At 42.6% G+C, this 107,071-nt stretch overlaps 1 protein-coding gene across 1 annotated transcript; it reads left to right on the top strand.

Moving 5' to 3' along the window:
• Positions 1–50,993: 50,993 nt before the first annotated feature.
• On the top strand, positions 50,994–106,549 carry CACNG4 (calcium voltage-gated channel auxiliary subunit gamma 4). The gene is made up of 4 exons (XM_038372361.2): positions 50,994–51,394; positions 90,881–90,964; positions 99,116–99,241; positions 102,535–106,549. Exons 1-4 carry the CDS (start codon positions 51,172–51,174, stop codon positions 103,119–103,121), a joined length of 1,020 nt encoding a protein of 339 aa, XP_038228289.1. The 5' UTR covers positions 50,994–51,171; the 3' UTR covers positions 103,122–106,549.
• The last annotated feature ends 522 nt before the right edge of the window (positions 106,550–107,071 follow it).

Here is a 107,071-nt window from a genome sequence, read left to right on the forward strand (position 1 = left end):
TTAGGCACCCAATTCAAAATACACTGGGATTCAGGTACCTAACTCCCAGTTTGTCTGAGGCCTTGTTCATACTAGGAACTTTTGTCAATTTAAGAATCCCTGGTATGAAGGCAGTGTTACCAGGATCTATCTGAGGTAACAGGTAGGGACCCCATTATCATTAGTTTCTAAGCACCTCACAGCTTGTGGCCTCACAACACCCCTGTGAGGTAGGGCAGTGCTATTAGTCCTATTTTACTGATGGGAAACTAAGGCACAGAGGCTAAGTGACGTAGCTAAAGTAACACAGGAACTATGTGGCTGACCAGGCATTTCAACCCCATTCTCCCAAGTCCTAGACAAGCTAACCACTGGACCATCTTTCCTCTCTAAAAATGCTTCTTCTGGTATAGTTTGTTCTTGTTCGGGAAGTGGCCTAAGCTATACTTGTATAGTCACCTTTATTCTTGTAGAACTACGTTCACAGCTTATACCAGTATAACTATTTCAGGTTAAAAAAAAATTACTCTGCACCCCTAATCAAAATAGTTATATGGGTAAATTTTAAGTGTAGCCCAGGCCTTAGGGGTTTTATATTACAGCCCTTCACCTTAGCACCTGAGCGTCTTCCACACAAAAGCAAATCAACAGAAAAGTCCCTAGCCAGCTTCATAGATCTCCAGCACCTCTCCCTTTTCAGGGTCAACATGCTGGTTGGAATAAGGTTTTGGTAAGGGGCAAAGGGAAATCCCAGCCTAGAAACTGAAGTGAATTTCGTGCTCATGAATGTTGTTGGATTGACAGTCCTAGAAACTAAAGTCCTCTGTCACCACAGAACAGGTAGCAGCCTGGGGGCATTGGTGCCAGCTTAGCCACCCCACCGCATCACTGTGCTTCTAACCTGAGCTGGATGGACCCCCCCTAGGGGTTAGGAGCTCAGTCTCCATTCAGCCATGGGCAGGGGAATATGACTGGAGCAAGCAGAGGCAGAGGCTGGGAAAGAGCCGACGAAGAGTGCGAGGAGATGCTTCCTTTGCCGAGAAAAGGAGAGAGGAAAAAAAACTAAACAGAAAAGAGGAAGAAGGCTGCTGTATGGCGTGTGAAAGGGGAGTGGGAGGCGAGTGCCAGAGCTGAGGAAAGGCAAGGAAAAGCAAGGGAAGACACGCACATCTTCACAGTTAGCAAATGCTCCCCCGGATTCCTTGTATTTCCCTGTGAGCTGCTTCTCCATAACTCCTTCCCTCATCCACCACCCACTGGTGTGAGCAGAAAGTGCTTACTTTGCAGTTGAAAGTTGCACTGTGCAGTGCTTCAGCCCTAGAGACAGCGAGTGACTCAAATCTCCACCCCCACCCCTACACACTGTCCAAATTGTCCTGCAGCCTGGAATTTAGCAGCTCCAGAAGGGGTGAGATGCACTAAGCTCGCAGTGATAGGTGGATTAGACTCAGTGCAATCTTAATTCATCTCCAACTTAGCCTGCAAGCGGGTCTGGTCACATTAATCGCTTGTCAGCATCACTTAGGCTCCTGTAAACTGCTCAAATATGACAAAGTTACCTGCTCTTCAAGAGCCAAGGAGTCCACTGGAAAGGATATGTTCTATAATGTGCTCTGAAGGGTTATGTTTATTAGCCAGACATTTGTTGATATGGTGACAGGGAAAGGTAAAATACTCCACAATGTGAACATAAGAGTCTGGTAGTCCTTAATTCAGTTCCATGGGTATTTCTATTAATGGATTCCATGGAAACCTTTCAGTGCGACCTTCTGGCTGGAATCAATAAGCTGTCTGTGTTTTGAGCCTCTTCCCTGAGAAGATAGATAGTTACAGTTTCCGTTTCAGACATTCATTCCACCAGCATGGACGAACTAGCTGGCTGATTCCATGAAAAACGGACACATTTTGACTCTCTAAATTCCACCCCTGCAGTTTCAACTCCAGAGGTGCTCCTCTTCATTTCCTGACCTACCCCACTCACGGTTGTGCTGTGTGCTGTTAAACAATTCCATGTCCCAGGCTAGACGTGGCTGCATTTCTGTGACTGGAGCAATCCATAGGTCTAGTGCCTGATGCTGCGTCCAGTGAAGTCAATGAGAGTAGGGTAGGACCTATCGCTTGGAATTATGAAGATACTACAGAGGCTGCTTTATTCTCGAGCCTGAAGACAAATCCTCCATGCTGATGTGAACGTTATTCAATGTCTTATGGTGAAGAGATTCGAGTAGCTTGATCTAGTTAGCTTACCAAAGACAGAGTAGGAGGTGGCTTGATCAGGATCTATAAGTCCTTACATAGGGAGAAGATACGTGATATTAGAAAGCTCTTTAATCTAGCACAAAAAGACACAACACGCTCTGCTCCAATGTCTGGAAGTTGAAAGTAGACCAGTTCAATCTGGAAAAAAGGTGCAAATGTTTAACAGGAAGGCAACTGACAATTCAACCCACCTCCCAAAGGATGTGGTAGATTCTCTAGTTACTCGGCTCAGTGGTGGAATCATTGTATGGCCTGTGACATGCAGGAGGTCAGACAGAAGATCGCAATGGTCCCTTCTGGCATTAAATCCTACACACCTGCATGGGGCAGCTGAACTGGCACAGAGGAGCTGCAAGGACAGGGGATGGTAAAGGGCACCCCCACCCACCCCTTCTCTGACCCTCAGCTATGTTAGCAGCAGCTGAGGCTTTGGCCCTGAATTTTAGGGACTCTGAGTGCCATCATGTAATGGAAACGGCATGAGACTTGACAAGCTTGGCTCAAGAGATTACCAGCTTCTCCCGTGTCCCAACCGGGGTGCTTGCTGCTGCAACATCCGGATCAAATATTCATGAGCTAAATGGAGTGCAGAGAGACCTCCCAGTCTTAAAACTGCCTTTTTGTGTTGTCAGGAAGCTACACTTCTGACAGGCTGCAGCAGATCTAGCAACACAGGCTGAATGAATATCAGGCGAGCTCCAGGGAACTTTACTAATGAGGCTGTAGAATGGCCTCCCAGGTGAAATGGTGGAAGCCCTATTGTCTGAAATATGTAAAGCTAGACTAGTAAATGTAGTACCATAGGGAATATGTCTGCATTGGCAAAGAGAGGGGCTACATGGGTTGATAGGGTTTTGTAACCATTAGCATCTATGACCCTCTGAAGTTGAATTCAAGTGATCCACCAGGGTAGGTCTTATGCCCAATGTTAGGTAGCTTTGCCTAGTAGTTGGAACATGGAATTGGTGTCGGGAATCCTGAGGGCTGTACTTGATTCCAACAGTGGTCCACTGAGTAGCAACGGGCAAGTCACCCAGCCTCACTTTCCCAGTTGGTGATGTGGGATGATTATTCAGAGTTGATCTCACCAAGGATTCATACCATGGCATTGACAATGCCTGCACCTGATCTGTTCTAGTACTTGCTCTGTGTTATCTGTGATGCAGCTACACGGGGGCTAGAAAACCAGCTTTTTATGATCTCCTTTACGTCCCCTCACTGCATTCTCATTCCTGGTCCCCCAGCCTCCTTTCCCATGGGTGTACCACTGCCCTAAATAACATGCCCAAGTCTACATGGAGTCAGTAACAGAGTCAGGATTAGAGCACAGGGGCCTAGCTCTAAGAGGTGACTGAGCTAAACTTGACATACCTTACCAAGAGAGGGTGCAAATGTAGCAATACTCAACTGCCGTGGTCCATGGATTCATGGGCCTGCCAGGGACCAAGCTGGTCTCCAGCATAAGCTAGAGCAGCTAGAAGAGTGTTCCAATTTACACTAGATTGCAACATCACCCCAAAGGGACTGCAAAGGGGGTGGGTGAGGGGTATATTGACAGCTTTGTGCCACACAGGGTGACCAGACAGCAAGTATGAAAAATCAGGATGGGGGTGGGGGGTAATAGCAGCCTATATAAGAAAAAAACCCAAAATTGGGACATCTGGTCATCCTAGTGCCACATGGGAATCTTATATTGGGGTGGGGAATGTTGCCCTGGGGGGTCATTTGTCAGCATTAGCTTGGCTTTGCTGACAAAATGGGGCTTCAACAGAGAGCAGAATCAAGGCCCCAGCACCCCTACCTCCTAGCCCTATGCTCAGTCCATTCTGTCACCGCTTTTCTGAACCAAGAGCCTGTGAGCTTTTTTTTTTCTTCATTCCTTTGCAAAGTACATATTGAAGCAGTGCTTTTGTCATTCAGGGTAGAGAATAGCAGGCATGACACTGCTGGTGGCAGAGCAATTTGTACAGTTGCTTTGTTTGTTCAAACCATGAGCCCCTGAGTTCACCAGCTTCTAGATTTGTATTTGGGGCCATTCTGCATAGTGCTAATTAACCAATCATTACCTGACAACACCTGTCCTCCTCTTCCCTCAGAAAAGAAACAGCAAAGTTCATGAAACGAATGCCTCACAGAAGCTGTAAACCAAAGGATTTAAAATGTGATGACTTTCACTAGCCCTTTTATCTTTCTTTTTGATTTGTACAGCTTGCACCACGCACCAAACTGACGGCGATTGAAGAGGTAGAGCAGAGACTAGGTTCATCTTAAAAAGAAAATGATTCTTGCAAGAGGAGTTGGAGAGCTTTTGCCTTTTTCTAAACAGCTGTCAGAAGTCGCTTTTCTGCTGCTTGTTTTGTAGCGCCCCCTTCTGTACCTGAGAAGAAACAGCATGTGCAAGGTTTAGAATTTCTGGTAGACCCTTTGAAGTGAGCTGTAGCTCACAAAAGCTTATGCTCAAATAAATTTGTTAGTCTCTAAAGTGCCACAAGTACTCCTTTTCTTTTTGCGAATACAGACTAACACGGCTGCTACTCTGAAACCTTTCCCAAATGACTTCCATGTGTAGTAGTAGGGAGTTTCTGACTATGTCAATGACATTCCCATCACTGATTGTTAGTGGCTGTCTGGGAGTTTTTGATACATGGTTTTATGGTTGATACATTATTTTCATTCATAACAGCAGGAGGGAATGTAGAATCTCAGCCACTGTCTTTTCCCCCCAGAAGATAGACTCAATCCCCTGATGTTCACTCAGCTTGTGTTCCTAGATTTTTTCCCCACAGAAGATAAACTTCAGAATATTTGTAATCCAAAAATGTTTTAGGGATATCCAAGGGGGTGCGTGTTTTTAAAAGCAATATTGACTCGGTTGAGAGCCAAATTTTAGGTGAAGGGCTTTTTAGAATCCTAAAGTTCATAGAACTGTTTTGTTACTTTTAAACATTTAAGTATATATTTTTGAATGTAAACGTTGCCTTGGATGTGACTGCAGCTGAAACATTGCAGGACTATGCTGATGCATGAGAACCAGAAAGGAAAACAATATAAGATCTGATCCTGCAGTCATGTGAGTCGACTCCCATTAAGGCAACCGAATAAGGATTTGCAAGAGTAGGTCCACTAAGTAGAGATGGGCCTAAGTTGAAAAATTCAGAGCATTTCAAAGCCCTGACAAACTTCAGGAGTGCATTTGATCCAAGGATTGGGGACAGCCCCGTCTCTGTTAGACCCTGTAATGATCTTGGGCTCAGGGAAGCAGGGAGCATCAGGGTTCAGTGAAATGCTTTTATTTAACAATTGCATAAAACAACAAGATGGATGGAACCTGATTCAGTATCTTAGTCAGAGACCTGTTAAACACTGTGGTTGAGAGTTTTTGCTGCGCCTCCAGCAAACGCCACACAGGAAGTGCAACAAGGGTGGCTTTAAGCCACTTTATGTGCTTGCCTGTGTTACTCTAGGCTGCTCTAACCATTGGTGCAAACTAGAGCCATCAGCGGCTGTTCTAATTTACAGCAGCTTACCAAGGGGCTGCCTATGGGCTACCCTATATTCAGCCTCGATTGAGTGCTACAAGGTCCATCTCCTCCCAGACTGGGTCCACCCACAGCATCAGTGCTTAATTTGTGCCAGGGCTTGCCAGGGCTGAGTCCCAGCACCTCTGGGCTTGGCAATTCATAGCCCCGGCACCTCTGCACCAGTTATGAATGTAAAAAAATTGCACCTCTTTCATTACAATTAAGCACTGCGGCAGCATGCCTCTTCATCTGTAGCTTGCCAGGAGGGGCAGTATACAGAGGGCACAGTCTGCTGCAGGGGAATTATCCCCTATCTGCTTGTGGGCTATTTACAGCCCCTATATATTGCCACAGTGGCACGTAGGGGCCAGAGCCAGGAGACAGGACCTCTTCTAGTTGGCCTCCCTGTCTCTGTCTTCCTGTTAGACATACACGGGGTCCACGAGATGGCCAAAGGCCCAAACCTAAACCTCCATTCTGAACATTCCTGAGAGTGGGGGAAGTTTTGACCATTGTCCAACCTTTGCAGCTCAGACCCAGCTCTCTTTGAAAAAAACTCACATTTCCCAATCCCCAGAGAATGTAAGTTGTTACAACTCCCAGCTACAGAGCCTTGGCTCTTTAGCTCAAGCTGAGATAGCCCCTGTTTTTATGCTTGGAGGTCCCTTGTTCACTCCCCCGGTTTTGGTGAAGAGGGTGGCCATCACACTAGCAGATGCCTGCCACAAGGTGGCACTGACCCTTTAAGAGGAAAGAGAACAGTGCACCCATGACTCCTCAGTTGACCCCCATCTGGACTTAAAGAGGACACTTGGCCCTTTGAGAAGAGGCTGAGTGAGTCAGAGAAACTGGCAGATCAGGACATGAGAGAATCAGGAATGGTCAGGGGAAAGCTGTCTGAAACTCGCAGCTGAGCAAGAAGATGAGTGAGGAGCAGCAAGGAAGAGCTGTCAAGAATTGTTTGGGAGGAGAGCTCTTGGTTGAGACCTGACCAAAGCTGTGGACCTCTGATGAGCAGAAGGCTTGAGCCGTGGCCGCTAGGAAAAGGGGATGATCCAGGTTGGAATGGGGAAGTTGAGCCTGGCATAAAGAGGGTTGTTGCAGGAGGATGGGTCCCCTGAGCAGGGGTAGGACCTCCAGGCAGAGAGATCTATAGAGTGGGGCCCTAGATCAGGGGCCAAAGGAATGGAGACCAAAGTGCTGCTATTGACTCTCAGGTGGGTGACTTGCTGAAGATGTCCCTTGAGAGGGGAGTGGAAAAAACCTGCTGTAGGTTTATGTTTATTGTGGAAACTGGAAAATAGTTTTATTACTAGGTATTTGGGAACTACTGGTGGGTCTGAATTAATTATGCTCAGAGGCAGGCTTGATATAAAAAATGTCAGCAAGATATTGAGTAAAAGCCAAACACAGAGGCAAAAATTAGCAGCAGACATCCAGATAAACATGTCCTTGTGAGCTGAAGAATAATTTCCATAGCCTGTCTCCAGAAAGCGCCACGTTCTTCCTTTCCTCCTCGCCCATGCTTTGTGGAGGGCATTCTGGGGGTGAATGATTTAGTACTTTCCATATTTTTACTCAACAGCAGGCATGAATACACAGTGAAGTAGGAAATTCTTGATGGAACTCTGATTGCAGGTGTCAGCCTCTAGCCGCCAGATGCTATCAAATGTTGTTACTTAGGGCTCTATTGATTCCTACTCCATAGCAATCCTATTTTTATGGCATTAAAATGAAAAACTGCAGGATTCCTGTTTCTTTGATCACCCAGGCCCTTGGGATACTCAGCATCTACGTGGTTGGATGTGATGGGATAGAATGAGGAGGATGCCCAAAAAGGGAAGGAACCAGCCACGGGGAATGCTTTATTCTCCTCTTGCCATGTATGCCTAAATCCCATGGACAACAATGAGAGCTTTGTGCATGTGCCTGGAGAGATTTTGAACCTCAGTAGCTGAGTTTTTTTCTGATACTCCTCATAAAAGCTGTATTATCTAATGGTTAGAACAAGGGATTAAGAGTTCAGAATTCTGAGGTCATTTCCTGGCTGTGGTACTGATTGGCTGTGTGACTCTTGGCAAGTTATTTATCCTGAGTGCCGCTATCTATAAAATACGGGTTAAGAACTGGGTTTGGTTTGGCTTAATTGATTAGTGTTTGTAGAATGCTTTGAGAACTTCTACAGCCAGGCACTAGAGATGAGCCAGAACTAGGTCACTAGAAACCCTCCAATACCCTCCCCCCAAATTGTTGGGGTTGTTCATGTCCTGGGTATCCAGGGCCTTGCCATTAAACTAGACATCCAATGTGTTCCATAAAGCTATTTTTCATACAAAGCTCACAGATGTGCACTAGAAACCTAGAAAAGGCCCCAATCCTGCAAATGATCCACTTTTGGGAACACTGTGTTCCAGTGATTTCCTTACAGTTAGGATGTTTTCCTTAATGTCTAACGTCAATCTCCCTTGCTGCAATGTAAGCCCATTAATTCTCAGCCTGTCCTCAGTGGATAAAAACAATTTGTCACCCTCCTCTTTATACCAACTTTTTATGTACTTGAAGACTATTATCATGTCCCCCCTCAGTCTTCTCTTCTTCAGACTAAAAAAATATATATATTCTTTCAATCTTTCCTCATTGGTCAAGTTTTCTAGACCTTTCAGTTGCTCTCCTCTGGACTTTCTCCAATTTGTCCACATCTTTCTCAACGTGGACCCAGTACTCCAGTTGGGGCCTTATCCATGCGGAGTAGAGTGGAAGAATTACTTCTTGTGTCTTGCTTACAGCCCTCCTGCTAATACACCCCAGAATATTTTTTGCAACAGCATTATATTGTTGACTCATATTTAGATTGTGATCCACTATGACCAGATCCTTGTCCGCAGTACTTCTTCCTAGGCAGTATTTCCCATTTGTATTTGTGCAACTCATCATTCCTTCCAACATGTAGTACTTTTGCATTTGTCCTTATTGAGTTTCATCCTTTTTATTTCAGACCATTTCTCCAGTTTGTCAAGATCATTTTGAATGCTAACCCTAACCTGCGAAGTGTTTGCAACCCCTCCCAGCTTGTATCAAGTCTGCAGACTTTGTAAATGTATTCACTGTGCCATTTTCCTGATAATTCATAAAGAGTTTGAATAGAACTTCTGTTCCCAGTAGTTCTTTTAAAGTCTCTGCCATAGCTTTCTTTCGTTGTCTCTCTCTTTTGCAGCTTCCTGCTGCTTTTATAGGGGAATCACTTGATCTCTACTCAGGTGTGCCTATTTAGTAACTAGGTTTGACTGCTCCCAGGTCTCTAGCCCTTAAAGGGGCAAGCCACCCTGTTACAGATCTCAATAAGAGGCCACAAAGAGTAATGAGAGGGATATTTATAGTATCAACCAGACTTATTGCCACTCTACATCCACAAGGCATTCTCACCTTTGCTTCTGTAAATTCTTTACTCAGTCACAAAGCTGAAAACACAAAAAATGTTGTCAATGTTTAATAAATAAATGCCACATTATTTTAGGTTTGCTGCCCTGGTACTTTTTATTTAGATTCTCTGTCCCACATCTGGGTTACTGCCGGTTGAGCAGTCTTGTAAAAGTTATCAGCACAGAGGTACTGACTGTGTCTACAATCCATCTGCTCTTTCTAAGGCTTATTATTGTGCTTGCTGAGTTTAAAAATCACATTGACAAAGGCAACATAGCATTCCTTCAGGCCCCCTTTTTTGGATCATCTGACACTAAGTCTGTGTGTGGGTGAACAACTCCATCCTGAAACAAACATTGTGATTCATCTATATGTTGAAGAGCAATTGAGTTCCCTAGCCATAAAGCCATGCGCAGCTGTCGTTTACTATTGCTACAATGGGGATAAGCACATTCCTTTCTGGGTTTTCCCTAGAAGGAAATTCCTTTCATGATCAAAAGTACCCAGAATATAATGCCTTTTAGCACATGCACTGCCTGTCTATGTGTTTGAAACCACATGCTGGGATGCAGGTCATTTCTCTGTCCAGCTAAGTTTGTAAATTATAAGTGAAATGTGAAGGTTTCTGCTTCTCAGTGAATAGATCTTTATTTTGCTGTAGGTATGTCTCCTGGAGGAGTGGGTGGTCACGGAACAGAAATGAGTCTCTAAGTGGAAAGACCTCTCTTGTTTCATAGTTAATATACCTTTTAACACACACACACGCACACGCATACGCACACGCACACACACACATATGAAAAGGATTCTTTTATAAAAGTTTCAGAGTAGCAGCCATGTTAGTCTGTATTCGCAAAAAGAAAAGGAGTACATGTGGCACCTTAGAGACTAACAAATTTATTAGAGCATAAGCTTTCGTGAGCTACAGCTCACTTCATCGGATGCATTTGGTGGAAAAAACAGAGGAGAGATTTATATACACACACACAGAGAACATGAAACAATGGGTTTATCATACACACTGTAAGGAGAGTGATCACTTAAGATAAGCCATCACCAGCAGGGGGGGGGGGGGAAAGGAGGAAAACCTTTCATGGTGACAAGCAAGGTAGGCTAATTCCAGCAGTTAACAAGAATATCAGAGGAACAGTGGGGGGTGGGCTGGGAGGGAGAAATACCATGGGGAAATAGTTTTACTTTGTGTAATGACTCATCCATTCCCAGTCTCTATTCAAGCCTAAGTTAATTGTATCCAGTTTGCAAATTAATTCCAATTCAGCAGTCTCTCGTTGGAGTCTGTTTTAAAAACTAGACAAGCCATTTACAACACACACTTTGCTTCTCTACAAAAGAAAAAGGACACTAAGCTATCTAAACTACTATATGCCACAAGGGCCACAACAATGGTTCCCGTAACCCACCCAGCAATATTGTTAATCTATCCAACTATACTCTTAGCCCAGCAGAAGAATCTGTCCTATCTCGGGGCCTCTCCTTTTGCCCCTCCACCCCCACGAACATGATACAGTTCTGTGGTGACCTAGAATCCTATTTTCGATGTCTCAGACTCAAGGAATATTTCCAACACACCTCTGACCAACATATTAACCCACAGAGACCTTCCTGCCAACACTACAAAAAGAAGGATTCTGGGTGGACTCCTCCTGAAGGTCGAAACAGCAGCCTGGATTTCTATATAGACGGCTTCCGCCGACGTGCACGAGCTGAAATTGTGGAAAAGCAGCATCGCTTACCCCATAACCTCAGCCATGCAGAACACAGTGCCATCCACAGCCTCAGAAACAACTCTGACATCATAATCAAAAAGGCTGACAAAGGAGGTGCTGTCGTCATCATGAATAGGTCGGAGTATGAACAAGAGGCTACTAGGCAGCTCTCCAACACCACTTTCTACAAGCCATTACCCTCTGATCCCACTGAGAGTTACCAAAAGAAACTACAGCATTTGCTCAAGAAACTCCCTGAAAAAGCACAAGAACAAATCCACACAGACACACCCCTGGAACCCCGACCTGGGGTATTCTATCTGCTACCCAAGATCCATAAACCTGGAAATCCTGGATGCCCCATCATCTCAGGCATTGGCACCCTGACAGCAGGATTGTCTGGCTATGTAGACTCCCTCCTCAGGCCCTTCGTTACCAGCACTCCCAGCTATCTTCGAGACACCACTGACTTCCTGAGGAAACTACAGTCCATTGGTGATCTTCCTAAAAACACCATCCTAGCCACTATGGATGTAGAAGCCTCTACACCAACATTCCACACAAAGATGGACTACAAGCCGTCAGGAACAGTATCCCCGATACTGTCACGGCTAACCTGGTGGCTGAACTTTGTGACTTTGTCCTGACCCATAACTATTTCACATTTGGTGACAATGTATACCTTCAAATCAGCGGCACTGCGATGGGTACCCGCATGGCCCCACAGTATGCCAACATTTTTATGGGTGACTTAGAACAACGCTTCCTCAGCTCTCGTCCCCTAATGCCCCTACTCTACTTGCGCTACATTGATGACATCTTCATCATCTGGACCCATGGAAAAGAAGCTCTTGAGGAATTCCACCATGATTTCAACAATTTCCATCCCACCATCAACCTCAGCCTGGACCAGTCCACACAAGAGATCCACTTCCTGGACACTACGGTGCTAATAAGCGATGGTCACATAAACACCACCCTATATCGGAAACCTACTGACCGCTATTCCTACCTACATGCCTCTAGCTTTCATCCAGATCATACCACTCGATCCATTGTCTACAGCCAAGCGCTACGATATAACCGCATTTGCTCCAACCCCTCAGACAGAGACAAACACCTACAAGATCTCTATCATGCATTCCTACATCTACAATACCCACCTGCTGAAGTGAAGAAACAGATTGACAGCGCCAGAAGAGTACCCAGAAGTCACCTACTACAGGACAGGCCCAACAAAGAAAACAACAGAACGCCACTAGCCATCACCTTCAGCCCCCAACTAAAACCTCTCCAACGCATCATCAAGGATCTACAACCTATCCTGACGGACGACCCATCACTCTCACAGATCTTGGGAGACAGACCAGTCCTTGCTTACAGACAGCCCCCCAATCTGAAGCAAATACTCACCAGCAACCACACACCACACAACAGAACCACTAACCCAGGAACCTATCCTTGCAACAAAGCCCGTTGCCAACTCTGTCCACATATCTATTCAGGGGATACCATCATAGGGCCTAATCACATCAGCCACACTATCAGAGGCTCGTTCACCTGCGCATCTACCAATGTGGTATATGCCATCATGTGCCAGCAATGCCCCTCTGCCATGTACATTGGCCAAACTGGACAGTCTCTACGTAAAAGAATGAATGGACACAAATCAGACGTCAAGAATTATAACATTCAAAAACCAGTTGGAGAACACTTCAATCTCTCTGGTCACTCGATCACAGACCTAAGAGTGGCTATACTTCAACAAAAAAGCTTCAAAACCAGACTCCAACGAGAGACTGCTGAATTGGAATTAATTTGCAAACTGGATACAATTAACTTAGGCTTGAATAGAGACTGGGAATGGATGAGTCATTACAAAAGTAAAACTATTTCCCCTGGTATTTCTCCCTCCCAGCCCACCCCCCACTGTTCCTCTGATATTCTTGTTAACTGCTGGAATTAGCCTACCTTGCTTGTCACCATGAAAGGTTTTCCTCCTTTCCCCCCCCTGCTGCTGGTGATGGCTTATCTTAAGTGATCACTCTCCTTACAGTAAAAAGAAAAGGAGTACTTGTGGCACCTTAGAGACTAACAAATTTATTAGAGCATAAGCTTTCGTGAGCTACAGCTCACTTCATCGGATGCATTTGGTGGAAAAAACAGAGTAGAGATTTATATACACACACACAGAGAACATGAAACAATGGGTTTATCATACACACTGTAAGGAGAGTGATCACTTAAGATAAGCCATCACCAACAGCAGGGGGGGGAAGGAGGAAAACCTCCTAAAAACACCATCCTAGCCACTATGGATGTAGAAGCCCTCTACACCAACATTCCACACAAAGATGGACTACAAGCCGTCAGGAACAGTATCCCCGATACTGTCACGGCTAACCTGGTGGCAGAACTTTGTGACTTTGTCCTGACCCATAACTATTTCACATTTGGTGACAATGTATACCTTCAAATCAGCGGCACTGCGATGGGTACCCGCATGGCCCCACAGTATGCCAACATTTTTATGGCTGACTTAGAACAACGCTTCCTCAGCTCTCGTTCCCTAATGCCCCTACTCTACTTGCGCTACATTGATGACATCTTCATCATCTGGACCCATGGAAAAGAAGCTCTTGAGGAATTCCACCATGATTTCAACAATTTCCATCCCACCATCAACCTCAGCCTGGACCAGTCCACACAAGAGATCCACTTCCTGGACACTACGGTGCTAATAAGCGATGGTCACATAAACACCACCCTATATCGGAAACCTACTGACCGCTATTCCTACCTACATGCCTCTAGCTTTCATCCAGATCATACCACTCGATCCATTGTCTACAGCCAAGCGCTACGATATAACCGCATTTGCTCCAACCCCTCAGACAGAGACAAACACCTACAAGATCTCTATCATGCATTCCTACAACTACAGTACCCACCTGCTGAAGTGAAGAAACAGATTGACAGAGCCAGAAGAGTACCCAGAAGTCACCTACTACAGGACAGGCCCAACAAAGAAAACAACAGAACGCCACTAGCCATCACCTTCAGCCCCCAACTAAAACCCCTCCAACGCATCATCAAGGATCTACAACCTATCCTGAAGGACGAGCCATCGCTCTCTCAGATCTTGGGAGACAGACCAGTCCTTGCTTACAGACAGCCCCCCAATCTGAAGCAAATACTCACCAGCAACCACACACCACACAACAGAACCACTAACCCAGGAACCTATCCTTGCAACAAAGCCCGTTGCCAACTCTGTCCACATATCTATTCAGGGGATACCATCATAGGGCCTAATCACATCAGCCACACTATCAGAGGCTCGTTCACCTGCACATCTACCAATGTGATATATGCCATCATGTGCCAGCAATGCCCCTCTGCCATGTACATTGGCCAAACTGGACAGTCTCTACGTAAAAGAATGAATGGACACAAATCAGACGTCAAGAATTATAACATTCAAAAACCAGTTGGAGAACACTTCAATCTCTCTGGTCACTCGATCACAGACCTAAGAGTGGCTATACTTCAACAAAAAAGCTTCAAAAACAGACTCCAACGAGAGACTGCTGAATTGGAATTAATTTGCAAACTGGATACAATTAACTTAGGCTTGAATAGAGACTGGGAATGGATGAGTCATTACACAAAGTAAAACTATTTCCCCATGGTATTTCTCCCTCCCACCCCACCCCCCCACTCTTCCTCTGATATTCTTGTTAACTGCTGGAATTAGCCTACCTGCTTGTCACCATGAAAGGTTTTCCTCCTTCCCCCCCCGCTGTTGGTGATGGCTTATCTTAAGTGATCACTCTCCTTACAGTGTGTATGATAAACCCATTGTTTCATGTTCTCTGTGTGTGTGTATATAAATCTCTACTCTGTTTTTTCCACCAAATGCATCCGATGAAGTGAGCTGTAGCTCACGAAAGCTTATGCTCTAATAAATTTGTTAGTCTCTAAGGTGCCACAAGTACTCCTTTTCTTTTTGCGAATACAGACTAACACGGCTGCTACTCTGAAACCTCTCCTTACAGTGTGTATGATAAACCCATTGTTTCATGTTCTCTGTGTGTGTGTATATAAATCTCTCCTCTGTTTTTTTCCACCAAATGCATCCGATGAAGTGAGCTGTAGCTCACGAAAGCTTGTGCTCTAATAAATTTGTTAGTCTCTAAGGTGCCACAAGTACTCCTTTTCTTTTTATAAAAGTTATAATTCTTCAGGAACAGGAGATGGCAGAAGAGTTTGCTTGGAGCTCCTTCTGGAAGGGCATAAATATCTGTAATATTGTTTCTGAGTTTTTTTTCCATTGAACATCATCACTTTGTCCTGACAGTTCAGTGATCTCTTCAGCAAGCATTAATCTCTGGGGTTTATGGGGCTGTAATATAATGTCTATTCTGGTAACTCTGAAGAGATTGCATCTCTATTATTGATGTGCCAGCCTTCTCAGTAACAGACTCTGATATTTTCTCATCGCTACCTGTACATTTTGATAAGCTAATCATCTTGTGTGAAATTTATAATGTTCATGCCACACAAATGAAGTATTTTGGGGGTGGAATTGGGCTACCCATGGCACAGTGAAGCCCTTCCTTTGTTGATACCAGTCATTTTACTTTGTTGGTGAATTTTTTTTTTTGGTACGATGGAGGTGGATAGTTGGCACGCATGCTCTTTATCAAATAGACATCCAAAGAGAGACAGTGGTAGAGCTAATCCTGAGATGTGTATATCTCATCATATGCAAGATTCAGATTTTTCCTTAATGATGGTTATTCCTCTCACTGTGTACGGGACAGCACCATTTCCGAATAAGAAGGGAGAAGAAACTTGCTTCTCCTCAGTCTTCAGTGCTGATTATTCTAACCCTGCTTTTTCAAATATTTGAGAATTCATCGCTTTGATATGCCATGCATGGGCACTGAGATTGTTAAGCAGCACTCTCTTTAGGATTAGATGCAGCTGCTACCAAAAGACTGAAGATAGTATGGCACACAGCAGGGCACCTCATTAGCAACAAAGGCCCAATACAAATGCATCACACCTGTGCTTTGCTTTGCACACTCCACTGCCTCTCCATTCAGAGTGGAGTTCAGTCCTTGTCCTAATCCACAGAGCTCTATCTACTTCAGAGACTGCGGTACCCTGCACAATCCCCCAAAGCAATCACACAGGGACAGGGGAGCTGCATTTGATTATCAGCTGCCTGGGATTTGGCACTTTTTAATTTTGTGCAGCACTTAGATAGGCAATCTATAACAACCATAAAATAGCTACATAGGCAGATAAGAGAACCAATGAAGTCCTTCCATTCTGATCCAAATATAGTCCCAGCATTTCCTGCCCTCCACGTGCTACTTGCTACAGGGAGATATGAGGACAAATAAAACAGATTATGCCATGATTCCTATTCCTTTAAGAATAATTTACTTAACACAAGTATAAGGGTATAAGTGTTAGTCTATCCACAAAAACAACAAGGAGTCCGGTGGCACCTTAAAGACTAACAGATTTATTTGGCCATAAGCTTTCATGGGTAAAAACCCCACTTCTTCAGATGCATGGAGTGAAAATTACAAATTCAGGCATTATATAATGACTCATGAAGGGAAGGGAGTTACCTGTTTTACCCACGAAAGCTTATGCCCAAATAAATCTGTTAGTCTTTAAGGTGCCACCAGACTCCTTGTTGCTTTTACTTAACACAAGTTTCTATGACTTGTTCTGGCACCTGTTTTTAGTAACCTCTTGGTAGGAGCCGCAGAGGGCTCTACTGTTGTGTTCAGTTTCTATAGCTACATTGCGATGCTGAGCACTTGAACGATCGCACCAAGCTCATACCTGCTCTACAGCACTGAGCCCTTCTTTTTCTCTTTGCCTTGACGTGTGTTAATGGCTGAGAAGGGAAAGAGGGGTATTAAGTAATGCAGGATATGACAGTGTGAAGAGCTTTAGCTTCCTTAATAAGTAGAAGCTAGTCCCTGTCTGATCTTAAAGGCCAGATCCTTATACCATTGTCATCAACAGCAAAAACACCCCTTGACTTCCATGAGACCTAGACTTGGCCCAGAGAGAGAGGTAGTTCTGGAAGTTGCTCTCTTGCAGAAAGCATGCATGCTTCAGGAGGCAATTAAGGGGCTAATGAAAGATCAACATGCTGAGGAAGGTTTGTTCAGATGATTCACTGGTTATTTGGTGGAGAAGAAGGGATGTGCAGAAATTAATCCATAAATGCCTCCTGGTTATAGAGATAACACATTTTCATGAGACTGGGTGATATAGTCTCATCTCTTTAGCAGTAGGGGGAAGAGAGGAGATGGACCATAGACAATAATGATGGTCCCAGTGAGGACTACCTTGATTTCAAAAATTAATGCGTTCTTTCAATTCTCACCGGGAGAATACTATAATTATGTGCTGGATTCCGAAACCACCTTTCTAAAAGTCATGCAGGGCAGCAGGAGCTCTAGCCATCACCTCAGAGATTCATGGAGATATTTTGTAATTTGCAGAGAGAGGTTTGAGTTTTCATTCTAATCTGCAGTTTCCAGCCACTCTGGATCCTGGCCACTTATCAGATAAGTTCCTAAAAATTCCTTATTGCAGGCAACTTTGACAAAAGGAGCCAGGGAGAATCTGGGCACCCCAAGAAGCTAATCCCCTAGCTTCAAATCAGGCCCTTCAATTTTGTATTTAGAAGAAGTTGCTTCTTAACCTTTATCCTGGTAAAGCACCAACTAACATTTGTTGAGTCCTGGATTCAAAGAGCATACCTGAAATCCAATTCTAAGTAGACACTCCTCTCCTGATACCAGCTCCCAGAGCATGGGGGTCATGACCCCCATAGCCCTTCCCACATTGCTAAATGGGAGGGGAATCCTGCCTAGATCCTGGCTACATGGATGTGAAGTTCTGAGGATAAGGGATCCCCAATATGGAAAAGGTTGAGAAACATTGCCCCAGAATATAGTACTGGGCACAACTTTTGAAACATTTGTGAAGGGGGTGGTTGGACAATTAGTTCCTATTGCGTGTCTCCAAGTGGCTAAGAAAGAATGCAAGGGGAATTAGACTCTGAGGGGAGAATTTAGGTACTGGATGGATAAATACAGTCAGTAGTGTGGTATTGCAATGGCTTTTGTGCAGAGTAGTGCTAATCTTTTCTGAGCAGTGCCTGGGTCAGGATGGGTCATTATAAAGCTGATAGTGAAATAAAGAAATCATCTGCAACCAGATCTTGTCAATGAGAGCAGGATCGATCCCCTCCTTGGGGCTAGGTCATGAGCCCTCTGAAGTCAATAGCTAAGCTGTCAGGCCTGGATGAGGACTCAGTTTGGATTTAAGTGGTGCATGGGTGTTATGCTAGCCCTCTGCACAGGGGTACATTTCACCTGGCATGGATTTGTCTAGATTAGGAATAGAGGTTGAGGTTAGTTCAGGACTAGATAACATGTTGAGGTCAATGGTAAGGGGAAGCCTAGGGTCAAGTTTCCCCAACTAGTCAAGGTACAAAGCGTTAACTTGCATCTACACTAGGGAGAAGTTGGGGTTAGGTTAGGTAACACCCTACCTAACCTAGACAAATTCTATGACACGCTGTGATTAGAGCAACCATTCAAAAATAGCATACAACTCGGTTCTCCTTCTCTATGTCTTTTTCAATCACACCTGCACCACCACAAGACTCTGGATAGTGGTGACAGATATACTTTTCTATTTACTTCCCAAGTCAGTCATCTTAGGTGCACTTCACGTGCATATTTTGGCTGGTAATTGTATTCAAATAACTTCCAAGGATACTGGCTGAAAAATGAGCTGCATTTGATTAGAGTTCTTCTAAAGATTCAAAGATGTTATGCAACAAAAGGAATAGAATTGGCAATTCAAACCACCTTTTTAATAGATCTTTCAATTGCATAATTTTTGTAAAGACCTGGCTCGCAGAGTTTCCTTCTAGAGCTGTCTAGACTCACTCTCAGGAGCAGCATCAAAGACATTTTTCTTTTCATATGCTTATCTGGGGTGTCTAAGTGAGCATGATTACTTTTTCTTAAATGAATAGATAATTTTCCCTTTATAAAGAAGTAGAGCAACAGGGATTTTTTTTTTGACACTATCAGGTTGAACCTTGGGAAGATTCAGTGTAGTATGTGTTCATTATTTAACAAAACCTGCTTTTCTTCTACCTGATTTTGTTTCTGAATAATATATTTTGCCATGTTGCATGCAATACATTTGAAATAATGAGTAATAATGTCCTATTCAAAGCGATTAATCTCACCAAAATGAGATTAATCCTTTGCAGAGTCCCGGGGCATATGCTGTGTGCTGTTGAAGGTGACAATGGAAACTTGTCTGACTTCCATCCCAACTAAATATACACATTGCTTGTGTCACACATTGAAATGCACAGGCTGGAGTTCAAGGCAGTGGAGTAGCAGCCGGCTGACCTCATTGCAACTGTTTTCAGGGGAACAAAGCTTCTCACCAGTTCGTATTTGCTTACACAAAACATGTTTTTCAAATGGAGTGATCGCGTTCAGTCATATATCCCAGGCACCCTGCAATAGAGTCTGTTCATATTAGCAGGAAGAGGTAACCAACCAGATGACCTTATGAAGGGGAAGTGCTTTTACAGCCCTAGTTAGTTTAGGGCCAAAAGCTGAAGTCCTTTCTCAGTTTTCACTCCATCCTCACTCTGGAAAAACTACCATTCACTTCAGGTGGGATAAACTGAGTAAGGACCTTAGTATTTGACCAATAGTGGAACAAAATTAGTCCGGATGTGCATTCTAACCCTCTCCATTATGAATTATAAACTCCATTCCAGTTTCTAATGGGTACTATTGCACTCTGCTGGTTTTCACTTTCTGTCCAACCCTGATTTTCCATGTTGTCATTCACAAATGATTACCCAAGCTACGTGCCAACGTATAGCTTGCTTGCAACAAGTCATTTCACTCTAAGCACTGCCTGTTGGTGCAGTGGCTTGACATATGAATATAGCATCATTTAGACTATGTTGCATTCTGAGGATAGAGTTTGTATCCAAGGGACAGATTAAAAATCGTCGCACAAACAAGTTGTTTGTAGGACTCCGTATTCCCAGCAGGGGAGGTTGCTCACTGAAGTGTTTGACTAGGAAAAGAGGGCAAAGGTCTGTTGATTGCAGGGAGGATTGTCTCAGTGCAGAGAGCTGAGTAATACGGCTGGATTTACAAGCAGTTGGGACAAGATTTTAGTTAATTTTGTGTTGGTGCTAGATTCTCAGTGCCTAAGGAAAAGTGTTGCTGGACCCCAGTCCTGTTCATGACCCTAAGAAGAGATAACAGATTCTGAAAACATTTAGAGATTCACATGTTTCGATTTCAGAGTAGCAGCCATGTTAGTCTGTATTCGCAAAAAGAAAAGGAGTACTTGTGGCACCTTAGAGACTAACAAATTTATTAGAGCATAAGCTTTCGTGAGCTACAGCTCACTTCATCGGATGCATGTGGCTCTATCTGAGAGCTCTGTGCTCTACATAAACATGGCTTCTTCTTTTTTAAATCACTAAGTCAGGCAGTGTTCTACTGGGAATTTACCGTAAAGACATGGTAAAAGCTCACCATTCTGGAACCATCACAGTAAATGTATTTACAATGAGCCGTACCCTTATATTCCACTCAGTTCTTACTCAGGCAAAACTCCCACTAGGCCTGCTTGGCCTCTCACTCCCACTGGTGGAAATGAGGAGTAACTTTGTGAGAATCAAGGCTGTTACACTAGTGTGAATCTGTTGTAAGAGAAAAACTCAGACCCCATTGTCTTCAAGGCCTAAGTTAGCATCTTTGGTTTGGCTAAGCTGTGCTGTGCACCAGGACAGGGAAGTGGGGATGGTAATGGGCAAAAGTGATTGTAATATGCACAATCCCCAGAGCTGCCTAGGATCAGTTTGGCTCACGCCATAAATTAGAGCAGCCTCAGGACTATTCTAATTTATGCCATCTGGTAATAGCCCCAAGGGACAGTTATGCTAGACAGGGGTTGACAGAGCACAGTAGAGCTGAAGGCACCCTCCATCCCTGTGGGGCACCCCTCGTTATGTTCCTTATGCTGGAGCGAAGTTCAGAGGCAGGAGTATGCTGAGCTGGTATAGCTGGTTCTCTAGTTACATGCTAGAGGAATTCTCATCTGTTCCGCTAAGGCAGCTTTATGACCACAGTGGTATAAAGGGGCTGTCTGGGGACCAGAATTTTGCCCCATATCTTTAGTTCTTTGCTGTAGCACAATAGCTACTATCCTTCCTTTCCAACCTGAAAACGAGTACAATGAAAACAGCTGTAGCTAATGGACCCGGACTGGTTTGTCTGTTGGTACAGTAAGAATATAAGTAAATATGATTGATTTATGGCTGCGAACAGCCTGAACTCTTTAGGATTGTTTGAATTATATATTAGGACAGAGTCATTTTCTACTTTGTACACTTGTTTTGTGAAGACTGTAGCCACTGAGGGATCAAGGTGGGTGTGCAGAGGGGAGCAGGGAGGAACTGATCTTATTTGGCATGTAATGAACGATCCCTTGTTCAGCTGTCTTCTGTCTGGATGAAAAGCAAAAAGATGTAAGAGTAAGATGGCATATTATATCTACCTCCCTGCTGCATCAGAGAAATCAACATCGACAGTAAACAACTACACCTGAGAGTCAGTAAGCTGCTGGAAATATATCACTGTGTTCAGCTAAAGATACTGTGTATGATGTAGTGGTGAAAGCCAGAATATGAAAGCCAAGACACCTGGATTTTATTCCCAGTTCTGCCATTGACTTGTTAACTGACCTTGAGCAGGTTATGGCATCTCTCTATGACTCAGTTTGTCCATATATAAAATGGGTATCATATGTGCCTATTGGGAGACTTGATTTATTAATTCCTGAAAATCACTTTGGGAATATACTATATATTGTCTGCATATATTATACAGAGTTGACTGTCATGAGGGATCTGAATGGTGCATGCTTTCAATGGAGAAAAGGATCGTTCTATATTTATTCTTTACTGGAACTCCAATCCCCAATATCTCCGACCTGCTTTATTTGTCATTTTGACTTTGTGTTTCATATGTGTCCATAATTGGCCTGTTCAAACTTAAGGAAATGGTTAGTGTGTGCACTTTTTTTCTATTGCAATTCATAGAATTCCTATGGTGAGCTGCAGATTATTACTTGCGTTTGTGTGCAGATAATTGGCTTTACACAGTGGCTGTCATCTTTAAAAAGCAAACCATCCCACAGCATGGAGGCTTTGAATCACTGGTGCCAAATTTGTCCCTTTTGAGGATCTGTTTGCATAAACAGGAGTTTATTTCAGATGTCTGACTCATGGCAGCTTGAGCATTTTACCTTTTGCTTTTTGAGAACATCCCATTAATAGATCTGATTGGGCAGGTCTCCTATTTTGTTCTATACAAAACCTGACTTTTATCATTGGAGGGTCAGATTCTGGTCTTGGTTACACTATTGTAAATTGAAAGTAACCCCACAGAAGTTTGTGTAGATGAGATGAAGATCCTTGCCAAGATCCTGTTTTGTATTCATTTCCCTTCCTACAGCATGCTTAGTTCTGGCTTTTAAATCCTGAATGAGCTTCCTAGTAATTTCAATACATAAAGTCTTACTAAACATGACTATTTTCTTCAGAAGAAAGATTTGTTTTTCTGAACTTTCGGTACCAATAGCTAATCCTAAACCACAATCATAGATAAAGAAATGGAGAAAAGAAATATAGGGTGACCAGATGTCCCAATATTAGGGGCTTTCTCTTATACAGCCAGCCTATTACCCCTTCTTCCCATCCTGATTTTTCACACTTGCTATCTGGTCCCTCTAGTTAAATGCTACCTGTTTGGAAGCAGGTGTGTCACTTTTACAGTGGGCAAACTTCGATATCTGCATAATCCTTCCCCTATAAGGGAAAATCTCAATCCTTTTCAGAGGTGCAAGAATACAAAGGTAGACAAGTTGAGGGGTATTTTGAAGGATCTCAGACTTCTAAATTGACTGCACAGCAATAAAAACTGAGAACTGATTTCAGACCATTTCATATAGATAACACACTGACAAGCAGTATGGGTCTGCTATAAGTATTTGACCCTAAATAACCAGAACACAATTTCCACCACAAATCATAGGATTTGCCAAACACTGGACCACAGTCTACTTCAGTATTAAAGAGTTCTGCTACCATGGGCTTTATATATATATATATTGCATTGACATTTCTGCATATTGTGGATTTTTACAGACTCTTTTCTTTGTGAGCAAATTTAATTTCATTATTAATAAATTTTGACCCCGTCCTAAGGCTGCTAATTACTCATGTGCTATCTAATTTTAAGCATGGTTGAGAAAACTTATTAAGCTTATGACTCTTATTAAAAACAGCTAATGTGGATTTTTTTTACAGATCCTCTATTGGTCTCCAGTGAAACTAAATAGACAATAAAATATTTTTTTGACTAAACTAATTATCTGAGTGGAAGATGCTAATGTGTTTTGCCAACTGTGTCTTGTGTCTCCTCTGCTAACATGCAGAATGGTCACGGCTGTTCAGAAAGCCTTTACCTCTCTGTCAGCAGAAAAAGAGGATCTATCTGTTCTCACTCTTTATTCATTCTTTTCTGCAGGCTTGTTAATGTGGTCATGCTGTGCTAACTCTGCCTATGCTTACTGTTTTAATCAAAGTCTCCTTCCACAGGAGGACCCTAAGAGAAATAACCAGCATTTATTTACCAATTTTTTTAAGTGACTAGAGATTTTGGGTCCCCAACTTATGTCTTAAAGGGGTCTTATTTTCAAGAGGTGCTGAGCATGTGCCCTCTGAAAATAAAGCCACTTGCAGGTGTCTCAAATTGAAGTGCACAAAATCAACAGTCACTTTTGAAAATCTTGGCCACAGGGTACTCATATACAAACATGCATTTATACACTTACAGCAATTCTAATAGGCAGGTTCCTGTTAACTCATGAGATACATTAGAGCTCACTCAGGTTTTCCATGTTTAAAAAAAAAAGCATCCATCTACTTTCTGAGATATCTATGATCTCTAATTTGTATTAAGGGTGGGATTTTGAAAAGTGGTTAAGTGGTTTGGAAGTCAATGGGAATTGTGGCCTGGGAGACTTGTTGTTCCTAAATTACTTAGGGGCTTAAAAAAATCCTTCCCAAAGAAAACAACAAAACAAGAAAAAGATCACCATGAGAGAACACGGTGTCTGACTGTCTGTCCCCTGTAGGAAGCTACATCTGCAAACAAAATGGCAGATGCAGCAGGGAGCGAGATTTATCTCTGATTAAAGGTACAGTACAAAGAAAACAAGTCATTACAGATACAAGCTATATAAATCAGATTGTCACAGTAATCATAGGCATTTGTAGATCCTCTGTGTAAATGAGTATTTGTAGCAATACTCAGATGCATAATCCTCAGCTAATGCAAATATGGCACAGCAAAGAATGGCTAAAATTAACACTACAGCTCTTAGGTGGGAAAGACTATATGCTAACTTCAAAATAAATGAAAGCTATTTGGATTCTCTTGTTGGACATCATAAACCCTTTTTGAACATGACAGAATGTAAATCCAGATGATCATTCATTACACAATTTATTACTAAACTACTTCATGTCACCATAAACGTATTGAAGCATTCGAGCAAACCCAATTTTTTAAGGATCAATCACACAATATGAAAAATGTCTGGGCTCACAGACAAGTAAGCATCCTTCTAAAAACTGATTGTTAATAGACCAGAATTCCTCATGTATCACTAAGGCTAGCCTGGTTGCAGGAGCCCTGAGTTCAAATCCCTGTTCCTCCACAGACAACCCCCATGTGACCTTGGGCAAGTCATTTAAGGTATGTCTCCGCTAGAGCTGGAAGCAGTAGCATAGTGGTGGATAAATGGAGTTTACCCATTTCTTTCTTTACTACTACACTTCTGGAAGGTTTAAATTCCAGCTCGGGGAGATATACCCATTCTAGCTCTGACTGGGCTAGTGTGCTAAAATAGAAGTGTAGCAACCATGATGTGAGAGGAAGGAGAGGCTATGCTCTGCATAAATATCTAGGGTCTCAGTCAGGACTGTATTTGTAGTGGATACCCCTTTCCTCTGCCATATCTGCAGGTCTTTTTTTTTTTAGCATACTAGCTTGGTTAGAGCGAGCCCAGGTATGTCTCCTAGAGCTGGAATTAACACCTTCCAGCTCTAATGGAGACATACCTTCAATCTCTCTGTGTCTCAGTTCCCCATCTATAAAATGGAGATAATACTTCCCTACTTTGCAGTGGCGTCATGGAGATAAATACATTAAAGACTCTGAGGTGTTTAGATACTATGGGAAAGGCACTGTAATCAAGATAGGCATATCGATAGATAGGCATATCTAGGGAATTACACTGTCTGCCCAGTGATGTAATATCAACATGTAAGGCTGAGGTTTTTTTAAAGCCATATAGGGGATTTCAACTCTCAGGTCCCATTAATTTTAATAGAAACTTAGTAACCAAATCACTTAGACAGTTTTGGAAACTTCAACCTAAATTAATAGTATTTGTATATGTAAAATATATGCAATATCGCATTAAAAATGCTAGATATAAGGCAACTATCCTTCCAATGATGCACATGTTGCTGGTAGGGCTGTTAGTTTAGAATAAAGAGCCTTTCGGCAGCATTGCCAGAAACATTAATTATTTTTATTTATAGCGGACCATATTTGCAACTAAAGACTGCCTGGAGGGTTGAGTGCAGTTTCCAGAGAAATAATGCATACATACCACATCCATTTATTTAACCACCTTGCCATTACCAGAAAGGGGGAATGAAGACAATAAACACAAACGAGGAGCACTTCCAAACTCATAATCCAATACATCTACTCTGCATTGCATCAAGGTTCAATTTCAGATCAGGGTATGTTATGCCACATCATGTTACATCAAGCGACATGTGAAATGATGGAACCTAATGAACAGTGAGTGCTGGAAATGTGAAATAAAACAACAACCCGTCTGTCTTCTTGTTCATCGGTCACTGTGATTTTGTGGGGTTATCCAGAATATTTCAAGAGGGGGTGAAGTTTATTTTGGGTCAGGTTTGCCAGCATATAATTGTTCTGAGAATACTTTAAAACTGAAGATGGGGTTCAGTCTTATTAAACTGCCCTATTAGGGCTTTTGCTTTTAATTGCTCTGAACATCAGCACAAACCCCAGTGTTTGGAAAAGCCATCCTTATTTTGTGTCACCTGCAACCAAGATGGATTTGGTCCATACTATTAACAACTCCTCTTGCCTTTCCATGTCTGCTCCATTTTCAGTATCCATACTTGGTAGGGTTTTCTCTGCTAGGATTCCTTCATAACTAATGTAGTAACCAGCCTGATTGAAAAGGTGAACAAGTTATTTTCACCTTCTTGCCTGACAGAGGGTGTACCTGTGACAGGGTATCCACCCCCCACACAAGAGTGGAAAGAATTAATGGAGGCCAGATGGGCCAATTAGCCTAGTAGATTGGGGGCTGAGAAGAAAACCCTAATTAGAGGAACAGGCTCATCTGTGCAGGAATAGGCGGGGCCTATATAAAGCCAGGTAGTTGGCTGCAGAGAGGGGTGCTGGTTCTGGGAAAGGCTGCTGCAAAAGGAGAAGAAGAGAATAAAAATAGGGTACTTGCTCCCTGGAAAGAGGAAGGAGTGTTTAGGGGCAGCTGCTGCTGGAAATGGCTGCAGGCAAGTAGGCTATAGTCACTCCCTAAATGGAGGGAGTTAGATGCTGGCAAACCCAGAGAGGATGGGAACCAGTGATGTAGAAAGAAGCCCAGGAAAACAGTAGCTCACCTGGGAAAGGAAAAGAGAGAGAAAAATGGGGGGAGGAGTTCAGAAAAAATTTAAAATCAAAACCTAGAGTTTTCATTTTCAAAAACTAAAATGAAATTTTTAAGTTTGAAATACCAAAAAAAAAAAGCATTTTCACTTTCTGAGAAAATTCAGAGAACAATTTTTGAACAAAATGAATTTTAAAATTTCTTGTCAAAAGTGTTCATGGAAAACACGTGCCTTTTTTTCAACCAACTCGAGCTCCTGCTGCTCTGGATCCCCAAACTCAGCTGGAGAACTGTATATGCTACTGGAATACCAATAATAAGCTTAAAATTGTTTTATCTCAATGAAGTTTACTTTCTTATTCTGTAAAATAAATGTTTTCATTTAGTTTGAATTTTAAAGTGCTTCTAAAATGTCTCATCTGCCTCTCTTGAAGAAGGCAATTAAGCAGATAATTGCAATAATAACTAGCTGGCTCAGTAACTTTTCTGTTTAGGCAGGCAACATTAAACAGAAGCAATGGTCAGTTTAGATCCTGAAGTTATTGTTTTTAATCCTGTTCTTTTGTTTCAGAATATATATACCCCTGAGGCTGTGTTTATGTATGTCTGAATGAAAAGGAAACTCAATAATTGATATCCATAATCTTCGCAGCTTGCTTAGTAACAGCACACCAGCTGGCATCATTTAATGGGATTTCACAGCCTTGTCATTTTAAATTGAAAAAACTGAACCATTTGACAAAATAATGCTGGATTAAAACATGCAAATTGGGGTAGTCTTTCTACTAACCTTTTCAGAAATGCAGAATTGTATGCAAACATGTTAATTCTGCATTAGGAGATGGTTTTTACTATATTACGTGAACAAATGCTGACCCTCTTTCAGCAACTGACTTATTCACACATATCAAAGAAATAGCCAGGCTGTCTGAAAATATTTTCTTTGGTAGTAAAATAGTTTATAACATTTCCATAAAATCCTGTAGAATTTAAGAGGGATGAAACAAATACAGCCTGTAAGTACCTACATGTGAGAAGATTTCAGATAGTAAGAGCTCTTTAATCTACAGACACAATAAGAACAAGATCTAATGGCTAAGATGAAACTAAATACATTCAGGCTAGAAATAAGGTGCAAACTTTTAATATTGAGGATAATTAATCATTAGAAAAATATGCCATTGCATGTGATGGATTCTGTCTTGAAACAATGATCAGATGTCTTTTTCTAAAATATAGTATGCTCTAGCCTCGTGACAAGATATGGGCTTGATGGAAGAATTACTGAGTGAAATTCTGGTCTGTGTTTTGATCTGTTACTTGGGAGGTCAGACTAGGTTATCATAATGGTCTTTTCTGACCTTAAATTCTATTCATCTATGAAATAGCGTTCTGTAGAAATTATCCTAAAAACCAGCAAGATTAAATCCTTTCTACATAATTTAAAACAAGCAATAAAAATGAATACAAAGTTACTACTTCTTTGCTATAAAATTCTATAGGTTAATTTCAAAAGTGTCTTGAAGTGCCATCCCTCTCAATGAAATTCTATGATCTTCCTACAGAGGAAAATATGGTCCCACTCAGCTTCTTGTGTGCATTGCCAAAAAAAAGTGCATATATAATTTCAGTTGAAAAATAAAAAATGTTGAAAAATTAGGTGAAATTTACCATTTTTGAATGGAAATTATGCATGAACTCTGAATGCATAAACAGCCTAAGTAGTCCTTACTCACATGAATTCAATGGGGCTACTTACCGCAGTAAAGGCTACTCATATAAGTTTGAAAGAGCAAATCTTTAATAGGCAAACCCATTTTTTAAAATGATTTTTAATTAATTTTCAACATTAATAATGCCCAACACCAACAAAAAGATTTTAAAGTGAATATTCTGAAAACACAGAGAACTTGCCGTCAGTTTGATGGCTCGACACGTCTTTTTGAGACAATATGTATTGCCTAGCCTTAAATTCTGTTTAGCCCTCTCTTATTAAGACATCATTAATTAGCATTAGTATCTATTTGACAAAATAAAGATAAATCTTGAGGTCTACCTTAGGGACACCTATTCAGTTTTCAAATGAGAAGGAAATGATGCTCATCCTTTTGCTTTCTCTGGCTGCAAAATTAAGCAGGCATTGGAAAAGCAAATCAGAGAATCACTTGCTAATACCAGGAGCTGTAGGGAGATTTATTTTCTTTACATCTCACCCTGGCACTCAAAGGAAAAGGTTAGGTGTGTCAGAGGTGGTTAAGGCTCTGAAGAAGATAGGTATATGTGTGTGGGAGACTACAAGGAAGCTGAGTGGTCTGAAGGAATAAGCAGAGTCTCTAATCCTAGCTCTGCCGCTGACTTCTGGGGCCTCAGGCAAGTAATTTCAGTTCTATGCCTCAGTTAAATATGGGTATTATAACAGACACCTAACCATATTGATAAAAGCAATTGGATGCTCCTATAGCAGCTGGGTGCTGCCATGTTCCGGAGTCTTCTGTGGAGTTGTTGGGACGTTGAGCTTACTACGAAGCTGTGGCGCTAAAGAACCATGATTCTACCAACTCTGTAGTACGGCAGAGAAATGTGGGCGCTGTGGAAGGCAGAAGAGCATCAGGTTGACATTTTCGATTCTCGTCATCTTCATCAACTGCTCCACATTAAGTGGCAGGGCAAGATCACCAATGAGGATATTTGTAGCTGAACGTACCCTCCGTTTTCATCAGCACTGGTTCAGTGTTGGCAGTTTTCTTGGTATGGACGCATTCTTAAGCTAGAAGATCAATGAATTACAAAGCATGTTTACCAAGGGTTACCACTACATGGCTGGTAATCACATGGGTGCCAAAAGCTTTAAGATCAGCAATGACAGACATACACTGAAGATCCAGCAAGCCATCTTAAGGACATAGCTCGAGATTGATCTGGGTGGAGTTTCCTCTGCAAGGAAGCTTCGGCTCTTTGGGGTTTGCCTTGATGATGATCATACTGGCAAAAGCAAAGTGACCACATATGGGTGAGGCAAGGCTCAGTTACTCAAAACTTAATGCAAGACGGTCCGTCAAAAAACATGGTGCTTGCTTTTTTCTCGTATCTTCCACATACGAGTTTTGCTGCTACAGGCACTTCAGAAGTTTGCTGTGAGGTCTGATTAGGAAAAAACACACAAGAGCTTCTTTTATTGGAAAACAGGCTGAACATGTTACCATTAAATGCAAAGGAATGTCTGTATCCCTTGTTGATTTGTTTATTCCACCCGATAGATACCCTAGAAGTTCTTCCCATAACATTAATTCAGTGCACAGTTCAAATGTCATCCTGAAGAGACAATCAGAATTGGTATGTTTAACCTTGTCTTTCGTTTCACTTACACATCAGGCATTCCTGTCTCCTAGCTCTGTGCTTTGGCTCACTAAACCATGGAGTTAAGTAACATAACTATTTGAAAGAGCTACTGGCATGGCTTATTGAAGTCCAAAATGGGCAAAACTCAACGTATAGTTTTGGTAGAGCTATTTTTAATGGCCTATCTGCCCCCTGGTGAAAAGCATGATTCATAGGTTGTCGCTACAGTTTCATCACCTGTAGTTAACATTCTGTGAAATATTTGGGTCTCAGTTTCTGTCCAGCTTTGTGCAGGGAACGAGGGGCAGATCCTCAGCTGGTATAAATGGTCACCACTGACTCCACCAAAGTCAATGGAGGGATGGCCATTTACACTACCTGAGGATCTGCCTCTTATTGTGCCTGAAATACTGTGACTCACTGCAACAGCTGCATCGGGTTCAGCAAAAGCAGAGCAAGTCATGTGTCGTGATCAGATTATTCATTCTAATGCAAGCAGTGGTTCTGTGGGACTTTCTTTGGGCTGATTAATGTTCAAATGGAGTCTGTTGAAGAAAAGCACATTTATTCATCATATAAAACCTCTGACAATGGTCAGTTAGGGGGAATTTTAATGGATTTTTAAAGTTTTCTATTTGTGTCAATTTTAGAGGCTGACAAATGAAGAAGATATTTTGAATAACCATGGACCACCTGACAGTCTGGTTCCTGGAGAGATAAAAGTAACAAAATATGTACTACCAGGAAAACACTCTCTCTTTTTAATTTAATCTCACTGGCAACACAATCTATGGTGATGAAATGTAATCAAGTGGTGTGTTTGGAGATATATTTTCAGTTGAGCAAGGGATGTGGGATCACTAGCTGGATAGGTACTGCACACAGCAAGCAGGGAATAAAATGCTGTACTTAGAGGTAGCTGGATAATCTCATAATTATAAAGGTGTTCAGGACATCTTTAGTCAGTTCTATAAATCTGAGGTGAACAGCAAGGTCACAGTTTAAGACCAATGATAACTTAAAGTGGTATAAATGAAAATATGCCTCAATACAATTCTGAGGCTGGAAATCTTCAATCTTGAATCCAGCAATTTCTGCCCATTTCCATAACTCTTAAGTAACCTTGTTGAAAGCTCTTCCCTTAACTGAAAGGGAAAGGTTAGGTGGGATTTTCTAAAGCACTTATGTGATTTAGGAGCACAAGTCCTGTTGACTTTCACCCAGGATAATTATGAATGGATTTGAACAAGGAAAAAATGTGGTCATCTCTGATCCAATTGTGCCTAATATACTGGCCTAAACCTCAATCCTGCAAAAAGATGCATGCAAGAGAACACCAACACCAGCACAGAGCCCAGGGTTCTAGTGCAGCGTTTCTCAAATTGTGAGTCAGGACCCCAAAGTGGGTCGGGACCCCATTTTAATGGGGTTGTGACTCTGTTGATTGGGGTTGCCAGGGCTAACTTGCTGGGGCTCGGGGTCCAAGTCCGAGGGCTTCAACCCCGGGCGGCAGGGCGCAGGTTACAGGCCCCCTGCCTGGAGAGGTGGAGCTTTGGCTGATGGGACTTGGGCGGGCTCAGGCTTTGGTCCCCACTCCTGGGGTCCTGTAGTAATTTTTTGTTGTCAGAAGGGGGTTGCGGTGCAATGAAGTTTGAGAATCCCTGTTCTAGTGTGTAGGATAATGTCTCCCTCTAGTGGCTGTTCTCAGTGACTACAGTATGGCATACTACTAATGGTTAACGCTTTCTCCTGTACTTCATGTAGTAGTGTCCTACGTTTGTTGATACTGAGGGCCTGGGGTTCCAACCCCACTTAGGAGCCACACTGTCTGTGTGTGTGGTATGTGTATATTACTTATGCATGCCCTTGCCCTGTAAAGGAATCCCTATGAAAACATGTTCTCAGTTTTGCCTTTTGAAAGGATTCAAGAAGAAACTACTGTTCCATTTGATTTTTCAAAAGGGCCTCAACTAAGCCTTAGATTTTGCAGCTGCAGTTTTGCGCTCACCAAGCACAGAGGATATGATTGGCCCTTGCCCAGGGTCTGAAATCTGAGGTTAGGTATCTTGTACACTCGTCCTACCCTCACCCCTGTGCACTAAGGCCAAGGTCATTCTGGCCCAAAGGAGGGAGGGCTAGGACAATTATTAGCTATGCCTGAAGGAGATGTGGCTTGAAGTGATACCTTTCTACACAGGGCAAACACTTAACACTTGGACTAAATTAAAGCAGCCCAACCTGGAAGCAGAACTCACAGACGGTTGGAGAAACTAGAGTGAGGTTATCAGCGCCAAGAAACTGCTGTATGCTGGGACAATGCTGGGAGCCTAAAGAATAAAGCTACCAGCCTTTATCCTTTGTGACATATGCTCTCACAATTCATGGTGCCATTGCTCCCGGTAGCTGTTTCTGGACATGAGTAAGACCCCATGTCCCTTAGAGACGTTTGCACCATCTTTATAGCTGCACTGGATCAAGCCCCTAGAATAGACACCTGACTAAAGTAAGCTGCCCTGGAGTAAGGCCTATTTTGAGCTGGTGCACACAGTCAGACTAGGGAATCCGAATTTCAAGTTTTCAATGAAATTTGCCATTGAAATGTTAATTTTCAAATAAAAAGAAGCTTTGACTCAATTTTCGCTGAACTTTGTTCAGGTTTTCAAACAGCTGCAGAGCTGATTGGAATTTTTTGGTTGTAAAAAAAAATAATAATAATGAAAAATTGTGGAGAAAATTTGTCAGATTTTAACTATTTTATTTTGACCAGCTCTATAGACATTGTTAAACCAGTGCAAATTTCTCTAAGCTAGGTAGGGCCTCAGAGTAAACTAATCTCTTGATTTCTATTTCTTCTTTCTCCAATAGACAGGATGTTGTATTAATCTACAGCTGTGGTTTGGCGTGGCCAGTTAATACGGTGGGAATGAGTACTAAGTGTGCACCCCAGGCGAGAAATGCTGATACACTGCAAAAGAAAGAGCAAAGCGTTAGAGTTCCCTGACCCTGCAAACATCAGCGTCCTAGAAAATAGGAGTGTTTATTTATGCACAAGCATGGACGAACAAGACATTCTTTGACCTCCATGTTCCATTCAAAAAGATGAAGCTGAATGCAGGTTAATTTGAAGAAGTGGAACTTTATTAAATCCTGTGGATGGCTCTATCCAGGAGGCTGATTTGCTTCCAGCCAAACTCCCCATATTCCCTGTTCCCACTATCCCCTTAATAAAAGTCTCTCCAGGGAACACTGGCCCTGTGACTCCAGTTCCACTGATTGTGATATACTCAGGGACGCTGGATATGGTTATGGTGTTCTTCTCCGTAAGGCATGGAAGGCTCTTATTTAACAATTAAACCCTTGTCATTTAACCATGGTAGAACACAGTAACCAGAGCCTGCTGTCTGCAGTTCTCTGATCTGCCTCCAGCCCTGAACACCACCTTTAAAGATGGAGGATGACCATTGGTGGCTGTAGCTTCCCCCCTGTACTGACAGCAATTGCCCCATACGAGGACCTGCTCTGACAGGTTTTGCAATGCCCAAAGACTCTCAGTACAATATTTTAAATTACCTTAAACTGTCACCTAGAAACTTGGCATTATCTTTTGACAGCTAGTTTTAGAGAACTAGCAGCTCCTATAAAGTGGGGGGCTTGACGTCTAAATCGATATTTGTGATATTTTTAGTGCTTCAGTGAGAGGGATTCTGCACAGCTGCCAGACCTCCAGCAATCCTGAGTGGTCTCTGATGCTCTGGGGCACTGCGGTTGTGCAAGAAGCATTTATGCCCAGTTCCACCTCCAGAACTCCTCAAATATGCAAAGTATTGTAAATAAAACAGTGTGGTCTGTCTAAACAAAAAGCTCACATGTAATTAGTTTCTTTCAGATTGCAATGGCTTCTGGCACTGCACCCCCCTCAGCCTGTGTAAATGTGGGCATCTAGCATCAGCCAATACTCATTAAATAATCTTTTCCACCCAGACTGCCCCATTTGGATGGGTCTGTCTAAACTATGGTTCAGAAGGGAATGATTATGGGGATTGAAAAGCTTGTGTGTGCTCTCATTAGTCTTGGAATGAGTCCTGTGGGAGGGGCTTTGATTTTCTGATCCATCTCATGTTGTCTTAGGAATGCCATAGCCACACATTTGTGTTTATTGCCTGTTTTCACAGGAATGGAATGAGTGTTTTTGTGGATAAGATACTGATACTGCATTAGCAAAATTTAAAACATGTCACCCAGTATTCCATCCCCTTTCCCAGGGATATCTTGGAAAAGGCAGAGGAAAGAGGGTACTAATATCCCAGTGGCAATACAAAGCTCCTTTTCTCTGCGCTAAGTATTTTGTCCAGGCTTTTCACAACTCCTGCTGCTGTAGCTATTGGATTAATGTAATTTGTCTCCTCTCTCCAAAAACAGCTTTTGTTCCAAGCTGATGTAACTTAAACTCTCTGGGGCACAACCTCCAGTTTTCTGAGTGCACTTTAAAGGGACTTACAAATGCAACAGTGTCAGTACAATGCATATGAGGCAAAGTGGGCCTTTCCGAATGTTATCTCATTAACCTGCCCAATGCACTTGTGATGCAGGGAGGGCAGGAGGGAGGGATCAATGCCCTCCTTTCACAGATGGGGAAAGCAAAGCAGATTGATTAGAGGGTCGCTATCAGATTGAAAATCACAGCCCAGATTCTCTGCTGTATCCAGTCTCCACTAGTGGTGACTCCCAAATGCACAAATGAGCATTTATACATGGGGTCCTCCAACTGAAGACTGCTGGTAATGCCCCCCCAAGCAGACCATCTGGCCATGCCCCCTCTGCCTCAACACACCACCTATGCTGAGGCAGGGAGGGTAGAGGCACAGGAGTTACCTATATCGGTTGGAGAACACCGCTTCCCCTGGTTCCTTTGTACCAGAGTGGTACAAAGAGGTCAGGTTTGGGCAGAGAAACTGGCCCTACATTTTAAAAAATACTTTCTTCAATATCTTGCTATCAACATTTTCAGTTCTTCCAGCCATTTAACTTGCGTATACACAAAGGCTGCTGCCCATGAATCTATGTAGTGTGCTTTCTGCTTCTGTACAATCTGCATGCAGACTGCTGCTAACATTGACAATACAGACTGGTGAAACCATCTGTTTCTTTGATGAATCTATCACTGGTGACTTAATCACTCAAAGTGATTCATGGCTTTGTTTGAGAATTTCTAGCGTGACTGTGAGATTGTTTGTGTAATTCGTGTAATCCTCCAAAGTCCTTTTACCACGCTCATCATTGCTCTGCAACAAGATTATTGGGTTCAGGAAGAAAACAGCATTTTGCCTGTGATTTGCTTATTCTGTCAAGGTTTCTGCAGTTTTGCACTGTATCCTTTGAAGAATTTTTGGCAATTTAAATCACTAGATTTATTTTTTGCGTGGCTTTTGGTTTGGTTCACTTTTGGAGGAGATTGGCTGCTCCATTTAATTACCTGTTATATAATTTCCAGCATTCATGGTATACTGTTTAGGGATCTGTGATGGGGATTTCAAACTCCACACTGTCCCAGAGAGGGTTAATGAGCTGCTGTGGGCTTACTCTGCCCTGTCCCACTAAAGCTGTAACAGGTGTCAGGCTTGAAGGGTAGAGTTAAAAGAGGAAAGCCCACCTCAGATGTGGCAGATTGGGAAGGAGAACAGATCTCCAGCTCTTGCTCTATGGGAGAGGCCTGAAGAGACGGCTGCCTGTCAGAGCCTCTCTGAAGGAAGGTAGGCCTGACATGGGACAATAGTTCTTGTGCTTTGCAACTGCTGACTGCCTGCAGTTGAGGAGGCAGATGGCTTCAGGTGTTTCTCTGCCTAAAGGGGGCGACAGGCAAATAAAAAAAAGTTGTGTTTCTTTACACCCAACCGAGTCCTCAGTCCAGGAGCAACCCAAGTTACTGGACTGTTGTAGGAAAGTGTTTGGAAAAATTCAAAACCACATCCCCACATGATATAACTGCCTCTGCTGTATGTGCAGGTGCCCCCCAAACCACCGGAGGGTGCATCCGAGGGTGCATTTACTGAATACAGTAATGGCAGTGAAGCCGCATAGCACCTAGCTCACAAAGAACATGTTTTTTCACACGGAGGATAAATAGCAAATGAAACCTCATGGATTTGAGATTTTTCCATACTCAGATCTGCACTGTGACTTTGACTGAAAGAAGAAGCAAAACTGACAGTTAGTTAGTTAGTTATTTGTGATCATGCCCTGAAACCCCAATCATGATTGGGGCCCCATTGTGCTAGGTGCTTCACAAACATAAGGAGACATGCCTTGCCCCAAACAGATTACTTCAACGGGGTTCCCCACGGAATAAGATTCTACTCAACATGGGTAAGTGTGATAAGATCCAGCCTTAAGACAACAAGTGATATATGAAGGATTGCAAAGAGAGAGAGAATCAGTTCTAGGGATGCCAATATGGCTTGAAAAACTCAGGATGAAATTCTGAACTCACAGAAATCTATGGGAGTCTTGCCCTTGACTTTAAGGCGCCACAGTTTTGCACTCTGTATTGAGGAGAAATCATGGTTGATTGTTGATAAAACCATTGTATCTATGTGCAGTCATTCAGAGCCCCTCCACACAATCCTGTCAAGTCATCCTGTTACTATTATTATTACACACAGTCAAGGTGAAGCATGGTATTTATTTTTAATGGCAGCATTTCACATGTATCTCTCTAGATACGTGTACCATGCTCCTCAGTCTTGTATTTGCTCATTTTTATTGCCCAGCATGACAGCCAGTGGATCAAGTATTATATTTACTGTGTATCAAAGTATGTACCATATTTGTAATGTTAAAGATTTTTAAATTATCAATATATTGCACATCAAAGTCTAATGTCTCTACCAAATGGACTAATAATAAAACTCACAGCTAATGCTCCTGTTACCTGTTCTTATAGCAACATAACAGCAAAATAAAACCATCATAATTTTGAGACTTGTGCTACATCTAGATATTTATGAAGTGAAATATAGACAGAAATAGAATATTAATAACTTGTTTTAAAGTCTCTTTTTTTAAATTTTCAGCCAAACTGTCTCACAGCAGTTTCGATTTCTTGCCCATAATTGTCTGCCCTTTGTTAAACATAATAACCTACACTTATATAGTTGTTTTCACCCTAAATTGTCTCAAAGTGCTTTACAAACTGATATACCCAGAGATCACTTTGTCCATCCCTAAAATGCATCTGTCTCTGGGAGGAAAGGGATGGGGGGAATGTGATAGCAGCTGTTAACAGTCCACAGCAACACAATTAGTAAAGAAGAATACCATAGCTATTTGCAACTGCAGGGAGATTTTAAGCAGGGACAATATATTTGATGGAACTGGAATTACAGTTTGCAGGAACTGGGAAGGATAGATCTTATTTTCTGTCTGGTAAGAATTATCAGGATAATTTGGATTAATTGTATGATGGTATCTTGGCCAGCTGCATCCTTATCCTATCTTGTAGACTTACTTTGGAAGCAAAAGGTCTTCAGTTCAGAATGTAGCTCTGTGTACTTCTGGTTATTTGTGTGTCTGTGTGCATCAACTCTTGCCTTTCTGGCTGACTGGGTCACACCCCATCAGCATATCTGAGGCTTTGTTCTCTTCAATTCAGTTTTCATATGTGTTCAGATTGCTCCCATTCTGAAGCTTTCAAGTAAGTTTCATGGGCAGTCTTTGGGCCCAGTCCTGCAAACCTGACTGCAGTAGGACTTTTCTAGACCTGAAGAAGAGCTCTGTGTAGCCCAAAAGCTTGTGTCTCTCACAAGCAGAAGTTGGTCCAATAAAAGCTATTACCTCACCCACCTTGTCTCTGCAGTGGGGCTGCTCAGATGAGTGAGGGTTGCTGGATCAAACCATTGCCAGTTTATCTCCTTACATTATGAATAAATTAAAAGCAGCGCCAGGAAAGCCAGATGACCCAAATTCTTTAAAACCTCTCCAAATCAATGAGCTTATTTAAACAAAATTTAGGTTCTGGTCCTGCTCCCATGGAAGGCAATGGCAGAACTCCCATTGATTTCAATGGAAGCAGGACTAGAGCCAGCACTTGTCCAAACATCTCTCACTCCCTGGCTGGTCTCACTGTCAAAAAAACCTACGGAATCAAATAGACAGAGGAAGAAATTAACCAAGAAACCACCAGAGAGAAAGAGGCCAGGAGCCAAAATTCCAGCTGTGCATCACCTGAACTGTAGGGAACTGAGTTCAGATCGGGATACAAACTTTGATGCTGATTCCTGTGTCTATAATGGGTTAGACCAAAACTGCAGCTCCAAACATCTCTGAACTTTGGAAAAATTTGGATCGAACATGACCTCACTTGGTAGCTGAGACCCACCTCTGTCTCCTTAACTTTTCCTAGTCTTAGAAGATGACTTTTTCTAAGGTTCTGAAATGTTTTATTCCCATCCCTATCACCACATCAAGAACCACCCCTTTTTGATTTCGCACTGTGACCAGATTAGAAAATGCTGAACATGCACGAGAGGCTGTGTCATGCCTACAGGGAAAACTGCACCTTAGAGCCCTCTGGAGTGTACCCTGTAAGTGACAGGCCTGGCGTCTTCACTTTGGGTAGAACCATGCAGTCCAACTGCGCTTAGATTGGCTCTCTGGGCTGCAGCCCCCTTTGTTCCCCACCATGTTAACAACAGAGAACCAACTCCGTTTTGGCTGCTTCAGAAACCAGTGACAGCAGCCTACATTTGCAGTGACATAGAAACAGCATCTTCAAAACAAAGCATTATTTATTCATCCTTCGAAAGTACAAGCATTTCAGAAAATGGGTTAACAGAAGGAAAAGCCTAGGTGCAGACTTCCTTACCTAAATTCAACTTCTCTACTGATAGCTCAACCCAGCGTATTCCCATCTGAGTTGGCAGAGCCAGCCTCTTCTGCTAGCAGCATGCTCCCTCTGTTTCTGTCAAGCTGAGTGTCAGCATCCATCTTCTGACAAGTTACTCACCCTCCTTCCTGATGCTAGTACTTCTGAGGTTTAGGGTCCGTCCTTGGGAAGAGTAAACCATTCTAGCCCGGATGGAGTCAGATGGGCGTATTTCCCAAGAGCTTTTCCATAGTTTCCTCCAGGATGTTTAATTTCCTGTTGGTTTCTCCCTGAACAACCTCCTTTGATTTAACTCCTGACAGGCAGGTTAATAGGAAACAGATAACCTAAGGGGCATGTGATATTTATAAAAAACAATACACCAATTCCCTCATTCTCCACTGGCTATTCTTGGGAATTTGTACTCATGATCAGGGGGAAAAGTTTCAGATATCTCACAAGATTGTTCCAAGGAGAATTCTAAGCCCAGTTTTGCACAGCTGAGAGGATCAGAGAGTTGGGAAGATCTTAGATCTACATCCTATCTTTAGAGTGTTTGTCTGAACCTGGATTCTGATAATTGCAGCATTGCTTGCTCACTAACCAGCTTAGAAATAATTCCTGCTTTCACTTTTACTTTCCAATTTCCTCCCTTAATAGACTAAGAGTTTATAGTGCTTTTCAAAGTGTGATACAGGGGCGTGCTCCCTAGAGAACACATCTCTGATGAATATCTGGCTGAGGCTCTAATCAAAAATCCTTTCTGCTCTCTGGCAGTGCTGCAGAATTTTCCTTCAAATACAGTATTATCTGGCTTGAAATTATTCAACCGTCTCTCCTGGGAAGTTACTTTAGACAGATTAAAAGATAAGATGTGATGTAGAATTGTATTCCGGATTGATTTAAATATTTAAGACTTACCCTAAAAATGTGCATCTCTCAATCTACCCTCCAAGATGTTCACTTTGAAGGCCTTTTTAAAATGGTTAAAATGCAGTTATGTGTGCAGCAAGCTATTTCCTTTCATTGGACTATGGTAATTCTCCTCTGCTCTGTAGGCAGGCCAGTGATACATTGTTTTTTAAGATTGGCTCATTTTACACTTCATGTGATCTCAGTCAGCATCACTGTACAATGCTGCAGAAGGCTTTCCCTTAGGTCTAGAGAGGAAGAACATTTGTTTGAATTAAGATTTATTTTAAGTACATTAAAGACACTAAATGTGTCTTTATTTGTGTGGAATGACAAAAAGTGGTTCTTTTGAATCCAGGCAACACTCATTAGGATACAAAGGATCAGGGAAGTAAACCCTAGATAGTTCCCATTTTCAGTTGCCAGCATTTTAGGCCATGTTATGATGCAAGTGTATTAAAAAAAATGCTGCAACACAAGTCTCATTCATTGTGAACTTTAAAACAAGGAGCCAAATCCTCAACTTTCATTGACAGGTGCTGAAGTGGCACAAATATTGGCCAAATCTGCCAAGTACAAGGAAGGCACTGGAACAATTTGTACAGTGGGGGTGCTGAGAACCATTGAACAGAACTATGAACCCTGTATGTGATGGAAACCACTTCAAGCCAGGGGATGCGGCAGCACTCCTAGTTCCAGCACCTATGGATACAAGTGGAAGGGGAGAGAGCCCAAGACTCACCATCTTCTTTTCACTCAGCACACCACCCCCCTCTGCACAAGATTGTGTGTGTGTTAGTGGGGAGTGGCCATCTGGATAGGGGAATGGAGTCAAGGGTCATCATTCCCCATGGTAAATCCTATTAACTTCCTGCGGACATTTCTATGGGAATGAATGCCGCTTGTTCCAGTTTTAGCTCCCAGCCCGTGCCTGCCAACATTATTTCAGTCTTGTTTGGATTAAGCCTCGGTCAGCTCATCCTTATCTGGTTTCCATTGTCATAAAGATATTGAGTTATTCACCCCAATGCAGGAGCTGGGTCTGATGCAATGGAAACATACAGTGGCATCTCATCTGGCTACCACATTCCTCTGAAGGGACAGCCTTGATTCCTTCCGTATCACTAGAAGCCACAGAGTAGATGACAGACTTGGGCATCAACCTTCAATGGTGCTTTTTAAGTTACCATATGAAATTTATGCACATCCCTGTGCCTATTGAAGTTCATTGCAGGATCGAGATCACGGTCTTGTTAGCCCTGTCCTCTTGCTCCTTTTTGTACCATCTTCCCAACCCCCTCAATCATACTTTTAACTTGTGCTCCTGACATTTTATTGTTAAATGTACTATCTCAGGATGCAATGAATTTTCCAGCCATGAGTACCTACAGTCAAACTGTGGGTTAACTAAAGGGTAAGTCTCTTAAAATAGTACCCTAAGTGGTAAGAGAAGCAGTTATGCATAATGGATAAAGAACACAAAGAACTGGAGACATGCAGACTCGTGAAATGTGTGCATTATTAGTGCATTCTACATTTTTAATGTGAAGTCCATTGATATTTTATGTATTAATTAGCAAGCCAACTAATGTGACCCATCATCTCTCATAAGATGATCAAGCAAATAAATTAATAGTATTCTCCCTTACCTGTCTACTATAAAAAAGATACATCAAGCTATGTACTGTAAAATAATCAAAATCCTCTGTGTATTTTTACAGGAATACAATACACAGACGCTACCCACTCATTGGTTTTAACTTTTTGATTTTTCATGCAAGTCTCTGGCAAAAATATTTTTCAATTTTAAAAAACGGGAAAAAAATTTGAATTCTTATAGACAGAGCAGCATTGCCATCAAGTCTGTCTCATCCTATAATGCTTGGATTTCTAGGCTCCACCGACAAGTCTTGGCAGCTACTTTTTCCAATAGTAGCATCTGGCTTCTTGGGAAACTAGTTATGTTGTTAGTATGGATGATTCAGAGTTGCTTCTGCGTATGTTGCATTTATTAGAAAGCAGGTATGTTGTCTTGCCTTCCATGATTAAATCCTCAGCATATTTAGTATAGTAAAAGAAATAATAGAATTGAGGATGTGATGTTTCCTGTCACATGGCAAATGAGCAACTACATTTTTCCTCTACAGTGATTGGTTTTTGTCTCCTCACCCCAAGATGAGAGTCAGAAAACTATTAAGGGACTTTTTGGATGGGACAAGGAAAAGGGCTTCTGACTTCTAAATCTTCCCATAAAATCTTCACTTCCTAGCCTAAACAGATGTAAGAGATGGTGGTGACCTGTCTGCCTGCCTGCAGTTCAATTGTGGGTGAAGAGAATGCTCTATACAGTGTGGGATCCCCTGAGATGAAAGGCACCTTGCAAGACGTTATGAATATAATAAAATGAGAAGGAGAGAATGGTCTTGTGCGTAAAGCACTGGAAAGATGGGTTCCACCCTGACTATGCCATAGCCTTTCTGTGTGAGCATAGCCAAACCTGTAATTCTATGAATAGCTTTAGTGACTTTATCATTTAAATATGTGTTATGTACCAGATACTGTTTGTCTTTCATTTTATATTTTCTATGTTGATTTGCCTCCAAGGGTCATTCGGCAGATTTCCTCACTTCAGAAATTTGTGCAGCAGTGAAAACCCACTGTTAAAGATTCAGTTTCAGAACTGAATCCCATAATTATTCCAGATATAAAAGAGGGCTATCCGACACAGCACAAGATGCCGCCCATGATACATAAAACATTTTTCATCTCTTTATATGTGGTATAATTACAATTAAATGTTTAAAGATTTTTTTTCTCCTAATGACTGGCATCAAATTAGATAGGAAAGATATCAAGGCACACAGGGGATGACAATAGTCAATTACACTGGTGTACTTGTAGCTTCAGGGTATTCTTAGATGTTAAAACTCATTCTCTCTCACACACAGCAGGCATACAGCTAAAAGCTTGGAAAGGGCAAGGGAGAATAAAGAGAAATGTCTGTCTTAGGCTTTGATGATGGTCAAACTGTATCCACAGCAAAAGCTTTATTCAATGAAGCAATGATTTTCATTCAGAGAAAAATTCAAGCAAGTCCCAGCTCATACCATTTGCAAAAATATCTTTAAGCAACATTCTGAATTTTTAGAGCTTAGGTAAGAAAAGCTTCATGTAATACTCCCTCAGGGTCAAATTCTGCTTTTAGGGATGTGGCATGCATTTGCGGTGGAGGTAGGTATGTTCAATGGTGAAAGTCTTTGCATGTTGCTATCCCTGTGATATGGCTGCAGACTTTGGATAAAACCTTGTGAGGATGACTGCTCTCACAAGATTTTGGATGTATCCAAATTGGATTCCAAAAACAATTTATTTTCAGTTCAGAAACAGAAGGGTTAGGACAGGATTTGAATCTGAACGACATGGAATTTGAAGGCGTTCAAGTTTCTATCTTTATAAAGAGGCCAATATTAATTGTTCTGGACATCAGTATATATATTGTAAATTCTTTTCTCGATTCCTCAGGCCAGAGGTTGTTCCTTCCTGTGTTTGTACAGTGCTTAGCACAATGGGGCCTTGAACCGGCATGGAAATTTAGGATGTTATAGATAATAACAATGAGCCTGATCCTACACACAGCCTGAGTTTTGTTATTGAGGTCAGTGAGAGCATGATAAGGCTGTAGGTAATCTTATAAGCAAAGGGTCATTTTCTAAGTCTGCAAAACAGAGATTACATAAAACAAATTTTCTACATAAAGGGATCATAGGGGTTTTGCATTTAAGCGAAGTCTACATGCTTTTCTCTATTGAAAACTTTAAACACTTTTGCCTTCCTCCCACCATGAATAGAGATTATTCTATGATTGGGTCTACTGGATGCAAAATCCTTAGAAAATCACTAGGATCAAACTTCAGTGTAAAATACTCTACCAGCTTTCAGTAGTGGAATATCGTATTAGCTCTCTCAGAATCCACTTCATGCATTTAAAAGAGTACAGAGTTCTCCATTTTAAAACTGAGGGGGAAATGGGGAGGATGGGCAGAAATTGTCTGCTTCTGATGCAGCTCTGTGTGACGGGCTCACCGGTTCTCACACACTCAGAATTAAGGCCCTTTATACCATAAACAATGGCTTTCCATGCAAAAAGTGTAGTGGGGAAACCAATCCCATGCACACCAGCATTTGGGTTTGTATGATATGGATACTGTATTTTATAAACTGGCTCTGCTAATTTATGTCTACTTTCTATGGGCCAAATCCTTTCTTTGGCCCAGCCTGAATTACTGGGCCACAAACCGAGGAGTCCCACAGGAATCCTCATTCTCAGTCATACAGCAGAACTCTTCTGTGATACCCTGCCGCGGCTACGTCACCTTTCCTGGGGGAATGCATCTGATGAAGTGAGCTGTAACTCACGAAAGCTTACGCTCAAATAAATTTGTTAGTTTCTAAGGTGCCACAAGTCCTCCTTTTCTTTTTGCGAATACAGACTAACACGGCTGCTACTCTGAAACCTGTTTCCTGGGGGAGATTGGCTGGTGGATCCATGTGGTTGGAAAACTCTAGTCTCATCCCACCTTATCCTGCTTTCTAATTCCTTCTCTGTGCTGGGGGCACCTGAGAAGCACAGTTCAGTGGCATGCATGAGTTGCACACCTACTGGACTGGAGTTCCCTGAACCCTGGGGTGCTGATCCATGACTAGGTGCTATGGTGATACTAATAATTAAGCATAGTAATAAATGCTCTGCCAGGTTTAAAATATCTGTCTTCTGCTGCTTCAGTATCTCACTCCTTCTCTGCCACAAAGCGCAGGGGCACACAGATCTCTTTTTAAATGAAAAGTGTATTGAACTTTATTAAACTTAAATGTTTGGTGGGGGGAGGGAGTGATGATTCATTCTGCTTTGGATTTCACCCAAACTGGTTCTGCTATCCCTAATAGAAAGATTTTCACTTTAGGGGAGTTTACTAGAAGCACAGTTAAGCACCTAACTTCCACCGAAAGTCCCTAGTAGACAGATTTTCACGTAAGGGGAGTTTACTTGAGGCACGGTTATGCACCTAACTTCCACCGAAAGTCAAAGCAAGCCTTGTGCACCCAACTCCCATTTTTGATTTTGAAAATCCCCCCCCCCCATTTGCTCATAGGCATTTCAGTGGCCCTCCCTGCTGACTTAGCATCTGACTACCTCCCAAATGTAATGATTTTCGGATCTAGGAAAGCATTATCCTCTATTATAGGTGGAGAACTAGAGGCACAGAGTGAGTAAGTGACTTAGGCTATGTCTACACTACCATTTTTCAGAGTAGCAGCTGTGTTAGTCTATATTCGCAAAAAGAAAAGGAGTACTTGTGGCACCTTAGAGACTAACAAATTTATTAGAGCATAAGCTTTTGTGAGCTAAATTTGTTAGTCTCTAAGGTGCCACAAGTACTCCTTTTCTTTTTAATACCATTTTTGTCAGTATAACTTATGCCATGCAGAGGTGTGAAAAAAAACACACCCACCGAGCAACATAAGTTACGCCAACAGAAGCGCTGCTCACTGTGAGTAGTTAATTATATCGATAGGAGAGGTCTCTTGCATCAGCGTAGAGCAGCTACAGGAGAGATCTTACAGCAGTGCAGCTGCATCGGGACAGCTGTGTGCTGTAAGCTCTCTAGTGAAGACATGGCCTTACTAAGGGTTTGTCTACATTACCTGCTGGACGGGCAGCGATCGATCCAGTGTGGGGGGGTCAATTTATCACGTCTAGTCTAGACACGATAAATCGACCGCCAAGTGCTCTCCCATTGACTCTGGTACTCTACCGGCGCGAGAGCCACAGGTGGAATCCACGGGAGAGCATCAGCTGTTGACTTACCGCAGCGAAGACACCATGGTAAGTAGATCTAAGTACATCGACTACAGCTATGCTATTCCTGTAGCTGCAGTTGCGTAACTTAGATGGATACCCCCCCACCCTAGTGTAGACCAGGCCTAAAGCTCACACAGGAAGCCTGTGGCAGAGGTGGAAATAAAACTCAGGAAACCTGATTACCACAAATGCAAATACAGAGCCAAGGCCTGTAGTCCTTACTCAGTTGTTACTCAGGCAAAAATCAACAGGATTTTGCCTAAGTAAGGGCTGTGCGAAAATGGAGTAAGGCCATCATTCGGACCATTACCTTCAATGGCAATAACAGCAGCTCCTACTTCACAGGCTCATTGGGAGGCTCTGTTAGAGGTTGGTTGTACAGTGCTTTGAATATGAAAAGCCCTGTTTAAGTGCTAAGTAGTAGCATTAGAAAATCAAAATCTCATTTGTGTTCATATTCCTCATTCTTTGCATTGCATTTGCTGATCTTTGCTTCGGGGTCCAAAGGGTTTTTGTTTGTTCCTGAGATGATGACCCTACCATCTATTAACCTGAAATGATGCAGGTCATCTTTCAGTCCTGACAGGGTTTTAGATTATCTCCTGCAGGTACAGTTTTTGGTGAGCAGTATCTTCTTGTCTAACTGTCATGCAGACTGATCTTTCTCATTTCCTTGTTGGTTTAAATGTCATGCTGTTTGTGTAGATGAGTTTTAAGGTTTTCCTCTCCCTCGCCCTAATTATTCCCTTTCCAGTGCATCCAAATCATATGCCTGACACTCAAGCCCATAACCTGAGGGTCATCTTTGACTCACACTCCTTTTTAGGTCCTCACATCCACGCTAGGCTTAAATCTTGCTGATTCTTTTTGCAGAACACCTCTAAGGATATGTGTACATTGCAGCTGGGAGCAAGCCTCCTAGCCCAGGTAGACAAATGTGCTAGTTCTGCTCAACTTAGCATGCTAAAAATAGCAATATGCATGTTATAACATGGGCTAGATGCCTGCGTACATACCCAGGGGTTCGGTGGGTCTGAGCTTGGGTGGTTAACCCATGCCACAACATCCACCATGCCATTTTAGCACACTCGCTCAAGCAGGGGAACACACCCAGCTCCAGTATAAACATACCCAAAGCTGTGACCTTCGTATCCATCCATGCAGCTAAAAACTCTCTTCCAAACTTTCATCCATGCTGCCTCTTGAGAGGAACTCTCCCAAAACATCTGCAAAACTGCCTTCTCCTCCTTCAAATCCCTCTTTTTAAACTCTGCTTTTCTGTAACGCCTGCAAAAAAAATTGACAACAGATAAGTGACTAGTGTGCTGACTCATGGACTTTATGGTCAGAAGGGACCATCCTGATCATCTAGTCTGACCTCCTCCACATTGCAGGCCACAGAGTCTCACCCACCCACTCTAATAGACCCCTAACCTCTGGCTGAGTCACTGCTGTCTTCCTCAAATCATGATTTAAAGACTTCAAATTAGGGGAATTCACTGTTTACACTAGTTTAAACCTGCAAGTGACCCAGGCCCCATGCTGCAAAGGAAGGCAAACCCCTCCCCTGCCACATACATACGGTCTCTGCCAAACTAACCCTGGGGGACCCCAAACATTGCGATCAGATAGACCCTGAGCATGTGGGCAAGACTCACTAGGCAGATAACTGAGAAAGAATTCTCTGTAGTACCTCAGAGCCCTCCCTTATATTGTCTTATTGTTTCCTTGCACTCCCCTACCTATCCATTTGTAGCCATATGTTTCTTATCTTATACTTAGATAGTAAACTCTCTTGAGCAGGGACTGTCTGTGGTTCAGTGCTTGTACAGCACCTAACACAATGGGTCTTGGTCCATTAGTAGGGCTCGTGGTTATACAAATAACAATAACTGTTTAGTGACAGAGAATATCAGCTACCCGATATTCATAAAACAATCAAAACCTACACTAAAATAACATGATTAAGTATGTAAAGTGAAGTATGTGACCATGTAATTAAAGACTGTACCATAATGCATATGAACAAAGGGGTCAAATTAAGGTTGAACAGGCAACCTTAATTCTGGCATTTCCTGACCTTTGATTGCTTGAGTTTGCAAGCTAAATCATGTTCTCTTAATGTCATTTTTTGTGTGGAATATAAATATTGTTTTGTTTTTTTCTTCTATCTACTGCCCCTTTAAATCTCTAAGGACTCTGCTGTGTGCAGAGGAAGGCAGACATTCTGTGTTCATTTCAGTGCAAACTTTGCTCCCATTTTGATTCAGATTCACACTGACCTCAATGTGGAAGTCACAAAAGGTAGAATGTAGGAGCCTGCATAACTCCAGGGATTAAGAGGTCCTAAGTACTTCCCTGACAGACATCTTAAATGAAAAATGGCTCTGAAAGAACTCTATAGAATATACTTAATCAAAGATGTTTTTTAATTTTTCTTTAAAAAACACACTGCCCTTTGAAATACAGTTCAAAGTTGGAACCCTGAACAAAGAAGTCACAAAGGATGGGATTCACAAAGCTACTTAGGTTCCTAATACCCAGTAAATCAATACAGTTGTGAATCTCACCCAGAAGTACTAAATGAACTGCACTGGATCAGGCCTGTATTTCTGGAGGTTTGTAGCTCTCATCCTCCCACATCCGAATTCAAACACACAAAACTCGTGCTGCCACATTCACTCAACACAAATACACATCAACCGATCAACATTGCTTTCCAGTCATCTGACTCATCATTCAGAGAAAGGAGGGGAAAAGGAAATAGTGGTAGCATGGTGAAACTTTGTTTAGACATTTCTCCCATAAGCATTCTCCTGGAGTAAACATTTTCACATCCTGTTCCACCCCCATTCCCCAAAAGAAAATAGGAGCCAGAATATGCACCTATAATGTTGTTTTGTGCTTGATCATAGAATAAGGGCTTGCCCACATGGAGAAATTTACCAGCATAATTATATTGCTATAATTATATTGCTACACCTCCCCTGTGGCCACTCTTACTCCAACATAAGAGTGTCCACATGGGGAGTTATAGAGGTATAATTATACTGGCATCATTGCGCTGGTAAATTCCCCTATGTAGATAAGCTGCAAAAATCCCTTTCCAAAAGGTCAGGTTTAGGTAAGAGTCTGAAATCTCTCCTGCCCATGGTTCTAAACTGAAGCAGTTAATATGAAAGGTTCTTTGTTAAATCAATAGGCTTCTGTTTTCAAAATAAGAAAAGGAGTACTTGTGGCACCTTAGAGACTAACAAATTTATTTGAGCATAAGCTTTCATGAGCTACAGCTCGCTTCATCAGATTTTCAAAATGTGTCTCTTTTATCTTTGAAATCCTTTGCAACTGAAATGAACTCCACCCCAAATTAATTTCCATAAAGCACATCTTTCCCTGAAGAAGAGCTCTGTGTAAACTGGAAAGGCTGTCTTTTTCACCAACAGAATTTGGGCTGATAAAAGATATTACCTCACCCATCTTGTCTCTATCTTTCCTTCTTGGCAGAAAGCATGTCATTAGTTTTTTTAGATAAGATTTCCATCTAGTTTAATATTATAATTATAATTTATTAATAGGTTTCAGAGTAGCAGCCGTTTTAGTCTGTATTCGCAAAAAGAAAAGGAGTACTTGTGGCACCTTAGAGACTAACAAATTTATTTGAGCATAGGCTTTCGTGAGCTACAGCTCACTTCATCGGATGCATTTTTCCACCAAATGCATCCGATGAAGTGAGCTGTAGCTCACGAAAGCTTATGCTCAAATAAATTTGTTAGTCTCTAAGGTGCCACAAGTACTCCATTTCTTTTTGCGAATTTATTAATAGTACAGGTAAGACCCACTATATGCTAGCTACAGAACAAAAACAAAAGGAGACATGGTCCCTGTCTCAAAGAATTTACAATCCCCACACACACAAGTGGCCCCTTGCTGTAATCCAAGCCTACATTTTGACTGTTGTGAAGTGATGCCAGATCTGAGTTTTTGTGGAGCTATTGCACTGGACTGCATCAGGGTCAGAATGTTTAAGGCTCAGTAGGATTGGCAACACTTGTTCTCTGCTGAGGCAGTGAAAATGTGGCACTCCTGTCTGGGATGCCTTGGGGTCCAGATATTGTTGGTACAATGGGAGCAGCCAGACCTAGTCTCTGGTTAGGCATTGGAATTTGAGCGGTTGGGACCAAAACCTATCGGGATCCAGCAGGACTGAGGTACCGGATCCAGATATTTGCAGGGTTGCTACACCGAGATCTGGGCAGTTCCACCCCCTACACCTCCCATCCTCCCTTCCCCGGGGTGTGGTTACCAGCTTTGGGATGCCCCCTTTTTGATACTCTTCTGCTCCAAGAAAGTGGTGTCTTTTCTCTCCCTGGGTGGACTCCTGTCCCTGGGTGGAGGTGCCTCTTCCACTCTTCTCCCTCTGGCAGGAGAATGGATTTTCTCCTCTCCATTTTCTCCCTCCTTGTGGGCATTGCAGCAGGGAGACAGAGATTCCTGAGATATTGTGCTTTCCCCACCCATCTTCTTCTCTCACCGAGGAACAGGATCCTAGGAGACTATTTCTTTCCTAGTCACTCTCTTCCTAGGGATTCCCTGCACATCTTTCCCTAATTCCTCCACCCAGGGGATAGGCTCCTTCTCTCTCCCTGGCTCAGGGACTGGATCCCTGGGCATGCACTTCCCTTCCTCCACCCCTGCCCACCAGGAGATGATGGGGGGGGGGGGAGGGTGGACGCTCTCTTTCCACATACACAGCCCATGAGCAGCAGCTTGGGGGGAGGACTGAGGAGCTCCACCAAGTTGGGCAGGGGAGGGTGACTGCTCCAGGCAGGGGGCTGGCAGTGCGTGGAACACGGGCGTGTCGCACACCCCCCCAGAGCCAGCTGGGGGCCACCCAGCCTCCACAAAGCCTCTCCTGCAGCAGCCAGGGCGCCCGGTTAGCCCTCGGCAGCTCGACTGGGGCTTCCTCGCCGGTGCCTGGCCAAGCTCGGTCGGCGCCCCCCGGCCCCACCGCCTCTGCCTGAGACTTACCTAGTGGTCCAGCGAGGAGAGGCGGAGCCTCCGCAGCCCTCTCCGCTTCCTCAGCTAGCCGCTCCTCGGAGTTTGGGCAGGGGGAGGCATGGCTGGTGTGCACGGGGGTGCAGGAGGGTGGAGGGGGGACCCTGGGCCCCAGCGGCTCAGGAGGGGCTAGGGAGGCGGGGGGATCGAGCTTCTCCCGCCGGGCTCGCTGCCCCCCCCCCGTGCACCGGGGCGGAGGAGGCTAGCAGCTCCCCAGGGAGACTTGGGGCATTGTTTCCTTCCCCCCCCATGCCCGGGCTGGGTGGGCGGTGCTGGCGGGGGGGGAGGCAGCGCCTTGCCTCGGTCGATTGCTGCCCCCTGAGCCGGCGCGGGGGGCTATGAAGCACCATGGTGTGGTGTGACCGGGGGGTCCAGATGCTGCTGACCACGGTGGGCGCGTTCGCCGCCTTCAGCCTCATGGCCATCGCCATCGGCACCGACTACTGGCTCTACTCCAGCGCCCACATCTGCAACGGGACCAACCTCAGCATGGAGGAGACGCAGAGCCAGCCCCGCAAGGCGAAGGGGGACCTCACTCACTCCGGGCTCTGGCGGATCTGCTGCCTGGAAGGTACGGCCCGCGCTGGGGCGGTGGGGTGAAGGTGGGGGGAAGGTGTGTGGGGCTGGGGGGAGGAGGGGGTGAGAGCAGAAGGAAGGAAGCAAAGATGCAGGAAAGTAACTTTGCTGCACAGACCAGGCTGGGTCCCTAGCTGGGGCTGCGCCCCGGCCAGCCAGAGCCTCGACGGAGCCCGACTCTCCGCCTCGGTCCCTCGGGCGAGGAGGAGGAGGAGGAGGTTGCCTTGGCAACCGGTCTCTCGGAGATTGCTATGGGACCCGGACCTGGGACAGGGGATGCCTTGCCCCGGCGAGCTGCCCTCTCCGAGCCCCGCTCCCTGCCCGCTCTCCCCGGGAAACACACCGACTGGTGCGGCTGGGTATAAACTGGCCACCAGGAAGTTTAGACTTGAAATTAGACGAAGGTTTTAACCATCAGAGTGAAGTTTGGAATAACCTTCCAAGGGAAGCAGTGGGGGCAAAAAGAGCTAAAGATTCTACTTGATAGGTTTATGGAGGAGGATGGTATGATGGGATAATGGGATTTTGGTAAGTAATTGATCTTAAATATTCAGGGTAAATAGGCCAAATCCCCTGAGATGGGATATTAGATGGATGGGATCTGAGTTACCCAGGAAAGAATTTTCTGTAGTATCTGGCTGGTGAATCTTGCCATATGCTCAGGGTTTAGCTGATCGCCATATTTAGGGTCGGAAGGAATTTTCCTCCCGGACAGATTGGAGAGGCCCTGGAGGTTTTTCGCCTTCCTCTGTAGCATGGGGCATGGTTGACTTGAGGGAGCTTCTCTGCTCCTTGAAGTCTTTGAACCATGATTTAAGGACTTCAATAGCTCAGACCTGGGTGAGGTTTTTCATAGGAGTGGGTGGGTGAGATTCTGTGGCCTGCGCTGTGCAGGAGGTCGGACTAGATGATCAGAATGGTCCCTTCGGACCTTAGTATCTATGAATCTATGAAAGACGAGTGTGGTGGGACCTGCCCTTTCATCGCAGGGGTGTGTGTGTGAGAGAGAGAGTGAGAGTGACCGAGGGCGGGGGGTTGGTTTCTCTCCGGACAGACCCTGAGAACCATGGTTGAAGCCCCTGCAGTGTGTGCTCAGCCGGTGCCCAGAGGACAGACAGGGTCTGTGCCCTAAGGGGCTGCCCCGTCTAAACAATGGGATCTGAATCAGACTAACAAGATCCTCTCCCCCCCACCCCCGTGCCCCAGTTACAAGCTAAACCCTACCACGGTGTCAGGACGCCGCGTCCCCACTCCAGCCAAAGGCGGCTTCTCCGCCCAACTCGGCTCGTTGGTTTAGTAAAGGGACGCGGAGCCGTTCAGGGGGGAGCCCCACGGAAGGGAAACAGCCCCTGGCAGCCAAGAGCCCTGAGCGGCTGGCTGTGGGGAAGGAAGCCGGCTGAGGGGGATCCTGGCACCCCAGATGCTGGCAAGGGGAGCCGGGCTGCTGGGGCGCGGAAATCTCGACCCTGCCCGGTGCCTAGGCAGGTTGTGGAGAAGGGAAACTTTACCAACACTCAGACAGGAGCAGCGATAAGTCAGAGATGGGCAGTTAGTACAGTGCAGGTTTTATTTTCTTAGCTGTGGCATCCTAGAAGCCTGGGAGCGGTTGTCATCATCCAGCTACTGCTGTAAAGGTTCCGTGGGAAGATCGTTTTTCTCTGGCAGTGGCCTGCTTTGCTACCCGATGAATAATTACCCAGGAAATATGTTGCAAGTCCATCATAGTCTCCGAGGAAAAATGCTTTTCAGTCAAAACATGGAAGAATCGCAGCCATTTGAAACCTGCCCTGGTTTTATTGGAAATACAGAAGCTTTGTTTGGCAACTCCTTAAAGGATCCCAACATATCACCTGATTTTTCTTTTTCAATTACACCTAGAAAATGTGGGTCTGAGCCTGAGTAATGCTGAGGTTATTTTAGGAGGGGCTGAGCATCCTCAACTCCCCTTGAAAACCATTGGGCCAAATTTTGAGGTTCTGGCCAAGTTTGGTCTTCTGACCTCCAGGCTCTTTGTTCATTGGAAAAGTAGGTTCCTCAGCATTAATCAAGAGTTGCTCAGAACAGTTTGCAGGATTGGGGCCCTCATATCTGAGGTGAAACCCTGCCTTCACTGCAAACAATGGGATTTTTCCATTGCTATAAGTGGAGCCAACATTTCACCTTGATCTTTAAAGAATCTCATAATTAGATGCCTAATCCTGCTTCCGTTGAAACCAGTGGGAGGGTTTTTACCTTGACTTCAATTGAACCTAGATCAGACTCTTTGTACAAAACTAAAGCGCCTAGTAAAGTGTTGAGAGCTGGGCAAATATTGCAGATAAACGTCCACTAATACAGTATTTGTCTACATTGTCCACACTCTGGTGACAGTTTGTCCCCTTTTGCTTTGAAGATGTGAGAAATCAAATTTTACTTCCACAGGTAGTGGAAGTTCTTCCACCTGCAAAGTCACATATAGAAGATTTGGGTTGCTGGAGCTTGAACATTAATCTATTCAGAGAAGAGAATAGATACCATGTGACTTATCTAACCAATCTCAATGAAGCAATACTGATTGACATTCAAATATTCATGATCACAAAGTAAAAAAATCTGAAAGTTATTTGTCATATTCAAAGAATGCATAAATCTGAGAAAATTGATATCTGTTCACGGATAAGCAGAAAGAGAGGCTACATTCATCACATAAATAATTCATTGCAAATTATTCATTCTTCTCAAACACTCTCTTTGAAAATATATTGTACAGGTACATGAAAATATCAAAGTTTAAAATCACATCATGACACCTTGGTTTCACTACTGTAGGTTTTTGATGTTTTAAAAAATAATAAAGAAATGTCTAAAAAGATATCCAAGTAAACAAGAGTGACAATCTGAGCTAATCAGTTTCCACTGATGGTTCTTTTATTAAAGTCATAATATAATACTTAAAATTCTGATGAGGCAGACAGTGGGAGAACATTTTCAGGTTACGAATGTTTATGTTTAATTTAAGTAGTCTGGTTTGAAGACCCATTTTTAGAACTCTGTTTTTTTGTTTATTTGTTTAATAATCATTATAAAAAGATACTTCATTTATTTTTATGGGTTTAACACCACCTGACTCTTATCTTGGTGACAGATCTAAGACGTAAACATTCATAAGCTGGAAATTTGTTAAACAACCTCTTAAATTACTGGCATGAATAAAGTGTTAGAGATGAGTGTATTTTAGGTCAGTTGAAATTGTCCATTAAAATATTTTTAACCTATATCTGTGAAAATGTATACTCTTGATTTCAAACTGTTACATATCAAGACTCAGAAAAATTCCAAATGATCAAAGAGAAAATGTTGAAACACACGGGAAAAGATAGTGCTTTCTCTGAGCTCTAGGCGTTCTTTAGTGTTTTCCTCCTTTCCACATTGTTTAACAAATTGGCAACTAGTAGATAAATACAATTTAGGGCTCTGGAAAATTCTCTTTTTTGGTTGGGATTCTGTTTGGGCTGAAATTATGTTGTCCTAGTCAGTTCTATAGGAAAAACAAATACATATGCACATATACATGGCCAAATCGTTGTAATTTATTTATGTAGGATTTTTTTTGTTGCAGACTCAATATTAAAAGTACTGTACAGTTGTCTCTATTCTTTACTGGACCTAAACAGAATAGAAACACAAATAAGATGCTTTGCAGGTTCTTGTCTTTTTTCTTGTTGTTTCTTTTGCTTCTTTGCTTGCTTTTTTAAATACTTGCTAGATATTAATATCAACAAACATACAAATATCACTTTTCATATCAGACTAACTCAGTTCCAGCAAGCCTGGGACAAATTAAGCCCTGGATGGTGGATATGGAGGCAACGGGGACGCAGGTGTGATGGGAGGGGAGAGCTTCAGGCCAGAGCCTGCCACCGTGTGGCCAGGGAATGGAGCCTGAATCCCATGGCTGGAGCCTGCCACCCACCACCCAAGGACTGAAGCCTGACTCCACTGCCCTGGGAACTCACTGGCTGCCTGCTCCTCCAGCATTTGTGTCTCCAAAGGGGGGAAGGGCCCAACCACTACTGGTGGACCATTGCTTTGTGGCCCCCCATCACTTTCCAGGAGACTGTGGCTGCAAGAAAAGCTCCTGGTAGCCACATGCAGCCACGGTTGCCGCATTTGAGAAATGCTACTTTAGACAGTAGCACTATTTCCCAAAGGATTTAATACATATATCTAATTTATCCATTCTTAAATAACAAACTGTTAAAAAATTCCCCAGTGGTAATGTGCATATACTTATAGTAGAAGTTGCAGCTTCATGCCTCTTTTACTGATCTTAGGGTAATGGTCTAGAACTTGCATAATCTGTGGAAGACAGACCCATAACAGTAGCTAAAACTGTAATCTCTTTTTAACTATATGATCTGGTTACAGTCTAGGGGACAGATCTTCAACTGGTGTAACTTATAGCTCCATAATGCCCATTGTGCCAATTGAGCATCTGCCCTGAGAGGTCAATGGGTTCAATCCTGCAAACACTACCAGGTGTAAAGCTTCCTACTATGAATAGCCCCACAGAAATCAAGATAAGCTAAGTTAGAGAAACATACAGCTACATGTAATTTTTCTGTAGCTTCTACTAATATGGTATATGTCTAGTACCACTTCATTTGATGTGTGTATTGAAACCTAACCTAGAAAAATAGTGGTATATTTTAAAACCACCACCACATCCTTCCCTGAAATCATCATACTGTAGTCAATAGAACTATTCACAGGAGACAGCACTACTCCCAGTGTTTACAGGACTGGGCCCTGTGAGATTAAGATAGGAAATTGGGGAATGTATTTGTTGTTTGAAATTATTCAAAGAGTGTTTTATTAAACATTTCAGTGCATAGATTACCCCTGAACTATTTGCTGTGACTGTTGTTTTGAATATTCACTGTTTTGTAATTTGTTATTTGTGTTGTGTGATTGGTCACTTAATTCACATAGGTATTGTTTGTGCTCCTCGACTGAATGACTGAAACATTTATAAACAGGAGAAAAGCACTAGCGAATCACTTATAGCTCAAGCATTTGCACAAATGCCTATTTGCACAATTATCTGCAACGCGTCTGGCATGGATGAATGCACATTCACGTGGGTATTTGTGACATGTTCTGCTTCTGTGAACATTCTTGCAAACAAAAGAAAATGTACTTGTACAATATTTGAGGCAAGCACATAAAAGGAAGTTACCATACAAGGTGAATACTGTAAAAGCAAGTTCATGGTCCTTACTCAGACTGAGCTGTAGCTCACAAAAGCTTATGCGCTAATAAATTTGTTAGTCTCTAAGGTGCCACAAGTACACCTTTTCTTCTTACTCAGACAAGTAAATCATGAACACTTTTCTGTCTCAAAATGCTCTGTTCATATGAGCCTATACTCATGCTGTGCAAGTAGATTGCTGTATGTGGAAAACACAAAGGTGAGTGAATGTATCATACAGTACTTATGAGTGTGCAATAAACTATTTCTTGGGCACAGTACATATTCTGCAGGTACAGCTGAGGCTTGAACATTTAGCACCAAATGTTTTAAAACAAAACAAAACACACTTGAAAAGGGCTCTGAGAATCAGCCCAGATCTTCATTCTCTTCCAGTCCATGCATTTTTCTGATTCCCCCTCTGATTAAAACACATCACTTCCTCCTCATGATGTTAAAGAATTTGTGCTGCATGGATCAGTTTTAACTATGGTTCTTATGAATCCAGTATTATCCTTGTAGCACTTGTGCAGTAGGAACTTGCCGGAAGTTGGAACTTGGGTGAATTATTTTTGACAGACTTTTTAAGATAATTTTTCTATTTATGGCATTTTGCTTGCTAGATAGAATTTCTGAGCTTGAAGTGGCTTGTTTGGCAACAGAGCTTAAATCTCTTCTAATTTCTGACCTCAGATCATCACACTGTGTGTCTTTAAAAACTGGGAAAGGCTGTGTTAGAGGAGCTGCTAGCAGAAACTATACTAAAGGCTCCATCTATTCCCTAAAAAAACCGAAGGTCTGGACATGTGCTTCCTTCGTCATTTGCAATGGCAGATCTCAAAATACAGCATGGATTTAGCACATCAGTTTTTCCTATATTGCTGTATGGAACATGTAGATTGGGAGTCAATTTATGCATATGTGACTTATTTGTTGATGGATTAATTTACCCTCTTCAATCGGATATATTGCCAATAGGGAGTATCAGGCTACACAAAAAGAAAAGGAGTACTTGTGGCACCTTAGAGACTAACAAATTTATTTGAGCATAAGCTTTCGTGAGCTACAGCTCACTTCATTGGATGCATTCAGTGGTATTTTCCTCTTTTACTGATCTTTTACCACTTACTTTTCCCACTGAATGCATCCGATGAAGTGAGCCGTAGCTCACGAAAGCTTATGCTCTAATAAATTTGTTAGTCTCTAAGGTGCCACAAGTCCTCCTTTTCTTTTTGCAAATACAGACTAACACGGCTGCTACTCTGAAATCTGTCACAATTGCAAAAGACTGTTTATTTCTTATGTGATGCTGATCACATTTACTGTACTAATCTATGCTATATATGGTAAGGCAGTGGCTAGGAAAGCCGCTCTGGATGCATCAGTCAGAAAGGACATATGATTGGCATAAGAAAGCTTAACTAGATGGACCCTCTATAGTGTCAGCTGCATAGGTTAAACACTGACTTTGGGCTGTATCCTGCAAGATGCTGAGCACCATAAACCACATTAAAAAGTTGGGGGTGGGGGAGTGGATGTGAGAATGTATCCATCCTAGAACCACAGCAAGCTTTACATCAATAAAGACAGCAAGAAATGGCCAGGGACTTCTCCTCCCCTCCCATCCCCTCAACCCAATGGCTGAACCTATGCTTTCAGCTGCAACTGAGGCCAATTATTGGTATCTTTCATCACCCAAAAGTCTGTTAGGTGCTTGGCAGCGGAGACAAATCATGGTCTGCATGTCAAAGAGCTGACCAGCTACTTTCATACATGAGACAACAAAAAGGCAAACAGAGCAGCAGAATAAAGGATGGTTTTATGATTAAGGCACTGGGCTGGGAATCAGGAGATCTACCATCCAGAGATTTGCTAATTTCCTATATAACCTTGGGAAAGTTATTTAATCTTTCTGTACCTCAGTTGCCCATCTGTAAATCAGGGATAACAGTACTTTTTTTTACTTTGTCTGTCTTGTCTGTTTAGATGATAAGGTCTTTGGGACAGGGACAGTCTATTACTCTGAGCAGGTTTACACTACGGGGTTAAGTCGACCTAAGTTACGCAACTCCAGCTGTGTGAATAACCTTAGGTCGTACCTTAGGGTCAACTTATTGGGGTGTCTACACCATGCTGGATCAACAGGAGAAACTCTCTCGTCGACTTACCTTATGCTTCTTGTTCCGGTGGAGTGCCAGAGTTGACAGGAGAGTGATCGGCGGTCAATTTAGTGATCTAGACCCACTAAATCAACCCCCAGTGGATCAATCGCTGCAGTGTCGATCCACTGGTAAGTGGAGACAAGCCCTCTGTGTTTGTACAGCATCTAATACAGTGGGTCCCCAATCTGAGTTTAGACTTCGAGATGCTGCCATAACACAACTATAACAACAGGGAAGAGATGGTGGGGAAAGATAGGCAATAAGAATACACAGTTGCTCAGCAAAGGTGAGTACACAGTATAGGTGAATTAAGTATTTTGTTAAGTATGCCTATAAAATGGTAAATATTATATTAATGTGCCTTGGTAGTAAAAGTTTCAGGTCAGTCTTCAGGGGTTCCCAAGCTGTAGTATGCATATCTCTGGGGGTGGTGCATGAGCCATCTCTCAGGGGCACACAGTAGCAATTATGTCATGGTGAATTTTATTTATTATTATATTTATTGCATTTGCACAATGGGCTACTCAGACAAAACTTTAAAATTCTTTGGGAATGTGTTATATAAAATATGGTAGTTCATTTCCTTCAAGATGAACCAATGAGAACACAGATACACAGAGATGCTGTCATACAGAGCCCTCACATCCAGTCACCATACAGCATGGGTTCAGTTGCCCAGCTTCTGTCCAGTCCAACTGAGCTCAGAATTTAGGGCGGTGGGGAGGGGGTGGGGTTGGTTGTATATGTGGCACTATAACTATCTGTACTTAACAGTGAAATATGGACAGATGGCTAACGACATGTAGTGTTAAGAAGAACACACAAAGTATCAGTGATGAGCAGGGTAGGGGTATGTGGGGAGCTGGTACATCTAGAAGGGGGTAGCAAGGAAGCTGGTAGATCTGGAAGGAGGTATGCAATAAGAAAAGTTTGGGAGCCTCTGGGATCTAATGGTCTCTCTGGACATAGATTCTATGAAAGTTGTCCTGTCATTATACAAAGCATAAATCCACTGGAACTTTGCATTTAAGCATGCAGATTTCGAGAGACAGGATCTGGCCCTAAACATTCACAGCCTGATTCTCCTCTTCCTTATACTCATGTAAATTTGGAGTATTTTCTTGGAAGTCAGTGGAATTATGCCAGTATAAAACTGGTGTAAGTAAGAGAAAAATAGTCCCCACCTGTTCGTGAAACGTCTCTTTCCAGTTCTGCTTTTCTGAGCCAGGAATCATCTCATTACAAAAATCATATTTCCTAATATTTTTTGTCACACTGGAATACTGGGCTTATTTCAGAATTTAACTTTGCTTTGTGCTTATCTTCATTTTAAATTTCCTGGCATTCATATTTATGATGTTGCAGGTTCAGCAGCCAGACGCTTACAGAGAGATGCCAAGGTGTCAGACCAAGGGGTAGTTGAATAAACAAGCTAAACACACACTTGTCAGTATATCTGAGAGACTGAAATATATTTATAAGTGCTGTACAGAAAAAAACATTATTTTATCACCCATCTGATCTGGTTACTTAGCTCCACTCCAGCAACAAAGGCAGCTGTAACCCCAGTTTAAACAGCCATTTCAATCATAGTAGCACAAAGCAGCTGGAGCGTTTCAGTGAATCTTCCCCAAGAACTGTTATATGGAAGCAATAGTTGAAGAGCAGCACAGGTTTTGTAATAATAAGTAAGTCTATCTGCTCATAGGACCCCCTAGCTGTTAAGTATTGAACTCCCTCATCTTCCACTGACGTCAATGAACAACTGAAGCACAATCAAAAAGAATTTCATTTCCAAATACGGTAATGTGTCTTCTCTATCTTTCAACTGGCTCTCATTTTCCACCTTGTGCCAATATTTCTATCTTTTTATTTTCATTTTGGTTTGTCAAAACATAATTGATTTAGTCCTGTCTCTTCATTTTCCAGGTCTCCCTGACCTGCATTTTCTTTATTTGTTCCAGTCATTTGTTCTCTGTTCCCAAAATACATCTCTTTATTTTACCTTGATAGAAGACTGTTAGAGTTACAAAGTAGAGAATGGCTTCTGTTCATCTGTTCTTTCATAATAGCCTTCCACACATCTGTAAGTAACTTTTGCTGGTCCTAGGTGGACTGGAGATAGATTTCCCTTCAAATTGGATTTCTGGTTGTTTTATTTTGCCAGTTTTAATAGACTTTGGCTCAAATTCAGTGAAGTTTTATCCACTTACCCTGCCAGTGAATGCCCTCTGCCAGTGTGTGGTAATACAAGCACCATTGCTCAGCCCTGCCTTGTTACTTCTTCTTGTTCATGTGTTATAACTTTTCCTCTGTAAAAAAGGTGGCTTCAAAATTAACTTTCAGTGACTGCAAGATTCTTTCATGACACAACCCAACAAAGACCATTCTGCACCAGGTAGAAAGCGAAGCATCTGTAGTTCCTCTCTATTCTCAAGCCTCCTCGTTCTCTTCTCTGGCAACCAAAAAAGTTCTGATCACAAAGTTATTGAAGGTTGGTCTGTTGCCTCACATGTGTTCTTGCATCTGTTTTCTCCACCTTTTTTGCTTCATCTCCAGTGTGTTTATGCAGCGTTCTGTTTACTTTTAAATAATACTTCACATTCTTCAAAATAGGTCAAAGTTACCATGTGTCTAATTATATATCTAAAGGATCCAGTGGTAACATAAACACGATGTCATGATGGTTGGGGGACAGGAAGCATATGACAAAGGAAGAGAGGAACTATTATGGAACAATGCATTTTCCCACAGATTGTCAATCCTGGTTTAAATTAATCCTGTTTATTGTTTTTTGGGTATTCTCCCATTGAATTGCTATCTTGGTTTGTGCCACTGGGTTATGCCATTTGAATGTTTCTCTTTTAGATGATCCCATTAACTCAGTAGTGCTGAATATTTCAAAAATATTCAGGAGAAGAAAACATTCTCTGTTGAACAAAGCTCCAGCCTCTCTTCATATTCATTTTTCCCCAGTTTTAGTTAATAACTGGTTTTAAGCCATTGCCCTTTTTTATACAGTAGATTTCAGATCAGTTTTCATCTGTTCTTATGTCTTAAATAACTCATTTTAGTACTGAATATGGATGACTGAACATTCTCTCTTGTCCCAAATTGTGACATTTAATGAGGTTTAGACTGTTTATTCTGCCTTATTTGTTTTCCAAAGGCACAGTTTATGAAGGGTTGCCGTGAGGCATTATATAGAAACCAGGACATGTCACAGTTATGACTTGAAACAGGATATTGCCTGGAGGAACAATGTCTAACTGAAATCAAATGGAAAACATATCAAATATATCTATTTTATAGCTTAGCAAATAATGTTGATTGCTATTATCAAAAAATTCTGGCTAATTTTGTGTGAGAATTGCCTTGCTTTTTGTCATCCCTCTTCCTCAATCGTTCATCTGTACATCATATAGTGAGATTGCAAGCTCTCTGGAGTTGGGCGAGTGCCTATTTGTAAAGAGCCCTTGTACAACTTTTAGTGCTATGTAACTAATATCAATATCATGTGTATAAAGGGTGTGTGTATTTATGTGTGTATATACGCATATCTGTATTTCTGGTTGTCTGTATGGCCCGGCGAATATTGAAAACTTTTGGATAACTTGGCATTTGGATAAACAGAAGTGATATTTTGCTACTTTTGATCCATCATAGGGCTACATGGGGGACACACTGTGGAGTTGGATAATTAGGATTTTTGGATAAAGAGAATTTGCAAAACTGGAACTATACTGTATATAACATTAATATAACATGCATAAAAATTTATAAAAACATTATTAAGTTTGTGAAATCAAGCAATCAAAAGTTAGAATATGCCAGAAGTAAGGTTGCCTTCATATTGACACCTACATAGGTCATCAGCATGGTTGGAACCTTTAGCGCCAGTGCAGAGACCTCTGTCACTTAAATAACTGATAGCAGTAGTAGGTTGTTATCCTCTATGTGGATCAGCACATAAGACACTTTGCTGGTGGTTTTCACTGGTATTTGCGGACAACAGACGAATGGTGAGACTCAGGGATCTATTCCAGGCTCTGGAGGGGAGTGTGCTCTAGTGGGCACTGACTCTTCTGCCCATTCTCCCCAAGCATGACCCCTCTTCTGCTCAGTGTCAGCGCCGTCTCTTCCCCATTCCCGGCTCCTCATCCTAGTCCCATTCTCCTCACCTAGCCAGGCCCATTGTCCACTCCTCATGCTGCTGATCCGCACCCTTTTTTCCCTACCCAGAAAGACCTAGTCTCATGCCTCTCTACTCCCCATCCCGATCTGAGTCTCCCCTTGCTACCACTTCCAGTCTCCTTGCCCAGCCGTTCCCTGTCCCGTCCACTTCACCCCAGCTCCTTGTCCCCTCTTTGTTTGCCCAGCCACGCTTTGGGGATAGCATATGCACAGTCCAGCCACTCTTAGGAGCTATCAGGAGATAGAGCTCTCTGGAGATGAAGTCTGCTCAACACTGGGAGGAACTGTGAGAAGCCTGAGCATGCTATTTGTGCACAGAATCTTTGGAGATTTTAGCTAAAATCTAAGTCTCTACTGAACACAGGAAAGCTGAGGTGTGTTTTTTTTTTAATAAGATGGACACATTTTGGTGGATTTTCACAGGAACAGCAAAAAGCAGGTCCCTGACCCACAAGTCACTCCCTTGCCAAATTTCAAGTCCCTTTTTCAAAGCATGGGGCCAATGGAGCTTGTAAAAGAAGAGGTCATCAGCAGTTATGTAACATTATAAAACCATGCATTTTCCCCAGCCTCATTCTCCAAAATGGCTGAACCATTTTGGCTGACTTTTCCAAACAAAATTCATCCTGAGGAAGACACCCAATATCAAAAATTTCAGCCCAAATGGTTAATATTTGGCAAAGTTATAAGCAACTGAAAATAGGTTTTGCAATGAGAAGTATTAGGCAACCATAATAATAAGGAATATTACCACACACAGAGCATATCAAATTCATAATATAAAGAATATTAACTCAGTAGTCTAAGTAACAGATTGGAAGTGGCTTCTTGTAACCTCAGCTTCAAATCTTGGCCTGTGAGACTCATCTGTTCACCCTTCTGTAGTACAGTGGACCCTGGATTGTAGGAACACTAATCTTACAAATGACTAGGATATGAACCATTTTCCCTAAAAGAAAAAAAATGACATAACAAGTGATGTCAGTGAAGAACAAGGAGACGTCCCTTCACATTCTGATGATGGCTTATGTGCATTAGAAATCGCTTTGAAGGAAGAAGAAAGTGATGCAGTGCACCATACTTCAACTTATGAACTATACCGACCATAATTTTGAGATGTTCCATTTTATGAAAAAAAAAAAAAAGGAGTACTTGTGGCACCTTAGAGACTAACAAATTTATTAGAGCATAAGCTTTCGTGAGCTACAGCTCACTTCATCCGATGAAGTGAGCTGTAGCTCACGAAAGCTTATGCTCTAATAAATTTGTTAGTCTCTAAGGTGCCACAAGTACTCCTTTTCTTTTTGAGAATACAGACTAACACGGCTGCTACTCTGAAATCCATTTTATGAGGTTCTCAGTTTTATGAACTCCTCAGTCCCCAGTTTTCAGAGTAGCAGCCATGTTAGTCTGTATTCACAAAAAGAAAAGGAGTACTTGTGGCACCTTAGAGACTAACAAATTTATTAGAGCGTAAGCTTTCGTGAGCGACAGCTCACTTCATCGGATGCAGTGAGTTTGTAAAATAGGGGTTCTACTACATATAATCTGAGCATAGATTGAGTGCTCAGGTATTTACAGTGAGAGCGAATAAAATGTTCAAAGTGCTTAAGTGACTTAGGAGCCTATTTTCAAAAGTAACTTTTAATTGAACACCAAATGGGACTTAAGCATGTAAGTGACTTAGGAGCCTTTGGAAATGTTACCTGAAGCCTTAAAATCTAAGGCTCGATCTGTTCCATATGAGAATTAAAGATCCTGTGGCACTTTTCATTAGTGTAAGTGTTTGCCCTGTAACTAGACAAAATTTCCCCTCTGTTGGGCTATGCACCATACCCCTTGCTGGTGTGCCGTGCTGTTTTTTCAGTGGTAGCAGATGCATATTGTTTGCAAAGTGCTTTAGAATCCTTTAAGATGAACGGCGCTATATAAAATATGTAGCATGCAATAGTAATAACAAATACTGCATTCCAAGTACATTTTCTAATGATAATCACGCAGAAGATTCAGTTGGAACCTATTACCTCTTATTTTTTATTAATGGGAAGTCTAATTTATATTTTGATATCAATTTTGATATCAAACAAATTAAAAAACAGCTGCCCCTGTTGATTTATCCAATGTGATTGAAGGAGATTTACTCTGAAAACCTGCTTTCTACAACGCTTTCCCTTATTTTTATTTGAGCTCTTGTCCTGATTTTTCAAGACTGACTTTGTAGCTATCTGTAGCCAATTTCCAGTGACCCTTTCCCATTTTACATACATCTCGGTATCTAAAGGGTGAAATCCTGGCTGGAAACAGAGTCTTTGGGCACAGCAGAACCCTGCAGAGAAGAAATAGAGGCCAGAAATCTTCCACCTGGATTCCAAATCCTCTCTAAGGCCCTGATTCTTCAAAAAGTCAGCACATGCTTAGCTTTGCAGGATCAATAGGACTGCTCACATGCATAAAATTGAGCAGATGTGTAAGTCTTTTTGGGATGAGGGCCCAAATCTGTAGAGCAACCACACTGCAGATGAAAGGTTTCAGAATAGCAGCCATGTTAGTCTATATTCACAAAAAGAAAAGGAGTACTTGTGGAACCTTGGAGACTAACAAATTTATTTGAGCATAAGCTTTCGTGAGCTACAGCTCACTTCATCGGATCCATTCAGTGGTGAGATTTATATACATAGAGAACATGAAACAATGGAGAGTGATCACTTAAGATGAGCTATTACCAGCAGGATGGGGGGGAGGGGAGAAAACCTTTTGTAGTGATAATCAAGGTGGGCCATTTCTAGCAGTTGACAAGAACGTCTGAGGAACAGTGGGGGGGCATTCTGGGGCAGGACTGACAGGAATAACCTGCACTGAGAGGGCTGCAGATGGCTATAATCTGGCCACATGCTTATGTTGCCTTTATAGCATTAATGTGTACCTGTTTTGGTGGCCAGCTAGCACAGACTTTGGCCCTAAATGTGTGTTTAAGCCCTATATTAAAAGAGGCATTAGAATTAACATGTATCAACATGTCATTAGACATGTGCCTGGGAGACATAGTGTAGGGTAAGGAACATGACCACAATAGTAAATTAATAATTGACATTTTTTACACATATGCATGCTTAAAAGTGGATGCGAACTAAGTGACACGTGTGTCATCACCAGTTTATAATTAAAATGCAGTGCTTGAATGACAATGTAAGCTTCAATTAGCCAGCGCGATCCTTCCCACTTCCCCTTCCGGCGTCACTTCCCACTGAAAAGCAATGATAACAAGCTCACATTTATTATAGGAGTTTTTCCTGGAGCTGTGCATTGAAACATGCTCACATCTGAGCCCTTTCACTGAAGACATTTTTTCGCTTCAGCAGTTTGGCATGCCGTACAAAGGCTCTCTGATTTTTAGTAATGTTCACCTCCTCTTACATAAAAATGTTTTCTGTTGCACTCACTGGGTACATTCTTTGGTGTTAGTTAAAGTCCAGGTGCATGGGTTAATGGAAAGCTGAATGGGTAGTTAAACATTTTTATCACAGCACAGTGAGTTATTTTTGTTGCCCCTCCCTGTAGTCCACTGATAACCAGGTTTTTCTGAAAGCTTGGCATCATAGACATTAAAGCTAGAAAACACACGTGATCTAAGACCATAATCCTGGCCGTGCAGGAATAGTCCATCCAGTGTGTCATTTGTGAAGTCGACTAGTTAGATTGCCCAAGAGATGGAGCTTCCACCATCTTGTTTGAAGAGACTATTCCACAATTTAATCTTACCATAATGAAGATTATTTTTTTTAAAATATGGCCTAAATTTTCCTTATCTTAATTTCATCCCATTATTCCTAGTTAGGGCCCTTTGGATTACTACTAAATAGCTCTTTGTTGCTTACACTTCACACTTAGACAAGATGTGAATATTTTTAGTTCTTTTAAATTGGTGTCCTCCTCTCCTTTCATTGTTTTAGTTGCTCTTCTCTGGGTTCTATTCCTGGTTCTGCCACTGGCCTGCTGGCTGACCTGGGCAAGCTACGTCACCCCCTCTTTCCCCTATGTAAAGTGGTGGTAATGTAAAGTGCATTGAGAGCTATAGATGAAACATGTTAAATAAAACTAGATATTATTTTATTATTATTCTCTGAAATCCCCTCTCATTTGTTGATATCTTCATGCCCAGGAATTAATTCAGTAGTTTCGGAGTAGACCTGTCAGAGCCATAAGAGTGGAAGAATGGTCTAGTGCTAGACTGGGCCTCAGCAGCTCTGGTTCAATTCCCTGCTCTGCCACAGATGTCCTGTGTGACCTTGGGCAAGTCATTTAGGCCCAGAACCTCAAAGGTGTTTAGGCACTTAGCTCCCATTAAAAGTCAATGGGCACTAGGCACCTAAATACCTTTTAAGAACCTGAGCCCTTGTGCCTCATTTTCCCATCTGTAAAATGGGAATAATAGCCTTTCCCTACCTCACAGGGGTGATCTGAGGATAAATACATTAAAGATTGGGAGGCACTCACATACTTTTATGGCTGCTATTACCGCAGCACCTCAGATAGTTAGGGGTCTATGATGCTTATGATTCGAGCTGGGCTCAACGTACAAAAGTGGAATCTAGATTTCAAACACTCCAAAGTCCAGAAGTGATTAGACCCAGGGTTTGGTTCGGCCATAGTTAAGATTGGTTCTCTTTGCAAAGTTCAAATATGAGTCCTGAGTGCAACAGACTGACAAGACCTGATTCAATTGAGTTAAACCTTATTGAAGTCGAGTTAATATCTTTGGGTAGGTACATTGTAGTAAAAATGCAATTGTATATGTGTTATTGTGGCATTATATGTACCGTTTCTAGTAGGGAGAGGGATGCTAATATACTTCTTCCATCATCAGCCCTTTTAAGCTACTCCCCCAGACCCCCGGAGAGGTTTGCATATACTAGTTCAGACTGGATTCTCCAAGGACCAACAAAGAAAGGAGTGTTGGATAAATAGCCTGGTTATTCGCTGATCCAGCACCTGGACCATGGAGGGCTACAATCCTTAAGGTAGGGTTGGGTGGACTGGGCCTACTGAGTCCCCAGAAGACGGGGTGCTTGTTCCAAGCTGAAGCTGTGATGACTTGAGCTGTGTCTACACTTACAGCCTATGTGGGTCCAACTGATGTTGCTCAGCAGGGTGTGGACAGCGCTATGTCAGTGGGAGCCCTCCTCTCGCCAACGTAGCTTCTTCCATTTGTGGAGGTGATTTAATTATGCCAACCACAGAGCTCTCTCCGGTTGGCATAGAGCATCTTCACCAAATGTGCTGCGGCAGCACAGCCGCTGCGGCACTGTACATGTAGACATGGCCTTGGTGACCAGAAGGAATGCCCCTTGGGTGGGGGGTTGAAGCCCTGATCCTGCCAGAGCCCAGGTTAGGCTTGGGGTGGACTCTGGTAAACTCTTTAGCCTGCGAGTAGGTTCTTTCATTGTTTTTAATATGTTTTCTCTGCCATGCTTTTTCACCCAATGAGTAAGTGTTGTGTAGTACTTATGACTGGAGCATTTACACCTGTTAACCATTTCTGAAGAGGAAGCCAGGAGGTGTCCTTGGCAACCTATCTGTGCTGGGAAATGCACAGTGAAGAAGGTAGGGAACTGTGCAGCCTCGAAATACCCCAGTCAGAAGGGAAGGGAGCACGTGTCTCCACCCAAGAAAGGTAATGGCTGGGTGCTGGAAGCCTGGAGGTTGGGTGCCCTTTGCTGGGCCACGAAGGGGAAATACAGGTTCAGTTGACTTTAACTGTGACACTGATTTTGTGCTTTGATCCAGGATTTTGGTTCAGGCCCACCTCTACTTATAGTTTTTTCATTGTTTAACTTCAGTTGGATATCGTAAATGACTGGTATCTAATCCACTGTTCTTGCTTGTATCAAAGACAACTTATTTAGAAATACAAATGACAAGATATTATTTAGAGACCCAAAGTTTAATGTAGAAAGGTCTGTACATTATAACTATTGTGTCAGTCATCTGGTACAGTGCAAAATCGAGCAATCAAGTTGATATAATCATGCTAGATCCATTTGTAAGCGGTTACTATTTCTTGCCAGTTCTTGATAAAACAAGAAATAACGGGTCACTTGTTTGCAACATGTTTACGTAGCCTTTTAATTCAGAGCAATACACAAGATAACGTTCTGATTTGTTTCCCAACAAATGCCACAGGGAGAGAGGGTGTGCCAGCAATATTGGGTATGACTCTACACTCCCCTTCTTCCTGCACTGCAATTTAACTCTTTGCTGAAGCACAGGCCAGAGTTCAGTCTTTTCAGGACATTTTCAACAGAATTACACAGAGTTAAACCTCAGGGCTGTTGTATGTAAAACCCTGGTAAATGGATGGGAATAGTTCCCTGTCAGTTTCAGAGAGCGAGCACTGTACACTTTCCTAGTAAAATAAAATGCACAAAAAACACGTTGTAAGTAGTATAAAATACTGTAAGTAGTATTTGGAATACTGGGAATAACTTTTAAACAAAAGCTATTACACAGTAAATCCACTGGTGTAAATTTATACAGACCTTCCCGCTTTTGTTTTCATTAGAGACATTCAAATGCAAGGTTTCAACATAACATTTTCTATACTTTAGCCTCCAACACCAAAACACATTACCCTCTGATCTTCTCTCAGAGTTGATATCTCCATCTTTATAGTGTGATCATTGTCTGTAGTGTGTGTCACCTGGACCCTTCAGAGCTTGAGAAATGGCAGCATCTCTGCCGACAAACAAACACTGGGGAAGTTCCCAGCTCCTCGCAGTCCAGCCCTTGGGTTAATCGCTGACCAGTCCTCTCAGTTGATGGTGAAACGTATGTCCATAGCCTATATCTAAAGTGGTACAGGGATGGGGATCAGCATATAAAATATCCATAGGCTGGATCTCTATAAGGCTATAACTCTATAGGGCTCAATCTTCTCCCCATAAGGCAAGCTAGGTCAGGCAATAATTCACCTCACCAAGTGCTGCTCCACTCTGTCTTTAACTGAGAGACTCTCAGTTTAGAGCAGTTAGCTGATAGCTATATGTAAGTTTCCCAGGCTCTGTAGCCTCTGAGGATATGTCTACACTGCAGCTGGAAACCTGTGGCTGGCCTGTGCCAGCTGACTCGGGCTCATGGGGCTGGGCTAAGGGGCTGTTTAATTGCAGTGTAGGTGTTCAGGCTCAGGCTGGAGCCCAGGCAAGTTAGGAGGGTCCCAGAACGGGGGCTGCTGCCAATGTCTCCATGGCAGTTAAACATCCTCTTAGCCCGCATCAATGGGAGTTAGGTACCTAGGGTCTTTTGAAACTACCACTAAGTACCTATCTCCAATTTTAGGCCCCTGAATCCATTTAAAAATCTGCCCCTAAGTGGCTTGCCTAACATCACACAAGCTGTGGCAGAATCAAGGAACCAAATCCACATCTCCTTAGTCCCCATTCAGTAGTGTGAGCACAAGGCCAGCCTTCCTTCTTACAAGTGTTTACCATACTTTGCAGATGTGTCTGTACTTACGCCTTCCAATAGCCTTGGGAGGTAGGCACAGCAAGTATCGGTATCTTAAAGCAATTCCTACAGGCAGATCTCTGGTAATGTAAAAGCAGAAGTAGATTGCTTGTCAAACAGGAAGATTTGAACTCAAAATAGTCGTGCTGCCAGGTTTGGGTCAGTTAGTGATGAGTGGTGTGGCTGAGAGCCTCGGGGAACTTCTTTTAAGTTGTAAAACTGCAGAGCCTCTGGTTTTCATTCTTGTTATTCACCTGAGATATGATGACCTCTTCAGCATGCCTTCCTGACAGCGGCAGGGATCTCTCTCAATTGCATTCAATAACGATGTAGGAAGAATTACACTTTGCTTAAAAGGACCAAATGATCTGTAGTTTAACTCCATTGACTCTAGTAGAATTATACCAAGAACAGATTTGGACCAATGCTTTACCATACTAATGCTCAGCAGCTGGGCTAAAAAACCCATTTCAAAGGCAGATTAAACAAGTTTGAATGGTGGAATGTGTTTTTGCTTTCCATTCACAAGCATTATTTCAGCTACAGTTTGGAATGCTGCTTTGGTAAAGTGTTACAGAGGAATGCCTTTAAATATTTATACAGCATCAATGTGTAGCCATGCTTGTATGATTTTAATGACATGTTTTTTTAATAAATTAACTACCAAGTAGCCTTTTTCTGTATTGGTTGATATTATGTACTCTATTTATGCTAGCCTCGTGGAGGGGAGGGCGGGGGGGTTGTGCTGTGGAACAATGACGACGTCAAAGCGAGGCCCAAGGGCATTGTAGAAATCTAATTCTTGGAACATCAGTCTTGTTGCCATGGAGGAAATGTTCTCAATAGTGTGTACTGTGCTTCTTTTCAGGCCAAAGGGATTAAAGGCCCCGTTCTGTTGATATGGCATGTCAGTTCACCAGGGGTGTTAGAACTGAAGCTGTTCATATAGATAATTGTGGTTCACATTATCAGGGGGGAGAAATGCTGAAATACAAGCTGAGCAAAGAGGTGATGTCACAAAAGTAATGTGTAATCGATAGCAAGCGGTCTGACTTCTGAAGTTTTCTGTTTGAAATCACAGTTACATCAGGAACTGTGTGTATTATACGGGATATTGCATTTCATCTTCTCTGCCCATTCCTCACTTATTACTTTAGATGCAAACTACAGTTTACACTAATCACACAGGGCCAAAGCCTGGGGGCTTTACTGTTTGCTCAGTCTTTACTCCAGCATTGATTCAGGAGTTTGCCTAAGTCTGAAATAAGTAAAGATGCTGGCTCAAGCTTCTTCAATGGGAGCATTGCTTGAGTAAGGACAGCATTTTGGCCCATTTGTAATCACATTGGGATGTATCTGTGTTACTGATGCTGTGGTTTCTGAGATGGCTGCCCAGGGTGTGCTTTGGTTCTGACTTCCACTGTACAACAAAGAGCTTATGGGTTGACTACTGGAGACTGGCTAGCCCAGAGGCTGGAGCTGTGTCTAATTTCCCTTACGAAACATGAAAGATAGTAAAGCAGAAACAGTCTCCATAGTCCAGAGTACTATAAAGAACTGGCAAGTTTGGTAAGGGTGTTATTCCCATTGACAAGAAGGGTCTTCAGGAAGGTCCAGCATGGGCAGATCATTTTGTAAAGGCCCAGGTGTGCTCCCACTGAACTCAACAGCAAAATTCCCCCCCTCTGTACAGTACTGTAAAGTGAAGGCCTGTTGGTGAGGAGGTTGTCCTTGTCCTAATAGGTTGAATCCAACCCTTTCCTCTATGCTTTTGCCTCCCACCTCCCTGCTAACATCTTTAGGGCCTGATTCTGTAACTCCTTATGCAAGCAAAATCCCCACTGAAGTTGATGAGTGTTTTGTGTATGGGAGAAGTAGGGCAATAAGCAAAGCACTTACTGAAATATGCTACTGAGTTGAGTTGAGTTCAGTATGTTCAAGAAAAGGAGAAATTCAGGCTGGTTCCCTCCCTAGGATGGAATGTATCTTCCTCCCTAAATACTCCCATACCATCCTTATTAGGAATGTCTTTTTTTCTCTCTTTGGTTGATAAGGTACTTAGGAAAGGCACACATTTTGCCCTGGGAATGCACCAAATGATCCATTTTTTTAAAAGTACTTTCAACTGCCCTTTCTACCAGTTACTCTGTTCCACCACTGGTTTAGTTAGCTGCTATTTTTTTTAAATGTACTACTCAGTAGACATTGTTTGCGCCAAACAAAAGCCATCTGGGCTTGGCATCACTAACATTTCTCACAGCAAAAGAAAACACAGAGTGAAAAATTGTCAACTGAATTAAAGAGAAGCATTCTCCCCTATGAGAGAGGATGGGGGCGGGAAAGGTACATCTTAGCTTTACTCGTTTTGCTTTTATTGGGGCTCTTCTTATATTGTGAAAGTGATTTTTATCAATGCTTGTGAGCAGGAAATATTGTTAATTTGCTCTCTTTTGGAGACAGGCACTCAATACGTATCTGAAGTATACACTTGACAGTATGTTTCTTTTCATGTGCTGTCATCAGTTCATTTAATTCAGCAGATGCTCCATTTAGCAGTTTAAATGGAGCCTTGCTTACTAAAAACTATTTTCAAAAATAACGTTTGGAAACAAACATTTTCAGTCTCTCATAGGAACGTTTAGAGCAGCTCTGCTACTCTCCTGTGTGGCTGCATGCAGACATTGACTAGCTAGTTTGCATTTGAAGAGTTGGATGCAGTGAACAAAGCTCAGGTTTTCTTCTGCAGCTCTAAAGCCAGTCACTTAAATGCCCTCTGGCAAATTCAACCCAGTAAATTGGAAGTAACTGGAGCTGCACCAAAGGTAAATTTACTGTACAATACTGATGTGCTAGGACTTCTATTTCCCTATTATAAAATATGGCAGTATATACAGACTCAGGGACCAATGGCCTTTCCGTTATAAATGCCTATTTCCAGAACAGAGTGGCCTCAATTTAGATGTTTAGATTCAAATTCCTACGGCCCAAAATCCTTAGTCTGAGCACCTCGGAATTGGTTCAACCCATTATGGAGCAATGGTCCATCTTTGATATTTGGATCCAGGTCCTAACTTCACCAAAGTGCAGAGAGGTAGCAGACCTGGGAGTTTGGTCCAGATGAATCTCTGATTTTCATGGTTAGTAAATCCCAAAGGCTTGAAAAATGCCTCTAATGAAAAGAGAAACCATACTAGAACTATGTTAGCAACACACATGTTTGTAGTTAATACTATTTTGCTCCCATTCAGGTAGGGCCTGTTTTTAACTAAGATTGTATAATGAATTTTAGCACAAAATCAAAGGATCAGTCCCACCCATCAACATGGAAAAAACCTCAATCGTTGGTCCATTGAGATGCTGCCATCCCCTAGAAACCGTTGATCTGCATCTTTCATGTTTGTGATCCATCGCCACAAAAATGGTTCAGATTGACTCCCAGTGACCGGATTTATGAAGACCTAGATGTGTCATGTGTCATAAGGAGAACACGATGGGTTTGTCATGATCAGCTCTTGTACACTTTGCCTTTTATTCATTTTCTTTTCCTTGCTTTAAATATTATGCAAATGTCCAGGAAACCAGACATTCATTTGATATTAGAGCATTGAACTGAGCCCACAAAAGCATGGAAATGCATGATTAAGAACGTCTTTTCAACCTTCGCTTCACTGTGCTTTGGAATATCAGTATCCTATTGTTACATTATTGGCTCTGGGCCACATTCTTATCTCAATTACCTCCATTTAATTCAGATTTCAGTAGAGTCATTTTGGATCCACACTAGTTGACCCTGACCCTATAATCTGCAAACTCCCGAGTTTGCTGTAGATCCTCCTCAATAAAGTTTGCATAAAGTTACTGACTTGTGCATTTGCAGGATCAGAGACTATATATGTACTCAAGTATCTGGGGGTAGCCATGTTAGTCTGTATCCACAAAAACAACAAGGAGTCTGGTGGAACCTTAAAGACTAACAGATTTATTTGGGCACAAGCTTTTGTGGGTAAAACACCACTTCTTCAGTATATATATATATACTGTAATTCACACTTCAGCTCTTGACACATTGGTTCATCGCACTTTCTTGGAAGTCAGTGGCAAAATTGTCATTGGAAACAGGGTCAATGGGAGCAAGATCAGACTACTATGTCAAACTTTTAGTCCTACTGATCATGAATCCTGTGAATAGATGTACTGGTCATGTACTTTAGTATAAGCACAATACAAATGGTTTCAGGAACACAGTTCCTCTGATCCCTGGGTTTCACCATATGTAAACATTGCACTCTAAAACACACTTTTCAAATGCAACAACTTATGAGTTAAAGGGACCCAATTGTTTTCTCAAATAGGCATAATTCACAAGCCCATAGTAAGTTGAGAGAGTCAGGGCTATATTCAGATCTGTTACCCTGGTGTAAATCCAGAGTAACTGCTTTGAAGTCCATGGAGTTACTTTGAATTACACCCGGCATAACTGAGAGCAGAGTTTGCCTCTCAAGATTTCCTTATATACACAGATATAAACAGATAACAACTAACTCTGATTTGTCAGGAACATGAAATAAAAGAAAAATAAAACTAATTTAAAACCCAAGCGGTGGCTGTGAAATAAATTCATATATTTATCATTTCAGAAGTTCCCATCACTCCTGTCCCTTGTTCCACAAAATATAAAATATGAGATTTAAAAAAAGATTATTTTGACTCCTCTAAGAATCGAACACAATTTACACAAACAAGACAATACAGATGAAAAAGCATTTCCTTTAACACATTTGCTCACAATGTCTCCTATTTAAGCATGCAAGTCAGACGGACTTTTAGATTTCCAAAGCCACAGTTCATGTTGGCAAATAAATTAATTCTACATCTAAGAATTGCTTTCAAAAATCTCTCAAGGAAGGATGTTTTCTGTTTTAGCCTTGGTTTAAGAAATTCTATGCATTTCAATATCTGGTGCAAGATTTACTCTGGTCCATTTTAAGGGCCAGATCCTGCAAACACTTACTTATGCAAGTATTTCCATCAACTATAGAAGTGGGGCTATTTGTGTGAATAAACGGTTCACAGGATCAGGGCCTGATTTTGCATTAACAGATGTAAATGAACTTATCAAATCCAAGTTTGATATTAAACACAGCAAACCTTATATATTTTGAGGCTTTCAAATCTAACTTCAAGCAGAATTTTAACACCCATGCAATATTTCTAGTCTTTATGGACTGACTCAGAAATAGCAATATGAATCAGACTCAGAACATATTTACATAAGACTAGACTGTGACTTGGCCTACATGCCCATGCAAGCAAATAAGGACTTGTCTTACACTCCTGCTCCAACTACCCAGACCTTAGGTCTGGGTATGTAGATGTAAGCAGGCATGTATGCACACTTACTCCCCTCCCCTGGAGCAGGTGTGCAGGGAATGGTCTGAGCTACAAATCCACGCATCCCACTCACTGGCCAAGTTTAGCCGAGCCAGAGTAAGGAAGGCCATAATTTGCTGCTGATGTAAGCCATTACTATCCCCTGGGAGCAAGGGAAGAATTGTGATTCAAAGGTGTGTCTGAGTCACAATGCCTCTAGAGCCTTCTCCTGGAATGGCGCACCTTAGACACCATGTCTCGTTCAGGACTGTGCCTCAAGTTACAGTCTAGCCCATTACATTATATGCAGGCTCCTCAGTCACTCTGTAGGAACATGTTTATTACATTTTTCAGAGCAAAAGAAGAATTGTCTGCAATATTTCCAACCCTAGCCCCAGGTCTGCAGGGGCCAGTTTACAGCTCCTTAAATTATGTAATCTCAATTTTTAAAAAAAATAAGTTTCTAGCCTTCATACTGTATGGTTAAAGCTTTAAAAGTGACCCCAGAGTTCAAAAACCAGAAGACAAATAAAAAGACCAATCATTATATTGTTTTAATAGCTCATTTTTAAGACAATCTCACAAAATTTGGAGGGATCTGGCTCTTGATATCTGAATGCTTGGAGTTGGCAATACTAAAACAGTCATGACTTTAGAGAAGAAACTACAAATTACTATATAATTGGATGTATTAGAAAGATATGGGGACAAACGCAGAAAACTTGGCTTAAGGAGCCGTAAGTTACAGCTGTGCCAGCAATGCCCCTGCATCCTGGAGGAAAACTCACCCTGGGTGGGATTTTGAAAAGCACTTAAGTGACTTAGGCCTTGGCTACACAGGGAGATTGACCAGCAAAACTATAGCCTGATGATACACTTCTATAGCTATATTGGTATAAACTATGCTATTAGAAGGTCACTTTTATTTTGGAATAGTGTGTCCACCTTGGAAGTTTCAGAGTAGCAGCCGTGTTAGTCTGTATCTGCAAAAAGAAAAGGAGGACTTGTGGCACCTTAGAGACTAACAAATTTATTTGAGCATAAGCTTTTGTGAGCTACAGCTCACTTCATCGAATGCATTCAATGGAAAATACAGTGGGGAGATTTATATATCTAGAGAACATGAAACAATGGGTGTTACCATATACACTGTAAGGCGAATGATCAGGTAAGGTGAGCTATTACCAGCAGGAGAGCGGGGGGGGGGGAGGACAGGGGAACCTTTTGTAGTGATAATCAAGGTGGGACATTTCCAGCAGTTGACAAGAACATCTGAGGAACAGCCAGGGGAATAAACATGGGGAAATAGTTTTACTTTGTGTAATGACCCATCCACTCCCAGTCTTTATTCAAGCCCAAGTTAATTGTATCCAGTTTGCAAATTAATTCCAATTCAGCAGTCTCTCGTTGGAGTCTGGTTTTGAAGTTGTTTTGTTGAAGAATTGCCACTTTTAGGTCTGTAATCGAGTGACCAAAGAGATTGAAGTATTCTCCGACTGGTTTTTGAATGTTATAATTCTTGACATCTGATTTGTGTCCATTTATTCTTTTATGTAGAGATTGCCCGGTTTGGCCAATATACATGGCAGAGGGGCATTGCTGACACATGATGGCATATATCAGATTGGTAGATGCGCAGGTGAACGAGACTCTGATAGTGTGGCTGATGTGATTAGGCCCTATGATGTTGTTCCCTGAATAGATATGTGGACAGAGTTGGCAACGGGCTTTGTTGCAAGGATAGGTTCCTAGGTTAGTGGTTCTGTTGTGTGGTGTGTGGTTGCTGGTGAGTATTTGCTTCAGGTTGGGGGGCTGTCTGTAAGCAAAGACTGGCCTGTCTCCCAAGGTCTGTGAGAGTGATGTGTCGTCCTTCAGGATAGGTTGTAGATCCTTGATGATGCGTTGGAGAGGTTTTAGTTGGGGGCTGAAGGTGGTGGCTAGTGGCATTCTGTTATTTTCTTTGTTGGGCCTGTCCTGTAGTAGGTGACTTCTGGGTACTCTTCTGGCTCTGTCAATCTGTTTCTTCACTTCAGCAGGTAGATATTGTAGTTGTAAGAACTCTGTCAAGCCATGACCACCACCATCATTCCTTCCTCAGTGAGATTGAGGCATTTCAGAGTGGAAGTGATTCTGAACTAAAAAAACAGATGTAAGGACGTGAACTCAGACCTCTTATCAATAAAATATTTATGCACCTGTGCTTTAGTGCAGTGCAGATTTGCATTCCATGCTTTGCATTCTTGGGAGTGAATAACATTGATTAAGTCATTTCCGATTCATTAACCAATTTTCCTAGGGCTACTTCTGCAAATATAACCAGACAGTTATATTCAGTTGTGTTTATTAGCTGGTGTAACGGAGAACTTACAGCTTCTGTAAACTGAAGAGCAGCCTGCCAAAGTGTGTTGTTCTGAATCTCAGCAGAAATGAAAACACATCTAATGAATAATTAAAGCTAAAAGAGCAAACACTGCCTTGTGCTTTCTCTCATTTTTATGTCTAGCTTTCCTTAGACAATAGAACATTTAAGATCCAGGACTCAGATGAGTTCTCCTCTGTTCCTGCTCATTAAAACTGATCTTGTTTGTGATTTGTCTACATTTTGATTATTGCTGTTTCACTTGTTAGTTTTAAAATTTTTAGTCAATTGGGGATTAAATGTTTCAATTGCAAGCTTTTAATTATCATTAGCCAGCCACTGTATACATACACATATACCCTTTTTGATTCGTGTCACTATATCAGCATATCTATGCCAAACAGTGACTGTTAAGAAACAGTGGAGAGGTGTATGCACACACACACATAGGTGAAAAGGGATTCAGACTCAAGGAAAACAAAGACCACTTCCCATAAAAAGACCTAGGGTAGCCATCTGATCCTCCATCTCCCAAAGCCCTGCCAAGTTGTCAAGCTCTCTCCTCTCCTGCAGCCCATCCTCCCAAACATCTCCTCATTTTTCTGAGCTCTCTCCTCAGCTTCCTCCCTACTTTCTTCCACAGCTCCCTTCCTCCCCACAGCCACCTCCTCCTTCCTTTCTCCCCATGAGGTCTTATCTCTTCCTCCTTAATCACACCTCTCTTTAGTTTCTTCCTCCCCTTCCTCCTTCTCCTTTACTTGCCCATTCCTCCTCCCGAGCTGTATCTTTGCAGCCCTCATTCTCCTGCATTTTCTCCACAGCTTCACAAGAAGCGCCCCTCACCCAGCCCCTCTGGCAATTTTACCCACAGCCACTCCCTGCTGCCTGGCTTTATCGCTGCTCATAGATCTCTATGGTGATGAGCACCATGGTAGGTAGCCGGGCCCTTGTTTTCAGTCCATCTCTGAGTGCCAACAGGTGGTACCCCATCTCTTCCCCACCACCTGCACTTAGACAAGTAATATGGAGAGGAGACATCTGACTTCGTTATGGAGCTGGCTTGTACCAGTTATTTCAAGCCCTGTATATACTACTAATAATAATTAACTATCATTAAATCAACAATAACCCCGTGATGCAATAGGGCAGCAGTTCTCAAACTGTGGGTTGGGACTCCAAAGTGGGTTGAGACCCCATTTTAATGGGGTCACCAGGGCTGGCGTTAGACTTGCTGAGGCCTGGGATGATGCTGGAGCCCGAGCCCTACTACCCGGGGCCAAAGCCCGAGCCCCACCGCCAAGGGCTGAAGGCTTCAGCCCTGGGTGGCAGCTGTGATGCTACACCCCATATTCTTCATAGAGATATGCCTCTGATATGAATATGGCATACCTAAGATATGTTTTATGCAAGACGGGGAATGAGAGGTATCATTGGAAAGGTTATGATTTACTGAATGTAATTATCCAATTTGTATGTGTAACACTGACAGACCCCAGTATCGAACCGGGGACCTCTAGAATTTAGTGCATGAGCTTCTACAACATGAGCTAAGAGCCAACTGGCTGTTAGCTAAGGCTGTAGAGCGGACTCATTTTATCTCTCTCTCTAAGTGGTCTTGGTGCCACCATATGGGACAGAACACCACACCCAAGAGGTGTGTGGGTTACATATGCATGTATCACCCAATCAGAGATATTCCAGATTATGTATTCCTTATGCCACCCGATTTTAAACTGAACTTCGCAACCCTTGATAATCTGTATGTTATTCCCTGATAACCAGAAACTTCTATGCTTAAACTCTGTACCGTTCACTTTTTTTTAACATCCTCTTAATAAAAATTTTATTTCTGTATCTGAAGTTAGGAATGTTGACTATGTAACAATTACAACTGTGTTTTCATCTGGGGAACGCCCACCACACAGTATGCAATCAGACTGGAATGGGCCATTAGGGAAAACAATAGGACTTTGAAGATACTAATCTCCCTCCTTCCTGAGACCTTTCCTGGGATGCTGCTTTGACAGTGCAGGGTCATGTGAGCATGTCACCTAGTACTGAACACCATCTTGGACTGCTGGTACTTTTCCACTAGGAGGGTTGGGGGTCAAACTGGGAAACAAAGGCTTCCCGCCATATGCAAATCCTATTTAAGGCTGGGGAGTGAGTTAATCTAGGTTCTTCTCCACTGCCTCTCAACCCAAGAAGGAAGACTGCTGAGAACACCTGAAGAAACAAAGGAACTAAGCGGCAGGGGGAGGGGTGTGTGGGAGGGGGTGAGCCCAGGCAAGAAAGGTCTAGCCTGGGAAAGGATTACCTAGAGATATAAGCAACAAGCAGTACAATTTACCTTCAAGAAACTCTGCATAAAACAAGATTTAGGGTGAGAATTTGCTACTATTAACCAGTTAATTTAGTGCAATAAGCTTAGTTTGTGTGTTTTGTTTTATTTGCTCAGTAATCTGCTTTGATCTGTTGCTATCCCTTATAATCACTTAAAATCTACCTTTTGTAGTTAATAAACTTGTTTTTTGTTCATTCTAAAACCAGTTTGTGTAACTCATAATGCGGGGGGGGGGGCAAAAAGATGTGCATATCTTCCTCCACACTGAGGGCGGGGGTGGATTTCATGAGCTTGCGCTGTATAGATCTCTATGCAGCAAAGAAAATATAATTTTGGGTTTGCATCCCAAAGGAGGTGTGCACTTGAGTGCTGAGCAATCCCTGAGCTGAGTCTTCCCACACAGAGCTGATCTCAGTGTCTATTTTACACATCGGTAGGGACACACCCAGCTGCAGAATGTGTGTGCTGGAGAGGGCTTGAGGGCCTGGCACAGCAGGACAGGGTTAGGGAGCCCAAGCTGGTGGAACGGATGGGCTCAATATATCAGGTGGCACCCTGGAGTGGGGAGCTACCCATCACAGCGGGGCTCAGGTTTGACCTTAGACTTTGCTCCCTCCGCCTGGGGCGGTGGGGCTCAGACTTTGGTTTTGCCCCCCCACACACACACACCTGGGGTTGTGGGGCTCAGGTGGGCTCCAGCTTCAGTGACAGAGGATGTGGAAAAAGCTAATGTACTCAATGCTTTTTTTGCCTCTATCTTCACGAACAAGGTCAGCTCCCAGATTACTGCACTGGGCAGCACAGCATGGGGAGGAGGTGACCAGCCCTCTGTGGAGAGAGAAGTGGTTCAGGACTATTTAGAAAAGCTGAACCAGCACAAGCCCATGGGGCCGGATGCGCTGCATCCAAGAATGCTAAAGGAGTTGGCGGATGTGATTGCAGAGCCATTGGCCATTATCTTTGAAAACTCATGGTGATCAGGGGAAGTTCCGGACGACTGGAAAAAGGCTAATGTAGTGTCCATCTTTAAAAAAGGGAAGAAGGAGGATCCTGGGAACTACAGGCCAGTCAGCTTCACCTTAGTCCCTGGAAAAATCATGGAGCAGGTCCTCTAGGAATCAATTCTGAAGTACTTAGAGGAGAGGAAAGTGATCAGGAACAGTCAGCATGGATTCACCAAGGGCAAGTCATGCTTGACTAATCTAATTGCTTTCTATGATGAGATAACTGGCTCTGTGGATGAGGGGCAAGCAGTGGACGTGTTGTTCCTTGACTTTAGAAAAGCTGTTGACATCGTCTCCCACAGTATTCTTGCCAGCAAGTTAAAGAAGTATGGGCTGGATGAATGGACTATAAGGTGGATAGAAAGTTGGCTAGATTGTCGGGTAGTGATCAATGGCTCCATGTCTAGTTGGCAGCCGGTATCAAGTGGAATGCCCCAAGGGTTGGTCCTGGGGCCAGTTTTGTTCAATATCTTCATAAAGGATCTGGAGGATGGCGTGGATTGCACCCTCAGCAAGTTTGCAGATGACACTAAACTGGGAGGAGAAGTAGATACACTGGAGGGTAGGGATAGGATACAAAGGGACCTAGACAAATTAGAGGATTGGGCCAAAAGAAATCTGATGAGGTTCAACAAGGACAAGTGCAGAGTCCTGCACTTAGGACGGAAGAATCCCATGCACCGCTACAGACTAGGGACCGAAAGGCTCAGCAGCAGTTCTGCAGAAAAGGACCCAGGAGTTACAGTGGACGAGAAGCTGGATATGAGTCAACAGTGTGCCCTTGTTGCCAAGAAGGCCAATGGCATTTTGGGATGTATAAGTAGGGGCATTGCCAGCAGATCGAGGGACGTGATCATTCCCCTCTATTCGACATTGGTGAGGCCTCATCTGGAGTACTGTGTCCAGTTTTGGGCCCCACACTACAAGAAGGATGTGAAAAAATTGAAAAGAGTCCAGCGGAGGGCAACAAAAATGATTAGGGGACTGGAACACATGACTTATGAGGAGAGGCTGAGGGAACTGGGATTGTTTAGTCTGTGGAAAAGAAGAATGAGGGGTTATTTGATAACTGCTTTCAGCTACCTGAAAGGGGGTTCCAAAGAGGATGGATCTAGACTGTTCTCAGTAGTAGCAGATGACAGAGCAAGGAGTAATGGTCTCAAGTTGCAGTGGGGGAGGTTTAGGTTGATATTAGGAAAAACTTTTTCCACTAGGAGGGTGGTGAAACACTGGAATGCATTACCTAGGTAGATGGTGGAATCTCCTTCCTTAGAAGTTTTTAAGGTCAGGCTTGACAAAGCCCTGGCTGGGATGATTTAGTTGGGGATTGGTCCTGCTTTGAGCAGGGGGTTGGACTAGATGACCTCCTGAGGTCCCTTCCAACCCTGATATTCTATGATTCAGTGCCCCCTCCTGGGGTCATGTAGTAATTTTTGTTGTCAGAAGGGGGTCACACTGCAATGAAGTTTGAGAACCCCTGCAATAGGGTCATGACTTTGCATATCCTTCAGACCTGCTTTCTTTATATTTTCTTCCCAGGTTGCATTTAATTTTCAGGAGCATTTTTGATCCCTTTATTTTTCACTCCAGTCTTTCTAACTGCATCCCAATTATGTTTAAAAGGTTAGGCATCATCTTTGGGTGTCCAACTGTATAATACAGTTTCCTCAGGGGGATTGCATGGTCTATCTCAGTGGCCTACCCTTTGTGCTAATGCAGCTCTGTGGTGGGCTTGAAACCTTTGGCCCGGGTTCTCCAAAACGCAGCCATCATCAAGGTCTGGACCTGAAGCAGCTGGTCGCATCTCCTTCTCCTAACCTTTGGACCCCTTGTAGTCATTTGTCTTGCTTTGGTCCTGCATCACTGATTGCGCATGATCAATCTCTGGAGATTGCTTCTATGTATAACTCTCAACAATTTGGCATAGAAATGAGGAAAACATGTTTGCTCTGAAATGAATAAGGACCCAAATCAAGGTTGCTATATTGTAGAGCAAGATATATTGCAAGAATTCCCTTCAATTAAAATGATTTATGGAGTAATGTTTCCCTATTATTTCTTTAATATCCAATTTTTTAAAAAAAGTGTCAAAGAGACAAAGTTTGGTGATGGATAACCACAGATTGAAGAGACATATGGAAATTTTACATGATGCCAGCAAAGTCAAAATACTCCATGCATTCCTAATCAGTTGATTAATGCACTTGTGCATCACACCTTCCCAAATGTAACACTTTTCCTTTGAAAGTTTTTATGGTATCAATAAAAAGGCTTGTAACCTTATATTGGGGATTGTTGTCTTTGTGGCTATGAGCTGTGATGTCACCAGCCAGTCATTACAATTGTTCCCGTGCAATTACAGGAGTTCCTGAAATCAACTATTTTCTATTGTATACATTTGTATTGTGTTCTGATTCTTACCTGTGCACAACATAAGTACTGTAGCTTATTCATACAAATAGTTCTTACTCCTGCAAACCACTTCACTTTACAAAAAAGACTGATTCCTCTCTTGCCTACTCAAGATTTACACTGTTGTAATTCCATAAACTTCAATTGAGTTATTCCTGCTTTACACCAAGGCAAGTGATAGAAGTGTCAGGCCCTGTGCTTTTAGCCCAGTGCCACAGGAAGTCTGACGCTGTCCTTTCAGATGTCATGAAGAAAAGCTTTGATGTACAGTGTCCTGTGCCCTGGGAGTTGAGCAGATTGGATCCAAGAAGGATGTGTTTAACAGAAGGAAAGGAGTCAAATGATAGAGGGTAATTTAGAACAATTTCCCTTTAAAGTGTCAAAGCAATGCTTTCCTTTGCCGTAATTTCTGTACTATCTGTCAAGGTAAAGATGTTCTTTGCTATTGTAGCAGACTGAATAATCAGGTCTATGCTAGGAAATAAGTACTATGATGACATGTACATTTCTGATTCATCATGAGATCTCACAAGTGGTAGCATTAATGTGAGCTACTCTTTCGACTTTCCAGTAACCATATCATTAATGCATGTCACCAACATGTACTGTGGAAATGTATCCCACCAGCCTTTGTTGGCTTTTATGGAAAAAGTGCTAGGTGAGTATGAAAGTCAGAGAGCAACCTAGGATGCTGGTCTGTGAAGGAGTCAAAGGGTGTTGACTGCTCCCAGTCCAAATCCTGCTGGCTCACTGGAAGTGAACATTTCCTTGCATAACAGCCTCCCTTCAAGAAAAAGTTAGGTTGGTGATGTAATGTAACAAGCCACATGAACAGTGAAGAAAGTCTAGGTGCCCAGGAAGAATTGGAGATGGGTCTAAGCCACGACATTTAGATCTGGACTCTTGGTTTTTTGTTTGGTCTGTTATATGCCAGATACACACTTGAGAAGCTGATCTAATCATCCCTAAAGATTGCCACAGAGTGTTGGTTCTTACCGTTTACAAAGCTAGCTTGTTCAAGTTACAAATCACAACTCTCCTACCAAGGTGGATGAAGGAAATTAGAGATTTTGTAGTTCCAAGAGGCTCTAAAAGAAGGAAGAGCTAATGGGGAGTTGGCAGTATCTTAAGAACGTGTATGGAAAAGTGAGACAACAGAAGATCAAGGGAATCTGGCCTTAACAGTATGCTGAATATATTTACTTCACTTCAGAGAGCAGGACTCATGCCTTGCATGCCCACATTAATGTCAAAGTATAAATTAACGAGGGAATTTGGAAGGACATAAATGTCCGTTCCTTTATCTTTTCTCCTGAGGAATTGACGGACCATGAGGTAGGCTTTAGAATTGTGCTGTGCTCACAAAAGAGTGGCCTCTCAAGTCGTGGTTGATCACCATGTTAATGAGGAAGAATTGATAACAATCTAGAGTATAGGAAACTAGATGGATTAAACCAAACTAACTCGCCCTTAAGGGAAACTCAATCCTAGTAGTGCTAGCAGTGGGGAAAAGCACTGTTTGACAATGTGAAAATAAATATGGGTTGTCACTCTGCGATTATGAATGCTACATCAAACAGGATGACTATCTGATCTCAAAGTTGTAGCAGACAAAACTGACATTTCAGGCCCCTCTAATGATTGACAGACTAGTAGCAGCCTATCCTCTGCCCTGAAAGAGACTTCCTGGTGTATGTTGCCATATGCAGAGGCCAGGAAAGAGAAATGAGAAAGAATTGGCTTTTGTTCTGGATGAAAATGTATCTGATGTCTAGGTGGATACAATCCATTCAATCCTAATATAAATAGAGAGTAACACTGACATCATTAGAGGTATTCTGGATTTATTCCAGTATGAATGAAGTCAGGATGATGTGGGATATTTGATTGAAGATGCTGTCCTCATTGGTGCCTGCAAGCTATTATTTCTAGAGCTACTATGTGGCCCCAGTTAGTATGAAATTTGACATTTACCTGATGAGAAAAAATATTAATATTCAATGCAGAGAGCAACATCTGCACCATATCCCAGGAGACATCAGTGCCTGCAGAAAGGCAGTAGTTCTCCGACATGGCTGGAGAACTTTGCGTAGGATGACGTGAATATTCAATGATGTTTGCTGGAGATCAGCGATGATGATAGATTCCAACCTTGTGAAATTAAAGAACATTTGAAGAGAAAAGGGTGTGGCAGGGACAAGAAGTTCAAGCTTCCCAAACTACTGCTGAGCCTCTTGCTATTTATGGCTGCAAAAGTTGCACACTCAAGACACCAAATAGGTCACTTCAGAAATGTGGCGCTCCAGCCACGCTGCATACTAAGACTATTATGGAAAACTATTAATATAAGTATCATAGCAATGCCTAGTTAGTGCCATTAGCGGGGGGTGGGGGAGTGGAGGAGAATGCTTTAACTATTTAGGTTCCAAGCTAAGAAAGAGGATAGAGCTTATGGAATGATACCAAAGGAGAAAGTGCAAAGGGAAATAAGACTAGACAATGTCGTACAGTGGATGAGGTTAGTGAAAGCAGAAGATCTTAAGAATGGTAAGCAAAACGCATGGCCTTCCCCCATAGACAATGCATGTTAAATAAGGACTCTGGTACTATAACACGGTGAGCTGCCTCATGGGTTGGAAGGTTTAGGGCTAAGCCAACCCTGATTACAGCATGAGCCCCACCTGAGAGGAATCAGGTGATTCCAGTACAAAAGGAGCCAGAAGTTGCAGTGAAGTGAAGAAGTCCAGAAAACTGTAGCTAGGTCCATAGACATTGCTGGGAGCCAGAAGTCTCCTGCAGTGCCTGAATCAGTGGGGGGAGCTCAAGAAGCAGGAGATTGTGAGGAAAACTCTTCAGGAGCGAAGCCTGGAAAATACCCTGTGCAAGCCGGTGAGAGACTGCAAAGGCCCAGCTGGAAAGACTGTGGAAAAGGAAAAACTCCAGGCAGGAGGGGCTGGGAAGCAGAAAGACAGACAGTCCCTCAAGACTGTGCCCAGCTGTTTGGGTGGGTCTGCATCCAGCTGAAATTGGGATGGAAGACTGAGAGTTGATGTTCTATTTTGGATTATCAGGAGAGAGTCACTGAACTGGGGCTGGGGCCTAGAGGCTGTCTGTATGATGCTTTTGCCAGGAACAGATCAGGAATGCAGTCTCAGAAACTTCTGTTAAGTCAGTAAGTAATCTAGCTAGAAATGCGTTAGATTTCCTTTTGTTTAAAGACTGGTAAAATATGCTGTGCTGAATGGAATGTATATTCCTTTTTTGTGTCTTTTTGTAACTTAAGGTTTTTCCTAGAGGGATTCTCTATGTTTTGAATTTGATTATCCTGTAAGGTATTTACCATCCTGATTTTACAGAGGTGATTCTTTTATCTTTTCTTTAATTAAAATTCTTCTTCTAAGAAGAATTCTGATTGATTTTTCATTGTTCTTAAGATCCAAGGGTTTGGGTCTGTATTCACCTGTACAAATTGGTGAGGATTTTTATCAAGCCTTCCCCAGGAAAAGGGGTGTAGGCTTGGGGGGATATTTTGGGGGAAGACATCTCCAAGTGGGCTCTTTCCCTGTTCTTTGTTGAACACACTTGATGGTGGCAGCATACGGTTCAAGGACAAGGCAAAGTTTGTACCTTGGGGAAGTTTTTAACCTAAGCTGGTAAAAATAAGCTTAGGGGGTCTTTCATGCAGGTCCCCACATCTGTCCCCACTCTGTACTCTAGGGTACAGATATTAGACATTGTACTGGAATCCTGTGTCATCTTCTACATTTCACAGCTTTTGTACTTTCTGTAGGCCATTAACACTCGTTGTGGGAGGTGCTGCATGTTTTGTTCAAACTCAGTTTTGGTACAGTCCTTAGTTACTTTATTTTTGTTTTAATTGGTTCAAGCAAAGAGAAGACTCTGCAGCTATGCTAATAAGCAAAGAGATGCTCTTATGCTCACCACATTTTCCTGGCTGACCATTTTTCTACAGCCTCCACGTGAACTGCTTTCAATTTTGCACTGATTTCAAAGTTTAGTCCTATGAAAAAATATTGGTTGCATTTTTTGGGGTCAGTTCTGCCACGAACTTTGTTACTGTAGTCTACTGCGGTTTATGTGGCCAAAAAACAATAACAATTTGGGTGATAACCAATATATCACTGGAGTTCTTGACAGTGAGGTTGAGCCACACAGAGATTTTTGTAAGCTCCCACTGAGCTTACAAAATGTACCTAGCCTGTTGCTGTTACTACCCATCAAATACCAGATGTTAGACAAGAGTCAGAACCCAAACCCTTGATCTGAACTGCAACAAACTTATTGGGAGAGAAGTTTTGGAATCCAGACTTTGATTCAGTTTCAAATGTCACAGCTGCCTATTCCTTCTATAACTTGCCAAAGGGAAACCCCAGATCCCAACACCCGTGAAAGTTGGAACGGGATTTCAAATCTAGATGTATTCTAGAAATGTCTGACTTGTGTAGCTTCATCATGTGTACCTATCTGTTTGTATTCTTTCATGTAAATGTATTGGTGTTGAAATGTTCCAGATGCACGGCCCTGGAAAATGAAAGGCTCTATCCATGGGACAGGAACAGCATGGGCAGCAGCAGTGCAATATTTCCCTATCTTACCCTGTCAATGTGTTTAAACTCCTACATGAAAGGAAGCCCCTCTAAGAATGAGATCTAAGTCCAAGCCTCGATATCCATCCAGTTCTTGGCTTCTCTGCTCACACTCCCAAAAATGGCCTCATATGAAAAATCAGGATTTGTTATGGAGACACCAGTCTTTCTAGAACAAAACTGAGATCACCAGGTGGCTGCACATAAGCTAAAAAACAGCTGACAGATTATAACAACTTGGGCTGCGTTTGACTCCCTTACTGAGCGGCGAACAGCTCCATAACTGATTGTGAATCTCCTGAATTACATAAAAAGAAAAGGAGTACTTGTGGCACCTTAGAGACTAACAAATTTATTTGAGCATAAGCTTTCGTGAGCTACAGCTCACTTCATCGGATGCGAAGTGAGCTGTAGCTCACGAAAGCATATGCTCAAATAAATTTGTTAGTCTCTAAGGTGCCACAAGTACTCCTTTTCTTTTTGCGAATACAGACTAACACGGCTGCTACTCTGAAACCTGAATTACATAGTCCACCATACAGCTGTTGCCATTAAAAAGCCAGCATTTATGAATACTTACCACATCATACTCTCTGTGATACTAGAGTTATTTCCTGTTTGCAACAAGGGGCAATGCTTCATTAACTGTGTCGGGAGTCACAACGTTTGGAAAACGTTGACTTAAAACAAACCATTCCTCTCCTACACATAGCTTTTAAAGAAATGAATGGGAGGAAAAATTATGTCTGAATAGGGAAATTGGCATCTGGACACAACCAAGCATCTCAAAGAAATAACCACCCCAATTTCAGATGCTCAGAGAGTATGTTGTGTTGGCAGAGAGTCACTTTCATTTAATGAACTGCTGTAAAAATAAGCTTTTAAGATGGTTAAAAACTATATTTTGGACAGATTGCCTCATTTAAGAGCCATAAAAGAGCAGCAAACCAGCCTAGAGCGAAAAAGGGCAGTACCACAAAATTGCTTAGCAGATACTAATTCGCAACTGAACTACTGTGATTCATCTTGCAGGCAATTCAGGTGGGTGATTTACACACACAGGATGAGCTACTTAGCTGTTTTTTAGAGCCATTGAAATGAATTATAGAGAACATTCCCGAGCAGTTATCACAAATAAAGTAACCATGCCACTTTATCCTGGGAATTAATTCAATGAACTGTGTAGTAGCAAGACCTGCAGTTGAGAGCCACAGAGCACAGCAGAAATCCCCTGGCTGAGTCATTCTTTTTTAGAAAAAAGAAAAGGAGTACTTGTGGCACAAGTACTCCTTTTCTTTTTGTGAATACAGACTAACATGGCTGCTACTCTGAAACCATTCTTTTCTAGAAAATCCTTATTATGAGTAAAGTAAATCCACAGTCATATCCCAGAATGGGGTGGGCAAACTTTTTGGCCCGAGGGCCACATCGGGGTTGCAAAACTGTACGGAGGGCCGGGTAGGGAAGGCTGTGCCTCCCCAAACTGCCTGGCCCCCACCCCCTATTTGTCCCCTCCCACTTCCCACCCCCATGACTGCCCCCCTCAGAATCCCCAACCCATCCAACCCCCCCTGAACTTTGTCCCCTGACTGCTGCCCAGGACCCTCTGCCCCTTATCCAACCCCCCAGCCCCAGCCCCCTTACCATGCCGCTCAGAGCAGCAATGTCTGGCAGCCACACCGCCCGGCCAGAGCCAGACATGCTGCTGTGCTGCCCTGCAGGAGCACGCAGCCCCGCTGCCCAGAGTGCTGCCCACATGGCAGCATGACTGCGGGGTAGGGGGGACAGCAGGGGAGGGGCCAGGGCCTAGCCTCCCCATCCGGGAGCTCAGGGGCCAGGCAGGATGGTCCCATGGGCCAGATGTGGGCCGCAGTTTGCCAACCTCTGTCCTAGAAGTTGCAGCTGTGCTCCAGCTAAAATGGTATTAACTGATGATTTTCAAATCTTTGTTTGGTCAACACCAAACCCTTCTGTGCAGTAGATAACTCACCTTGGATGAATTTTATTCCCTAGTGTGAGAGCACCGGTTAATGAATAATAGAAACACAAAGACTGATCTGAACCTTTGGGCCTTGCTCCTGCACTTTGTGGATGGATCCCTGGGTCCACATGAAGCTCACTGTGTGACTGGTGTCTAGATTATCTTGTTGGTGTGAGGAAATTGAAGACCAAACACTACAGGAGAATAAATGCCTCACTGGGGGGGGGGGGGGGAAATGGAGCAGAACTAGCAGACGACCATTTATATAGGTCCTTTTTCTGTGTGTTTCAATGTCTTGTTTGATTTGTTCTTGTTTAGGAATCTACAAAGGACATTGCTTCCGAATCAACCATTTCCCTGAGGACAATGACTATGACCATGACAGCTCGGAATACCTTCTCCGTAAGTGTCAAAATAACATGCCTCCTTAACAAGGATAAGCAGTAGGGAGCTTGTTGGGGTAGCTAGATACAAACCTTCCTTAACTCAGAACCCAACGTTTCTTCATCCATAGAGATTGCGCCACACTGGCAGTCTGGATCCAAAGAACCCCAGACTTTGGAGATGTTTGAAATCTGAGCCTTGATCCAATCCAAATACTGCGAGTGGCCCCAGACCATATAATGGCCCAAACCATAACCCTGGGAAATCTCAGTACTCACATCACATTGATGTTAATAAAAGTAACTTATATTTGGGAGTGGGAGACCAGAGACTTTGGCTTCAAACACACCCCAAATTGCAATGGTGTAGCTTGGGCCAATCTCTATAACAGATGAGTCAAAAATGGGCATGATTGTGAGTTCTCTAAGTCACATCAGTCCAGCTCTATTTTTTCAATATCAAAACCAGGGGATTTGGGACCAGGGGCCCATTTCATCCAAATCTCAAACTCCAGAGGGGTGGCGGGGATATGCGTGGTTATATGTACAGGGAGAGAAAGGTGGGTAAATAGTTCCAGGTTCAGCCCTGCTAATCCGTGTGGAAAAAATTCTCATTTGAAAAGTATACTTTGTGGTCAGGTCACTGCACTCTCACTCCTCCTCCTTCTCTTCCCCTTCCCCCCACCCCCGAGATACTTTTGAGAGAGTAAAGTTGCCTGGTCAGATGCAAGGTCATGGCAGCTCATTATAGGTCTCAGGGTACCAAGGGAGCAGTTCCCTGATCAGTTATCTCAAAGCACGTGGAGTTCAGTATCTGGACATCACTGAGCCTGCAGTAATCCCTGGGAAGTTGCTTGGTAGGAACCACTCCCCTGCCTAAAGCCCAGACTTTTAAAAGGTATTTAGACAACTAATTCCCATTGATATTTCAATACCTTTGAGGCTCTGGGTCTAAGTCCCTTTTGAAAATGGGAGTTAGGGGCTTAAGTCATTTAGGCATTTTGAAAAATGTACCCCCTTATATTTGTGTAAAGTTATTTGCAACTCAGACCTTTGGAAAGTTTAAGCCATTTGGTTGTGAGATCTGGCACTTGCAACGACATTACAGTAATAAGGGCCATATGGATGCCTAGCTAGACAAACAGAAGTGGATATTTTTCCATTATTTAGAATAAGGATCAGACTATCTCTGGCAACTTTGCCACATCCCCAACTCTTATCCAGAATTCCAGTATAATTCACCACATATTTTTCTCAATTTCTTGGCATTAAAAAAAATTGGGCTCACGTTTTAAGTCCTCATCAATGTGCAGTTAAGACAGGGCTGCAGGAAGGGAGGCCCTATTTATGTGTTGAATTGTTCAGGTGAAGGGCATCAAAAAGCCACAGCTTTGATGATCGCATTAAGCTCAGAAGGTTCACAGGATTTTTCAGGATTCAGATGGTGGTTAAACGATGTACAGCCTGCTTCATTGATACCAGTGTACTATAAACAGGCAAAAGACAAACGAGAAGGTTTCACATTGTTAGTAGTATGGGACATTAATCCAAAGCCCACTGAAGTCAACAGACTGACTGATTGATTTCTGTGGGCTTTAAATCAGACGTGTGTGTGTTTAAAAACCCATATACCATCAAGAGATTTATATACACTTCAATTTTCCTATTTACCATTGAGACGTCCCACTAAATAAACAAATGACAGATGCCATCACTGCTCACATGTGCACAGAAGACTTGTACTCAATCTTTTGTGGTAAAAGTAACCCCACTAGGTATAGGTTTTTAAAAAGTTCTTCCACAGGTTTGCATAGAAACTTAAACAACAGATGACTGAACACAGCACAGCATAGTAAGAAGTTGACAGGCGTATGAATTCTGGAGCTACCAAAATGGAACAGCTGATTTCATAGAGGACACACCAACCCAATGCAGTTGCATTGGTGTAAATGAAAGGAGAATTTGCCCCAATGTATTCGTAGCACTTTGTCCATGGACTGCATGACAAAGGTTTTGTCTACACTGCCACTTTACAGCGCTCAGGAATGTGAAATAACACTCCCCTGAGCGCCGCAAGTTTCAGCGCTGTAAAGTGGCAGTGTAGACAGTGCACCAATGCTGGAAGCCGCACTCCCAATGCTGGGAGCTATTCCCCCGTGGGGATGGGGTTTTTTTTAGAGTGCTGGGAGAGCTCTGTAATAATAAACTGAATTTATTTTGCTCCTTTGATCTGCACACCTGCACTCCGTCCACTATCTAACTGGTAAATGTAACTGCTAAGATTAAATCCTGACAAGCAGTTCTCCTATTGACTATTTTTTTTTAAAAAAATAAGAGGAACCCGGCAATAAAAATGTTCTAATTCCTCCACCCACATGTGGTAGTTAGGATAAGGCAAAAGTAGAGAAAAGAAATTATACTGGTAAGAGATCTGAGATTTGCTACAGTATATGCAGTAACCTGGCTTTACAGATGAAAGGATTTGACAATACTACCAGTGAAATCAACTGTAACACTTTAAACATTGTCAAAATGAGCTTTTCCTTAAAACATGTGCCATAAACAAAGCATGTGCTTGCAGAGCAGAGAACAGAGATTTTGTTGGCTCTTGTATGGAATGCCCGCATCACTCATTCATATGATTTGTGGCATAGGTGCCAACTTCTACTGGTGCCAGTGGGTGCTCGACCCGCTCTGTCCCCGGCCCTGCCCCGACTCCACCTATGCCCCACCCCCTCCCATCCCCATTCCAACCCTTTCCCCAAAGTCCTCGCCCCAACTCCACCCCCTCCCTGCCCCTATTCCAACTCCTTCCCCAAATCCCCGCCCCAACCCTGCCTCTTCCCCTCAGCGCACCACATTCCCACTCCTCCCCCTCCCTCCCAGAGCTTGCTACAGCTGTTTGGTGGCAGCAAGTGCTGGGAGGTAGGCGGAGGAGCGGGGACGTGGCACGCTCAAGGGAGGAGGCAGAGGAGGAGGTGTGGTGGGGTAGGACAGGACGGGGAACTTGGCTGCCGGTGGGTGCAGAGCACCCACTAATTTTTCCCCGTGAGTGCTCCAGCCCCAGAGCACCCACAGAATCGGCGCCTATGATTTGTGGCTCTCCCACTCACAAGTTATCCCAGCCAAACTGTGTTAAGATAATAAAAGTCAAGCAGGTGAAAGAGAAGGGGCATTATTTAAAAAAAAAAAAAGAAGAAGAAGATCTGGTCTCTGCAAAAGTGCATCTGCTCTTCCATCTGCAACTACTGCAGGTGCTTGTTGAAATCAAGAAAATATACATCTGAACGGTAAGTTCTATGCAATGTTGCTGTAGCCATGTTGATCCCAGGATATTAGAGAGACAAGGTGGGTGAGGTAATGTCTTTTATTGGATCAACTTCTGTTGGTGAGAGAGACGAGCTTTCGAAGTAACACAGAGCTCTTCTTCAGACTTAACAGAAACACTGGATTTATTACAACAATCTATAACCCACTTAAATCACACACCTCCGCCAGCTTCCCCCCATGACTGGAGAGTTGTTAAGGGGCCACTTTACACTGAATGGTCCCTTGAAATATGTGTTAATTAGTTATGCTAAATAATCTGTTCGTCTTGTATTTAGCTGTGACACTCGGAGTACATTTCCCAGATGGGAAGAAGAGCTCTATGGAGCTCGAAAGCTCATATCTCTCACCATCAGAAGCTGGTCCAATTAAAGATATTACCTCACCCACCTTATCTGTCTAATCTCCTGGCACCAACACGGCTACTACACAGCTAAAAATGAGTTAGGCATCCATCCTCCATAGGTGCCTTTGTAACTCGCAATAGGTGCCTTGCTGCATATTTAGGCATTTAAATACCTTTGTAAATACGGCCCTTAGACTTTGAACCTGCAAACTGCTCCACAGGTAGACCCCCTCTGCTCAAAGGCCCCGATTCAGCAAGCCATCCCTGTTCCGCACCGCACTTAAGCATAGGCTTAACTCCTATTCCCTTCAGTGGAATGTAAACATTTGCTTAATTGCTGTGTGATGTTGGGGCCCCAGTGAGCCCCACTGAACGCAATGGGGCTCTGCATTGGCACAGAGCAGCTTGCAGGATCGGGGCCCGTGGGTAACTGTGCATGAATTTCTGCACTGCATGCACATAGCAGTGGGGAATTGCCTATGCAGCCAGGGATGTGCTGTTGCAGTGGTCTGCAGCTTCCATTTTTGAAAATGTAACCCACACTGTTCATGTAGCTACGCCCTTCCACGGGAAAGTAAAAGCCAGAACAGAAAGGCAGAGCTTTCTGAGCCCTGTGTGAAGAAGTATGAAACTGTGCTGCAGTTTCTTCACCATCGGAGGTGTCATAACGGATAGCTGCGCAGAAAATTCTATGCAAAGAGACAGGACAGTAAAGAAGAAAAAACAGAGGAGAAAGCAAAAACTGGATTCCCTTAATATTTTTTGATGTGTTGTCATTTTATTACCAGTATGGGGAGACATATGTAAACTCTGCACAGTACACGAGCTGCTTTTAAACTTCAGGACCAAAAATACATGTTGTAGAAGGAAAACTCTGTACTATTGTGTGGGAAGAAAATGCCATGTTTTGACTCTTTGTGTGTTAATTAACTAATAAAGAAAATATTATCCGGGGTGCTAATTCTTAGGAGTAGAACAGCCCACGCTGTGAATTTGGCTTCTGTAGCAAGTATTCTCTAGTAATAGAGCAACATTTTAAGGAAATCATTTTAGTTTAAGTGAAATCATAATGAGCAGCATGAATGGGGGAGGGGAATGAGTGTGACTCTATTACTATGAATTTTCTGCCTTTGATGAAGATATTCATGAATGACTAAGTGTTTGGGTGCCCAGCTCCAAGCACCTTAAAGGATGCTGATATTCCAAGGTGGGGTGCTCAGCACTTTCTGAAATTAGCCCCCTTTAAGGCATGCCAGGATGGGCACCCACAAAAAAAAAATCACTATTTGCTTTTGAAAATCTTGGCAATTGGTCCTTATGTTGTATGTTACATTATACACCACAAATAAATGGGGACAATAGAGTGGAATCCCAACCTTCAGGATGCCCTGGGGAATGTCCCCATTAACAGGACATGCAGATTAACAGAACACACCATCTACACTGCAAATCCTATGCCAGCCTAGCCCCCAGTGTAGACACAGCGTGCGCCGACAGAAAGAGGAGTCCTGCCAATGTCAGACCACCACCTATGACATTGGCTTGGAGCAGCATAGCACTCTTGTAGTGTTACAGCTGCATTAGGGTTACCATATTTGAACATTCAAAAAGAGGCACCCCGGCCCTGGCCCCGCCCCATCCCACCCCCATTTCAACCCCTTCCCCAAAGGCCCCTCCCCCACTCTGCCACCTCCCTGCCCCATTGGACCTTTTCCTAAATCCCCGCCCCGGACCGCCGCCTCCTTCCCTGAGCATGCCACGTTCCCCTCCTCCCCCTTCCTGCCAGCCGTGCCGAAACAGCTGTTTTGCAGTGCAAGCACTGGGAGCTAGGTGGGAAAAGCAGGCATTCTCTTGAGTGATCAACATTCACTTTCTTTCTCGAATGATCAACATTCATTCTCTTTCTTGAACGATCAACTGTTCTTTGGGGAAAAATAATAATGGCAAAATCCCGGAACGTTTTTTGATATTTAAAAAATTCCTCCTAGATGGCGATTTAGAACCAAAAAGCCAACATGTCCTGGGAAAATACGACGGATGGTAACCTTAAGCTGCATCTACAGTGGAGGGATTGTTAGCACACTTGTTACCAGGGTGTGAGGTTTTCTTCACATCCCTGACCAATATAGCTATGTCAGTACAAACTTTATGTTTAGATGAGGTCTAAATAGCACTTGCCTCTCTCAGGGAAGCTTCAGGAGTCCACTGTGAATATTTCAGAGGTGTTATTTGAGAGAAACCAAGAGACAGGAGGAGACACTATCTATGATAGCAACAGGAGAGGTGGATGAAATTTTTCAGGTGAAACTTTTGGTGAAAAATGCAGATATCAGGTCAAGTTGAAACATTTTGCAAATTCACCAATTGTTTTTATTTGAAACAACTTTTCATTTCAAAATTTGCATTAATTTTATTTTATTTTAATTAATTAAACCCTTTTTTAAAAAACTCTAATCAAAACAATACCTTCAATTTTTTTGGAATTGCTGGCAAATAAAAAAAAAAATCAGTTATTCACACAATTTCTAGCACCAGAGCTTGTGTGAGCTGCTTGGAGACTCATAAGATGACAATAAAATGAGTGAAGTGATTGTGTGAGAAGCAAAATAGAAGGCAGTAGCAGGAACAGGTGTAGCAGACCATGTATCCCAGCAAGAAGTGAGCAAATAATGGAAATTTTCTTTGCAAATTCATCCTAAAACCAGGTCAGGATGCTTAAACTGGATCCACACAGCAGCTCTAGATAGGTTACATTATTTATCAGAACCAGTTTTATAACTGTTTAGAAAATATCTCCAGCATCAACAGGCCTTATGTAGCCAGATGCCAAGTATGGCAGGATGCAACTTTTCTCACAATTACAGTTCAAAACAATTGTAAGTTCTCTGGGGAGGGCGGTCTTTTTGTTCCATGTTTGTACAGAACCTAGCACAGTAGGGTCCTGGTCCACGACTAGGGCTTGTAGGTGCTACTGCAGTACAATAATACATCATGATGGTGGTGGCCCAAGCCTGCTCCTGTTGCGGAGCATGAGAGTTTTTGTCATTCATTACCATGGGAGCAGGATTGAAGCCGAGGAGAGCTCTGGCAAACAGCCAGGTTAGAAGGTACTTGGCTAATGTGGGCAAATCACTGCCACTGAAACTAAAATGAGAAACCTCACTACTACATCCGGCCAATTCTCCTTGGGAAACGGGCCTGGCTCACCACGCCTGCCAAACAGGAGATGGGGCCTCGAAATTTCACCCAAGAGAGAACACGTCATTCGTGCACACATTGCAGTTAGTGTACTAGATTCCCATTACTCACCGCTAACCAGATCCTTTAGCGTCATCTGGGTCCCCCTCCTGTACTAGCCACAACCAAACCCCACCCCTTCATGTCCTTATGCCTTTGTGCCCTCCATGATGATTCTCCTTCTCTGTTTTGCACATGACCTCTCTGTGGCCCTTGTTACAAAATCTCGCCCTCCCTCCTGCACACACACACACTGACCTTATCCCTCTATATTTTTGTTACAATTCTTGGTTTCCAGAACAGTTTAGTCAGTGTATTCCCACTCCCCCCCCACCCCCAGCCCCGCACCCATAGGCCTCTCTTTCTTTTTGTTCTGTAACACTATTTCTAGTGCATTCTACCATATTCTTCCTCCTCCTCCTCCTTTGGTTTGTGTATTCAGCCCTCTTCTTCCTCCTGTTTGTTTGTTTGTTTAAGCTCATTTCATTTACTCCATTTGTGTTTTCCCTCCTCATTCCTTTCTATTGTTCTCTAACTAGAGTTGCCCTGTTTTGATGCCTGGCCTGCCCTGGCGGTGTTAAAATTCTCTCATGGTGGCTTAGTTACCATGTTGGTGGATGGCCTAAAAGTGCCTAACATATAATCAAATAAAAAGAGACTGACAAATGGTCCCAATTAAATGCAAATACTCACAATTCACGATTCTCAATATCCTACAGCTGACAGAGAGAGATGCTAGCAAGACTGTCATGAAGACAAAGGGCTTAATTACCTGAATTTGCAGATATCACACATGTACCAAACCACATCTACATCTCATAAAGCTGCCCACATGACATTACATAGTTAATAGTCAGCTCATGTATTTTTCAGTGCTTTTGCCTGCAAGATGATGGGGGTTAGTCTCTCTAACCTCATTGGCTGGTACCTTATCAAAAGTATTCCACATTCAGCAGCATCAAAAGACAGACTATGGTAAGAGCTCCAAACTTGCCAGCAGAAATCTCAAAACATTTAGGAGCCAAAAATGAAAAATATTGCATATGAAGTCACAATCACTTGTCTCCATCACATCAGCCATCGGCTCATGACCTTGGGTCTAAAAACCTGCCTCCAAATGCAAATGCTGTGATGGTAGCAAGCCAGCAGAGGCTGAGGGTCACCCTGAGGAAATGTGCCTTGTGATCTCTATGCTAGCACCTGAAAAGGGATCTGGGCTAATTACTGTCTGTCATGTTTTTCCTCTTATATATCCCTCAGGTATTGTCCGCGCCTCCAGTGTATTCCCCATCCTCAGCACAATATTGCTATTACTGGGAGGACTCTGTGTCGGAGCAGGAAGGATTTACAACAGCAAAAACAACATTATCCTCAGTGCTGGATTCTGTTTGTTGCAGCAGGTACATTCTTGCCTGAATTTATTTAGTAGCATCTCCTTTCTAAATTGGAAATGCAAACACATAGACAAGGCTCAGCAGATAAACAACTCCCGCTGTATGGCTGCCTGCAGTGGGAGCTGTAATGTGCTGAGAAGCAAAGGCTGGGATTTCTAAAAGAATTGCACCAAGTGCCCAAAACCCCTGAATTGGAAAGTGGAGGAAAGATGGTCCAGTGTTCATGATGCTAGCCTGGGACTTCGGAGACTTGAAGTTCAAATACTTGCTTTATGCTGGCTTCCCGTGTGAACAGTTCAACAATTTACCAAGGATTGTGGTGGATTCTCCCCATCACTGACAATTTTTAAATCAAGACTGGATCTTTTTCTTAAAAGTTCTGCTCTAGGAATTATTTTGGGGAAGTTCTCTGGCCTGGGTTATATAAAAGGTCAAACTAGACAACCACAATGGTCCCTTCTGGCCTTGGAATCTATGAGAACCTTGGGAACATCACTTTGGCCCAGTCCCACGTATTTAGGCTCCTAACTTCCATGGATTCCAGTGAAAATTAGGACCCTAAATACCAGAGTTGTGACTCAGTTTCCTATTTGTAAAATTGAGATAATATTTCCCTATCTCACTGGGGTATTGTGAGGCTAAATAAAATTAAAGGTGCTCAGATACTACACTAATTGGGACCACGTAAGTACCTTAACTAGACAGCATCTAATTCCCTTGGGCTCTTTTGAAGTCCCAGCCAGATGTGTAACTCTCCACATAGCTCATTTTAAGGACATTTGTCCAAATGGCCCTACAGTATTTAGGATACATAAATGTGGTTTGCTGCAGAGGGAGATGGTCACAGCAGGACAGGAGGAGATCAAATACTGTTTCTTAAAACCCCTTCAAACTGCACCAAGCCTATAATTGGAGACTAGAACTGGCTTCTCAAAGCTCATTGCCTTTCACACATAAGGATTCTGAATGACATGTCAGAATTAAAAGCCAGCTAGTAGTATTTATAATTTGTTGTGTTTAGAGATTGAGACCAAGCAGGGAAGGCAGGGAGGGAGCCAAAGAACAGAGATATCTCCCATAAGAGCCTCAATGGTTTATGGCTTGATGAGGATTTTTCCACGGATTTTAATGAAGCTTCTCTTTGGCTCTTGAGTGTGCAATGGTTTTTAAAATGAGAGTTTCCAGCTCAGCAGATGGGCTTTCCACATTCTATCCTGCTACCAAATAACATGTCCTCTTCCAGCATCTGTGCACAGCAGCAAAAAGAAAAGCATAGCAGGTTACTCTAGTAATGGGCCCTTTAAAATACGTGTATCAGTGATAAAATACATATCCAGTCTCAGCAGGAAGCTGGCTAACGCATCTTTTTGCATGGGATGCCATATCGAATGACAGCAGAATGTTAGTATCATACCCTGCAACAGATGCACAAACAGCACAAATGGGGCTGCTGTCCATGGAAGTATGGGAGAAATCAGAGTTAAATCCAAATGACCACAGAAGGTTCAAATGAAACCATCCCCTGCTACCCATGTTTGAAATCCAAAACCACATTTTGCAAATGGTCCCAAACTTTGGCCACACTAATATTTTGGAGGGGCTAAACTCAAGGCTTGGAAAATGAGCCAAACTTAAATTGCATTGGATGTTTACACCCATCAACTTCAGGCTGCCTGAAATCTGCAGCTGGACCCAAATGATGGAGTCTCAGCCAATCTCAACAAATGACAGTGGGAGAGATTTGAGAAGTGAAACATATCTTGCAGCACACAAGTTGCAGAATTACATCCAGGGATAAATACCTTGGTGGTGCATTTTATGAACATGCTAGTGGATTTCTAAGAGCACAGGGGCTGAATGAACATAGCATGGGCATGTGTGAGCTTCCTCTCAGACTGCCAGGGACTTCTAAGAGCTCCCTGGATACTTACGTAAGTCCACAGCAGTGTCTGATACACATAAAGGAGCACACTGAACTTCGTCATCTCCAGCAAGGTGTCCGTGTTCTGGTTTGCCATTGCCCCTGTGAAATGGTATGCTGCATATCAGCCCATTTGGTCTGTGTTTCATGGATTTCCTTCACACATTTTAAGCTCCTTCTTCACTTTTAAAATGTGAAATGGCATCGTATGATTCTACTATAAATTGTGTCTAGCATTTTATAGCACACAGGGCCAAATCCAGCTTGCCTTACGCACTCCAAACTTCTACTGAAAGCAGGATTTAGCTCCCAGACTATACACAGAGCTTCTGGGATTTGCCATTTCCTATCAGATGACTAATAGGTGGGGGACCAGGTGCGGGGGGGAGCCCTATCTATTCTTTTTCCCAGGAGTTCAAGGGTATCAACAACTTCATCTTAGGCAAATCTCATGAGACAAACTAAGTTCTTAAAGCATTTTAACAAGGAAATCCTGGCAAGGCACTTAACCTAACGAGTTCTTCCTGGAAGTGAGATTTCACTGCCCTTCATCTAAGGCCAGAAACACAAGTATTTTACACTTTGTTAAAGACATTAAAATTAGGTGGCCATGGGGAATCTGAATCAGGCACCTCTCACAGCCAAGGTTTTTCTTTGCCCCAAGTATGTGTCAGAAAACACCACCTGTGATATTAAGTATGCAGCATTTAGATGAAAATCCATCAAGGTGAAGGATACTTTATTTTGATCAAGGTGAACAGCTATAGCCCTAGGCTCACGATGTATCTTTATTACCACTTCTGAATATTATAAGGCCACTAAACCTCATTAGCCAGTTCTGACTTGTCACTGCTCTGTCACCATTAACAAAGAACTATGGACCAGTCCTGCTTCATCAAAGTTAGTGGGACTATGCAAGCAACTTGTGAGACTGTGTGACCCAGTGGACAGACCATTGGCATGAAAATCTAGAGGTCTGGGTTCTGTTCCGCTACGTCATTTGGGTAAGTCTCAGTGGCTCATTTTCCCCATCTGCAAAATGATACTTTTCTTCCTTTGTGAAGCACTTTGAGATCCGTGTATGAAAAGTCCTACATATCCCTGAACCAAATTGCACTGAAGTCAATCAAAATATTTCCACTGACTTCAATGAGAGTTGGCTCAGGCTTTCTAAGAGTTATTATAAACTATTCAGTGAGATCATGTCTCTTGTTTCCATTAGATATTTTTATGCCTACCCACTGACAAACTTTTTGGTTTGTTTTTAAGTTTATGACTGCTAATATATTGTTTACTATAAATAAATGAAATCTTGCCTTGTAGCGATTTTAAGTTTTCAGATCTAGAGGGCAATTTGGTTTGAGTTTCTGCCTTCCCACCCATAAAGACTAATTTTTTGTTTCTTTTTCCAGGACTAAGTAATATCATAGGCATCATTGTCTATATATCCAGCAATGCAGGTGACCCAAGTGATAAGAGAGATGAGGACAAAAAGAACCATTACAACTACGGCTGGTCTTTTTACTTTGGAGCTTTGTCTTTTATTGTGGCTGAAACCATAGGAGTACTGGCAGTGAACATTTACATTGAGAAAAACAAAGAGTTGAGATTTAAAACCAAGAGGGAATTCCTTAAGACTTCTTCCTCTTCCCCTTATGCCAGGATGCCAAGCTATAGGTACAGGAGAAGGAGATCCAGATCAAGCTCCCAATCTACAGAGCCTTCTCCGTCTAGGGATGTTTCTCCAGTTGGTATGAAGATTGCCAGTTCCATCCCTATGAATGAAATTTCTATGTACACTCTGTCCAGAGAGCCCTTGAAGGTTACAAGTGCAGCCAGTTACAATGCGGACCAAGAAGCCAGCTTTCTGCAGGTCCACAACTTTCTTCAGAAGGAATTTAAAGAAGGACTCCACATCAGTATGGTTAACAGGAGAACGACGCCTGTCTGAAGTGTTTGCTTTCTCTTTCTCTCTTTTTTACTTTAAACAGAATGGAGCCTTCAAAAAAAGAGAAGGGACAATTTAAAATCCTTCTCAAAACAGGACTTGTGCTGGGATAGCAAATGGAGACCCTGGAATACTGGAATGGTCTAAAGATATTTTTGGAGTTTGTTTCATTAAAGTTCCCGGTGTCACAAGAAAGTGAAAGCAGCTCACGTCCCTGCAGTTTTGTAATGTATACAAAGTGTCGGAGAAACTGGAAAAGAGCTAGCTACCAGGGCGTTTTAAAGAATTACAGAAGAATTGCAGTGTGATTTTTTTAAATAAAGTCCCTTAAAATAATTATAATTCATGGCCAAGTCCAAAGAGTATCACAAATGGAGCCTAATGCAACTCTTCAAAACTACAATCCAGTTTCCTTTCACACAGGGAAGAGGGAGCAGAGGTCTGTCTCAGAAGCAACTGCCTCCTCAAGAAAATAAAACCTAGAAGGCAAAACTATTTGCAGCCAGCTTGTGCTACTGAACTGTAGCACGCCAACGTACTGCGTGTTGCAGCATCCTACAGTGGGCAAGCAACAGTGGTCAGTACTGCCTCCACTGTTAGATCCTTGTGCAATAGAACCAAGGAGCTGATGAAGCCAATGCAGATGAAGCAGTGAGCATAGGGTGGATGCATCCTAAAATAATGAAATGGTGCGGCATTAAAGCGCAAGCTGCTCAAACGTATTTGCAAATATCATTTCTAAACCTAAAGTTTAGGACACTTGAATCGTCTCATTGCTAATAGACCGAGTGCCTGATCCTGCCAGGTGCTGAGTGCTTCCTGCGTGTACAGGGTGCACCCTACCTCTCAGGATCAGTCTCCTGTACACTACATGTTGCAGGAACAGGAAACAGAGCTGGGCCTGCGGGAACCAATACCTGTGAAATTGAAGATTCCACAAGGGTTGCACATGACTTTTTTTCTTGATGCTTCACAAGTGCAACACTAATGCTAGTGCAAGTTAAGGTATCTAGGCTATGTGTGTAAGAAAAGGGAAAGCTAATCCACTGATCCAATATACTATTCGAAGTGGTGAACATTTCTGCAAAATGCAGACTTATAGGTCATGTAATGACAATTTTAAAAAATAGAACAAAAATAATTGCAGTTTACTAGATATTTATTAAACTTTTTATTATGAAGAAGCACCCCGGGGTGTAAGTTGCAGTTGTTTTTATGCCAAAACTGTGGTTCGAAGTAACGTAATTTATTCTGGAATGATGGAATTTACTAAGTGCAGAGAGGCCCACAGGACCCTGTATGTAACTTATGGTGGGGAAAAACGTGGATTTGTGGGTTTTGGTTTGTTATTTGCTTTTTTATGATTTTTCTAAAAGGGCTGAAATATTTCTCTTTTAAATTCCTATTTCATTTTTACATTAGACATTGTGATGCTCTCCTCAGGGAAGGTGAGTATACTCTCTAAGCCAACAGGCTGGAGTGTATTCTGCCTCTTTACAGCCAGTGGATTTGGTAATTTCTATCAATGTCCAGAGAGAGGCACTGGACACTGCAAAGCCACATTCCTGTGAAGCTGGAGTTCACTGAACGTTACCTGCAAGGCAAGATTTAAACTAGCACAATTTCAAGGCGTTTCCTGGTCAGGCAGACAGACTAGAGTGACAGGGAGCTCTCACACAGTTTAAGCTCCAGCAAAGCTCTCTCTCACTAAGGCAGAGAGGCAACATCGTGGCTTATGGTTCTGAGGACCCTGAGGAGAGCATCAAAGACTTGTAGGCTGGGATTTTCAAAAGACTCTAAGGGACTTAGAAGTCTCTTAAGTCCTTCCACTGATTTCAATGGGTTTTTGGCCAGGCCTCATGGAAGCTAAGGATCCAGCTCCTTTGAAGAGACCAGTCCTAAGTCTGGTCTACTCTACAGACTTATATCGGCATAACTATGTGAAAAATCCACACCCCACAGCGACATAGTTATACTGACCTAACTCCCCGTGTAGACAGCGTTATATTGGCAGGAAAGCGTCTCACACCGAGTTCTCTCCTGTTGGCATACAGCATCTTCATTAAAGCACTGCATCAGCGCAGCTGCATCAATGCAAGCGTTTTAAGCGTAGAGTTGCCCCTAGGTCTTGTCTGCCCTGAAACCTCGATGGTGAATGGTGGACTAGTGAAACAACATCAAATGAGCCAAAACTGTACAAGTTAAACAACTGAGGGTTGGAGTCCTCAGGCAGACTGTTTAAAATGCTTTGTTTGTGAACCCCTACTTACCGTCAATGATTAAGTGATATTTTACGTTAAGGATGTCTTCGTTAAAGGTTGAATATCCCTTAATCTTTCAATTAGGGCACAAGAGTTCCCTGTAAACTTGAGCTGAGTCCTGCAAAAATCCAGGAGGAGCTGCCTTGGCTTCCAAATGACAAGAATAAAAAATAAAAAACCAACAAAAAAAACCAACAAACAGCTCAGGCCTTCTCACACCATCATAAAAAGGGAAAATCAGGTACAATCCCAATTTTTAAAGAATCCTCTCCTTGTCCTCTTTAAATCCCATTTAGGCCTCAATCGAGCATTTAAAGACATGCTTAATTTTGCAAGTAATCCAATTTAAGCGGATTGATGCATTAATTCCTCTTTAAGAGTTTATGTGGCTCTAAAACTCGGCTAGGATCCTTGTTTAAGTCCTCTGTACCGGGGTGAATTTCACTCTGAGAGCTGAATAGAATGGAATGTAGGGAATTCTAAGCATATACACAGCTGTGCTTTATTCTATGACAAGGCATTAAGGGGAAAGATATTAATACCTTTTATAATTTTTCAAATGCTGATTTGAACAGGAGGGAAAATTCTTATCTACTTTCCAATACGGAACTTTTTGAGGAAGAGGGATGGATGGAAGTAGGTGGAATTATTAAACATCTCGAAGAGAATTTTTTACATAAATCTTTATAGCTTTCAAACAATAAATTTCCTACCTTTTTGAGATTTCTTAATAATTAAAATCATTTTATTAGCTATGACAGAGGTAGAAAATCACATTAAAGAAAAGCATTCTGTCTCAATGTGTCATACTAAGTGCTTATTAATTTACACCTATTATAGTCCATGTATTTTCAAGTACAATTCCCCAGAATTGTTTCCAATTGTGTTAATAAAGTAACAGTTAGAAATTAGTCCTCATTTGTATTTGCTGTAGTTTAAAAAAGTCATTCCCTTTCAAATCAAGAGTTAGATGTATGTTGTCTGGTGGGCCGCGTGCCAAAGGTTGCCGATCCCTGTTCTAAACTCATGGCCATTGAAAAGAAAGCTGACAGTGTGAAGGTAAAAAGAAAAGGAGTACTTGTGGCACCTTAGAGACTAACAAATTTATTAGATCATAAGCTTTCGTGAGCTACAGCTCACTTCATCGGATGCATTTGGTGGAAAAAACAGAGGGGAGATTTATATACACACACAGAGAACATAAAACAATGGGTTTATCATACATACTGTAAGGAGAGTGATCACTTAAGATAAGCCATCACCAGCAGCAGGGGGGGGAAAGGAGGAAAACCTTTCATGGTGACAAGCAAGGTAGGCTAATTCCAGCAGTTTACAAGAATATCAGAGGAACAGTGGGGGGTGGGGTGGGGGGGAGAAATAACATGGGGAAATAGTTTTACTTTGTGTAATGATTCATCCATTCCCAGTCTCTATTCAAGCCTAAGTTAATTGTATCCAGTTTGCAAATTAATTCCAATTCAGCAGTCTCTCGTTGGAGTCTGGTTTTGAAGCTTTTTTGTTGAAGGATAGCCACTCTCAGGTCTGTAATCGAGTGACCGGAGAGATTGAAGTGTTCTCCGACTGGTTTTTAAATGTTATAATTCTTGACGTCTGATTTGTGTCCATTCATTCTTTTACGTAGAGACTGTCCAGTTTGACCAATGTACATGGCAGAGGGGCATTGCTGGCACA

This window comes from Dermochelys coriacea, chromosome 14 (genome assembly GCF_009764565.3).
Source record: "Dermochelys coriacea isolate rDerCor1 chromosome 14, rDerCor1.pri.v4, whole genome shotgun sequence".
Classification (NCBI taxonomy): Eukaryota; Metazoa; Chordata; order Testudines; family Dermochelyidae; genus Dermochelys; species Dermochelys coriacea.

Excerpts from the sequence above, each read along its gene's own strand:
- CACNG4 (XM_038372361.2), top strand. The coding sequence starts at position 51,172 with ATGGTGTGGTGTGACCGGGGGGTCCAGATGCTGCTGACCACGGTGGGC. Across the intron at positions 51,395-90,880 it reads GCGGATCTGCTGCCTGGAAG|GAATCTACAAAGGACATTGC; the intron begins GTACGGCCCGCG and ends GTTCTTGTTTAG. Across the intron at positions 90,965-99,115 it reads CAGCTCGGAATACCTTCTCC|GTATTGTCCGCGCCTCCAGT; the intron begins GTAAGTGTCAAA and ends TATATCCCTCAG.